This window comes from Watersipora subatra, chromosome 8, assembly GCF_963576615.1.
Source record: "Watersipora subatra chromosome 8, tzWatSuba1.1, whole genome shotgun sequence".
NCBI classification, from domain to species: domain Eukaryota; kingdom Metazoa; phylum Bryozoa; class Gymnolaemata; order Cheilostomatida; family Watersiporidae; genus Watersipora; species Watersipora subatra.
In genome coordinates, this window is record NC_088715.1 from 58,554,199 (window position 1) to 58,698,377 (window position 144,179).

The 144,179-nt window shown below is 35.9% G+C and overlaps 4 protein-coding genes across 4 annotated transcripts; 2 read left to right on the forward strand and 2 right to left on the reverse strand.

Moving 5' to 3' along the window:
- Positions 1–5,543: 5,543 nt before the first annotated feature.
- LOC137402109 (sodium- and chloride-dependent taurine transporter-like) lies at positions 5,544–43,197 on the reverse strand. The gene is made up of 17 exons (XM_068088574.1): positions 43,170–43,197; positions 40,855–41,010; positions 39,650–39,766; positions 33,742–33,873; positions 31,222–31,372; positions 29,563–29,691; positions 24,814–24,946; positions 24,088–24,222; positions 21,235–21,368; positions 20,629–20,723; positions 19,123–19,235; positions 17,190–17,327; positions 16,419–16,518; positions 14,437–14,578; positions 13,738–13,894; positions 12,673–12,829; positions 5,544–5,994 (listed from the first exon to the last, which is right to left on the reverse strand). The coding sequence occupies exons 2-17, from the start codon at positions 40,994–40,996 to the stop codon at positions 5,912–5,914; spliced, it is 2,058 nt and encodes a 685-aa protein (XP_067944675.1). The 5' UTR covers positions 40,997–41,010; positions 43,170–43,197; the 3' UTR covers positions 5,544–5,911.
- Positions 43,198–45,104: 1,907 nt separating this feature from the next.
- LOC137401663 (methylmalonic aciduria type A protein, mitochondrial-like) lies at positions 45,105–69,241 on the reverse strand. Its single transcript, XM_068088117.1, has 9 exons — positions 69,004–69,241; positions 58,580–58,808; positions 57,751–57,828; positions 57,089–57,211; positions 53,381–53,551; positions 50,047–50,133; positions 49,815–49,963; positions 47,733–47,849; positions 45,105–45,361 (listed from the first exon to the last, which is right to left on the reverse strand). The coding sequence occupies exons 2-9, from the start codon at positions 58,794–58,796 to the stop codon at positions 45,185–45,187; spliced, it is 1,119 nt and encodes a 372-aa protein (XP_067944218.1). The 5' UTR covers positions 58,797–58,808; positions 69,004–69,241; the 3' UTR covers positions 45,105–45,184.
- LOC137402791 (uncharacterized) lies at positions 65,873–67,333 on the forward strand. The gene is made up of 2 exons (XM_068089297.1): positions 65,873–66,473; positions 66,660–67,333. The coding sequence occupies exons 1-2, from the start codon at positions 65,873–65,875 to the stop codon at positions 67,331–67,333; spliced, it is 1,275 nt and encodes a 424-aa protein (XP_067945398.1).
- A 380-nt stretch (positions 69,242–69,621) lies between the features above and the next one.
- Positions 69,622–89,760, forward strand: LOC137401374 (alpha-1,2-mannosyltransferase ALG9-like). The gene is made up of 14 exons (XM_068087692.1): positions 69,622–69,762; positions 72,756–72,906; positions 73,458–73,592; positions 74,036–74,106; positions 75,019–75,181; positions 76,320–76,381; positions 77,341–77,534; positions 78,148–78,273; positions 79,043–79,185; positions 83,050–83,173; positions 84,660–84,810; positions 84,963–85,092; positions 87,321–87,451; positions 89,326–89,760. Exons 1-14 carry the CDS (start codon positions 69,689–69,691, stop codon positions 89,444–89,446), a joined length of 1,776 nt encoding a protein of 591 aa, XP_067943793.1. The 5' UTR covers positions 69,622–69,688; the 3' UTR covers positions 89,447–89,760.
- The last annotated feature ends 54,419 nt before the right edge of the window (positions 89,761–144,179 follow it).

The window sequence follows — 144,179 nt, forward strand, 5'->3', positions numbered from 1 at the left end:
AATTTGTTACGCAAATCTAAAACAAAGATCAAAATTAATATAAAAGTATAGAAAGTTATTCAAACGCATAAATGTTTATATTAATTACAGCAGCATTCATATCAACAAAGCAAATGAATTCAACAACTTTGATCAATTCACTTACACTTGATACATGTTACGTGTCCAACCACAATACTGTCAATTAGGTGTTTGACTAAATACATTGCTTGTATTGTACTAGACACTGCTAAAAAAGAATAACAGTGTACCTAATGTATTGACTCCTTCAATAGCCTCAAATCACTGGCGGTAAGTTTGCTAAACGGAAGAGATTACAAGAAGGTAATTTAACTTGAGCAAAGTTGTTAGCCCTTTGACAGCCAATGTGCTTCTCAACGAGAGTTTCATCTTTCATTTTTAGATTACCTTGTTTAGTTGAAATCTGTCAGCCCTTCTCTATCAAAAATTTTTTATCTGACAGGAATGCTGGCAGCAATCCTTTTCTGTCTACTAGGAAGTCAGAATTTAAATTCTCACTATCGAGAATAATTGCTCCCGAATGTCTTGCCAGCTAGGAATTATAAGCGTATTCTGAAGGCAAAGAGATGCTTAGATAAAAGGATGTGTCTTAAACAAATACTCATTTTGTATGCAAAAGCATGAAGCGTAAGGTGAGTGTGATAAGGTGTTACACTACGATGTGTTCCCTGGTGGCACAAATCCTGTAAATGACGTACCAACTAATTATTAGTTGAAAAGGTGTACTTGGTTTTATCTAATTACGTCAATGTAGTAATTACCCATGAGCACAATGAATGCAACAGGAAGCAGCGCAAAGTTGATCAAACCAAAAGTTACTAGAACATGTTAGTTTGCAACTTTTTAAAACTTACATAAAAGTTAAAAGTAAAATAACTTTGCTAAGTAAAAATATTATAGCAACGATATCGACCGTTAAAAATTTGAGAATTTAGCATATTATAATATAATATTACATAATAATATCTTAATATATCTAATATAAATAATATTAACAATTGAAACGATGCTTCATGTAAAAAATTTAAAAAAATGCTTCGGTAAACTCTAATGCCCAATTACAGACCTTAGGAAACATTAATCCATTGCTTTGTAAACTTTGGGAGAAATTATCGTATTCACGTTAACCTAATTAGCACTATTTATAACAAATATGACTGGAAGGCTTCTGTCTGATTGGCAGTCTTATTAAGTGGTTGAAAGATTTATTGACGCCTAAGATAGACCGGAAAGTGCATCTTTATCTTTCTAAACATGATGACAAACATTGTTTTCTGCTCTGTAACATCAACATACTACATCCACCATCATATATTTCAGTTTATGAACTTTCTGTTACTACCACCTTCAATTTGCTATCCTGACTCCACCGTAATACTATTAGATTACTAACTTTTAAACACTTTTGTTCAACTCACTTAATAACTCCTGATTTCTGTCTGTTCACATTTTTAGCATGTAAGAAAAAACCTAATTTTGTTGATGGTAACCAATGTCAATAAAATGTGATACATACAGATACATGTATATATATATTACATATATATATATATACATATACATGTACATGTATATATATATTACATATATATATATACATATACATGTATATATATATATTACATATATATATACATGTACATGTATATATATATATTACATATATATATATATATATACATGTACATGTATATATATATTACATATATATATATATATACATATATATATATATATATATATATATATATATATATATATATATATATATATATATATATATATATATATATATATATAGATCTTAACCGACTTCAATCCATGAATTACAGCTATTCATTTAAGTTGCACGAAAAACTCAATGTTCATAATTCTAAAACTAACGCTATATAAAATTTAACAGTCTGTTAGTGCAAATTAAAAAACAAATCAAATATTTTATTTTTCTAAATATAATAACATATTTATTCAATTTTATAATTTTACCAGCCAACCACACAAGCCATAAATAAATTTCTGTACTTCCAAATTAAAATTAATTGCATTTGAGAAATATAAACCTGTTAATTCAAACAGTTCTGATGTATGCCGCAGTCTGGTCAGCCGACACTCATGCAGCCAGGTCATAGAGAAGAGAAATTTTTCATATACTTTGAAGGTTACACAAGGCACTTACCAGTTTTTGAGTAGGTGATGAATATACGCAGAGAAAATATGCAATGGACAGAGAGTTTGATAGCGTATCAATAGGCTGAACACGATTATTGATTTTATATAAGCTCCACCTCTTTCGAGGAGCCATGATGAACGATTGTCCAATCATAAACACACACTGCGTCATGAATTATGTAAAAAGAACAGACAACTTAAGGGTTAATTGCTGTTTAAACGCTTGTAAATAATGTGCATTATTAAGCAACATTACAATTTACTGGCAATTGAAAGACAACAAAGACTAGTGTATGTTTTGGCAACGTGATTTTGTGTGGGTTGTACAACAGTGTGACCTTATTATTCAACCCCCTCTTCCCCGTTAAAATGTTTATAAAACAAATGTATAGTAGCTAAACTTAGTATTGCAAATCTGCTTTGTGTAAATTTTTGCTTTTATGTTTATAACATCAAGTAACAATATATTTTTTATAATTTATTTGTAAAATGTTTTCTATAAAAATGATAACGAACTGCCCAAGAAGAGCGTAAACTGTTGATAAAGTTCTGAGGTAATGACAACTATCTTAAATACTTTATATTGCGACTTTATTATTACATGTAAAAAGAGAATGAAGTAAACTGTAATAATTTATTGATTTAGGATAGTTTGGACGAGGGCAATGACGGTAGTCCTAAAAATCAATCAAAATAAAAAGTAAGCATATCATTTAAACAGACACAGAAATCGTTAAACGACCCCAAAATGATACATTTTAGAGTTCAATATCAATTGTTGTTACTATAAAAAACTAATAGATCACCTAGAACTGCAATAAAAAAATACACCACAAAAGATTTGTTGAAGAAATTAAAAAATATTGTAATAGTGTGTTTCAAATGTAATAATTACAAGCAAAACATATAAAAACTTTTAGAGAAACCATGCAATTCTAGCTCATGACTGTGTCAGCCACTCACCCATTGTGTATGCGCAGCGAAATATCTGTGCATCATAATCTATGTTAATAAATTATGATGACACTTTTGCCATTGTGTTATTTAGTCTGCGCAAATGCTACGTGATTCTCCACTTTTTTTGCTAGATTTTATTAAAACTTCACAAGCGTATGCTCGGTCCTCATGCCAGGTACCTGAAAATTATTTTGTTGCAAAACTTCGTCTGGTCCCTGAAAATCAGCCTCCTAAACATCCACTGCTGACTATCTGATTGAACATGAAAGGAATCCCAGGCATCATCAGGCTTGCTGATAGTATATTATAATGGTAATAGCTCAAAACTAACGCAGAGTTACTTACAACCGTGATACAAGAAGTGTTCAAGAAAAATAGCCAAAAATCCAAGCACAAATTCTTTAAAAATGCAGTTCAAAACAGAAAAGCTACTTGCTAAAGATTACCATAAATTTTTGCTATGCTTCTTCCTCCAACCTTAGCGATGGTTATTTACAATATCAGTGTCTTAGGAGGCAAAGGAAACAATGTCAATCAGATATATCTCATTCTCATTCCTTCCCCAAGGTTTGTGATATCAACCTTTGTATTATTGGCTGTACAAAAATGTCAGTAATACATTAAATACATGATTTTTCTCTTTGAGTTAACTTCCTAATGACCTAAAATATTTTTGGTTGATTACAGATGTTACAGTGTAGACCAGCTACGGTTACTGTCAGCCACCGTAGATAAAACATGCACATAGTATAGTATTGATATTCTACTTAGTGAGCCTAGTGCATGTGCAATAAAAACTTGATTAATTATTGAATAAAAAAAGTATATGCTGCTAAAAGTCTTAATCTATATACATGTATATAAATCTCAGAGTCTGTCATTCAGTCTATAGTTAATTAGTATCTAGCAATGAAGACTTTGTATCACAGAAGATTTGATCTCGTAACTTCCTGTTCACCAAGCGATAGATTAACCCATTGAGCTACGCGGGATGCAGTAAATTCATTGGGTGATATGAGTCATTATCAAAGTTAAAATACACATGGCACTCTCCATTACAGCGAAACATCACTAAAGTTTGCTTTCGCGGCTCTTATTACTATGTTTAGCAATATGAATACTAGTTTACTCAAATTAGCCCTTGGCAATGAGCTAGGCTAATGGCAAGTGGCAGGCAACTGCATTACCTGCAACTGTTTGTAAGCTGTTTTTAATACCTGTGCAATGCAGGACATTCATCTAGTCAATTAGTACAATTGTATACTAAACTAACTTCCTTTATTTGTGGGATATGATGTGAATAACTGAGGAAGTTAATAATTATTGCAGAGCCCAGTTTTTCTGAGATTAGCCAATAACACAGAAGCTTGCATTGAAAGCCAGGAGACTGGCTAACAGGACTCGCTTATAAACAACAGTGATCTAGCCTGGTGAAAGATGATAAAGCCTGATGAACCCTGGTGAAAGAGAACAAAGAATCTGTAAACTGTGCCACTTAGTCGACCTGCTCATCCTTTTACTTTGAAGAAACCCTCACTGTGCGGTGGTATGTAGTGTACAGAGACCATTGCGTAGCAGCAGAGACTGGTAATCAGTTATTGGTTTGCGCAGATGTGTTGGGAGCAAAATGCTGTGGGTGTGTAATGCCGTGGCAAAAGCTGGTGACGAAGAGGTTGTTGGTATGCCATCAATGCAGCTTGGTGCTGAGTAACAACTTTGCTGTTTTGCTCACACTTTCTACATAATACTAACAACTTATTGTGAAGATAGTTTTTAAAATGTAGAAATTATAAAACTTGGTATGGGTGTTGATCAAATATGCAGGAGGGATAAGATGATTTGAGATGTCAAAAAGATGGACTCTGAGGGATGTCAGCTAATCCTTCATATTTGTGTTTACGAACTTGAGATATAAAACCTTTTTTCCTCTCCTTCCCCCTACCCTGTCTCTTTCTCCAACCATGACTGTCTATGGCTGTGATAGCAGATCTCCATTCAGCTTGATTACAAACAGTTGTCTGCCATGAGTTTTTATGACCTGCCTCTATTTTGAATTCTTCTTAGCTATATCTTTATAGTGGAGTCTATGCCTGCCTTTATTTTTCTTACCATCATACAGTTGTGAGTATAATAGTTGATGTGAAAGTTAATGTTATTTCATTCTGTGTGCATGGCCCAACCATCTCAGACTATTTTCAATAGGCATGTCAGCCGTTGATGATAAGCTAGTTCGTTTTCAAACTTCTCTGTTTGTGATTTTGTCCTGTTACTTAATACAAACAGACTCTAATCACAAAGTGGAAAACTTTTAGATGCCACTGAATCAGATACAGAAACATTTGTACCGATACAAACAAAGCCCTTAGCTTGTAAACATGGCAGCCATTTATATACATTTATTTATAATAAAGGTAAATAATTAAATCAGTGATTGCCATACACTCACAACACTGGGAAATGTTGCCACTTTTTAAACTAAAAACTTGGTCAGAACTTACGACCTTCTTCACGAGCTGATATAGCATCCTGACAGTAGAAAGGCTGTTCACATTTTCAGCATTGTGCAACTGGTTGTCCATCACATTGTGCATCTAACTGTCTTCTGGCATAGACAGTTACATTAAAAAGACTTGCATCATATTACTGCTAAGACAGCAATAATGGTTTTTAGTTTACCTAGTAACACTGCAGATAAGTATAAAACAGGCAGCTTTAAAACTTTCAAGATGTTAAAGTGTCAAGTCTGAGAATCACTAAGATAGACTCATGCGTTGGTTAGCTGTATTTTCTCCATCTCGACAGCCTCCTGATAGTCCGGCAGCCTGGCATCATTGTTAACCGGAGCATCTGGAACAAGCAAAGATAACAATTATGTACCAAATAGGTAGCATATTGACTCAGTATAATAGTGACACACATTATCATAGGAAATAACCAAATCTCTGCAGCCGAGTTATATGCATATGCTGGTTTGCATATATTTGCTTAGCCATCGCCTGATGAACTCAATACTAAATCAGAAAAAACAATAACAGCAGTTCATCTAGACCAGGGGTGCCCAACCAGTCGATCGCGATCTACCAGTCGATCTTCAAGTGCTTGGCAGTCGATCGCGGGATGATTTTAGGATAACATATAATTACAACATAAAATAATAATTATTCACTAACTAGCAGCAACTACTATTGCTGCTGTAAGTTACTAAGTAAAATAACGCAGTACCAGACTGCCAGCCGTGACACTCCAAAACCTCCCCTTATGTCACCCTTACTCCACCTACACGTTTTACCAGAAAACACCGTAGTGCCAGACTACACCAGTAGGATTACTCACGAGTCACCAAGACTCAGAAAGACGCTTAACAATCCTTTCTCGCTACGACAGCACAGAGTCACAAGCTACGCGAACGGAGCTTGGATTCCCAATGACAACATGGCCGTTCTTACTCGTCCGGTGGCGCATGCCCACGAACCCTTCCGAGCTAACGGCGGGCACCACGTGACTACTAACTCACATTTCCCCCAGCTTTTAAGAAGCTACCAGCTATCCCTCATAGTCATCCAAATACTGGGGACGCCGTCGCTCTCGCTGCGACCGCCTGAGCATTAACGGTTGAAGCTCAGGTTCATCAGGATCTAAATCCCCGGACGGAACCCCAGCAGTCTGAGGCTCACCATCCATGTTTTGAACTTCATCCTCAGCAGTCTGAGGACCGTCCTCCACATCCCCCTCCGAGACCTCAGCCACCTCACAGGGATGCAGCTGAGGCGGTGGGGGAGCAGCAGAACCGCGTAATCTATCTAGATTAGGCCGGCCGTCTTCGACCAGTTCACAGATGCCGTTTTCCCTACTACGGTCAGTGCCAAACCGCCGTTTACGGACATCCCTCACATGCCTCGGCATGCCATCCACGCACACGTTGTGCTTTGAAACGACTCCGGTAATCACTCCCGGTGCCCACTGCCTAGTGCACGACGGAGTCGAGGGTTTCACCCACACCTCATCGCCGACAGCAAACTTGCCTTGACTGACCTCATCTAACCCGCGTAGATTGACGTCGAAAGGCACTCGCCAATAATATCGATACAGATTATTCGAGGGTACCGAACCCCCATCTGTACCCTTGCGAGGCGTGACATTATACCAGAACGTCGCCTCCTCGGGGCTAATTCTTCCCCTCTCGGCAATCCTCTTGATTGTCCGGTGATTCCTCTCAACGATTCCGTTGCCACTCGGGGCGTAAGCGGCACGAAATCTCAGAGAAACCCCCCACTCGTCAGCGAACTGTGCAACAGTTGCTGACCTAAACGCCATGGAATTGTCCATTAACAATTCGTCACACGGCCCTCGCTCAATTACGATCGTGCGTAACTGAGCCACGATGTGCGCTGCCGTCTCACTTGGCAAGCGGCGCCAGATAGCGAAACGTGACGGCCCGCAATCAACCATGGACAGGAACACCTGGCCGCCATAGTGAGTCACGTCTATGGCCACCCGGCACCAGTTCCCCTCGACAGCCAAGCTGCCTGTTTCCACGAGGTTCTCACCTCTCGGAGCCGGGTCAACGCGCTGACAGGCCTCACAGCCAGCCAGCTCGCGTTTGACCTGCTCCCGTGTCAAGTCACTGCGTACTTGCTGAGCAAGGTACAGCGTTCTCTCGACACCCAGATGGTGAGGCAAATGAGCCGCCCACACAGCATCCCCGAGGGTCTCGCCGGTGAAGATGGCAGCAGCCATGCTCTCGGCCTCGCCTCCACTCATCCCACGATGCCCGAGCCACTTCTTGGGCACCCTCGTCATCCTATCCGCCTTGTTTTCCACAGTAGGTACAAGACGCATAGTGACCGATAGGCCGTACTCGGTGATCGTATCACGGATCACCCCCAGCCGACGCTTCACCAGCATCTCTGCAGCACTTTTCGTGCGAACACGATTGCGCCCGTCAATTGTATTTGACATCCAATTGACAACTGTGAGAGAGTCAACCGCCAAGGTGAAGGTCTTGAACCCCCACGCAATAGCCAGGTTAACACCTCGTCCCACAGCTTCCAATTCGGCAACATTGATGTGTGAATGGTCTGACTCCTTCCTCAGCCACGACGCATCCTCAACAATGCTGCCATCAACCTCGATTGCCACACCGAGGCCCAGAGAGCTAGCATCTGTCCACACAACGACCGAACCGTCCGGTCTTACGTGCCACGGACCCCTAACAGGGTCCTCCTGGCATACCCTTGTGTAAAGCTCACTAGCTAGCGAGCTGACCTCCTTTTCAACAGGGGCATCCCAGGCTCCGTTGCATCCTAGCCGCTTCAAGAAGCTGCAATAGGGCCGCAACCACCCAGCCACTGGGTAATGACCGACAAGTCGGCCACAAAACGAGAAAAGCTCTCTCTTGGTCAGCCCAGCTGGCTCAAGATGAATTTCGGAGAGTGCAGTTCCCCTCGACATCTGCAAATGTCCACGAGCATTTCCTTTCAGAGAAATGCCCAACAACCGACCTCCATCAAGGCCCTCCGGCTCTTTCGTCACCAGTCCATACTTAGCAAGGTGCTTCCTCAGCTCCTCCACGCCAAGCACAGACTCCTGCACCACTATATTGTCGATATAGTGGTCAGTCCCTCGTCGAACCCGCTCGTCGAGCGAAAGAACCTTGCCTAGGATTTTGGTCATGATCCTAGGCGCACACGAAAGCCCGAAGCCTAAACGTGTCAGCGCATAAGGGACCCCCTTATACTTCACGACCTGGTATTTCCACAGGTCCTCCGAAACATGGATTTGTAGGTACGCGGACTTGAGGTCAACTACCCCAAGTCTGCCACGCAACTGTCTCCACTTTCGGACTTTCTCGCCGCACACAGCGACCGCGTCACCTCCTGTGTGACTCTCGACAAACGCGTTCAGCTCACGGTAGTCCATGACTGGTCGCACTTTATCCTTCGTTGGTTGGAACACAGCCAAAAGGGGGATAATACCCTCAATGGGCCGACTCCACCTTTTCAACCAACCTTTTGAGATCCAGCTCTCAATTTCAGCACAGTACCGCTCATGCAGGTTAGGTGCCCGAGTACACTTGTACTCCGCGACCCGGGTCTGCAATCCTTTCGGAGATTCCCCGGACCACCGCCAGCTAACGGTCCATCGGCCTTGGGCAAAAGTGGCAACAAAATCGGGGTCGTCGACTCGCAGTGACACCAGATCACCACCCAACCCCGACAACGGTGCCACCCCTGCCACCCCGCATGCGCAGCCAGCCCCAGTATCCTGCCCAGCAGGTACTCCACAGCATCCGTTCTGATAGGGTTTCCCCCACCTGACCGAATACTTCGCATCACTTCCTCTACGGACAGTGACGCCTCCCATGTGGTCAATGACGTCGCCACCCAGCAAGCAGTCAACCCCAAGATTGCACAGCTTGTCCATAACGAGTGCCGTAACGCCGAAACAGTGTCCCTGTACACCGACGACCACCCGACACTGACCCTTCACATGAGACGCCTTACCATCCGCTGTCAACAGCGGGTGGCCCGGCCTAAGTCGGGTTGAGCCTGTCAACACCTGTGGACTTACCAGAGTCCTCTCGCTTCCAGTGTCAACCAGACACTGAAAACCGCAACCATTCAGAATTGCTCGAACGACCGGCATACGACTGCTCGTCGTAGGCTCGCCAGTCGCCCCGGACAGCCAAGGACTGTCCCGCAGTACACTCTTACTGCTTGCATGTGACCTCCAGTGCACCACTAGAGGTACTGCGTTATTTTACTTAGTAACTTACAAGTATATAGGCCGAAATAGCTTGTAAGTTACTAAGTAAAATAACGCAGTACCAGACTGCCAGCCGTGACACTCCAAAACCTCCCCTTATGTCACCCTTACTCCACCTACACGTTTTACCAGAAAACACCGTAGTGCCAGACTACACCAGTAGGATTACTCACGAGTCACCAAGACTCAGAAAGACGCTTAACAATCCTTTCTCGCTACGACAGCACAGAGTCACAAGCTACGCGAACGGAGCTTGGATTCCCAATGACAACATGGCCATTCTTACTCGTCCGGTGGCGCATGCCCACGAACCCTTTCGAGCTAACGGCGGGCACCACGTGACTACTAACTCACAGCTGCACAGCACTTTACTAAACTACTGCACTAAAAAAGTAGTTTTAATAATAACATTATTTACCTATTATCGTTGTTTATGTATAGTCGTGTTTGATTGTGTATTTCAAGACCAACAAAAATACACGTGAACGCCATTCATAAGTTCCCAGCACAGGACCGCAGAAAAAGCCGATAGGTCCGCACTCGATACAAAACCGTGTATAGTTCTTCATGCACCCAAAATAACTTTTGTTAAAATGTTATGCAGCTTTCTGCTAGCAGTCGATCTCGTTTTTTCTTTTTGAATAAAAACATAAACCCATTCTCACTAAGGTAGAGAATGAATGTTTTTCCTTTAAAATTATGTTACTTACTGGATCACTGCATTATATAAGCATATATGTGGAACTTAATAAAGGTGATAGGCTCACCACTACAGGCTCAAGTTTGTTTTTAATTTTTTGTTTCGGGGCTTCGCTAGACTAGTCGATCTTTGAAGGCAGGCAAATATAAAAGTAGATCACATGTCTAAAAAGGTTGAGCACCGCTGATCTAGACTGTCGTGCACTGAGATATATAAAAAATATTTCTGCACTGATTATAAGTACTAGTAACCTGGTGGCCTGTCATGAGAGACTTTCAGGTGTAATAAGTAACTCTATAATTATTCCAATCACAGCAAAACAGTCGGTTGACACAGGTGCAAAAGTATTGGTCTACCAAGCCAAAGTAGAGAGTTTGAATTCTTTTGAAAGCAACCATTTTTTATAACCTCAAAGTGTGGTTTCGGACAGGCGGACAGACAGACGGACACACGGACAAGCAGACGAACATGGTTCTGGCTAGAATAATAGTTAAATCTCTTGGACCGTTGGAATTCATGAAGTTGACTATGGCATTGCATTTCTCTACCAAAGTTGTCTTTTAAGTTTTAGTAGAGATTACTTATTCAATTTAAGTTTACATTGACAATATAAACAGTAGTACATAGATAGAATTTATAAAAAAGTCAATCTAATTTATTGCTACTACAAAAGCATACCTCATGAGCACAATATATACTAATGGCTATGTAATATTATCATGTGATTTCCTCAATGCGTACCAGCCAGTTATTCAAGAGGGTAAAGAATGCTTGCAGTTCACTAGAGTTCATCATAAATGACAAACCAAATGATAGCTGTCAATATTGTAGATTTTTTTATAATTAAAACCAAACCAAAAAATTATTCCAGGAATATTTTTATTGTTTATTATTATTGGTGAGTATGAATGATAGCCATCGCCTTCTTTGTATTCATTTAATAAGACTCAGAAACTCTTCTGACTTTTGAATCCATGTTGAATCCATGTTGAATTGTCGGAAATGAGTGCTACATGGATATTAAAGCATTTTATTTTTGTGTTACAATAACAGTTTCCAACTGTCACACAATCACAAAATTCTATACATTCATTCAACGTGATGAGTGAAATGTTGCTCAATATGGAACTTCAACCAGTGACATTCAGTTTATTAGACTGATGACTTAACCAACTGAGCTAATCAGCCGTGTTATAATGTCTTCTGAAGCCTCAGAATAACTTGTTCTCCCCGCTTTATGACAATAAAAGTGAACAGATAAACAGACAACGGCCAATAATACAGTAGATTTTGACAAAACCTAACCAATCTGAATGAGCTAATTATCAGGATTTATCATAGAAACATTATAAATGTTCTAAATAGAATTATAAAATGAAATTCAATAGAATTGCAATGAAATAAACTATAAATGTTTTAAATAAATGGCTACACCGCACCGCAGGATGTTCTTTCACACAGCCAATTACCGTAGTACAGTAATGCATCACGATTTATTACACAGGCACCATTGAAATACAGTATTAGCTAACTTTAACAATTATAACATTCAAATACACATTTAGGATTGTCATGGTAACCTTCTCACAAGCAATCAACTTCTACTCCACTGTCTTTACTATAACAAGAGCCGTGTCTGTCTATCTATCTGAAGCCACGCTGAAAGAGTTAGGGAAAAATGCATTGCACAGAAATTGAACTCAGCCATCCGGCTTTGCAGCCAAGCACTGTACCAACTGCGCTAAAGGACCATTTTGTGACAATGTGGAACAATTACGCACATAATGATTATACATGATGACCTCTCACTAGTGTACTAGCAACAATCAGACTTGCCTAAAAATGTTGTGTGCAGAGCTGACTAGTACAAAAGGCTCAGATGGAAAAATAACCTTGGTTCAAAAGCTAATTTATAGGTTATCGAACTTCTCAAGATTCTCAGACTTGTAATTGATAAACAACCGAAATCCTAGTACAGCATAATAACCTGGACTATCTTCTATGCGCTTAACCACAAATATACATAATCCAGCTTTGCGGGGCGTAGTCATTGGTCTCACCTCTGCAGTAGTTCTCTAAGCTACCACTGTATTCAGATAAAATATCAGAAGGTAGAAATATGTTCTCCAGAGTTGCATCTGCGTTGAGGTCAAGGGGATTGTCTCCAGGTCTCATCTGGTGAGGCAGAAGTCTTGGCCTTATCAGTTTCCTCATGTCCTTCAGACATAAACAAAAACATCATCAGACACTTATACCAACAAACCAACTGTCAGCATCTTCAAGGCAGATCTTTGGAGCGGGCGATATGAAAAATCTCACAATGCCAAAAGCTTGCAAAATTTTGTTACATGTATTTGAGCGAAATTTGCTTACAAATTTTGTTGTTTGAGCAGAATTTGCTAACTCTGGTCAATGTAGTCATACTCTCCAGAAAACAGCTACAGATGCTTTTAAACTGATTTGTTTATCATATAAAGTTTGAGTAATATTATTGTATAAAATAGCAATCACTGAGATTTTGTTTGAACAAAGAGTCTAAGATATTTGTTATAATTTATTCTAAACTAACTCAGTAGCGATGTAGCGCTATAATAACAATACATAATACAATAAAAAACATGAGGTGCCACTTAGGATTGTCAGGTGATAGTTGTTGCCATGCATTCCAGCGGTGAAGGTCAAGAAAAGCAATTTATTTAGCATGGAATTTGTAGAATCGAAAAATAGTTCTTTTGTTTGCAGTACAAAGTGGGTGTTTTATTGAAAATTGAGGCAATTTCAATAAATATATAGTGTGCATAGCAATATTACTGCAACTTAATGTCAGCAACAACCATTTGCACATAATAGACAAAACAGTTTTTTTAGTTCCACTTCAACTTAGCCAAATGTCTAAAACCTTGAGTTGTGGAGCCATTGACATTTTTATAGAGGATATATATATATATAACAGCTAAGATCTTGAGGCGAGTGCTTAAACTCCCAGGTCTCTGGTAGGAGACCCGAGTTAGAGCAGAAATTACCACCCATACGGGTTAATCGGGGTGAGGCAACAATTTATATATATATATATATATATATATATAAAACTCCAGCCTACACTGACACAGATAAAAAAGACTCACAAGATAGCCCCCGTTAGTGAGCAGCATGTTGATTATTAAGTAGATCATATAAATAGGAACAAAGATGATGCTGGAGCAGGCCATGAGCCAACCAACTGAGATTGCCCACTGAGGGTAGGTGTAGGTGTAGTGTGCTGAGAACTTGTAGTCAAGGGTGCTGTAACAGAATCAATAACGCTAGTTGTTTGCAGAAAGCCAATTTGACTGAGAAGCAATGAGTAAAGGAAAATACATATTTGATATTCCAAAAATAATCATCAAAATATATTTAATATAATTATGGATACGGGTATAGTGCTGTGGCCTAGCGGTATTTGGTAGTGAGAGCCATTCATAGAGCAATCATATTCAATTCATAGAGCAATCTAGTGAAGAAGAATGTGATTATTTTGCAGATTATTCTTTAGACCTACATGCTCACTTTAAACATCAGGCATCAGAATTGATACTAACTTCATATCATGAAACGCAACTCCAAATTATGCAGCGTATAACTTAGTTATAATTACACCACAATGTGGGGAAAATTTATCAAGCTATATCTAAAATTAGGTCATGAAGGTTGACCTAAATCACAGAGCCAAAGTAAGGTGCCAAAATAAGTAGTTGATATTGTGACACAACCTTTTAAGGTGTCATTCTAGTTGTACAAAACAATTGTTTTCATTAGCCATTATCACTTGATCGACTATATCTTACCAGTAACTGATGCAGTTGAGAACGAATACGATAAGTATGATGAGAGGAGTGATAATGATGTAGAGCCATTTGATGATAGATCTCAGCGGAACATTCCGGATTCCAAACATCATGTCTACATTGTCTAAGAATCTGCTCATTCCTGCAGCAGAAGAGTGTAATGAAGTCTAACTAGAGCAATGGTGTAAAAAGAGCAGCTGATTCATAGAGTGATCCATAGAGATGCTAGAATAGATTAACTGTTGGGCTGTATGACACATACATAAATAGGGCAAAGCTATAAGAATTTCTTTAAATACTTTTGAATTCCCATGTTTTATCTATTCACTTTATCTTTTCCACTCGGCCTGAATTGCTTTTATCAGTATTGGCCGGTGAAATAAAATTAAGATTAATTTAAATAAAATGAATTTAAATAAATAAATAAATGTAAATAAAATGAATTGTTTGTATCCGTGCTGTACCTTGGATGCATATGTATTTACCAAGCTATAAGTTGCACGATAAACATAACCGGTGTAACCTGCCCAGCTATTAGTGCAGCTTTACAACAAGAGGGAACAACTCTTTACAACAAGAGTGAAGATGTAATCGAATGATCAACTGAGATGCAGAAGTAGCACTTCTTAAACAGAACTAATAATGCTGAGGGTAAATTGCTTTCAAATAATATATTACTTTTGCAAACTGTAAAATTTTTTTGCAACTTAACCTTTTTTAAATTCCAATAGGCCTACTTTAATACCGACTGCGAGCGAAGGCCCTTTGAACATGATCTCTCTTTTAAGCAGCATGAGCACAACACAGAATGAAAAAGGCATTCAGAGAAAACTAGTTGGCAAATCGCCAAGTCAATAAACGAATGAACTACTAGTTATAAGTAAATTCTGTTCTATCAAAGCTCCTACAGGAAGACTGACGATGATAAATAGATATGCAGGAGATCTTTGACTTACGATGTTGATCCGTTCATAAGACACGATGTAATTTGAATTTCTGTGTAAGTCAGAAAATCCTAAACAAATTACTCAGCAGTCTTATTATTACCTAGTTTTCCCTCTATGATGACGGCAGTTCTTTTTTCTGATGCATTACGATTAGAAAAGCCAAGAAGGCCAAAAAAAATAAAAAAAACTCCAACAGGCGACAGAGCGAAGAACCGGCAAGCACAACTAAAATGTCATATCACTGGAACTGAGTGTCGCACTAGTGCTGTCTTCCTCCCCACAGGCACAACAAAGTGTATTTATCTCCTCACCACTAGATGGTTGAAGAGTGGAATAACAGAAACAATTGTTTTTGTTGCGTAAGTCGTAAGTGAAATTAAGACAGAAAAACCTTGTTGCTATCGCTGTGTTTCGATGACACGGTTAATCCTTGTTGCTATCACTGTGTTTCCATGATGCGGTTAATCCTTGTCGCTATCACTGTGTTTCCATGATGCGGTTAATCCGCAAGCTTACGTCATCCGCAAAATGGAAACAGCGAAAACCTGACAATCAACCCGTTTCGTTACTCGCAAATTTTTATCAAATATTTCATGCTTGCGAAAGATAGAAAGCTTGTTCCACTTTAAACATTTTTCATGGCTAAATTTTTCTTATTTCATGTGTGCTGCTAAGTGAGACAGGATTGCGCCGCTATGACCTCTGAAGGTCATGGCGGCCTCTGTGGGTCATAGCGGCCTCTGGAGGTCATAGCGGCCTCTAGGGTCATAGCGACCTATGAAGGTCATAGCGACCTCTGGAAGTCATCTTTTTAACAAAACGACCGCCCTAGTCCGCAACATGCGAATGTCGACTGAAACATTGGTCACATGGTTGGTAACATATCCTCAGCACAATAGAAACATAGGGTATGCCCTGAGATGTGATGCAGAGCAATGCCTTCATATGAATGATATGTTTTTAACAACCATTTATGTTGTAATCCAACTTTGGCAGAGAGAAAAGCCTTGTTAAATGCATGCGATGTTTACGTACCATACACATGTGCGACAGCGATGCATTCCAATAGAGCTACCAATAGAATTATTCTGCTGCCAGAATAAAAGTCAAATATCTGGAAGACATACATTCCTCCCTACAAGCGTACGTAAATTTTGTGCTATAAACATACATATATTCTTCCTACAAGCAAACATACATTTGGTGCTACAAACATGCATATATTCTCCCTACAAGCAAACATACATTTTGTGCTTCAAACATGCATATATCCTCTCTGCAAGCATACATACATACATTTTGTGTTACAAACATATATAATTATATATATTCCTTCCTACAAAAATATGTATATTCCATGCTAAAATTACCCATACAATCCTTCCTACAAACATGCACATCTTTCACCCCTGCAAACATTCCTACATTCCTCTTACAAATAATCAACATTGTTCGCTGCATTTTGTAATGAAATCTAGTGAAAATGACCAAGAAACCCATGTGAAGAAGCTATGGGTACAATTTTACCAGCTTTTGTTTAAACATGCATAAGAAATCTAACCAAAATATAAATGAAATTTACAGAAGTTTATTTATTGGTAACATAAAAACATTAAAAAAGCTAAAGCATTCATAATATATTGCCATAAAAAACTTAGGTCAAGAATAATTTCAGATGATAAAGCGTGTATGCAACTCAACCCAACAAACATATAATAACGAGCTATGCGTGTTACTTACCTCAATAAGTTACATATTATAGGAGTTGCCTTACCTAACCTTTACTTTTAGTTTAGTGGTACTCACCTCTGTCACCATGCATAGCCCTACGAGGTAACAGACGATGCAAGCAACACCCGTAAATATAGTTCTTCGATGACCCTTTCTAAGGAACACTGGGAAAACATCGACAATTGTAGCCACAAGCCCTTCTTGCTGAACAAACTGTAACAAATAGTAATTAGGTAAAATACCCTTTGTGTAGCATATACAACATTTGTAGTACTAGGTGGTACTAGGTAGTACTACTAATACAACTCTTAGGAAATAGATAATTCTGGACATGAAATGAGGAATCATGCTCTCTTGACTGGCTTGTGTTTAGATGATGAGCTTATCTTGAGCGAAACTATAAACAAATGTTTAAAAAGATAAAATTTGTTTTCTGACACCAGATCCTGAAATCAGATAAATTTCACCCTTTTTATAGAGGCAGTCAACAGAAGCCAGATTTTCAACATGCATTGTATAGGTTAGTGACAAGGCAGCGTATTATGCCTTATACGCTCAGTTTGAAACTGAAACTAAACCACTGTAGGCTAAAACTGTTTTTCTAGCTTGAGTTCAACAGGTTCTTCATCAAATCATCATGTTTTGTAATCAGTTTCAACAATTCTTTTAAATTTAAACAATAAAATTAAAAATAAAAGCTTATATAATATAGCTAAAGGCGCATGTGTAATTGCAATTATGACAAACAAGCAGCAACTCCTTTGACCTAGGCAGCAATTCTTTTGACCTAGGGTACTAGGCAGCGATTAGTCTTGTCTGTTTTAACCAAGTTTGGTTGGTGCCAAATATGCTCAAAAAAATATATTTGATATGATCAAATTGCAATTAAAAATTTGTGATTTTTACAGATTTTTTCAGTATAGAGACACATTAGACATTTCTCAAAAACCATGTTTGCAACCAATGAATAACAAAAAATTTCTAGGGTGCCTACCTCCACCACCTACCTACGCATACAGGCGCGAATTACATACGAGACAATCAGATTCCAAGTGCGGACATCTTACAATTATAGGAGAAGTATAATAGTTTTGCTTTTATTGGGGTACATGAGGATGCGCAATAAACGAATTGGGTAGCATCTATCGACAGCGAATAGACACATCTGTGTCGATAAATCCTTATAAGTCGCAACACGAGATCGCTATACATTAAACCCACATTTTTTTCGGTTAATCGTGATCGATATACTTCCATGCGAAAAGTGCCAACTTTGTTAAATATATATTCTTAAACTTTTATCTGATAAAGAGACCTCTTCATTAGTCGTATGCATTTGCACTTTTTTCTTAGATACAATAGACAATGTTGAGGTTGGAGAGACACTCGAGAGACATGATGAAAGGTGTCACAAGCACTTTACACTTTTACACTTCAAGAAAAATGTTAATCCACTTTTTTGAAACCAGTGATGCTCATGGAGAGATCCCATGGGGCCAAAATAAGAAATTTAGGTATTTGATTCGCTTTTATTTATTATTATTTTTTAATATTTTCATTAATATTTTTAACTAGTGAAAGACTGAAACTGCGAAAGCTGAACGATGAAGTAGCGAGAAGTTACTAGACACAATTTAATATTTGTACCCTTGTCGTTGATGCATCTTAACAATTCTTTACCATAATTATTTGTTTGCAGGTAACAATTGACAGAGCAATAACCATATTGACTGTACATGTTGAAAACGTGTGCAAAACACAAGTTTATGGCTATACTTAAAACTAAGCTAATGTGCATTGCATAACCAGTTTCCTTTTCCAATATCTTATCTCAGGAACTGGGTAGAGAACTCGAAAGCACCTTTACGAACAGAAAGCAACAATAGTGTGTAGATGCTGACTGGAGCGTAGGAAGCAAGTATATGAATGGCCGAGCTAATAGATCTAATGATTCTATAGAAACAACCAGCTAATACGCATGTATGTGGATTTAGAGTATTATACATACCTCGCTGTCGAGACCCAGGAGGATTACCATTAGAAAAAAGATAACAGACCAGAAGGGAGCAAAAGGCATGCTAGAGAGAGCCTTTGGGTAAGCGATAAACGCTAGTCCTGGACCTGCTCAACAAAAACTAATAAATGTGTACCAGAGGCATTGTAAGATACAGTTGGGGGTGAAGAGGGTGCTTTAATAGACACTAAGGTGAAAATTCAGTAAATACACAGTTCTAGTCAGTGTAGCCGCAATATGGTGGCTAGCCTGCTGGACTAAATTAGCATGTTAGTGGTTCAATCCTTACAAAAACAAAAAAATTTGTTTTTTTTAAATTGCTTATGCCATTAGCCAACCCGTTCGCAAAAATCGTGCTAGTTAAATTTTTCTTGCGAGTTCTTTAATGCTTTGAGACTACATGAAAGGTATGTAGACTTCAGTGGAACTTATGAAAGGGTTTCGGTCTAGTAGCCATTTTGTAAGTAGAAACCGACTACACCGGATAAATGCCTTAATCCATTTCAAGTCTACAAAACTCATACCAAAAATTTGTACAAACTATAAATACATGCAATAGATGAACCCGTAACAAATACATGTTGGTTTTATATAAAAAGCTTACAAAACTTACGAAAAAGGCTTTCATAAATTGAAGCAAAATTTCTACCAAAAAATATTTCAAAACTTGAAAATTTTATATGTATAGTCTAATAATCATAGTATTCAACCTTTGGAAGTAAGCTGAATGAATATCTTTTACGCGTTTTCGCATGGTTGAAGTCACTGCTTAGCGTAGCCTTCAGTGAGACTGACCCTTGCAAATACCAGATACAATCAATAAATTGTATACAGCAGGTAGTAGTAGGTAGTAACACTATTAGTAATAGAGCTTTGCAGCCAATAACTTCGCTATAGCTACAAGAGAATTGTACTAAATCTATTGGGTTTTACTTGAGCATCACAAATCATACATCATAAATCCCACTCTGCCATTGTGTGTATGTGTGTTAGTCTGCGCAAACGCCATGTATTTTCACATTTTTAGCCGATTTCATTTTCAAAGTCTACGCTCTGTGCCTTCTGCCGAGTCTCCAAAAATATTTGGTTTTAAAATTGGCCTGGTTTCTAAAATCTAGCCTTTTAAACACGCACTTATCTAATTAATGTCTTGTCTTACTGCTAGTTTAATTAATAAAAACATAATATTATAACAGCATCACAAATATAAACAATAATGATAAAACTCTCATGCTACAACAAAAATGCTGCTTCAAGATAATTCACTGGTTCTACACAGTCAGCAAGCTTCTACATCACCAAACTGTTCAGAAGTAGTTCAAGTATCAGGTCTACGTTGACATCTAATGACAGGCTTCAGAGAGACTCTATACCTAGCAAGACGAATTTTTGATACCATCTAGTTAGTACCTTCTAGTTACCATTTAGTTAACAGCAGATACAAAACCTAACTTCCTGTTAGGCAGATCACAGTATCAGTATACTCCAAACTTTACTCACCAGACTCTGCCACATCAGCGATATCCACCCCTTGTTCTGTAGCCATATAGCCGAGAACAGCAAATATAACAAATCCTGCCAGAAAACTCGTACCACTGAAAGTGAGAACAATCACCAATTTGTGATTACATATCGAAGGAATACACAAAAATGCCTTCACACTAAAGCCCGGTTCTCATCCCACTGCAAGGAGTGGCGGTGGTGCAACTGGCGGTTGTTTAGAACCAGCAGACCGGCGGGAGCCTGCGGCAATTTTTCTGCCAGTGGTGGCCGCTAGCAAAAATTGGTGAATTGAACTTTTTTACTTTTCCCGGAGTAGGTTGCGGGATGGCGTTGGTAATGAGAATCGTGCATCGGTAGCCCGTGTACCCAGAATGCATTGTAATTACAATTTCCACAAAACTACAACCTTGACCTAGAAACATATGTAATATCTTAACTCCATGTGTAAAAGACACTGTTGTCTAGACATTAGACAATTCTTTCATTGCGTGATCATTGCCGGTGCTGTAGTGCGGCGAACATACAACCTCCCCGTGTACCGCCGATGACCGCAAGCTGTTCACGGTGGGATGAAAACCAGGCTTAACATACATGATTCCATACCTGTTTATGATCGAAAATATCACAGAATCCCTCAAACAGTTGTGATGAAACTTGTTAAAGCTGCCGAGTGCTGTCGATGCTCCCATTCCGATAGAGTAGGAGAAGAATATCTGCGTGCCTGCGTCTACCCAAGTCTGTAATGTAGGGAATGTGATGCACCCAGAGAATTTGCTACCTAAAACAGTATTACTGGTAAAGATGATAGAATAGGATTATAAACTGATGCGACCAATACACATCGGACATACCGTCATAATACATCGGATATCGATTTTTAGCACTGATGTTGAAGGGGATATTTAGGATGTGAAGAAAGAGACTTCATAAAAGTTATGAGAACTTTAAACGTCAGTTTATTATTTAGTTTTACAGAAAAGATACTTAAAGTTTTCTAGCTATTTTAATTATTGATTATGGATTGACAGTAATTTACAAATATAGTTTTTACAGTTTCTTCTGTTCTAAATTGCCACCTTTGTGTGCAACGTCTTTGATGTTTTTATCAATGTCAGTATCTCCAGCGGAAGAGCTGGCCTTTGTTATTTCATTATTATAGTAATTACTAATTTCTGATAGAGTGTAATCTGAATAAATGCAGAATCGTAAAAAAATTAAAGTACGTTGTGCGAATACTGAGATAAGTTTACACGAATACTTCATAAATTTCACGAAGAACTAAAAAAATTAAATTTTGTCCTTTTTTCTGCTCGTGAGTATAGACCGGGGCCGCACCTGCTTGATTTACTGCGATTGTTGCAACATTTTAATGATTGCATCCTTAGATATAGCAAAAAATTAAATACAGCCATTTATTAGTGTAGACTAGAAAAATATACGACAAAAACCTAAAAACAAAGAAAAATTTTTCCACCTGGCTTATGCTGACTTAATTAAACCATCTATTGGAACATCCACAACAGATTAATCAATTATGGAACAGGAAAAGCATATTGCTGAGTAGCCTCGTTCATAAATTCAGTTCTCAGTGATGTCATCACTCTACTTCTAAAGGTTGAATACTGTCATTGAGTTTAACAGCAAAGGTGAACCCAGAGAGGTGGCAACCGCGCCATCTTAACATTTATTCAGACTTGTGACCGGTTCATAGAGATAGCTATATTATTATGATAGGACACAAATTATCAATTTATCCAGTTACTTTTTACAATTTTAATCAAATAGTCTTATTTTTTATGACTAATAAACTTATTACTACATATGCTTATAGAGTGGTAGAATTTTTTTGAAATGAAATAAAATTTAAAAATTGGCTAAAAATACAAGACTATTACTTCTCTAGTACTCACAATTTTTTTATCAACTTTAGGGTTTATAAACCCATAAAAATTACTCTTTGATATACATAGTCCAACCTCAAAAGTTGAAACTTCATCCGGTTCAAATTAAAACTGAAGAGGAAAATTGCTAAGTTCGATTAAGTTTTCGCGGTACGATCGTTAAAAATAATATCCTGGTTTGGAGAAAAGTACAAAGATGATCGCTTTCTAAAATATCTAATAGATATTGTTTCAAATAAATTTTATGACAGTCACAAGCAAAAGCGGTGATATTGGCTAAATAAAAGTAAAATGAATCAGAATTTAAAATGGCATCAGTTCACACTGACCCAGCATACTCATATTAAACCTTTACTTTGTGTTTGAGTTCCTTGGAACATCACCAGGTACATACAATGATTATGACTTGATTACCTACGTGTAAGTACCTAGTTGAAGTCAACAGCTTCAAAAACATGTATGTTTAAAGTTCATGGTAAGTAATGCAGCAATTCTGAAACTCTTCTCATCTCCAACCATACTAACTTGGTACAAGCGTCAAAGTTTAATATTCTTATGCTGAGTTCTGACCTAAAATGCTCGAAGATAGGGTATGTAAATCACTGCTACAAAGTATAGTAGACGCTCCTATAACATATACCTCCTAAAACCTAAATTCCAGATAACGTAAAGAATTTATGTGAAGTTTTTGCTTCGTACTAGGTAAAAAAACCATATAACGTAGTGATAAGTCAGGTGAGTTTTCAAATTTGATTTGAGTGTTAATCTAACTCGCCACACTTGCGAGAGAAAAACAATGTGTGTATAGCGATATATCTATTATATATACAACTTCTATGAGATTTTAATTCATCGTGATAAATTTTCAAATGTGTCGAGAATAAGTAGCTGCACAATTGTTCATAAATACTTAAAGGGCGATTGATTGGTGCAGGTGTTACAGCGTCAGTCCACCAACTTGAATGTCATGAGTTGGGAGTATCATCGAAAGTTCTCTTTTATCCTAACCTTGACCCCTGGGTACAGATAAATGATGAACTACTGGCACTGTTTTTTATAGTAAAAATATTTGTTTTGCTTTATTGCAGATGTATAAAATATTTGTTATGAGTTTGAACTTGCAGAACAGATTTTGCTTTTTAGAAAAAATAAGCAAATCATTGTGAAAGAACGTCGACGATGTGCGCTCCCAATTTACTTATTGTAAATTACCAGCAATCATGGTCTATAAAACCAGTGAGAATGTTCGGGAAAAGGAGAAAAGTTGTCGAGGTAAAACAATAATACTGCAGTTATGGTACAGCCCACAAATTAAAAACGTTATGTCAAGTTTCTCCTTTTTGTATGGGCTAAGGGGTGAGTTTGGAGTAATCTTGAAAATGGATTAGGCAATTTATATGTATTTTGCTGTTCTTATAACGTTAATATTTTGCTGTTCTTATAACGTTAATGCTATGTAACATATACGTTCCTGGAACGAATTAGTTACATAGTAGGAGCACCTACTGTAACTATAAAATAAAAATGACATCAACTTGTGCAGCAAACATCTGACCTGCATATCCCCGAGTTTATCCATAGTCGGCGTGAGATAGTAGAGTATACCAGAGCCTGCTCCAGGCAGGGTGCATCCTCTCACCAACAGAATCAGCATGAACACATAGGGAGTAGTAGCAGTGAAATACATCACCTATATAATATGTGTAAGCATAGATGAAAGGTTCTGTGAACACCTTATAACTGAGGAGGCTCAAAAGTGAACAAGTCTGTATATTTTGAGCAAGTTAATCTCTTAATAAGGCGACACAGAATGATGTTAAGTTAACATTATCTAACTATTGTTACTAACTTGACACAAACTTGTATCACAAAATATTAGTGTCAACTTTGAATCATGGGAAAATAATGTATGCCAATAAATAACAGAAAACTTAGAAATGCAAGTCGGAGGGCAGACTTGTAACTTTCCAAACAGCAAATAATTAGTTCTTTGGGAAGTTGTCTCACTCCAACAAAATAGTCCTAAATGAAAAGTCATAACTAACAGTTTTTGTGAGACAAAAAGATAAAAAAGGTTTATACTGTTTTTCGTAAATGCATCAGTGAATAAAGACTTACCGATAAAATTATAGACAAGTATCTGATGAGAATTACATAAAAACTAGGATATAACATGGTTGTTTTCATTTGAAGCTGTGGTGAGAATTCCATAAAAAAGGAGTTATATTATGAATTAACAACTTTTGACGAATAGTAAAAGTTGATTAAAGACTATACGAACCTTCCCTGAGCTCTTCACTCCTTTCGAGATGCAAGCAAATACAACTATCCAGGCCACTAGAAGGCAGAGAGCAAGGTCCCATTTTATAATTCCTGGTTCATCAATCCCTGAGCTGATAGCCAAAACCTTCCGCCTGCGAGTTAACGAGTGGAAATTTATAATTGAGCCCAGATACTTGAAAACTTGGAGAAAAACAGAAAAGTTGGACCAGATGATTGCTAATGTTACAAAATGAACTGAAAGCGTTAGTCTCTGAACGATACTGAATAATGATATCTCAATGGCTCGGTAGAAGTTACCCATATTCAATCTACAGCCGGCATCTAATACATTGTATATGAAAGACTCAATGAGAAGTGTATTTAAAATAACAAAAAAAATTAAAATTACTTTTTGAAATATAATCAATATGAATGCTGTCATTGAATTCAAACGTTCTTCAATTTTCTTGACGGACAATAAATCAGAATTAAAAAGTTTTTATCAAATTTAAGCGATCTTTAATACGGTATACACATCGACATAGCTGATAGTTGAAGTCTAGAGATTATACTACTAGTAATAAAAGCGAGGTATCACCTCATTCATAACATACAGTCTATGCATAGCCATGTAGACATATCAACAATGTTAGGTTTGCTAGGAGACAAAGCGACACATGTTATATCTAAGAATATTAAAGAGCTACTGAGCGTGGACAGGACAGATGGAATAAGTGGCAGCAATTGGTCAGGGATATACACCAAGGATGTGTGAGTAAACATAGATTGTGACTAGAAATGAATGAACTCATGCCTGCTGCACAACTAGCCCCATGATCAACTAATCTACCCATTCTAAAACGAAAAAAGGCTGCTTGTAACGAGTAGATAATTGAGCTGATTCTATCCAAATCCTGATTAATCAGAAAATATTTTTCAACTGACTTGAAGGAACTAGTGCTATAAGACTTTTTATATTGAGCCTTTGATTGACTTTTTATTTCATGTGATAACATCACGTGTCAAAACAATAACCACACCGAGTTGAGTACGTCATCGAAATAAAAGGATTCCAGCATACGGCGCTTTCGTAATGGCAGCAATTAAATGTTAGTTTTTGAGGTTTTAAGAGCTTGTAATCACATTTCCACATATTTTGCACTTACAACACAACAAAATAAGCCATGGTGAATCTTTTGATACCAAATAACTGTAATGTGAATTTTGTTGCAAGTCAACCTTTAGAGTGCCAAAAGAGTGACTTGAATTAGTTAAAACTAGAGTTCAATTTGGAGACAAATTATCAGCCATGACAACCAATCATAATAGATCAAGCACACAGTTTCACTTTCTCATGCAAAAAGAACTTAGTTTCACTTTACACATTTTAATATAAATTGTGAAGTTATTTTAGTAATACATTTATTAACTAGCAGAAGAAGCCATTGTATTTGCACCCATGTCGGTCGGCCGTGAAGACCATGACAGAAATAGGCAATAAGAAAATCCGTCGAATGCTAATAGTATTATATCGGCTCGTGCACGAGTGGTGCAGTAGTAATTATGCGGAAGCACTGACAATCTGCTTTGAATAAATTATTTACAGTCCAAAAAATTCCCATTCATCTACCCACTCATAGGTTGAGTAGCCAGACAGCTAGTAATCAATATTACTACATCAAGATGAAAAATGTTGAAATTTCTTAGTAATGAAATCAGTGACCATGTTAACAGGCAGCAAGATTGAACGGAGTCGTGTCTCTTCGCTGCTGTTGCTACTTGTCTGTTTCAAGTGCTGCCACCGGGCGAGTAATCAACTCAGCAAATTGTGGTTATTTTTAGTTGAGGTAGTGAATAGTACTGTAACTACACTGAGGTCAAACGCCATCCCTTCCAATTGGTAAAATATTGTTTTGCTAATGCTATAGCTGTTGGTTCTAGTATTACCATAGCTGCTAATGATTTAGTCCGTTTCCATAAAGGGATTGCATAGAGACACACTCCCATATGGTGCTGCAATTCCCTCGTGTCACTTCTATTCTGTTGTGATTCAGGGTCGCTGTTTTGTTTGGAAGCGAAACACCCGTGTGACGCGCCATCTTTGTGCCATGGAAACTGCCTTACTTGTGCGGAAACTTGGGCATGCGTGACTTCTTTACGATACAACATTGACACAAAGCGTCGCATAACCATTGCTCTACTACATCACCATATGGAAACAGGACCTGCCTGTCGGCCCAGCGTTGCGCTTCGGCAATGGTACACCCAGGTGTCACTACACTATCTCTGTATGGAAACTTTGTAATTATGTCATGGGTAGACTCAAAATGTCCAGTTTGTGTTCACAATTAGAAATCAATGTGGAGGCATGTAAATAACTAACCAGTACATATTACAATACAGCGCATATAAGAATAATGCAAAGATCTTAGGGGAGCTTAACTTGAGGCGAGAGTATACGAAAATTTATGAATATTTTATTTAGAAATTTATTTTATTTATGAATTTCCTTAAGTTGAACAATACAGTGCATATAAGAATAGTGCAGGGGATCTTAGGAGAGCTGATAACCTTAGAGCTGATTCTCTGGCACGCTTTTTGCGTTATAGTACTCCCACACTGCAGACAGCACATGTTTACGAATGCCTACACACCGGCTCAAATTAGCTCATACGATGGAAATTGCATCAAAATGTGGTAGTTTTTAGATTTCTACTTCAACTGCGATCTCAAAATTCAATTATTTTAATAATATTTAGGCAAAATTGACTTGAAAATTACTAAAATTTCGTAACAACAAACTAGATTAACCTTGCAAGTACTGCCAACAACCATATGAAATGGCCTATAATGCTGGTGTGTTTACTCTTGAAAGGTTGGTCCTTGCTACCAGCCTTAGATGTTCAGGAATAAACAAAACTACAGAGACTTCACTCCTCAAACAAAAGCTTTCCTTAGGACAAGGTAAATCATTAAGTATTTCAAATGCAACCAGTGATATCGAGTTTGTAGTAAAATCCCATATAACTTTCAGTTATATCCACTAGCTACAATACACAAATGAATTTAATTTTAACTAAATACAAGTTTTTAGTAATAGGAACAAAAAACTATGTAAGATGTTCTCTACAGCAACTCTGTGGTCTATAACTTTATCCACCTACTTTGGTTCCAGCTTAAACATCAACCAGATTTTATGAAATTTTGCTACATATGAACTCTGACTGTATATAAACTCATCTGCAACTAACTCTTTAAAGGAATAATAACTCCAAAAAAGAACGCCTTTAAAGCACGGAAACTCAAAGAATAGACTTGAAGCAGATAACAGACTTAGTATGTTTCCGCAACCTTAGCATGTTAGTATGTTTTAGTATGTTAGCAATGTTTCCATTAATCATTGAGTGTGAAAGCAGGGCACCCACACCTATACCAGAAATAAAATTTGGTTTCTTGCTAAATTGATCAAGCTTCTAAAAATCCCAGGTGAGACAAACGGGAGTAATAATGAATTTCCTAACACAGAATGTTGATAGTTTTGTAAGTTCACATTTACCTACATAGCAACAATACCTATCGACAACTACAGCAGGTGTTTAGTTAAAGGTTGACTTGCAACAAAATTCACATTACAGTTATTTGGTATCAAAAGATTCACCATGTCTTACTCTGTTGTATTGTAAGTGCCAAATGTGTGGAAATGTGATTACAAGCTCTTGAAAGCTCAAAAACGAAAAGCTGCCGTAGATTGGAATCTCTTCATTTCTCTGACGTAGACATGAAATTTATTTATTGTCTTGTCACGTGATGTTCTCAAGTGAATTGAAAGGCCAATACAAAGCTCAATATAAAACTTATCGTAGCACTAGTTTATGACCAACATTTCGGGTTTTACCGAAGACCCCAAATATCAAATATAGATGCTCGCTACATTACAGTTTTGTTTCGGTTTGGTCTAATCAGCAAGTCGTAATCTGATCATGTGACCCAATACTTCACAAATAATTTCTGCAGCACTTTTCGATTATCACAAGTGACCAACAGGCTCGTGATGATTATCAGACAATGATATGTATTCCTTCAAGCTAAGGCTAAAATATTAAACGAATTTCTATGGTAAGTTATAAGATATCACTGATAAAAGTGACAGCATTACAATGACAATAAAGCAGATGCGTAAGAACAATAGACATGGTTTTATGTGAAGTATATTTGTGAAAATATTTCGACGAATAAGGTTGCATGAAAGTGTAGACAGAAACCATCTACCACAGCTACGTCACATTTGAACCGTTTTGGAAAGAGAATCCAAACTACGGCGGTCTCGTGTGGATGCGATTAGCTGTTCGTTTTTGAGCTTTAAAAGCTTGTAATCACATTTCCACACATTTTGCACCTACAACACAACAGAGTAAAACATGGTAAATCTTTTCATATCAAATAACAGTAACGTGAATTTTGTTGCAAGTCAACCTTTAAAGGTTGACTTGCAACAAAATTCACATTACAGTTATTTGGTTTCATAAGATTCACCGTATCATAAGGTTCGGTGCTCGTGTGACCACGCCTTGAGAGCTCTTTCACAAGAAAACTAGCTCAGACTAACCAAAGCCATCTGTCTCGTAATCTCAACCATATAATACACAGACTTAACTAGTATTGAGCAGTCTTACAAAGCGTCTTCGCACCCTACTATTGTGTGAGCCGGCAATAAAGCAAATCTCCAAACCATAATAGCTATTTAGACTCACAACACAACTTCACTTACTGCCAGAACTCCGTGGCTGGATCAACAAAGTATGTCTGCTGTTTGTCTCCACTTGTTAAGTTTTGCACAGTCGATGCTGAGGTTACATTCACAGTAGTTCCGTTGACCAACTTGTCGTCCCATTCAGACCTGAAAATAAGTAGGCAGCTGATAAATATATAATATATATAATAATAAATGTATAATATATATAATAATAAACATATCATATATGAAATAATACATATATAATATATATAATAATAAATATATAATATATATAATAATGAACATATCATAATTATAATAATAAATATATAATAGATATAATAATAAACATATCATAATATAATAATAAATATATAATATATATAATAAATATATAATATATATAATAATAAACATATCATAAGTATAATAATAAATATATAATAATAAATATATAATAAATATATAATATATAGAATAATAAACATATCATAAATATAATAATAAATATATAATAATAAATATATAATGATAAATATATAATATACATAATAATAAATACATAATAATAAATATATAATAGATAATCAAACAAATAATATATACTGATGTGGACAACACTAACATACCTGAAAGTTTGATGACATCTGTTATAGGTTTTTATGTAGACCTGGTTTAGGGATGAACTTATTAATTAAATAGATATAAAACAAGAATAAAACATTCTGAAAGCGACAAATTGAAAACACATAAATTTGAGTAGGCAAATTTGGCAATAAAAATTCCTTACAATTTGTATGTACTTCCTGTTACTGACATGTAAGTCTTGTATGACTATGCTTACCTTTACTTATTTAAAGCCTTTATAAGAAATGTAACTATGTAAAATCTTTTCTTACTGTTTCTTTGAATTTGCTTAAAAAAACTAAATAGATAGAAAAGGTCTACTTTACACGTAACTGTGACAACATTCCTAAAAAATACATCTTTGACCCAGTTATCAAAGGAACTGCGGTATGCAAGTAGTGAGAAACAGGGTGTGAGAGAGTACAGGAGCTGTTTGTTCATGATAGCAGACCGGATCCAGTAGAAGTTACCGGAACTCTGCAGAAGAAAAGCTTCTTCCCACTTAATAATGAGTTAAAGAAGGCTCAAAGAAAAAATGATACATGCAACAGAACTACAAAAACACTGCTGTAAATCATCCCATAATAACTACAAACTTGTAAGTTGTTTCCACTTTCATTGCAAATAATAGCAGGAGTAAAGAAAGCAACTCTTTGCGCAGTGGGTTGTCTGATGTTGCTGTTTCTTTTCTAACCTTTGTTGAATTTTTCAATTTATATTTATTTTTCTAAAAATTTCATTATCAGCACTTGTTCCCTCTCTGTTGCGTGTATGACACTTTGTTCTGAATCAGATTTATCCTTGGAACTGAATATAGAGTGGCAATCCGCATCCGAATTTTGGCGCAAGTGCGATTGTAGCTGGATGCCCTTCTAACGCCACCAATGGTTCTTCTGTGATTCGAACCACTAACCTACTGTTTATATGCCAGCGCACTAACCACTGAACAATAGCAGCTTCATTTTCTTCTCTATGAACGTTAGTCAAAATCCAAACTCTAAAATTGTTCATTTTGCTGGTTTATTGGGCAGGTGATGAATTTCTTAACTAATAAAATAAAAATACCTGCAATACGGGGTATTCCAATCATGGTTGCAGTGACTCCAAGGAACGACCTTGTTGAAGGAAGCAAAGAGATAGTAAAATGCCCAGCTGAGGATCACATTGTAGTAACAGTTCAACAAGAATAGGATTATCGTTGTAGCATAGCCAATGCCTGCAATATGACACCTGCTATAACCTGCCAGCATTAACTGGTAATAGAGCCATTCTTACAGCTTGCCTAGTATAGGCAGCCAAGCCCGCAATTGGACACTTGCTACAGCTTGCCAACATTCGCTTTGATACTTGAAAGCTTCATAGGGTCAGCACTGGCTTGGAACAGGGCTATGCCTAGTCTTCCTAATGTATTAAATGCTTGCAATAGGTCACCTGCTATGGGCTGTCAGTATTACTTGGAAACAGTAATGGCTACAATCTAACTAATGTATCAAATGCCTGTAATAGGAAACCTGCTATGAGCTGTCAACATTGCTTAAAACAGAGCAATGCCTACAGCTTTCCTAATGTGTCAAATGCCTGCAATAAGACACCTGCTATGAGTGGTCAGTATTACTTGGAAGCAGAGTAATAGCTATGGGCTATGTCTACCTAATGTATCAATTGCTTGCAATAGAACACCTGCTAGACTTCTCAGTAATGCTTGGTAACAGATCAATGCCTACAGTCGGCTTAATGCAGCTAGTGCCTTCAATAGGACATCTGCTGAGAGTGTGTGTAGAGCCCAATAACAGAGTACTGCACCAAAGCACTAGATAGATTATATTATTATTAAGCAGTGTTACTGGACCAGCAAAAATTGGCCCAACACAGTGCCCTTATGATGCTGGTTACGTTACTCCTTCTGTACTAAGCTCTGACAGACTATGTGTGTGTAGGGAACACGCCATTAAATTCACCACAAAAAATGGTCCTGTTTGTAATTAACTAGCAAACTAGTCATTAAAAATTAATTTTTTAGCGTAATTAAATGGATGTTATGTCATCATTACAACTCAATGCAAAGTAACTTGTGAAGTGAGTAATAAGAGGCCATATCGGTGGATTAGCGCCCCCTTGGTGAGGTTACACTCTCTATACACCACTTTGCGAAGCTCAAAGCAGGAATAGCAATGCAGATGCTTAGAAAAATGCTAAATGACTGTGGAGCAGCGTGAAGGGCAGTGTGTTATGTGAGGTAATAATGAAGAGATATGGGAAAGGAAGCAGAATCTATTCTACATGTGTTATTTTCAAACATCGGTTCAAATGCCTGGATGCAAGTCAAAGTTTTAATAGATAAGTACAAATGCCATTGGACTCAAATAAATTCTGCTATAACAAACAAATTTGTCTTGAATACTTTGTCAAATGTTTGAAGAGAGAGCAGATGGCTTTGTCCATTTTAAAGTTTTTCCTGAAATTGTCTCTAGTAGATAGATATTACTTTTGTTTACAACGGTCAATGTCGTTGAAAGCAAATTATATCATGAAAAAAGAACAAACAATAGTACAGTAAATTAGTAAACAATAGTACAGTAAGTTCTTTTTGAAAGAAAAAGTTCTTTTTGAAAGAAAAAGTTCTTTTTGCATAACACTGTTCTGTAATGTAAACTGACAGGGAGTTGGTGTCTGATATAAGGTGTTGCGATTTTTTGTGGATGCAGGAATGTAATGGATGGTCAGGCAGATTGAAGATATGCTTTGAGTATTTTAAACAGCAAATATATAAAAACACATTTAGCTCCACAACAACGAATATGAGAATTGCGACGTCACAATTTTCGAGACTATGCCAGTAAACTTTTTTGCGGTAGAGCTCTGGAAAAATCCTATAAACGCCAACCAATGTCTGTTTCACCATAGCAAACAATAGCTCATTCGAAAGCCAAGACTCTGATGTATTGAAATATACAATAAAAAAATTATGTAATTTATGTGCTTTAAGGGTATTTAGACGCTGGTCGTAACTGTCCATATCAGGTAGCATAATCCTAAAGCATAGTTAGCACACACTGCGCTACTAATTCATATTCAATGCTAGTTGCTCGCTACAATAGCTCATAAATTCCAGGAGTACATTCCTTTACAAGTTCCCTGATCAAACTGTAAGTAATGACGCAACAAGCGCTTCCAATAAACAAGCCTCTTGAAAGGTGTTTTAAGTGTTTCTACCCCAGTGGGGATTGATAAAAGTCATTAGACCTGCGCTAGTTAACTTTGGAGTATTCTGAGACTATGTAAGGTACGATTGCAACCAGCCCTAGTAAATTATAAGTTTACAGTCTATATATCTCCAAACACTATTAGCCAGTGATTTAGCTCCATGGAAACAACCGATTAATAGCGAGTCAAATTCTGCTATTGAAGATAAATTGAAGGCTTCAAAAAACAAGCATCTAGTTGGTCAGATTCTACCATACATACATATATCTAAAAGCATATTTATAAAAGAGCTTTTCGTGATTTTAAATAATTGCTAAAAAGTTTTGAAACACACAAAAAGCTTTAGAATACAAATTATAACTGCTTCCTCCATAGGATTACCTGAGAAGAGAGGGCTGATGTTCCAGACCTTGATTCCACCAGCTGACATGAACTGCCCAATGGAGACCTCCAGAAAAAACATTGGTATTCCAGCCAAAACCACCATGATGAAATATGGGAGCAGGAAAGCACCTGCAGCATTTGCAAGTAAAAAAGCTCAAAAACCTCAACTTTTTCACTCAATTGCATATCATAAAAATTATTTTTGTTAGCAGCAAAAGTATGATTACAATCAAATGCTGAGACATTAGAAACCTCACTCAGTAAACTGTTCGTATTTATAGAAGTTTCTAGAACAAGGGAGTTTCTAATATACGTAATAACATTTAGGACAGTCAGGAATCATGCAAGCCCCGGTTTCAACCTGTTTAAGATGATAACATCAAAATTGAAAAAAATTAAATTTCAGCCTTTCAATCACACGCGAGTTTCATATGTTAATTATTAAAAACATAAATAATATTAACGACATGATTTTATCAACTTGTATTTAGTAATCCTATTGGGTGCTTATGATGTATTGGTTCATGGGTTCTTTACATGCAAGGTGTAAGCATATAGGGTATACATATAGATTAAGTGTATGGCATTCATATGATAATCTCGCATCTCTTGAATTGTACAACAATTATTGTAGTTTTTCTAGTGCAAATTGGGACATTATAGTATGGGATAAAAGAACTGTAAAGACTTCACTGACAGTGGACATGGGTACACCTTTATGACGAATCATGAAGCAACAGCGACTAAAATATTTATTAATATTTACGAGTGAAGATATCAAGCCGCTTTCCATATAAAAAACGGGGTCTGTGAATTCTAAAAATTTTGTTAATGGAATCATTCACACATCTCCATTTAATCAATAGAAGAACCACTATGTTAATTGCATATGATTTGAGTGACGCAAAAAAGATAACTCCAACACCTCGAATATCGCTTATCATGTATCTTCATTCAATGAGAAATATCTTTTTATATGTAATCCGAAGGAAGCCTACAAGCTGTGATGATATCAACTGAATTTACAAATCGCAATGTGAGGTGAGACTGAATAAAGGAAGACTGAGTTCCTTTAAAGATGAACTTATACAAATTTTAATAGAAGAATTTATTAGAAAGTATCAGTATTTTTCTATCATTTGCAATTGTTTTTGATTTATGAAATGATTCATAGCCAGAATTTGATTATCATGGTTGGCGGTTACGAAAAAGATCGCATCATCCAGGATTTGAACCCATAACAATACGTTTCACCACCCGGCACACTACCACCTGGACTAATCATTTGCCGTCTATGTCGGAGAGATTTATTGTACACATACTTAGTCTCTGTGCTTTCTCGGCGCAGCTGATGATCTTTCACAGCATACGGACTACCTGGGTATGAGTGTTTATAAACATCTCAGGCTATGGCTTTTGAAGATTCATCGCCATGCAAGTATTTAGCGACTGTCAATGGACCCTACGTAACGTATGTCATTAGAATTCGATCACCCTATGTGTCCTCATGTGTACATGTAGCAAATCAAAAAGCACCTTTACTGTTCCTCAAGGATAACTCATTCCTCAGTGAATTTTATGTCTGTATGAATGTTTAGCAAATTTGAATAGATTATTCAAGTAGACAAAGGCTGTATTTGTACTAGGAATAGTAGTGCTGGGCAAATGAAAGCTGACTGTTACATCGAATTATCAAATCAAAAGAATTTTAACAGCATGCATCCAAAACGTGACTGCATATTTTTCTAAAGAATATGCGCAACAGCATTTGGTCTATTGTAGATAGAGCGTCTGTAGACATAATGAATCCATAGATAGACGAAAACAGAGAGTCGTATACAATTACAAGCTCCACGTCTCCGCTGACCACCTGGCTTGAAGAATAGAAATGGCTGACTCTGCAAACCCTAATTATTGGGGAACATTGATTGCCATTAGTAATGCAGAGCCGTTATAGTGTTACGGTAAACTCTACACTCGTAAACATCTAGTTTATGTATGTTTGGAAATTTCATCTAGAACATTCCATATCTCAAATTTAGCTTTAAAGGAAGTTGTAGTGAGTGTACGAAGTAAATATGATACACTGTGTTTCCATGATGCGCAATTTTGAGCCAATCCGCAAGTTAACCGTATCATGGAAACAGCATAAATCTGCAAGCTAAGCAAGTTTTGTGATTTGCAAAACTTTATCGAGTCCATCATGCTTGCGAATATTGGAAACAGCACTTGCTAATGATGAGCATTAAAATACTGCGACAACTATTCAATTTTAAATATTTTAATACTTCCGCCGTCCTTTCTGGATTGAGTTTTACGTGTTTGCGTCGCTAACCCGTGCGCCGTTAAGTAATAACATATAGCGTACAATTCCTTACTTTTTTTTAACAAGGTCCCGGAATCAATCCGCATCATGTGAATGTCCATATAAACACCTAATTCGCACGGTAACGCTATGTGTGCACAACTCCAAATCCATATGATGCGGGTCATGGAAACATCGTGATATATTACTAGCACCCAGGCAGTCCCGTCCACCAGAGAGATCATCATGTGAAATCATTGTGTAAAACATTATTCCATCAAGCTGCAAGATTGTCTGGTGGCGCAATTAATAGTGGGCTTGGCCGTAAAACTCGGTTACCCGAGTTCAATGCGGCCATTTTTTTTCTAACACTCTGAGTGTGGCTTTGAACAGTTTGGATAGACACAGCTCTTGTTATAGTAGAGACTAGCTGAACGCCCTGTGTTGCACAGGTAATAAAAATAGCTTATAAACATTACATTACCTATATTCTCTTACCTACTACATCACCTTTACACTACATAACCTGCAACCGTTTGTAAGCGTTTTTACTACCCGTCCAATGCTGGGCATTCACCAAGTGAGACCAGCTGGTAATCGTTTTGTGTAATGCAACGTCGTTATGCGTATTCTAACCGATGTAATGATTATTTTCACGATTATCGAGTTGAATATGTGGTCTAATGGGTAAGCTCGACATTTCCGGAACTGGCGGTGTCATGTTAAAATCCAGTAATAAGCAGATTTTTCATTCCTAAAAATTTATCGCTTCAACTGGACACACAGACAAACACTGAGATTTATACATGGACTAGATAAATGCCCGGGTAATAAAAACATTTGCACAAAAAATTTATTTTTATTTAACATATAACAACGGTTACCATTCTAATTTTCAAACTTCATATCATGAGAAAAGGGTTTCGAGCAGTTAAAATAAATTAAGAGAACAAATAAAACAACTGTAAAAGGTTTTCAAACTTTGTCAAACAACTGCAAAGGTGAAAACACACTAGGCAATATTTTGCGCGATATTGCGCTGGGTGGCGCTAATCTGCGCTAGAACTTGCTCAGCGGACAGCGAGCTCATGCAGAGCGATAACGCTAGACATTCTCTATCACAACTTCATCGCTAGTGAGATGCATTTCGCTTGGTTGATTTTTCCCAGAATGCAATTTACAGCTGGTAATAATTTTTTATCAATGTTCACCAACATACAGCAGCAACATTTTGCTATTTTGTTACGATTGAAACATCATCAGAACAAACAATGAATTGTTCATAAATTTAATAAAAGCACTCCCAGTCCTGTACGACATAACACACAAATTACAAAAAACTTAGTTGAAAACCGACATTTGGAGTCAATCGTTGCTAAGGTTGACCATCTTGAGAATGGTAAATATTTAGTATATTAAATATAAAAAGCTACTATAAAATAAACTATATATAAAAATCGTAAAACATTACTGTTAAAAATACAAGAATTGTTTTTCTTATGTCTTCTTGTAGTCTACAATCCGTGAAAGTGAGATAGGCCTAATAACAAAAGCGGAAGCTGTTTGCGTCGTTTCCTAGACAGCGCCATATTAATTTACCTAATATTATTAATTATTGTTATTAATCATTCCTTATTAATCAGCGCCATATTGACTTACCTAAATTTACTAACGACTCCGAAAAAACTAATGATACGGAATTTTATTGGCAGTTTGTGAGCGTGCCCACGTTATCGTTTGCTAGTGAATCGCTCAATTGCGTTTAGGCACAGGCCAGCGATATCTCCACCCTTCTCATGACGCACGCGATAAAATAGCTTGGTGTGTTTGGACTTTAACTTTCAAAATTCGTATCACGAGGAAAATGTTTTCTGGAGGTCAAATAAATTAAGAAATAAAATAGAACAGCTATGAAAGTTTTTAAATGTAATTGTGAAATAATTAGCAAGTAATAGCTAAATTAAGTCTGTTTTGCTAAGATTACAATAAAAGTTGATTTGCTAATGATACAATTAATACGAACTGATAAAACAAAATAAAAATCTTGAATATGTTGAATTAATAACAACAACTTGTGCATATAAGTGTGTGTGTATAAAAAAGGTTAATGTTCCAGCAGAAACTTCAAATACGACAATATCGCTACCTCTCGATACTGGTACAAGTGTAAAAATGAGATATTGGACTGTCTTTGTCTGACCAAACGGAGAGAATGTAGAGGCTAGTTTTACTCAAAATAATACAATTGTCCGCGTGTAAATTATTGGCCTTTAACGATTTAGCAAATGAACCTTACGAAAAACCGGAAATAGGAGTTCACGAAAACACGAAACGTATAATGTTTCATAGAGTTAATAGAGTTTCAATTAATACGTCATTTAGCGTGTGAAATCGGAAAAAGGGTGTATATAGTAAAAGCAATAGAACCGTAAGAGCCTTCGTAGACTTGTGGTTAGGCAATTAGACCACAAATCTGCAGTTGGAGCAATCTCCCTGAGTTCAAATCCAGCCTGATGAGAACTTTTAATTCCAAGATTTTAAAATAGCTATAACTGGACATACCAAACTACACCCAAACCCCCCCAACCCATCTACCAATAAATAGATATTATATTAGCATGCACTTCAGTTGCAAGTGATCTGTATACATATGAATCTCAAAGTTTGTTGCTCGTCTGTCCGGTTATAGCGATTAACATCTAGCAATGAAAATCCGTATCGCAAAAAAGATTTGATCTCAGAACCTCCCGTTTACAAGGCGAGAAGCTAAGTAGGCTACACAAGATGCAATGAAAAAGATTCCATCGGACAGTATTCAAACTCGTAACATTCATGTCATTAGCTCTACACTCTAGTCTAAGCCCTGCACCAACAAACCACCTACTAGTATAGCAGCCTGCTGAACTGGCATATTTGTGCACATAGTGATTCTGTGTGCTTTATCGAATACACGCATGTATACTTATTTCACAAGATCTCTCACAGCACACCAAACTGTGAGGTCACTAGAAACACGAAAAAGTACATCAAGCGCTAGTACATTATTGTACTAACACCAGCAACACGGTGTAGAATTCTATTGGCTAATTCAAGGGGAAAATAAATCAGCCATTACTAACTTGCTCGCCGACCTAACTGCCTTATAACCTAAAAAGCTGCCCCAGATGATCTCATATGCAAAAACAACCAATAATGAATTTTTTCCGAGGTGAATCAAAGAGCAGCTCACGCCTCAAGATTTCTAAACAATGTTTTCTTCTAATATGGCTCTCGACCAGAGCTCGTCGTGTGAGAACAGTAATGGTTGCACAATATTAGGCCTACTACAGTCAAAACATAACAAATTTAGATGCAAAAAATATAAAACCCCATGTGATACGAGCATATCATTTTACCAGCGACCAGATTAATCACCTATTAGGTAGGAGCTTGCTAATGAAACAAACATGTTATAGCAGCTATCTCCAACATTAGTTTGACTAAAAAGGTAATACAAAGCAACCAGAGACAAAACTTTGACAGAAAACTAAACTATCCTAGAGCAATTATCCAAAACTCCTGATTTGAGTGCTATTCAGTTCAAAGTGAAGGCCCACCTACCTCCACCATTCTTGTAGCACAGATAGGGGAATCTCCAGAAGTTGCCAAGACCAACAGAATACCCGATGCAGGCCATCAAGAAATCTATCTTATTGGTGAACGTCTCCCTTGTGTTTGCTGCACAAGACCAGATACGCTTATTCAATTGGAAGGCAGTGCCATTGAACCTACCAGTATACTTTACTGTTATCATTGACATAGATATCAACTTTAGTTATACCAGTCAATGCGGCTTACAACAAATTATGAGACTATGAGACAAAAATAGTAAAGCAAATCATGTGCATTGACAGAAAAAGTGTTTTTTCATAACTCTGCTCTGTAATGTAAATAGGTAAGGCGTTGGTTTTTTGGCACAAGGCCTCGCAGTTTTTTTGGGGAAGTAGGAATGTAATGGATGGTCAGGATGATTGGAGATATGATTTGAGTATTTTAAGCAGGAAATTTGTAAAGAAACTTTTAGCTCCTCAGTATTAAGGGTATTTAGACGCTGGTTGTAACTGTTCATATCAGGTAGCATAACATTTAAAGTATAATTTTTAAAAGCGGTTTAATTTTTCTTTATCAATTTCCGAAACAAAGAGATACCAGCTTGGAGAGCGTAAGACAAAATATGACTTTGGTAAAAGAGTGATAGGACTTCTTGTTTTACACCTTCTATGTCATGCCTTACAACACGTGTGGACAATAGAACTTTAGGATTATGCTTCCCTACTCACTCTTTCAAAGACATATTTGCGGATCCATGACAAACCGAGTGAACTATGTAGTTATGTACTTTTACGACATTCAGCTGTTTCTCGAGTAGAGGACAACTCGATATATTTACAAACGAGTACGATGTTGAGTCTGAATGTAAATGTTACCATGGCATACATTTAGTTTCTGAAAAGTTCGAGCCTAAAAATACCCCCGTAGGTAAATTAATTTAGTTTGTACGAATTGAAAAAATTGGTATAAAAAAATTGAATAAAATCAAGATAAAATTTACTTACAAGCATCAAGATTTCTTGCAAAATAATAATTTGATAGAAGGAACAGTTGCCATTAAAAAGACAGCTAGTTCTCAACCCTAGGACTAGCTGAAGGCTGTAACCATATAGGCTGCAACCATAGAGGCTGCAACCATAGAGGCTGCAACCATAGAGGCTGCAACCATAGAGTTTAAGTATGTTGACCAGGGAAAGTGCATCTCAACTGTATACCTGCAGGTTTGCCGAGAGAGGACTGGGTAGGAGAGGCACCATCACTATCATCAGAGTTGGAACACTGCTCAGGGGCGACTGCTAATGCGCAGTTGTCCTCTCGCTCCTCAGCCACCAAGGCGTCCTTAGTTTCCAATGACATGTCGACAGCAACTACTGCTTTACAGAAAAACTAAGTCAACGATACAAGGTCAGACTATTATGAAGGAGGCACCCGAGGGAGCAATGATTATTATGAAAATAATTGATTAGATTATCGGTGTGGGAATGATGATGGAACGGTGCTTCTGAGTTTATCAGGATCCTTATTATAACATTATGACTTCTTATCCACTTTACTGGCAGCCTAACTTTCATATAACAAATGTCACCTATATGCTACCAAATGTTACCATGATTGATTTCATGTGACATTGTTGTACCAATCAATCCATTGCACGCCTAAGCTCATTGTCTCAAAAGCCAATAACTTTACTTGTTGTACTGGTTCCATTTATTTACTAGTACACATTTTGTCTCCTTGTCATGGATACTTGTTGACAGTCAGAAAATATCTAATTCAAAACCTTAGCTGACATTTAATATGGGCAGTTTAGAAAGAATTCCATACCATTGTGATATGTTGGTAGCCATGTTTTACTACTTGTGTGCAGAGTAGTAAAACATGCTCACTCCTAGACAGAAAGTGTGACAAGTGTAAACAATAGAACTGTGTTCCTTGATTGACTAAATTCAAGCATCCGATTTCAGAACCTTCAATAGGCGAAACCATAGTGACCAAAGTCTAGAAGTGACTGAAATATGATATAACACACATAAAAACTGCCTAACATTGTATGATCTATACTCCCAGTTTGCTATACGTAAGATATCAGTACTCGGAGACTTGATGGAGACAATACAAGCGTCTCCATGACTTGGTTACAAATTCAGTATTTGCAAAACTGTAGATAACTTTATGTATCGTGTAAGGATGTTCTCATTTGATAGAACTATGTTCTGCTTGTACTGCAGTAGTCAGGTAGGACCTATCGTGGGCATAAATAGGTCATAGATGCCTGATACTTCTAATACGTGTTTTTTTTAGTTGAGGTTGTGGGCAGTTTCATGAATCTAACAATATGTACTTCTTTTCAGAATAATAACAGTTATGGATGATAGCATATTTCAACATTGTAAAAACTCTATGGTCGTGTTGGAGCACATTCTTTAAACAAGGTCACATTTCATCGAACCATATGATAAATAGGTCACACTATATCGAACCATATGATAAATAGGTCACACTATATCGAACCATATGATAAATAGGTCACATTTCATCGAACCATATGATAAATAGGTCACACTATATCGAACCATATGATAAATAGGTCACATTTCATCGAACCATATGATAAATAGGTCACACTATATCGAACCATATGATAAATAGGTCACATTTCATCGAACCATATGATAAATAGGGCACACTATATTGGAACACATACCTAATAAGTAACACTATATTGGGCCATTAATTAGAGATGTGAAGATCTTGGTATTAAAATCAGTATTGACACCGATACCTGGACCGGTACCTGGACCGGTACTGGCCGATCTTTTGGTAAACACTTATGAAACTTTAAAAACTACAGCTGCACTGTACTAAAAATGATTTAAGTATCTCGGCCTACCCAACCAACAAATATAAAACAAGGTTTTTATTATTAAAATATGAGCTTAGACCTTTGCAAACTATTTTTACTTACAACTGACAAACTTGGCGAACAGTTATCTTGTTTCAGCTAGAAATAAATAATGTGTGTAGTGATTCCCATTTACGATGATTTAATTTAAATTATTACAACTGATCACTGGGTGGGAATGCCATAAAATTCCTCATTACTAGGTTTACAAAATAAAGTTTAAATACCCTGTTTCTGGCACAAAAAATAAACAAATGTATATTTTAGTAATGAAAATGATAAATTACGTAAAACAAGAAAATAGATCAGATTCCTTGTGAGAAAAGATCAATCGATTTTATATTTTGAATCAGTGCATCTCTAGTCTGGATGCAGTTATTACCATTGATGAATACTTAGATGAGTTGACAGCATACTTTAAAAATGGCTCGCTTACTCCACCCTGGATTAGAGAAACAGACAGCAGACAGAGAGTCTGCCATCTGTTTCTCTAAACAGAGAGCAGAGAGAGCTAATATCTTTTTGCAACATAAAATTTTATCCAATGAACAATTGGTGCGACACAATTACAGATAACACAATAAAAAAGCAGGCTAAGATATAATATAATAATATAATATGACTTACAAGAGGTTGGAGTGCTTGCAGAGTTGTAGATAACGTGGAAGTAAAGAGCGAATTGATGAATGCCAAAAAAGGACGCTAACTATTGATTCATATTCGCATGGTCTCTTAATTCAAAACAATCGATACAAGCTAGCTGAAACAAAACCAATCACCGCACAAATGGTCGAGTTGAATGGCGATACTTGAGTAATACGATAGACCGACAAAAACAATCCAATACCGCCTTGCTCACATAGTATTCAATAATGATAAACACAATTAATCACAAGGGTATTTTGACAAGCTTAGCTTTGGTTAATGGACTGAGATTTCAAAAGCACAAGTCAGATATGACCAACTCTTAGATTAATACACACCAAAGCTAAACCTTGTAGTCGTTTTCAGTGCAAATACTTCACATAAACTCACTTCACTACCAACTTCTACATTATGGAAGAATATTGTCTATAACAAGAGCCATGTCAGTACCTACATAGATATGATTAGAGAATGAAAAAAAAACTGCATAGTCCGAGATACGATCTCGTGACTTTTAGCATGGTGGACTGCCATCCGAACAATTGCACCAATCAACCTCCCATCAAACAATCTTGACTATAAAAATGGTTCTGTCTGTCCATCTTAGGGGTAAGAAACAATACGTTGCATAGGAATTGAACTTGGATATTTGACTCAGCAGCCAGGCACACTAACAACTGCACCCCTCTACCACCTTGTGGCATTGAGGAATAAATGTGCACATAGTTAATACACCTGTCGATCTCCCACAGCCAATTGGACTGACAGGATACTAGTAACTAATTTAAATTGCATCATATTAATACAGTTACATTTTTAGCCTCCATAAAAAAAGACCTAGAACACCTTTCTAAGACACTCTGGTACCATTTGAAACATTTGCAAAAAATCGTCAATTGAAAGAGACGTGAATTGAATGCATCTCTTTCAACCAATCAGTGTGCTTTAATTTGTCTTACAGGCGCCATTCTGGCCCATGATTAACCTGATGCAGAGTGAAAAAACCGCCAGCATTGGACAAGGTGATCTGTTTTATACACACTTTCAAAACGGCCAACAAATCTATGGCAGGTACAGCATTGCTCCCAAATTCTATCTGCGGCAGTTACAGCTTACTGTCCATACTATGGCTGCCAGTAAAATATCTTGCAGACTACTGTCTGTAGATAGCAAGTTGAGCAGTCCTAACTCTTAGCAATACTTGCTCATTGGAGAACTCATATGGTGCTCTATTACATGGGAGGAAGGAAATGTCAGCTTGCTATATTTTTGTTTAATCAGAGAAATATTCTGGCACTATCTGAACCACCCAAAAGCAAGCAAACAAAGTCACCTAATGAGTTCCACACAAATATGAAAAATAAAAATATGGTCATAAAAAATAAAAATAGGGCCAACAGGAGCCAGAAGCAAATCTTAAATGGGCTTAATGAGAACTTGGCAATTCTGAGACTGCAAATAACAAAGAGAAACAGAGTCCACCTGAGATTATGAAGCCATGTCAAGAATAGCCAGAGCCAGCAAAAGCTCAATTAGCAAAACTAAGGAAAAAGTACATTCATACAAAAACACAATTGACCTTTTCTAGACAAATTTATTACAGTAGATTGTTAAAATAAATAACATTAAAAGTTTTAAAAATAAAATTAAATCAAATTTACTTTGGACAGTAGAAGATATTTTGAGCAACATACACAATCAGGTCATCCAAATTCACGCGCTTAAAAATAGCAAATGCTTTATTCCATGAAACCCGTCACCTTATTACGCAGAAGTGAAAGAAGGGTTTGGTAATAGAATTTAGTGCACATAAACAGTAACAAAAATTGCCTATCTTGTATCAAGAAAAACTTAGATAATCTCGACATACTTTAAGCCACAGTACAGATCTCTTCAAAAAGAAAGAGTAAAAAGAAAGAGTTACTCTATACACTCAGTAATAAACTAGGTACAAGTCTCAGGGCACCTTAAATGTTAGTAATAGTTCATACTTGCAACTACTTCTTCTGGCTGCCAAAGAAATCATTGAGTAGCAAGTCCGCAGCAAAGCCTGGGGAGAGATGACCGTTGAGCACTTGTCGCTCAAGGTCAGATCGTTGCCTCGTCACTGATGGATGTGATTGGAAGAGGTCAAGTAGCTGGTCATGGGCATGGTTCCACATCCAGACTACTTTCTACAATAGGCATTCCTCTATCAATTGAATCTATGCGATAATTCATATGAGAGAATAACTGGAGTTGTCTTCTTTATGCAGTATACAAATAGCTACAAGGTAGATGCAATAGCCTAGCTGCAAAACAGTTTTATCAGATAGGAGTGTATTATAAAATCGTCCACAACTCAAACTGTTGATTGCTCATGATTTTCTCACAAAAGAACAGTTCAAAGTAGTGTTTGCACGGCGTATGGCTCAGACCTCGAGACATTGCTGGTAGAAAAAAGAAAGAATGACAACATAAACTTCATTACAGATCACGGGAAGATGCTGAAAAGCTTTGAGTATTTAGCTAATTTTGAAAATCAGGTAAAAAATGTGACACATAAAAAGACCTTGGCATTATTAACCTATTCAGGCCTGTTCCCGATTATTATGGGAAGAGCTGTGTTCTCCTAGGGCTTGATCCCGGATGATCCGGGTTAAATTTTGATTCACTCTATTGCTTAGCTGTTTAGGTACATCGGTTTTATTTATTCACCAAACGAAGTTTAAGAGCTTGGGCATCATTTTGATACCAAATATGTGATTAGACAATAGATTTTTAACTAACTAATTACGTGATAGATATGAACTGTTCTGAGAATTTGTTGATGGCCGTTTTGGAAAAAGTGTATTGGGACGATGGCAAACTTTTTAAGTGAATCAGATGTGGTAATTAGCTCAGAGGAAGAAAATAGCAACAGAATTAATGTTCAACAAAAAAATTGAGAAATTACTCATAGAAGAAGGTAAGTTTTATGTGGCTATATATAGAATTTTACCGAAAACAAACGATAAAAAGCCGAAATTTTTGTTGTGAATTTCAAACAAACAAAATTCTAACAGTGTAAGTTATGGATTCTTTTATGATACACATGATTATAACGTTTTCAATCAAATAAAATTTAGATTTTTATCGGCTTTTAGAACTCATCACGTGATTATCCTATAACAAATAATAATTTTATGATTTTCTTGTAGAACTACAAGAACTACCAAAGCCAAGAAAATACTGCATCAATTAATTTATAATGAGAGCAAATGTGCATGGGTAGTTGGCATTAAATAACTCTCAATGTCTTGTCATTATATTTTATGAATACATTTTTATATATATATATATATTTTTATACATATACACGTATAAAATGTTCCTTTTTCATTCATCTTCATTTGTACTGCACTTTTTACAGTATATTTTACTGTATTTTTACATATATTTTCCTTGCTGGTGATTGTCTGTTAGCTGGCAACTTATTATCTTGTTTCATGCATAATATATCCATAATAACCTCTGCAATGCATTTCAATATAAATTAGCAAGCTGTTGGATTATGTAATTGATAAAACTGTCAGCGACGTAGTGTTAGTTAGAAGCTTGTAACACCTGTTCTATTACTTGCAATTGAGAAATCTTTTTTTTGATCTGCTGCTGATAAAGCTCCTTATCAATCTAACATAATCCAACAATGTCACCACCAAAAAACTGCTTGATAGCTGCTTTGAAACATAAAAATTCACTTTGACCAAAAATATTTTTCGGGGAAGTATTAGAAATTGTGGTTAGTAGGATTTGTAAAGCTACAGAGATATTTATATCACATTGTAGCCTGGAATGTTTCCGTTAAGCTGCAAAAAACAAATCAAGATTATTTTGCAAAGTACGGTAGTTATACTCCATTTCGTGTAGCTCCATTTTAATTATAAGGCTACTGAAAAATTAATTAGGCTTGGGGGCAGTCAACCGATAACTAATTAGTACTGAATGGGTTAAAAGAGAAAATAATCTAGTAAACTTGGTAGCTAAAATTCTAAAAAGTAAGTAAGACAAACTTCAACATTTGAGTTATTTTAAAAACTAGCATATTTTTGAAAACCAATTCAGTATTGTTTCATCATAAGTGTATTTTTGACAAATAGTTTCTATAAACAAATTAGATATTGCATTAACACTTGAATTCTTCTGATTTTTGGTTGTCAAATAAAGGCTAATTTCCATGTATAAATTCAATACCCCTCATCGTATTACGGGACAACTAAAATTTATTTTCATTTCAAAAACTTCCCCCTTTAAGCAACATATTTTATTCGAAATGACAAAAAGAATAGATTCAGCATTCAAATACACAAACTATATATAAAAGATAATCATAGAGCTTCAATGCAGGCTTGCCATCTCACATACAAGACATGAGAAGACAACTTACATATACTTATCATGGTACGATGAACAAAGAGAAAAAGACTGTCTTTTTTCATCTTTTTGTTCCTCAACAATATTAAAGGAACGCAATATTATGGAAGCAATAAAACAATGAATAAAGGTAATGTTATATGAGATAATGACCTGCCGTTCTCTTTTAGCAGAGAGTTCTCCGTTGTCTATCATAACCTGATGATAGCTAGACATGAGTGACCATAGCTTGTCCATGCCTTCTGTCGTCATGGACGAGACCCGCAATACCTGTGGTAACAATCACTTCCGTCATCCACAGACGAATAAGCAAGAAATTGAATGAAATTAAAGATATGATTTTAACAGATAGCTAGTAATTTCCATGAATGTGAGTTTTTCACTACCTCTAATTCTGATAAGTGATCTAAGTGATATAATGTAAGAAATTATAAGAAAATAAAGATAATACTGTTACAAACTTCAAGGCTAAAGTTTGAGCCATCGAACCTTTTTCAAGATATCTAAAAAGACGATGCCCTACGCCTCACACGATTGTTGAGATCATGAACATGAATATATACGAGTATGTAAAAGGTAAACAGACAAGCAACTAGCGCAAGGTCAAACTACATGGTTACATTTGGAATTCTTTTCAAACTAATGAGTATCACAATCACAATTCATTCCTTAAAACTGTGGTATCAGGATGAAAGCTATTTATACGCTGATATCTCAGTCACAGCAACAGATTTTGAGAAGAGCAGCGGCATAACTTTGAAACAAACAAAGAAGAATTCCATTATTTTAGATATTTCAAATTTTATTGCTGTGTGACTATAACTTCTACATTCTGAACTACAATCAAATCAACAATTTTAGAAAACATAATGTCCAAATTGTATTTGTTCAATCAAATCAAACACGAGTTTCAGTTGTGCCCGAGTAGAACCAAATTGGTCATAACTCTGCCACGACTCGGTTACAATCTTCAGTGCTTCGGTTCCTTTAGTTGGTTTTGATAACTGAAGCCTTTGAAAACTCTACTTTAGTAAACTAACAAACAGTTGCATTTTTTACACTTTCCACACTTCCTGTTTAAAAGTAAACGTTACTACTCAGCGTACAAGTAGTAAACAAGCTACCAGAGTGACACAATGTCATCGAGTTCTTTCTAAACTCCACCTTGTAAAAGGTCACTCACGCCACATTTCAAAAGATTTTATCAGAAAGTCTAAATATTCTCCTATTATTTTTAATTTTGTTCGTTGTTTCAGGTGATCTGCCTGTCAGGATGTTTCGGGATTAAAATCGACAAAATCTGATCGTAACAAAAATGCTCAAATAAAAATGACGTCTAGACATCCACAAAAATGATATCAATAGCCATGCATTATATTGTTCACAAGTGATAAATATACAGTCTCGTCAGCATCGGGTATTCACATGTTTAGAGGACAGGATTTAGACTTACTTTTTAAGAAAACCAAGAGACAAATTCTAACAAATCTTTAAAACTTCAAACTAATTCATTAAATAATTTGAAAAGTCTATAACAATGTATCTGAGGCTATGTTGAAGCTTTATTCCAACAATCAAGAGCAAATAATACAAACTAAAATATATGTCAATAGAGACACGAAACACCGCTACTTGTTTTAACCGTGATCAAGTTTTGTAGGCTTTGATCTAAAAACATCCTGAAAGTCAGTTTACTTAAAACAACAAACAAAGTCTCAAACGATAGAAATATATCTATACTTTCTGATAAAATCTTTTAAAGCTGACATGAGTGACCTTCAAGTGACAGAAAAGGTTACTATTTAGGTATTTTCAAGCTATGTCAACAATCAACCATGATAAACATAGACAAAATGTGTAGTAAATAATAAATGGAACCAGTGAAACAATTAAATTTATTGTCTCTCTCTCGACAATAAATTTAAAGGCCTTTAAAAACAATAAACAGCTTAGAAGTTTAATGAATGAAATAGGTTATATATTAATGTTATATCAGATGACGGTGACACTGCTAGGGGAGCTTAGGAGATATATTAGAACCAAGTTCTAGAATCCATTGCAATTTTGTGTTTAGTCAAAAGTGTTCATTGCTTGATTAAGTAAAAAACGGTTACCAAACCATTATTCCTCTTTAGTAAAATATAAACTATGGCGCTTCCTGTTGAACCCTCCTAGCCAATAAGCCAAATGACTACAGGAATTGCTTAAGGTGCTTAGAATATAAGCAGAGGCTACCTGGGGTGTCCAGAGCTCCGATTTTTTCCTCATCAGCTTCAATGCACTTGTATACTCTGCCTGAGCTCTCCTTGCAGCTGGTAACAAGTCTCCATCAGCCTTATTCACTATGACTGCGTCAGCAACTTCCATGATGCCTTTTTTCAACCCTACAATTCATAATATGGCACAAAACTACTGACTGTAGCTAGAATCTTACGCAGAAAAAAAAAATTCCAAATGTATCACTGACCTTGAAGTTCATCACCTGCAGCGGGTGGCACAACCATGCAGAACATATCTACCATGTCAGACACAGCTATCTCGGACTGTCCCACACCTAATCATATAAAATACGTGGCAATGAATATCATCTGGAGAAAATATGAAGAACAGAAATGTACAGGAAAAAAACAGAACTACTGTAAAACCTCTAATCGAAAGCCATGGCAATCTATTTTTTAACCCTTCCTCTATAGTGGTCAATTGGAGGTGGCGTTCAAAAAGAGGTGGCGCTCAAAAAGAGGTGGCGTTCAATTTGAGGTTTTATGGTATTTTAAAATAGCTTAACTCATTCGCATCCATACGCGAGTTAACTCGAGTATTTATAACGTTGGTAGGCACCCAATGTGATTTAACTCGCGTCTGAAATTTACCAACTTCCTGCATTGTTATTTTTAAATTATAAAAAAATATTTTTGATTAATTAAAAAGAAAAATTTCGAGCCAATCAGACAAACTTTAAAATATGTCTCAATTACGTCTCTGGCAAAAGTTATAACCAAATTAGTACACCCATCTCAACATCTACCAAACCGGAAATCATCATACCGACATAAAATTTTATCACTCAGTTTTTTAAAAACATTATTTTTAATGTTTCAAAGTTTTTATTAATTTTTAATTTTGCCAATTTGAACCGTAATGCTCGACTAAAAATGCACTTTTCAGGATGTCAGCCGTATTCCGACTAACGTTATCATTCAGCTTCGATAAAACCATATTGATTTTTAGAGCTGCCTATTAAGTCTGAAAAGTCAAGAAAAGAGTTGTTGAACATATTTTTATTATTTGAAACATTTTCATGACATTTTATTTGAGTTATATTGGCATATACTGTAGATTTGCTATGCTTCTGTTTGAAGGATGATGCTCGCGAGGAAAAGTTCGAAATAGGAGTTTCATGATTTTCATGTTCATTACTAACTGCATATGTATAAATTATACTCATAACTATGTATTGTATGTAATAAACAAGTAATTTTAGTCAAAACTTGTATATTTTCCAATTTGTACACTGCAAAACTAACTTTGTTTCAGCAAATAACAATTTTTTCAAAGTGGAAATTTTCTGAAACTACCTTCTTTGAGACACAGATCTACAAGAAAGGGATATGAGTTGTTTATATGAATATGATATCATTATTTGAAAGATGAGACTTTGCTAGTTCTTGTGAAACTTTGGATAAGTAAATTATCTCAAGTTTGTCTCCTGTAGTAGTAATTTGAATTACAGCAAATTTCTGAAGAATGAGCGGTATTTGGGGCTAATCGCCTGGAAGTTAGTCGGGTGCGAATGAGTTAAAGATCAAGCAATGCCTATGTTTTGATCATCCTGTACTAATGTTTAAAATGAAAATTTCAATTTGAAACTGAAAAGTTCATAAACTTTTTAGGTAATCAAATGATGCCTCCATCACCATGTAAGGTTTCATAGTTATTGAATAACAATGTGCTGCGCTAATGTAGCACCACCTGCCAACAAATGCATAACACAAAATTAGTCTAAACAATTTTAACTATCAATATAATATACAATAAACATAATATCGATACAATTCAGCTTGTTTATAATTAGAATTAAAACAAAAGAGTTATCCTAAGTATTCTTTTATTACCTCTGGCTATTGTAAGTGATAGCCAATGGTAAGCCAATCATGGGAAGTGATAGCCGAAGATAAGCCAATCATGGAAAGTGATAGCCAATGGTAAGCCAATCACGGTAAGTGGTACCTACTGCTCTCTCCATTTATTGGCCTTCAAAATTGACGAATGACAAATATTTTTGGTAAATTTAATTCATTAAAATTGGCGGACCTCATTGGACAGATTACAATTTCTCAAATCTCTCATCTCAAATCAGCTTCATTTGAGATTCGTTTAAGAAGACTCACACACACTTCGCTAATGAAAGGAGACTTTTCATTCAATGTTAGATTGTCAGAAATAATAAAGTGCGAATGGATGTCAACGCCTTTCATTTTTGTGTCAGAATAGTATTGTTTCATATGCGCATACTTTCACGCAATCACAAAACTCTGTACATGCACTAACTGGAATGATAAATATTTTTGCCATTACAGGGCTCTTACTCTGACACTCAGCTTATTATGCTGATGCTCTAAGCAACTGAGCTAATTGGTCACTTTCTGAAGCATAAAAAAATTATGCTTATCAGAGAATAAAGATGGCTTTGTGACAGAAAAATGTGTACAGATGGAATACATATGGACATAGAAATGGATAGACTATGGCCAATAATAACACATTTACAATCATTTCTTTTTCTGAAAACAAGAACCTGCTATGGTATGTGAAAAACTTAGCATAAACGCAATGTACACAATGGCACAAGCAGTAAATGTCATGGTAACATAACAAAGAGTCAGATGCTAGTGGAGAAGCTTACTAATGCAAAGTACGAAGCAAATAAAAGAAGCCTTTTAAAACTATAATATAACCTTGAACATCATAAACATAATACACTAACCCCGCGTGACATATATGTGACAACAGTTTTATGGAGTTGCCCTGCCATAAAATATGTATTAAAGGGGAAAGGAAAACTTCTAATTAGGCCAGAAAGAATAATCTTTTAGCTACACAATGATATCAAATTTAATTGGTTTACAATAAGTTATGTGACCTGAAGCCATTTTTATTTAGCTTCCTCTGAATCGGAAGTAACCATTAGACACATCAGAACTATCAACCTTGAAACATCTTAATAATAATAAGTGTAATAATAGTGTAATAATTAAGCAGTAAAAACTAGTGGAATAATATAAAATACAATTTTTGTTTTTATATTATAAAATATAAGTGCAAACTAATGTAAATTGAAGTGAAACATTGAATAGCTTTTGTAATTTTCAGTCTGAGTAGGCCTACTGCAACGTTCATGATCCAGCTGTTTGAGACGGCCAATAAGTTGAGTGTTTATTATTATTATTATCATTATAGCGCTGGTAGGAATCTCAGTTACTCTCTCAGTGAGCTTTGGACCTTTCTTTTTAATAAAGCATTTCAAGTATTTATTTTTTGTTCTCGCCACTGATTCACTCTAGCGCATAATACCTGATGTTGTGTAAAAAATATTTGATAGTGAATTTCGGAAGGGTGCACAATAAGATGGAAAGATGTTTGAGGATAGCGGTTTCCACAGGAGTATCTGAACCCATTCTTTATATACCGGAATGTAAGCAAACTATGATATCTTAATACTAGCTGTAATTATTGCCATCGAGATTCGTAAGAAATAAATCAAATACTATCACTCAAACAATTTAACAATAGAGTTAACTTGCCTACAGTCTCGACCAGTATGACATCATATCCTGCACCCTCACATAAACTGATTGATTCATTTGTGTTCCGAGTGACTCCACCGAGGTTGCACTTGCTTGGCGATTGTCTAATGAAGGCTTTGGAATTCTGGGATAGCTTGAACATTCTTGTCTTATCTCCTAATATAGAGCCTACAGCAGCAGAGTGGCTTCATGCACTACATTATAGTCCAAAGTTAGTTCACTTAGTTGTAGGAGTAAGTCTTCCTATAATAATACATTGTATTTTGTACTCATACCCATTTCGCCAATCACAACTTAAAAGTTGACATGCAACAAAACTCACATTACAGTTATTTGATGTCAAAAGATTCATCATGTCTTAATCTGCTGTGTTGTAGGTGCAAAATATGTGGAAATGTGATTACAAGCTCTTAAAAGCTCAAAAACGAAAAGCTGCTGTAGATTGCAATCTCTTCATTTCGATGACGTATTCATTACAGTTCGGGTATCGTCTTGTCACGCTATGTTCTCACGTGAATTGAAAGGCCAATACAAAGCTCAATAATTATAAAACTTATCGTAGTACTAGTTTATGACAAACACTTCGGGTTTTACCGAAGATCCCGTATCAAATATAGATGCTTGCCACTTTACAGTTTTGTTTTGGCCTGGTCTAATCGGCAAGTCGTAATCTGATCATGTGACCCAATACTTCGCAAATAATTTCTGCAGCACTTTTCAATGATCGCAAGTGACCAACAGGCTCGTCATGATTATCAGACAATGATATGTACTCCTTCGAGCTAAGGCTAAAAAATTAAACGAATTTTTACGGTAAGTTATAAGATATCACTGCTAAAAATGACAGCATTACGATGACGATAAAATAGACGCATAAGAACAATAGACATAGTTTTATTGAATGCGTGAAGTATACTTGTGAAAATATTTCGACGAATAAGGTTGCAAGAAAGTGTAAACAGAAACCATCTCTCACAACTACATCATACTTGAGCCATTTTGGAAAGGGAATCCAAACTACGGCGGTCTTGTGTGTCTGCGATTTTCTGTTCGTTTATGAGCTTTTAAGAGCTTGTAATCACCTTTCCACATATTTTGCACCTAAAACACAACAGATTAAGACATTGTGAATCTTTTCATATCAAATAACTGTAATGTAAATTTTGTTGCAAGTCAACCTTTAATAATACATATTGCAATCACTCATAATGTCGCATTAAAATAAATGTATAACATAAAGATATGTGAAATACTAAATGTACAAAACTAAATTATGCGTAAGAAACTAAACAAATAATCATTAACAGTATATTTTTCTGGTCTGCCCGCTTTTTACACGAAAACAAGCAGATTGAGATGTAACATTGCCGATACAGGAAATGGAGGGGGTATATGTGGAGGTGTTGATAGATATAAGGAACTAGTCAAACTGACTTATATCCCATCTATCTGTTTTTTTATAATGAATATTAATAAAATTTTATCGTTAACTATCATGGATGCCTTTTCACTTTCACAGATTCTAAGCATTCTTTTTCTCACATCATTTTCACTTTGTATCAAATAAGAACTACTAGACAAATTTCTCCATTTTCACAAATAATTCATCACAAGTTTTCTCACATTTTTCGAAATTAGTTGTTTTAATTCTGAGAACAGCATACTCTCTTTTTCCCATTCGTTTCCTTAAAATTCATGACTTCAAAAGGTGCTGAATATAGTTTAATATTATGTGAGCTAGGTAGGCCTACTGGCTAACTATTTAAAATAGAACTGTATCTCCAAGCAGATCTACTGATTTTACTGATATTTGACAAAACTTCAGAAATCGACACCGAAAATTAACTCAGAATTTTGTGTAGAATATTTTTTTAAATCTATGTCATATGTCGATACATTCATATGTGTAGGCGCTAATAAGTTGCAGTTGGCAAGTGATGATAATGGGCTGCAATGACAAGCAAGCCTTACACATATAGGAATGACTAGCTTGGCACGAAAAAAATAAATTGGCAGGTCCATGGAGACATACTCGAACTAAGTGACGGTAGAACACAGCAAGTATGGTACTCACAAATACTGAAGAACTATGGTTACCTTTGAAAAGACATTATGATATTAGTTGCCCAACATATAAAAACTAAGCAAAACAATATATCATTTAAAATAATTGTTAATAAAAGCCAACTATTAAAGCACCACAAATATTTTTTTAAAGATAGCTAAGCTACTGTGCTATGGAAATGTACTTTACTCTGTGATGCAAATATTTTCGATCGTCAGTAAATGATGACATGTGGCAGAGCACTTCATAAAAAAGTGTAACGAATGAGGGGTAACCATGTTACTAACCAAGAAACATATTTTTAAAACGGTGCAAACCGATAGAACAGGGAAACGAGCCTTATGCTACTTGATGAGTAAAAGGAGTAAGTTACTACAGAGTACATTCACAAAATACAAACTTGTTTGGGAACAACAGCCCGCCCTAACCAAAATGATTACGAATAATTATAATAGAAATAGTGGAATGCCCGAAGTTGCATGGGTATTAAAATAAGTTTACAAACAATGAGGTAATGTAGTTGCCTGTCAGTTGCCATTAGCCTTGCACATTGCTAATGGCTAATTTGAGTAAGCTTACTAATAAGAGCTAACTATTTGCTCTCACAGTTGAGCACGCATAAATTTACGCCACTGCTCTCTGTGACGCTGCACCATCATGGAGAGCGATAGTGTATTCGCACCAACATAGCAACATATATCGCCTAATGAATCCACTTCATGCTCGTGTGGCTTAATTGGTAAGGGATTAGACTGGTGAATGGAAGGGTCCGAGATCAAATCGTCTTCGAAACAGATTCTTCAGTCCAATATCTTAATAGATATAGCCGGACAAACCAAACTACAGACAAACTTTGAGATTTATTCATATAGATTATCATATTAACTCCTTCACTGCGGAAAATTTTGCTTGTTTTGACGAAATTTTATTTTTGCCATGGGGTTTTCTGTGGTAAAAGCTACAGTTTGTATCTTGGAGCTTCAATCTACAGTTTTCTTTTAAACTAGCAGAAACTTGTGCACAAAAATCAATGCATTTGGAGTTCAGAGGCCATGTGAAAGGTTCTTGTCTTGTTTAGTAAAAAATCGTTTCCGCATTTTGGCCAAAAGGCAGATCCCGATCCTTTGCTATAAAAATATAGTGATTTGAAGAGCAATGTTGAAAAATTTCACTAGCAGAAATACATTGAGGTCGCTGTTTACTATTTTTTCATCCATTGTAAACTAGAAATTCAAAAATGTGATGACCGCAGTTCTATGCTGTGAATTCACAGTAAAAAAACCAACTAACTGCTTCGTTTTGTTTTAGCAAACAGATAACACAACATCTTGAATTTATTGTGGAAAAGTTTTAAGTGAATTTGTTAATTCTATGAGCAGTGATGAACACTTTTATTGAAGTTTAATAGAGGTACTAAAGTGAGCCATTTCGACGTCTTTCATAGCGAAAGAGTCAAACAAAATCACTGCAAAACATGGCCTAAAAACTGCTAAAAGTACCAGCATTTTAGTCCACTAGAACAAAAATTTATGAAAAAAATAAAGAATCTGCATCACATAAATCTTAGACCCACATACATGAAAAGCCATAGACGACACAAAGAAATTACAAAGGTTATATGAATAATATAAAAAACGAACCCCCAGTAGACACGGAAGACGGATCCACGGTTAATACAGCTACACTGTGTCCCTCTTCAGTTAGCTTCATTCCAAGTGATTCTATCATAGTGGATTTGCCTGCTCCTGGAGCTCCTGATAATCCTGCACACAGATAAGTTAATACGAAAGGATGTACTCAAAGAGTAAAAGGAGCAAGGACATGTTATGGTAGATATGATAGTAGGACATATATATATATATATATCTATATATATATATATCTATATATATATATATCTATATATATATATATATAAGACATATGGACATGATATAGTAGAGTGAATGACCTACATTGCTGAGTACATGACATATATTGTTCAGTGTAAAACCTATATTAATAAGTGCATGACCTATATTTCCGAGTACATGACCTATATTACTAAGTGCATGACCTATATTGCTGAACACCTGACCTACATGTTTATTGCTGAGCATATGACCAAAATTGCTGAGTGCATGACCTATTATGCTTGATGCAGATGCAAAACACACAGTAAGGATACGGTTGAGCTTTAGACACATTCCCGCTGTTTGTTATATGTAATGAACTCATTGTGCTCATGCACATGTCTGTATTATGCGGGATTATCGAGTGAAGATGACCAGTTTCTATAAGATTCTATCTGCAGACGACATACCAATTCTAAAAGTGTATTTCTTGCCTGCAGCTTCCAAGTCTCGTTGATGTCGAATAAGCTTAGCTAGTAATGCTTCACCTAAAACACAAGTAAGCTAAATTTAGATGCTTCCTTACAGAATTTAATAGGTAGGCTACGGGTTTACTTAAAATCTCTTAAAAAATCAATAACGCCGATATACACCAGCAATGGCTTTCCATTCTATGAAATTGCTATTTTTCACAAAAATTACTAAAAATAGCAGAATATTTAAGGATTCATTATTGCTTTCTTTACAGTGGGAATAGTTTTAGTGATTTGATGAAAAGCCTCCAATAACATAATCCGTGTGAGTTCATTAAGGAGTGGCCAAGGTGAATTTCACAAAGGGGTGAGAAACCTTTGGCGATTTAAAAGACATATTTTTGCTGCCGAAAATTGGATTCACTTTGACACATATACTTGAAGGCAGTAAAAATAATTTATGAAGCCATGAGCCGGGCAAAGTCTCGAGTGAAATTTAATGGATTCGGTACTAATCACCAAAGAGTAGGCTGCCACTCATATGATTTACCTGATAAGCATATGTCTTCCACTGGACTTCAGACAAGGCAATTTCAGTGCAGCCTGATAACTACATACGAAAACGAAGCCAAGTGCTCAAAATTACAACAAAATTGAAAATAAATTTGTGATGAGTTTAAACCAAGTGTTACTAGAGTACATGTATATAAAAACAAACAAATGGCTAGGAAAATACCAATGGCAATGCGGCAAACCATTCTGTTATCAAAGTTTGACTATGTAAGGCTGTACGGAAAATGCATATATATTATAACCAATATTTTACCCATAGCTTTTTTTCTTGAGTTTAGAGATTCAACCAGAGTTATGCCTTTAGCTAAAGCTGCTCGCTCTCCAGAAATAATTCCATGGAATATTTTTGAGACATGCGGGTCATTATGCAATAATCCACTACTGACATAGCTCCAGTCTGAAGATGGCTTGCTTGCACAATTCCTAAGCATCCGATTGGCTGAATTGAGGAGGCGGTCAATCTTATTCATCTTGTTTCATTACTGCAAGGAATGAGAAATCGATTATGTTTCTGTGAATAGCTGCTGAAATGAGATACAAACGAATTCTTATTGTGTCTAGAGAATTTTATGAAGCATTTTATCATGATATGGAATTTAGGTTACTCAACTCTAGAAATAAACAAATAGCATGACTGCACTTAATTTGGTTTTATCTATTCTTCAACTAATTAAATTTGCAGTAGCTAATAAATCTTTAATTATTATACATAGTCAGCGTCAGCAAAGGATGACAAAACAGGTGTACAGAATCCATTTGGGACTGCGTAAAAAAACACTATCAAATTTACACCATACAAAGTACATACACACAGAAAGCAAGCTATAAAAGGTGATGATGCTATGCCGCAATAAATACATGTAGATACTGTACTTTTCGGGCTATAAACCACACTTCTATAAAAGCCGCATCTGCTTTTTTTCAGAAAATGATAATACAACAATACATAGGCCGCACCTTTGTATAGGCCGCAGAACTCAGGATGGTGCTTTTTAACGCGGCAGCAACTTTGCTGTTTAAAACTGAACAGTGCCTAACGGCACTGTTTCGTATTTACCGATGCTTTTTAACCCAGTGCCTAACGGAACAGTACCATTAGGCATTGTTTCGTATTTTCTTTCATCGATAGAGGCGCACTAACCAGAGATTCTGATTAATGCGCCCTAGCGGTGAAAGAAAAAGCCACAGAAAAATGGCACTCTTACATAAGCCGCATGGCTCATATCGTCAGAAAAAAGTGGCGGCTAATAGTCCGAAAAGTACGGTATTCACTATTTTTAGGATTTCATAAATGAAACTAATAAAAAAAGCTGTAAAAATAGGGTGGAGAAGTTAGTAGAGATCATGACTGCCTATCAGCTAGGTATGTGTTTGACTGATTCCACCAATCTGAGGGTTATAAGCTTCTATACCTACATGAAGTTGTGGAGTTTTTTTGCAAAAAGCCTTTATAAAGCATCTAATCATCATTATTTAATGGCTGCAAGCCCAGCATTTAAAATTGTATCTGTGTAGGCATCAGTAAAACTGGTTTTTATTACAAAAATTAGAAGCATTTGCTGATGAGAAAGCAAATACACTTAGCAACAAGAAAGGCGCCAAATAACACGACAACTGGCTTCGAGTTAAAACATTTACCAAAGTTTTATTGGCTAATTTATAGTAGTTTATTCCTAGAAACCATTTTTGAATATTACCATTGAATCAGACACTTGGGCATAGTCAATACCAATACGTAGAACTAAGAGGCTAATAGAAGCCAGTCTTTATTTGGTGAGAAAAAATGACAATTTTTTTGGTTTTTTGGAGTGATTTTTCATGATAATAGCATGCGAATTTCAAGTTATAATATTTTTAGCTTGTATCACTAGCTGATTTATGATAATCCAGAAGCGGCATGAGTCAATGTCTGATGCAAGCCAACAGAGTTCAGTACTTCATTACTTGGATTAGGCACCGTTGAACTCATATCGTTTATGGTAAACATGCATGACATGTTTGCACAACTAGAATAACATACTTAAACCTCGAGCCATACTTTAAGCATCAACATGAGAGTACGAGAGTTGACCAATGATATCAATTATGGTAATACACTGATAATCAATAATCATTAAATGAATCAAGTTACCTGAAATAAACTGAGAGGTGCCATCGTAAATCTCCGACAATAAAAGTTAATTCACAACTGATTAAAATAAAATCTTACATGTTAGTCCAATTTGCTTTTAACATAGTGACAGAAATTAAAGGTGATCACTCTAAATCCTTTTCATTTTGTTAACTAGTTGCTCAGTTCATAGTTTCCTAGGTAAGTGTTTGTTTACATATTTTTCTCCTTCTGATAGGTGCTGTACTGTTTACAGATAGTGGTTACATTGTGATTTAGGGTACCAGGATTCTTGTAGTAATGCAATATCAGCATTTTCTTTCATTGGTTGGCTGTTGATGGCACTGATCAAAGACAATTAATTTGTTAGATGAAGAGAACCACGCATTCATGCCTTTTAAATGGCAAAAGGTTTGAACCGACAATCAATTTTAGCGTGCCTTCATTCAAGCAAGTTTGCCATCATACACGCTGTTGCTTCTAAATAAAAGTTTGATTCAAGGTGGCATTACTTCAGGATGACAATTCGATATAGCTGCCAGGGGCTATGTGAAGGTTGTTCAAATTGACTCAGTCGTAAAAATGGTCAATCAAAAAAGATGGTTTCATACGATACAATGGATGAATTCTTCATAAATGAAGGCTCAGCTTTAAGATTCAAAACATGATCAAGCACATTGCTGGTGACTAGCGTCAAACAAGGATAAACACCTGAAGCAATGGAACATATGTGTTTAGGAATGCTAAAAAGTCTGAAGAAAGGAAAAACTTGTGGCTTATGCAGTGACAAGAAAATATTTTTCACCGCTAGATGAAATTGGAAGAGCATGAGAAGGTCCAAGCAGTTATTCAGTATTTGACATATTATGGTGGGTAGGCGCTTTAGTCAGGTCGGGGTACTTGTACCTGCTATCAGATAATCATGAAGACCGATACAACCTGCATTACGGGTAGGATTGCCAGCGACTGAAATAGAAACACTAGTTCTAAGCTGGCAGGGGGAATCTGGGCATCATTTTACAACAAAGAAAAATACCAAAGAGTGGCTATACTTCTCATAAAACCTGCTGTAGCCACATTAAAAAGGCGGAGATAGATGAATTTATCCTCCAGCTAGCCGCTACAGCAGACCAAATATACCAGTATGTCTGTACCTGTTTATGCCCGCTGGATTGCATCTCTGAAATTCAGAAGACCTCTCGTAATGCAAAAGCTAATGTTCTTTAAACTTTTTGCATGCAGTTTTATAGAAATGGCACAAACCAATGATAATCATGTCGGTTCGAATGTCACTCAAGCTAAAAAGATTGTAAAATCATTTAGGAAGCGAATAGAAGAGTGAAAAGTTCATGTGAAAAATTGCAAAATGAAATTTAAGGACATATATATATAGATAGAGGTCGCTGAAATCAACTAAAACGACAGACTGCACTGGTGGCAAAAGAGCTTCAAAAATACCAGATTGATATTGTGACACTCTGTGGCACTTATCTAGCGCTCTCAGAAAGTTTGGTGGGCAGCGGCTACACATTTTACTGGAATGACAGAAAAGATCATGAGTGACAGGATCATGACTTTGTGCCCTCACTAAAAAAGTCTACTTGTCTATTATAAACGTCTATGCTTCCACTATGAAAAACTGACAAAATCAGGGAGGACTTTAACCATCAGTTGAGATGTGCGATAAAAATGATCTTTTGCACAGATAAGCTGCTCACTGCAAGTGACTTTAATGCAAAGGCTGGAGGTGATCACCAGAGTTGGCAAAGCATTGTCGGATATCAAGGTCTATGAAAATGTAACTCTAATGGTGAACTTCTACTTGCTTTTTGCTCAGAGCATCATCTAATCACCAACGCCATCTTCAAACACAAAGATCTACATGGATGCATCCAAGGTTCAAGCAGTGAGACGTATCCCACTATGTGATAACAAAACAAGTAGACCGAAGAAATGTTTTGAACATCCATGTTGACAAAGATGCAGACTGCTGTATAACCCACAACAGAGTCTGTTCTATGATATCAGTCATAATACAAAACAAATATGAGAAGACCCATCCAAAACTACCAAAAAACTAAATGTTGGAAATCTAAAAGATAACAAGATTTGAGAAGGCATAAAAGAAAAAATAAATGAAAAGTCAGATGAGGACGACGTAATAGGGGAGATCACTGAACGATGGGAGACATTAAATAGTTCGGCTTTCAATGCAGCATATAAGTTACTGAGCAGACTATCCAAGAAACACCAATATTGGTTCAGAGAGCATGATGTGAAGGTAAACAGCTGCTTGAAGAGAAAAAATTGCACTAAATTAGTATCTGTTATGTTGCACCAGAGTGAACAAGGCAAAACTTTAACAATAAGGAACAAACTCCAGCAATACACCGTAGAACTAAAGTCCCATTGGTGAGAAGAGTTAACAAAAAAACTATAGTCTGCTGCCGATTGCAATGATATGAATAAATTCTACCATGGTCTCAGACAAGTGTATGAGCGAGAGAAAAGAGCAACAGTCCTAACAAAAACACTTGATAGAGAAACAGTCCTACAATATAAGAATCAGATTCTCCATCACTTCCTAAAAGATTTCAACCTGATCCTAAATGTTTCAAAAATAAAAGAGTAGTGCACTTTAGATTGCCTCATTCAAAGAACAATTATGAGCTGTTTAGATGAACCATGGGACGACAAGGAAATCATAGCTGCAGTCACCATAGCAAAAGACAATAGAGCACCTGGGAGATGTAGGATTCCTGCACAGGTATGGAAATATGGTGGTCAGTAGCTACAAAAACACTATTCAAACTGAGCAGAGTTTGAATGGAAGGAGGAAATGCCACAGGATTGGAAAGGCACTAATATCTTTCTAACGTATTCAAAAAAGAGATCGTAAGGACTGAGGGAACTATCGAAGCATTTCTCTCCTGTCAATTGCTTTAAAGATTATGGCCCATTTACAACTCAACACGATCAATAAAGTGTTATCACCAAATGCACTGCTGAGACTCAGTGTGGAATTCGCAAAAGGCGTAGTACAATGAATATGATGTTTAGCCTTCGTCAAGCACAGGACAAATGACAAAAACAAAACACGCCTTGATATGCTGTTTGCATTGACTTCATCTAGGCCTTTGATATGGCCTCAAGACAAGGTTTTTGGATAGTTATGAAAAGAGTTAGTATGCACTGACAAAATGATAAACCTGATAAGATCTTTGCCTAATGGAGTAGTGCCACAAGTTGTCCAAGTGTATTATGATTCAGAAGTTTTCTGTAGATAAACGGTCAAGCAGGGCTGTGTCTCGACACTAACCATTTTTTCATCATTCTATCTCGAATTTCAATGTTTGAACTTAATTTTAAAGACAACAGAGAAGGAGTCTACATCCAAACAAGACATAATGTCAATCTTTTGAGTCTTCCAGTTCAAATTAAAATCCTACACAACCGAGCTCCTGGTCAAACAGATTTTGTTCCTGACTGACAGTGCTGTGGTTAATCATTCGGCTGAAGACATGCAACTGCTTATAGATCAATTTATAACAGCATCAAAATTTATCACAAAGATAAGCATAAACAAACCAGAATGTCTGTAGCAACCAGTACAGCTTTTGCATCCACTACCTGATCTTACAGATATCCTGATAGGCAAGCCGCTCACTCTCTGTACAGATTTGAGATTTCTGGGTGGTATTGTATCTAGTAATGCCAAAATTATTAAAGATCATAGACACAGAATTGGAACTGCCAGTGCTTTCTTTGAAAAAACTTTAGAATCATTAGCAAAAAAACAAGCATGTAATCATCTGAGTTCAGTGTAACTAAAAAAGAGCAAACCAGTAATCCTAACAGCCATATTATATGGAGCGAGAACCTGGACAGTACACCAACTGCAAGTAAAGAGACTACACAGTCATGATGAGACAGCTAGGCAGCATAGTGATCCTTACCTGAAAAGATAAAGTCAAGGACAATGAAATCCCAAGACACGTTGGCGTCCTATCCATTGATAGAAAAAGGCCAAATATGACTGGGACATGCTTACAGAAAGGGTCATGAGCAGTTGGCAAGAAAACTATTATATCTACAACTCTACAAAGAAAAGAGGAATCAGGGCAGACCCAGGCTGAGACACAAAGATGTAGCTAAGCGTAATATGAACTTGAGGGAACTAGACACAAACAGATGGCAATAGAAAGCAGAAACAGAGCTGCATAGAAATCAATGAAAAAGCCTAAACCATAAGACAGTCTTTGTCAAAAAAAGTGAGTAAAAGAAAAAGTTTGTGAATAGGATTGCAAAAAATACGCATTTTTATTTAAAACTTGCAAGGTATACCATCCCGCAGGAGAGCCAATCTGGAAACATGCAATGGAAGAACAGCTCAACATACACAGGAGGACATTGAGGAAGAAGATAATATCACGCTTGTTATTGTTAGAACTGCCACTAATCAGACACCTGAGGCTACTCCTTCTACTTCTCTAGGAGCTGAATTACTCTCAACTATGCCTAAAATAAAATAGCGAAAAACTCTGGACGACTATGCCACTAAGACAACTGCTGTGAAAGCTAGTGAAATAGGCACTCTCATCGCCAAAATGGTCTACGCTACCAACTCATCATTTAGAATGGTTGAGCACCTAGCATTTTTGAAGATGATTGCTGCCTTGAGACCAGGTAAGTTTAGCAAACACTAGAATATTTCATATATACATCTATTTACAAAGAAATTTTATTAGGCCTACATTTCAGGCCTATTTACTTATCCTCATTTGTTTGCAGCACTTCATTATAGGTATAGAAAATTACCTTTTTCGTGGAGTTACATATACGTTATATAGGCTATTACTATCTTATCACATATCCTATCACTGATATTATTTTTATAACAACGTCAATAATAAAAGCATGTCAGCACCAACAATCAAAAGCGGTTGTTGTATACGCAGATGTCTCCTGTGCGTCTGACTATGTTACAGGAACTTGGGCTAAGAAAGCCAGCACAGGCTTGCAGGATTATGAAGCTTTTTTAGCTTATTGATAAAGCTAAGAAATAGCTAAATAGAGAGTGAGAAGAGTGTACAAGGGGCATTCTTCCTCCTGCTACACAAGGGTGAACTTGTGGTGAGTGAATACACATGGCGTCATTGGCAAACTTGGTTTGCAGCGGACAGTGATAGTGTTGCCAGTGTTTAGTGCTCAAATTGTCGCGTGGACATTTGAGAGTGGTGAAGGAGAAGGGTACAGTGTTAAGTGTTCAGTGCTCGAATCGTCACGTGGACATTCGACAGTGGTGTAAGGAGAAGTGATAGTGTTCAGTGATTTTGCTACAGGATTAATTACCTATTCGCTTCAGGAAGAGCGAGGGTAAGTGTTTTGATTACTTTTGTGCAGTAATCGAGATAGCTGCCTTCATTATTATCAACGATGGCCGCATTCAGGTTTAATGTCAATGACTTTCCCAGGTTAGTTATTAACTCTAGTGATGCAGCTAATTCTTACAAGTCTTGGCTGTCTGAAATTAATTTATGTGTAGAAGTTACCACTCTACAAATGGGTAAGGCTAAAGGAGGTCAGGTTAACTTTAGCGGTCCCATTAAACTGCTTGTGCTATTGAGTGCTATAGGTAAAGATGGCTGTGAGGCTTTACAGTCTGTAGGATTTAGTTTAGAGTCTCATGATTCTACTTATGAGCAGGCCATGGATCATCTAAATAGAATTTATGGTGGAAGGGAAACGATATATGTTAAGGTTATGAAATTCGTTACTTGTTCTCAAACATGTGAAGAAAATGAAAGGGATTATATGTTAAGGGTTGAGAAACTCAGCAGGAATTTAAACTTTGATATTGATGATAACGGGAAAGATTTTGCTCTTGCGATAGCTGTTAATGAACTCAGGGAGTCAACTATACATAGGCAATTGATGCAGGAAAAAGATTTCGATAGGGGAAGGTTATGGGACATTCTCAGAGCTAGGCAACTTGCTCATTATTCAGAAGCAGTACTAAAAGATGCTAAGGCTAAAGGTAGAGGTACAGAAATTTCAGAAGTAGCAGCCATTGTTTCTAGGCAATCTAAAAATAGAACTAGAAGCACTAGTCGTTACTATAGTGAAGGTGCAGAAGTTCATAGAACTTCTTGAAAATAGTGTGAGGACTATTATGATAATAGGTCTAAGAACAGGTACCCTAAGGCTGGGTGTGGGACTTCAGGTCATGAGTCTGTTAGACATGAATGTAGAAGCCGACATAGAAACTCTATTCGATTTTCTAGGTATTCTAGTGCGGATAAACATAATTGGCACGCTAGGTCTAAGAGTGAACTTTCACCTAAAAGTAATAGATGTTACAACTGTGGTAGTCGGCAGCACCGGCTTCGCAGTTGTCCTGATGCTAAGTGCTTTGCTTGCAATGGGAAAGGCCATACTAGTATTGACTGTGCTAGGAATGGTTCTGAAAACTCTCAGGAACAGGATCTTAACAGGTATCGTTATGAAAGGAGTAGCAGTAGCGAGAGTGACAGGAATACGGACAGAGGTTCAGGTAGAGATAGGGACTACACACGTTCTCGTCATCTTAATAGGAGTGTGAGGTTTTCTTCCTCTAGTCCTAAACGGTTAGATGATAAGATAACCAGAACTTTAAAGGTAAATGATATAGAGGTTGATTTTGTGCTAGATACAGGGGCTGAGGCTTCAACAGTAACCGAAAAAGCAGCCAACAGGTTAGGCTTAAAGTTAAAAGTGCCATCAACTGTTTTGACTGCAGTAGATGGTTCTGAGTTAAAGGTAGTAGGCAGAGCGGAGGTTCAGTTGAAAAGTAGACACACATCTATGGTCACTCAGGTTCATGTTATAAAAGGATTGAACAAAAACTTTTTGGCATAAATGAGTTGAGGCAGCCGAAATTATTAGCTGTTTTAAATGCATTATGTACGAAAGGTTTTAAGCCAGGTACATTGTTGCCTTCTAGATCTGTTACTGCTGGTGTATGTTGGCATCTTTCAGATGATGGCAAGTTTCAAAACTTGACAAATATGTCTGATAGAAAAGATAAAGGTTCCAGAGATGGGAAGGACAGAAAGCGAGGTCAACCAGGAAAATTATCAATGAGGGATGGTACCAGCTCAGAAAAAGCTGTTTCACAAACAAAGGTGCATGGTCGTAGCACAGGCTACGCAGAGACAGCTCAGGGTAAGCTGCAACTTTTCCTGAATCAAGTGAGCAGCTTCCTTTATGAGGTTCAGTCTGGTTGCATGTCACGTGAGGTTATCCTACAGCCTAAACATGTCCTAACTGAACGCAGGTCCAGGATAGAGGAGTACAGAATGGCTATTGCGGCCATAGAGGTTGACGAGCTCCAGCTGGAAATTGAAAATGAGCAGGAATTCAAGGCTGCCTTGACGAACCTAGCTACCCTAAAGGACGAAGTTCTGAAGGATGCTAGGCGATCTGCTACCCAGGACGAGGTTAAGTTACCTACAGGCAACCAGCTGCCTGTCGGTGAGGTGGCCCACTTGGTTCCCCACACTTCAAATCAGGTAGGTGCAGAGGGGACCGCTTCGGCAGGAACCTGTTTTAGCAAAGAGGCTAGTAAGGCTCAGTCACCTACAGACAACCAACTGTCTGCCGGCGGGGAAACCCACTTGGCTCCCCACACCTAAAACCAGGGAGGTGTACAGGATGCTGTCTCGACAGCAGCCTGTACTAGCCAAGAGGTTAGCCACGCCGAGACAGGTGGCGTGGTAGCCCAGGAACACAGTTCTTGAGCTAAAGTGGTTGATGAAGAGGAGATGCCGATGGAGAGCACATCAGGCACTGAGGAAGAGTTCAGGACATACCCTTTATGTCATCTGGAGGATCAGGCGACGCCGGCTGAGGGCGACCCGGACGCGTATCCAAGGCACAGGGACGGGTAAAGCAGGAACAGGTACGTGTTCCTTTGCAGGTTTACAGGTAAAACCAAAGGCAACAGGTTAGGCTGGCGAGAGCTACCATGACCCGAAGAGTAAGTATGGGAGAGGAACACTCAACCCATACAGGTAAGGTCACTTTTGGTTTTAGTTTTGGTTAACATCGGGTTCACAGGCTACCCTCATGATGATGCAGGCTCCATTAGAGTACCAGAGGATAGTATACATGCGCGTCAAACACAAAGCTTGTTGCCTTCCAACATGATTTGTGGTTAAACTTATGTTTGAACCCCAAAAGTTACATGTGCTATGTTCAGGCTTCAAAGAAAAAAGGGCATGTTGTATATGCAGATGTCTCTTTGCGTCTGACTAAGTTACAGGAACTTGGGCTAAGAAAGCCAGATAGGCTTTGGGAGGCAAAGCCTCTCACACAGGCTTGCAGGATTATGAAGCTTTCTCAGCTTATTGATAAAGATAAGGAATAGCTAAATAGAGAGTGAGAAGAGTGTACAAGGGGCATTCTTCCTCCTACTACACGAGGGTGAACTTGTGGTGAATGAGTACACAACAGCGATGCCAATTTAGCTATGTTTTTCCAACAACTACTTGAAAATTGAAGGTGTTTTTATAACCTGCATAGCTTACCTTTGTGTTTAATTTACCATTGATACGCAATTGGAAATATTCTATTAAACAGATGCGCAGCACGGGAAACCCTGCTCTTTATAGTATGTCCAGATTACTTTGCACGGAAAAAATCAGTTTTGTTTCGTTTTTTTACTATAATACTTATACGCAGATTTAAACAACAATGACGTTGAAATCAAACCAGTCAAACTAAAGTGTCAAACAGACAATCGATCGCTCTAGTCAATCATCCAAACTGAAGAGGGCTGGTAGAATACTCCATTTATTGACCTTAGCGCGATACCAATAGCCAAAATCTTTAGAAGCCTATTAAAGACTTCTAAAGATTTGATGTAGTTTTCACGCGTCTCGACTATCGGACGCATCGAGATTGCGACAAGAACCACGTTAGAGAATAATGGATACAGCTGTAGATGTACGATAATTTGATTTACGGCAGGTACCGATATTCGAACCAAGTTCGAAATCTGTGCAGGCCCATTAACCTTGCACATTGCACGGTGAAGTACTCTGCACCGGCATACTCGGTGTGTTTTCATTAGCCTAAAACGTACTCCTAGTTAGATTGCGCGCTTGAATTGCAAAACATACCGAATGTGCTATGTCAAGGACGAACAAAAAAGTAACGTTGGATAAGGTGTATTTATTAATTTTATAAGTTTGTCACCCCAAAAGCACCCAGATGCCAGACACAAGACGGCGAAGCAGAACTGCAGAGCCGCGAATCAGAGAAATTCCTATCAACTCTAGTGTTAGGTATAATTAATAATTAACTAAACTCAATCCTTGTTTTGTTGCAAACAACGACGAGCACTTGAATCAAAGATCTTCCACTCACCAGGCATATAATCAATATGCTAACACACTGTCACTAACCCTGGTCGTAATCTTTAGCATGACATGACTACCAAATGCTAGCTAATTACATAAACTCAAGAAGCACACTCCTTGCATTTGCCTTAGTGTGTTCGAAAGAAGAGGTAAAATATAGCATGTGATCGTGCACTCGATAAATTTTAAGATGTCAACAAAACAAATTAAAACAGATACATTTGTAATAAGTTAGCGACAAAAATTAGTACCCTGAGGGACAAAATTTTATTTTATACATTTGGTGTCGAAGTTTTCCCTGTACTTTTTTCACGGCTCAAAAAGATTATGCATCTCTACAAAAGGATTATTACTCGGCAGAGATTTAATAAAATGGACGACTACAAAACTTTCAAGAATTTTTCTTCAACAAAAATGTTTTTCATTTCCTTTTGGTGAGGCAGGGTTTTAAACTTAACATCTTGTTAAGTTAAACTTAACAAATGTTACACTGAACCTTTGGGCAGCATGTTGCATAATTTGTCTCAACTAATACATGCAGTTAATTATTGTTCAAGCAGATTGAATTTTACTCGCTGGTAATAATTTGAGTTGTTTTGTGTGTCATGTTAACCAAAAGACCTTGACCTCATGTGACCAGTTTTATTTGTTATACTAACATGAAAAAGAAAATGTAGGATTGATAGCTTATAAGCCCACTACCTTCGGAGAAAAACCAATGCTTATGATGACAAATATTTTTGCAATTATGATCATTTTTCTTTTACATAGTATAACCCATTTAGCCAGGCGCTTTCCTAATTATGTGTCATTTCTTTAGTAAAATGTTGCTTTTATCTGCAAAAATGGCCAAGAAATTCCTTGTTAGCAAACATTACATATTTGTAAAGGGCAAATTTGAAATTCACTAATTTTACAATGATGTGCATTGCGAATATAGGTTTTGGCTATTTAAAAAGACATTGCAATGTTAAGTTTATAAGTGCATGCAGTTTATAAGATGGTTCTGATTTATAATGGCACTGCCCTGCAATATGTTACGAGAAAGCACTCGTGAAATAGCTTTTTATTCTGCTAGATATATTTTCTTTGAATTTTCACATTCCTGTTAATAATACATATCGCCATTCCGGGAATTCTCAGATTAACTCTTCAAGACTCACACTTCCTCTGGATTATCATAAATCCGCTACTGATATAAGTTAAAAAAAATTATAGGCCTAACCTGAAATTCGCATAGTGTTATCATAAAATAACTCTAAAAGCCCAAGCACGTAATCATTTCGTCTCGCCAAATAAAGACTCGTTTTCATTAACGTTCTAGTTCCACGTATTGGTACTGACTATGCCCAAATGTATGATGCAGTGGTAATATTCAAAAAGGGTTTCTAGGCACAAACTACTATGAATTAGTCAATAAAATTTTGATAAATGTGTAGTACTTTTCAAAGATATGACGGATGAGGCTGAAAGTATTTTAGTGGATGCTTTATATATGGCAGTCACAGGCGATAGGAAAAAAGTGGAACATGCCTCCACATCATTTTCCGTTATGCTACTAAATGCCAAGCTCACTGTTGTATTTCAATAGTTGTATCTTGTAATTGTGGTTATATGCTAGTAACAATTGTCTTATAAGATTGCTAGTTTCTTTTTTATTTCGGCTACTCCGTTTAGCCACTGAAATTAACCAATGGAGTACTTTTTATTGGGTTGTTGAGCGTTAGATCTAATAGCTTTCAATTGTCCATATCCCTCAATTTTGGATATGGTCTTCGCTTCTTTCGTGTCAGCACTTGGCTGCAAATAAAAAAGGCTTCACTGCATAATGGAGTCACATTCAATTAATCTGACGCTAAAAACCTTCACGTTATGAGAGAGGCTCCTAACTGCTGTTTAGTGCTTTAAAATGTTTTCTTAGAGGCATCGGAATTCGATCCTCTAACTTTTAAAAGAAGACTTGATACGTGATTAAGTTATCGGTGTCAAATGGAATACATTGAATGTACCGCTTGGTCATGTTCAAGTCAAACAATCTGTTAACGCAGTTAAGAAACCAGTTAACAGATTGTTAATTGTTAATATGTTGCGAGCAGAGCCTTTTTTTGTAGAAAACAAAAGAGAAATGAAACATTTGTGGACAAGCATATTTAGCCATGACTTGAAAAAGAATTGCAGTCTTAACCAGTCATTTGCGGATTATATAAATAATTGCGTGTTTATGGAGTATTGCTCTGAGTTTCTAAATGCTGCAACCAATCAAGACCTATTTCCGAAGTATAGATGTTTTGCGCATCAAGTGCAGAACGTTGCACATTCCCAAGCACACCAGCAATATTTTGTAAAACTAAAATGAGATTTTACTTTGAACGACAAACTTTGCCATAAAATTCATAGCATATTTTAATTTTTTCAGAGTGGTATTATTTGAAATGATCAAATGAGATACTCGTTAAGGAAGTCATTCATCTTTCTCTCCGATGATGTAGCTCCATTTAATAATATAACTGAGAAATTCTGTTATGAGTTTTTACGTGATTGTGCTAATTGCAATTTTCAAACGTTGTCACTACATTGGTCAACTGCTCTAAACAACAACAACATACAATTTTTGACATACCTCATCAAATGACTGGTCGAGATTGTAATTGCTTTTTAAGCAGGGGCTCAATGTGGGTGCACATATTAGTCCTTTTCCAAAAAATGATAAGTCAAGTAGCCTGACATTTGATGATTCTACATAGGCCTACATGTCTATAACTCAGCTTAACAACGTGTTGCTAACAAATTGTTTCACCCGAATGTGATTCAACAGGACCTTTCACAGCTTTTCATATTCTTTATATTACATTATCTGCTATTCTGTAACAGTTTTCATAATCAGTGACCCTTTAAACTAGATGCTAGCTTAATTACAGTACAGTGCCATGGCAGGGGCCAATCTGCAGAGGCTCAGTATGGACACCTAAGGTTGACACGGCCTTCAAGTTATTGCTCTCATTTCGACTAGTATCTGCCATCTGGAGTAACATATCAGACTGCGACGAGACTTACAACTATTGGGAGCCCGTGAGTCCTTTACACGATTTTTCTTAGCCAAGTTATTGGAATGCTGAAGATACCATTGGAGACTTTTGGTGACTGGCTGCTCTATTTCGAGTCAGCAATGAGGTTTATGAATGTTTTTACTCTTTTTTTTTTATACCGAAATCAATTTAGTTTTTTGTAGATTATCTTTTATTTTAGTGTTTACTGAAGAAATATTGTTGCTATTGTGACCTGAGTTATGATGATAATTATACTAGTGAAGAAAGAGACTTGAGGAGGTATAGACTAGATTGAAAAGTTTAGCGAACTGATCTTTTGTCGAAGGGCTTAGCGGATCAAGATATCTTTATTTCAGTGCAATTGTTTAATGTTGTGGTCCAGGAAATCTGGTCAGCACCTGCACCAATATCTCATACAGCAGAGACAAAAATGAATTGCTCTAAGAGGAAAAGCTGGTTGATATTTACGTTAAGCAAGTCGATACTAGACAAGATCCTTTTAGTCTCCCTGTGTTGGCAATCCATGACAGACATCAGCTCTGAGCTAGCATATGTCAGATGTTGTTGTTTCAGGCACATTTCATGCTGTATGGCAATGGATTCCAAACCTGGGAATACTCCCCGCAGTATGCCATCAGATCCTACGCTTATATTGCTCTCCACGTCATTCCGATCAAGGTCATAAGACTTTTTACTGCCCCTGAGAGGGTGAGTACGGCAGCCATTATCGGTTTGGACTTATACTTTTCTGTTCATTTGTAAAATACTGCAATGTTTAATTAAAGCGCAATTAGAAAAAAAATCATGCGTAATCATGCTATTGGTCAGGATTGTCCACTCCTGTTAATATTAAGAACAGTTCTATAAAACTCTGTCATTTTATCTGGTGCACAGACAGCGTCAGCGTTGCCTACAAATAAAGCGATGAAGTTTTATTGATTTCAACCTTGAAACATCCTGACAGTCAGATCACCTCAAACATAAAAAACAATTGCAAATAATAGAAAAATACTGATGCTTTCTAATATAATCTACAATTTTTGTAAGTTCATGTGTGATAGAGACACAGAGTCATCATGAAGGGTTTTTTTTGTAGAATAACCTGTAACTGTCTGCTAACAATTGCAGTATCTGATCAGTTAATTTTTTAGATTTTGACTTTTTACTTCATCAGATGCGTGCTGGCCATGGTCTGTGCTTCGTGTGAAACTTACTTCTATAGGTAAGTCTTTATTTTACATCAAAACATTGTTAAACATGATGTGATTGCATTACGTTACTCTATAATAGCAAGCCAGTTATACACATGAGTGCAGACAGTGCTAAACTGACTGACAGAAGCACAAATGGATTTGTAACAAATCTTGTTAAAAACTAACCATATCATTTAGGGAATATGATACGGCAGACCCTCCCCCTCCATGCAACATTAATTCGTTTCAGTGTTGGCAGTATAAGGCGAAAATGTCATTTAGAAGGGTTTAGAAACCTTCAGTAATTATCTAATGCAAACACCCCCTAGTAGAAAACATCAAAATTTTATATACATACCGTACATATTAAAATTTAATAACAAAATAGTATGTTAACCTTAGTAACTATGGTTACCTACAGTAACTTTCGTGTATTTAGTGGGAATAATTTGCTCATAATTACGGTTATGATTCTTACTTCTTACTTTAACGCCGTTATCAATTTTAGGATCCATGGCTAACGTATTAAAGTTATATATGCAGTTACACACGTGTAATGAATTAATTTACTGTACTGAATAATTATGCCAAAGCATAATTATTGATTAAATTATTAAATTAAAATTATTAAACTGTTGGTTAACTTGGGATTGCCTGTTTATTTGAAGCAAAATGGTTTTCTGGTTATCTAATGCCCCTGTGAGAAAGCCACCCTTGAGGCTTTTTTGAGTTGGGCCAACAGTCTTTAAATTGTTGGAGCTCAGGCGCAATCGTGGTTGGATGTCCTTCCTAACACCACAAATAGTCCTTGTTTGATTTCAACCACTGACCTGCTGACCACATATCAGGGCTCTAACCACTGAACCACTACTGCTCCATTATGATTCCAATTTCTTGTAATCCATGTACTGCTTCCTGTACTAGACACTTTATGTTAACAGAGGAGTGATCAAGCACTATGATGCGTCTGTGGCTCGTCTCACCCTTTCATTCATGCTCCTCAGCACCGGCATGTACATATCAGCAGCTGCGTTCCTCCCTAGCAGCTTCTCTATGTATATGACTTTGTTGTCTATGGGTGCCTGGTACAGCGGACACCTGCCGGTAAGTGCTTGTGAGCAGTGGCATATTCCATCTTATGAATAGTTTACAATTATAACTAGACGCCTGTCATCATAGCAGGTGCTTATGTCAAGGATTTGGTTCTGTTAGACATATGGTAGTCAGTGTGTCTTCACACTGAAGTTTCATGATATAACATCTGAATATGCTTTAGAGTTCATGTTGTCATGGCTACCGTTATCCGTTGACTTGCAAATTTTCAAAATTGCGCAAAAACATTAGCAAATATTATTTGGACATGCGGAGTAATTTCTTACATGCATTATTCAAAATTTCTTAAAACGTTAGTTTTGTAAGTACAAGTAAAAATCTTGTTGCAATTAAAAATAATCCAGCAAGTTGACAAGAAATATAGATTGAGTTAATCGAAATTATATCTAGTGTAAATTAAACTAAATTATGCCCCATATTTTTATTACTCACTCGACCACAGAATTGACGTATTGTTGAGTGTACACCTCTGTCTCTAATGTACAGCGCCAACAAAAACCTTCTATTGATTGTTAATTTTGTTGTTATTTACATTTTAGTTCTCCATTGTTTTATTCGATGCAGTTATTAATGTGGTGTTTAATAAATCGTTGCATTTGCTACTGATTTTGATGCCTGAAAGAATTAGACCAGGTGCAATATTGGATTGACTTAACTTCTTATTTTGAGTTCAGCCTGCACTTGGTCTTGCCAAGTGCAGCTTACCTGAGCAGCCTGTCTTGCTGTATGGAGGCAAGATGAAAGAGAGGAAGGTGGTATATTTGTAATATTGCATGTGATAGTGTGGTTTGCTCTATGGAGGCGAGATGAAAGAGAGGAAGGTGGTATATTTGTAATATTGCATGTGATAGTATGGTTTGCTCTATGGAGGTAAGATAAAAGAGTGGAATGCAATATATTTGTAATATTACATGCATGTAATATAGTGGTTTGCTCTATGGAGGTAGATGAAAGGGAATGCAATATATTTGTAATATTGCAAGCATGCATTAGTGTGGTTTGCTCTATGGAGATAAGATGAAAGAGAGGAAGGTGATATATTTGTATCATCATCGATAGGTTTACAGGCTATTGATGCATTTGATTAGTTGGTTTTACTGCTTCTGATTGTGACTTTTTCTTTTGTTAGGTGGCCATTATATCAACGGCTATTAGCGCTATCATTGGATGGCCATTTGCTGCCGTGCTTGGGTAAGTAGAACAGCAGCCAAACCGAATACATTTTGTCAAAATGAAAAGTGGGGTTCTTTTTCAAATGTTAGTCGGCAATCTTTGTAATCGTTCTGCATTTTACTTGCTGCTAAGCGATGTGGGACAACTCCTTTGAAAGTGTCATGCTTACTAGTCGGTAAGTAGTTGTTACACCCTTTGCTGACAAGTTTTTTTTAGTTTGAAAGTTCTTTTTTATTTAAAAACTCTTGATTCCATCAGTCTGTACAGTTTATAATGCTCCAGCTGGTTTTCTTGCATCTGCCTGACATTCTCTGTGATGTGAGTAACAGTCACCCTATGACTCATTTATGACTCACTTAGCTGCCTTTCAGAATACTGTCATGAATTGTGATGCAGAGGCCTCTAGCACAGGTTTATACTTCTCCAGTTCCATTCCTATTTAATCTCTTGCGATGTCTTGTCTCACCACTTGTACTTCGCTTTTCTGGATAATATATTGTTTTGCGCCTAAATATATCATTTTATGTGGAGGGTACATGCAATACCAAGAAAAGCCTTTAGCCTTGTCTCACCATTTTTCTACCACAAATATCTTTGCTGGCTATTGGGCATGATCAAACGATTAGACTTGAAAAACAAGTTGTCCGGGTTGAAAGGCTAAGGTGTGGCTTTCACATTTTAAAAAGAAACCCAAATTTTTAAATGACATTGTTTGGCATATACAAATGTTGCTGGTTTGTGTGAAGGCTTATTTTTGATTTTTGCTGCGGAGCCGTTGTCTCATATATGCTCCGGTGTTTATGGTCATCTTCTCTTTGAGAGCCCAACCAAAAATTTTATGATAGGAAGGGAAGTATGTTGTAGACTCGGTAGTGCCACTGAATATCTAAACAGTCTCAGGATCAGTAAAATCTCAGGCTAAGGACCTATTGAACTCATAATTCTCCTTATAATGCTGTATTTATTATGTTGTTCAGGGCACCACTGGCCATAGACATTGTATACCGCAAGAAGAAGCCACAGTTGTTTGTGGTATGGGTTATCATATCCCTATGTCTAGTGCTGGCTCCAACAGTTTACTATGACTCCCTCATGTACGGCAAGCGTGTAATTGCCTCCCTTAACATCATCATGTACAACGTTATGACTTCTCATGGACCAGACTTATACGGTTGGTGCTATTCTCTCAAAAGACTCTTTTGCATTTTTGATAAATGATGGTCGGCATATTACTATTTATCTAATGGATTATTTACTCTCTTCTGACACCCAAATGCATATGCAAGCTAAAATGTTTTGTTAAGACACCTGTCAAAACTGGACATACAGTTCCATCCCTTTTGTGTCACATTCTTCAAATTTTAAGTTAACTTGTGATTAATTGATGCATGTTTTTATTTTAATATTTATTTTTGTAATAAATTATTTAACCAATCATTACTTTTTTTTAATTTAAAAGACAATTATACTCTAAAAAAATTCATTCGAGCAGCATCATGAGCTGCGTAATCTTTTATAACCCATTTGGAGTTGTCAACTCCTTTTTACTCACATCCGCAATCTTGTAAATATAGACTATTTTATTTATTATGTGAAAAAGAATGCCATATTTTTCATTTTATGAAATAAGTTTTACAAATAAACAAAGTAAAATTTGGTTTCTGTCTTAACCCAGCATCTCATTACTACCCTATTTGAAATAAGTTTTAAAAAGACCTCTGATTTGACAGAATCATTTTAAGAACTGGTCAGGAGTGTTCTTGAGTGTTCAAGGTTGTCTGTAGGTACGGAGCCGTGGACATTCTACTTCATCAATGGTTTCCTGAACTTTAACTTTGTCTTCCTTCTTGCCTTACCAGCGATAGTCCTGCTGTATGCTACACAAAAGTATACAGGACTAAAGTTCCCAGGTGAGCAGCGGGTTGGTTTCATGACAGAATCTAATAATTACAATAAATCTTTCACAACAAAGAGAGCTTGTAACTTGTTTTCTTGCACCTTGTGGAAACCTAGGCTCCGGACCATGCTAGTATGAAGATGTAGTAAATGTGTATCTTAGAATTGTTCCAAGGGTTTACTAAATATCAAACTGTTTTGCGTGGGTCTTGCTGTAACTATTGGCAATTAGCAGAAATTTAGTCGAAATCTCAGCTACCTGCTATATATTTGTAAGGAGTTTATAGAAGCTGAAATTATAAAGTACATATAGATACAGAGTAGCTGTCATTCAAGATTTTATAGCTGTTCTAGCTATTCCTGTCACAGAATGGTTTAAATGTACTTGTACTTGCAAATATACCATAGTGCAATTATACCATAGTGCAATTTGAGGAGTTGTCTCGCCTTTTGCAAAGCGGTGATGACTTTGGGTAGACAACCCTTGATGTTTTTAATATTTTTAAATTTTTTGATCTCTACTTTTAGTAAGCTATTAACACATGCAGTAAAGTAATCTTTTTATTATTTTTACTTCAAATATTTCCTGAATATTTTTAGGATTTCAATAAGTAGAACTTAGACTATTTTTGTGCAAGCTTTATTTAGAGAATCTAACAGTTACCTGTTACAGAATATATTATTAACAACATATGTGTTCTCTCAATCTCTGCCATTTATTTGTATGGTTCACTTAGCTGGTATGGGTCTAAATACCACTCACATACAGCGTCACTGTTTCAGGTATCCCTCACTATATAGCCCTAGCTCCTATGTACTTGTGGATAGTCATATTCTTCAGTCAGGCTCATAAAGAGGAAAGGTTCCTCTTCCCCATATATCCACTCATTTGCTTGAGTGCCGCTCTTTCCTTGGACTCTCTCCAGGTAACTTGCTATGAAATGTGATGTTGCTGCTTCATCGTCTGATTTGAGTGGTCGATTGTTGAGTTATCACTAGTGCCCTCCACCTGGCATCTGCCAATTAATATTATTATTATTTTAATAGATTTTAATGTTGAAAGTTAAATTATCCAAATGTTTATATAAAATTTGAACTATCAGCCCACCCAAAGCAAAAATATTTATTTACTGTATTATATTGGTGTCGCCTTTGAGAACTGTGAGACGCTGTGATTTTATTGAGATATTTTAGATGCTCCCACAACACAATAATCCATTCTGGTAATGTTAATGTTATACGGATTTTAAGTTATACGAACAGCAAAATGCATGTAAATTTCCTAATCCGTTCTAAGATCCAACCAAACTCTTCCCCTCCGAAGGAGAATAACTAGCCTAGCTTTTTAATTTAATGACTGTGCAGTAACTTTGTTATTATATGTTTGTATCTACACCTTTTCTCTTTTTTCTTATCACTTTTACTCGGTTTAGAGTCTGTCATTACGGTAATTTTACAAGAGTTTTAAGGGAAAATGGTCACCTTCAATGTAAATTTAGATCAGTTATTTTGTAACTTTTTTTCTAGACAGCAAAGTATATGCAACAAAGAAAAACGAAATATTGTAAATGTCTAAAATAAAGACTCCAATTTGTGAAATTCAGATTGGTAGACCGACACTCTAACACCTGCACCAATCGACTGCCTTGAAATATTTCAGAATACTTGTGCAACTACTTATTCTCTTTGCTTTGTCAGCAGAACACCTGATGATCTCTCAGGACACACTAGACTACCAGGGTATTAGTATGTATAATAGAGATGCCCCTATACAACGTTTTATTGTTTTCTCTTGGAGCAGCAAGTGAGAAATGATATTTTAAGGTTAGCTATGGGACTCACGATATTCATATCAAACTTGAGAACTTGCACTGACTTGACCCTTTATGTTCTATGGAATTGCTCAGGTGAAACAAAGCAAAAACTTAACATGAATTCTTTACGTTATGTGAAATTTACGTTATAAAGTATATATGTTATAGGAGCTTCTACTGTAATTGTAACTTCAAGTAAAGCCTGACATTGATGTTTATTGCCCAGGCTCTTTACGATTACCTTTTTATTATGAAATTTAAAGCAATATCAATTGTATACGATGATTATCTGGAAACATTCCTTGGAATGATTTCAATATATACGTCAATGATGGAAATATATTTATATACACATAGATATATAAATATATATTTATATATCCAGTTGTTATATTCCACTGAAATATTGTTGTTATATTCCACTGTTAGTTGTTATATTCCACTGAAATGCTAGAAATTCCACTGACATACAGCCCACGGCTAAAGTGATATTGGAAAAAAGAAAGGGTACTGATGGTTGAGAAATACAATATTAGCAGTCAAATGGCACTGCAGTGCAATAGAATAACTGCAATGGTAGCTGTAATGTACTGGGTGTGGGTGTTATTATATACAACAAACAGCAATAATGAAAGGAAAAGATTATATGTTTATATCTCTCCCCCTGCAATAGGAGAAATGCAATATTGGTCAATATTAGAAGTAAAATGCACTGATATTATTAGAATAACCAATATTATTAATATAGTAATAATATAAAACCAATGCACAATTTTGTTTACATTTCAAAACGTCATAGCTAACAATATCAAGAAGTTGTGACATTTATATAGATTTTTAGAAAATCTATTTAAAAAAGTGTTTGGTCATGACAAACAGCAATAATGAAATGAAAAGATTATATGTTCATATCTCTCCCCCGCAATAGGAGAAATGCAATATTAGAAGTAAAATGCACTGATATTATTAGAATAACCAATAATTTTAATACAGTAATAATAGAAAACCAATGCACAGTTTTGTTTACATTTCAAAACGTCATAGCTAACAATATCAAGAAGTATCAAGAAGAATATCCAAACTTATAATTAAATATTGTAATAATCTCATTAGAATCGTTAGAAAAAAATATCATCGTCATTTCCTTTACTTTCACTGCTTTGAACATCAGTTAGAATACCAAAGTACTCAAAAGTTTCCAAAATGTCAATTACGTTTAAATCAGCTGAAAAGAAACGGTTTCTGTACTTCTACATTAATTACAGAAACCGTCTCCAATTCGACAATGCTATAGACTGGTGAAATGTGGACGTTATTTTTCGTGAAATGCACACGACTTAATTGTTCTCTGTTCTGTCGCTCGGCGTTTCGTTTGCCTGTCTTAATGTTGTTAAAAGTAAGGCTTGGCCAGTTGTAATAACGACTTTCCGCCAAATTGATCTGTCTATTTATGTATAATCCGATCAGATGGGTTAGTTTTAAGATTTTGCGGTAACCTTTCAAAGACTTGGTAACACGTTTAAATAGGTTTGTATGTGTTTTGTATCGTTATTATACTTTAACGAATCTACAAAAAAATGGTTAAATTTGTTGATGAGATTTCGACGCAAGGGTTTCGACGTTGTTGATGTATAATTTTCATAAGTTGTGTGCACATGCATTTATCATAAAAACTCTCAAACATTCGCTCCGCTCGTTTGTTCGTGGGAATATATTTATATACACAGTATATATAATAAATATATATTTATATATCCAGTTGTTATATTTTTATATGTATATATAAAAATATAACAACTGTAAAAGGGTTTAGAATGTAAATGTGAAATAATTAGCAAGTAATGGCTAGATAAAATCTATTGTGTTATGATTACAATGAAAAAATTATTTGGTGTACAATTATATGATTGTAATTTGTTTCAGTGTTGGCATCGTAAGGGGAAAATGTTGTAAAGAGTGGTATAGAAACCCATAGTAATTATTTAACGCAAACACTCTGGTCTGGTAAAAATCATCAAAATTTTATATAAGTACTGTACATATTAAAAATTACTAACCAAACAATATATTAACTCTAGGAACTCTAGTTACCTACAGTAATTTTAGTGTATTTAGTGGTTGCGATCTGCAATAAAATGTACCATTACAATGTAGGCTACTACGTGCCGTACTTACCGTACTGAGTTCTTACCTTCGACACAGACGTATAACATAGACATTAAGTTTAACTTTTAAAATTAATTTAGCTTACTAAACACATACATAAAGCTAAATTTTAGTATGTACCTTACTACACTAAAGTTCAAATTTGTCATAGGCTAGAATTTTAAATATATATATTGTCAGATATTTGTGTTTCGTCAAAGGCTACACCTCAGTTTGACCGTGTTTAACATAAAAATTTGAAAAGGCAAGCTTGCTTTTATTGATGATTACTCGGTATTGTTTTTTAATATAATTTAATTTTTTGCATAATTTTGTATAATTGCTTTACTTCAGTACTATATTTAGAGTTGCACCTAATGTCTGCAAACAGCTAAAAGAGCGGACATTTATAGATAATAGAAACATTTTCAGTTTGACCATTAAACATGACAGACTTGCCAAGATGGCTGACAGGAAACAAAACAAAAAACTGGAGAAAACCACAAACATATAGGGAACATAGCCCTCAGTCTTAGGAGTAATACTCTACTCTAATAGATATATCTAAATAATAGAGCTATCTAAAGTATTTATCTTCAAGTTTTTTTGCCAAGGAACAAGTTGAAATAAATACAGTGGATCCAACCATAAGGAGAGTCTAAGGGCTATAACAATTATCGTCCCACTTGAAATGATAAAGTAGAGGCTCCCAAGAATGTTTCCAAAATTGGCTAAAAACCCCCCAAAACTATAACTGCAGCACAAACATCATTGTGCATTAAATTGTGCCTTCCTTAGCTGAGTTAGTTATGGAGCAATCTGTTTTTGCAGAGGTTATTTTCCAGTCTGGTTGGATATGCGAAGCACTACACAGACTTTCTATGGTATATCCCAGTTGGTATTGTGTGCGTATCTGGCCTCCTCTCCATATCTCGTAATCTAGCCCTATATCACGGTAAGCTTCATTTTCTTGGATTTTCTAGAGAGAGTTACTCATGTGTAATGAGTTGGTGTTTTTGGTAAGCATTTTTTTCGTCAATCTAAATCTATTAATCAGTAAGGTCTGTGATTCGGTACACCGAGACATTTAGATTCCAGTTATGTAGGCCTCACATTTATAGGGGAATTATGGTAGGTTTGAGTTTGATTAGGATACCCTATGGTACACCATCAAGTCGGGTCTGTTGACAGTGTATCAGCACATGCGTGGTGATTAGACAGCAAAAGTCATAGCCTGAGATCCTTATAAATATGCTAATGTTATTAAACCTCGATAACCGAACAATTGCTTTAGAACGATCGCATTTGGTATATGCTAAAAACTTTTTATTAGATTCCTTCGTTGGGTTTTTCGATAAAGTAAGTACTCTGTTAGCCACATATATTTTGAAAACAGCATAGGATAACTCCATGTTTATAGTTATTCATCTGGCTAACTGAATGCTTATTCCGTATCAATGCCATGACATATATGTTTTCCTGCACATCTCACAAGAGTACATGTAGATAATCTGACAGCGCTCTTAATGATGCCGCCTTGGCTAGCTCTGAAGCTGCGCAAAACTGTATAGCCATTTGCTAACAAATAGATGTTATTTAGCTTGGCCACTATGGGTTCATTCCATTAGCTGTGTGGAGTTGAGCTCAGACTATTGTCATATACACTGGACCCTTGCCATACGATTTTAATTCATTCCAATGTTGGCATTGTAAGGTGAAAATGTTGTATAGAGTTTTATCGAAACCCATAGTAATTATCTAATGCAAACCCCCTTGGTAAAAAACCTCAAAAGTTTATATACGTACTGTACGTATTAAAAATTAGTAACAAAATAACATGTTAGCATTAGTAACTATAGTTACCTACAGTAACTTTAGTGTATTCAGTATAGTTAGTGGTTATTATCCGCAATAAAATGTAACATAACGAACTACTATGTGCAGTATGTATCGTAGCGTTCTTACTTTTAAGACATACATATAACATGTCGAATTTAGCTTAAATGAGTTTAGCTTACTAAACACATACTTAATAAACTAATACACATACTAAGCACTAGTTTTTAGTACGTATTTTACTAAACTAAACATAAACTTTGTCATCGTCTAAAATTTTATCACTTGTTTCCCGTTTCATTTTTACTATAATTTATAACGAATGAAGCTGACCTGGAAGAGAGCGAGCATCGTATCTTTGTTAGGCATTATGGGAAGGATTTCGGCGAGTAGCGTGTCGGCATCTCCATTACTTTGATGTATTCAGCACTAGGACTGCTGAATTTTTATTTCGAGGGGAAATTTTTGTTGAAATCGTATGGCGAAAAAAATGTCGTGTTCCACATTGCAAGGCGAAAAAAATCGTATAAGGGGGACATCATAACCCAAGAGCGCACTTTACTGTTTGAATTCTATAGGATGTTAATCCTTGGCTATATCTGCAGGTTACCACGCTCCCATAGACATCTACACAGCACTGAACAATATCTCATCATACCGGAGCATACATAGACTCAGATCTGACGCATCTGTATCTGTATGTATGGGGAAGGAGTGGTACCGCTACCCCAGTAGTTTCTTCCTAGCCAGTGAGCGGTAAGTTCTTTGTTAATCATTAAATGTTTGTAATTGGTAGACAAGTATGACCTTGACCTACTCAGTGTCAAGAAGTACAAATATGTTTAAAGCATTCGTTTGTATGTAATTTTAGTTTGTGTCTGTTTAATATTTTACTTTGTTTTTGGAAGTTGGAAACTGCTGTTCCTCAAATCAGAGTTCAGAGGTCAGCTGCCAGGTCGCTATGAGAAAGGGGAGGATGCAATGAGAGTCATACCTCGCAATATGAATGATATGAATAAGGAGGAACCTTCAAGATATGTAAGTGCTGACCACAGTTCCCCCTCTTCTTGCTGCTTTATCTTAAAGGTCCCTGGTAGGGTTAGATTATGTTTACTACTTATCTTAAAGGTAACTGGTAGGGTTAGATTATGTTTACTACTTATTTTAAAGGTACCTGGTAGGGTTAGATTATGTTTACTACTTATCTTAAAGGTACCTGGTAGAGTTAGATTATGTTTACAACTTATCTTAAAGGTACCTGGTAGAGTTAGATTATGTTTACTACTTATCTTACTGGTAACTGGTAGGGTTAGATTATGTTTACTACTGATCTTAAAGGTACCTGGTAGAGTTAGATTATGTTTACTACTTATCTTAAAGGTACCTGGTAGAGTTAGATTATGTTTACTACTTATCTTAAAGGTACCTGGTAGGGTTAGATTATGTTTACTACTTATCTTAAAGGTACCTGGTAGAGTTAGATTATGTTTACTACTTATCTTAATGGTAACTGGTAGGGTTAGATTATGTTTACTACTTATCTTAAAGGTACCTGGTAGAGTTAAATTATGTTCTCTACTTATCTTAAAGGTACCTGGTAGGGTTAGATTATGCTTACTACTTATCTTAAAGTTACCTGCTAGAGTTAGATTATGTTTACTACTTATCTTAATGGTAACTGGTAGGGTTAGATTATGTTTACTACTTACCTTAAAGGTACCTGGTAGGGTTAGATTATGTTTACTACTTATCTTAAAGGTACCTGGTAGAGTTAGATTATGTTCTCTACTTATCTTAAAGGTACCTGGTAGGGTTAGATTATGTTTACTACTTATCTTAAGGTCCCTGGTAGAGTTAGATTATGTTTACTACTTATCTTAAAGGTACCTGGTAGAGTTAGATTATGTTTACTACTTATCTTAAAGGTACCTGGTAGAGTTAGATTATGTTCTCTACTTATCTTAAAGGTACCTGGTAGGGTTAGATTATGCTTACTACTTATCTTAAAGTTACCTGCTAGAGTTAGATTATGTTTACTACTTATCTTAATGGTAACTGGTAGGGTTAGATTATGTTTACTACTTACCTTAAAGGTACCTGGTAGGGTTAGATTATGTTTACTACTTATCTTAAAGGTACCTGGTAGAGTTAGATTATGTTCTCTACTTATCTTAAAGGTACCTGGTAGGGTTAGATTATGTTTACTACTTATCTTAAAGGTCCCTGGTAGAGTTAGATTATGTTCACTACTTATCTTAAAGGTGCCTGGTAGAGTTAGATTATGTTTACTACTTATCTTAAAGGTACCTGGTAGGGTTAGATTACGTTTACTACTTATCTTAAAGGGACCTGGTAGGGTTAGATTATGTTTACTACTTACCTTAAAGATACCTGGTAGGGTAAGATTATGTTTACTACTTATCTTAAAGGTTCCTACTAGAGTTAGATTATGTTCACTACTTATCTTAAAGGTACCTGCTAGAGTTAGATTATGTTTACTACTTATCTTAAATATACTTGGTAGGGTAAGATTATGTTCACTACTTATCTTAAAGGTACCTGGTAGAGTTAGATTCTGTTCACTATTTTTCTTAAAGGTACCTGGTAGGGTTAGATTATGTTTACTACTTACCTTAAAGGTACCTGCTAGAGTTAGATTATGTTTACTACTTATCTTAAAGGTAGCTGGTAGGGTTAGATTACGTTTACTACTTACCTTAAAGGTACCTGGTAGGGTTAGATTATGTTTACTACTTATCTTAGTATCTTAGAACTTAATATAGTGGATGACCCTGCCGATCAAGTACTCCAATATAGTGAAGGTGAGATGTTCTTCTCATTTCACCTCATAGTAAGCTTAAATTTTATACAATTTGATGCATTTCAAAAAAGTTAATGTTCCTCAGCTTATTAAACAGTATAATCTTTGCTGGTATCACATAGTGGCTGTGTTTGTATTCCGACCTTTGAATTTTTCGAAAGGGACAACTCCTAACCTAAATTTTTTTAGCCATGATGGTCGAGTGCCAGCATACAAGGGTGTTGCATTGGGAGCTTTTGTTTTTCGGCAGAAGAAACACCGAACATTTGTTACTCTGCCAAGATATGCACTTTTCAATCCATAATATTGATACCTGCGGTCGGCACTTTTTGGTACACTACGCGAATGTTCGCTGTATACATAATTTATCATGTCTTCAGACCATTTTTAATTGACAACCACCTGCTATTTGTTATTAGTTTATAAAGCAGTATCCTGTTTATAGATGGATGACATTCACTGCCACTACCTAATCGACTTGGACACTGGAAAATCTACAGAGAGGGAACCAGATTATTCTAAGAATCCTGACAAGTATCAGCCTATACTTTCTTTGCCATTTCTTGACAATGAGAGGTGACTATTCCCTGGATGCTGCATTTTGTAGAGTGTTTGTAGATCAGGGCGTAGATTGCTAGAGTTTATATTAGAAATTCATAGCATATTTTTAGATGTATTGTTAATACTCATTTCAAATTCAAACTTTTGCTCAACCGATTTGCCTATGTTTAAAATAAAGATTGCTTTCGAGCTTCCTACAACTATCTCAAGGCGTTATGCCTGACAAACTTGCAAGAAAATGTTTAGTTGTAAAATAAGGATACCATTACTATACATAACAAAATCAGTGTCCGTCCATTTATAGCCATGGTCCGATTGTGGGAAAATGATTGTTATGTAAGGGATTTGAACTCACAACCATCGGCATAGTATTACACATGATAACCATGATGCCAATTGTGTTTTGCAGTTCTTCCCAATTTACTTATTCTATGCAATTCATGAGCACACTTAATCTCTCACAGCTGTCCGCATTGCCAATGTACTAGTATAAACACATATACTTGTACTAGTGTATACACATATACTTGTACTAGTATATATACATATACTTGTACTAGTATATATACATATACTAGTACTAGTATATACACATATACTTGTACTAGTATATATACATATACTTGTACTAGTGTATATACATATACTTGTACTAGTATATATACATATACTAGTACTAGTATATATACATATACTTGTACTAGTATATATACATATACTTGTACTAGTATATACACATATACTTGTACTAGTATATATACATATACTAGTACAAGTATATGTATATATACTTGTACTAGTATATACACATATACTTGTACTAGTATATATACATATACTTGTACTAGTATATATACATATAATTGTACTAGTATATACACATATACTTGTACTAGTATATATACATATACTAGTACAAGTATATGTATATATACTTGTACTAGTATAAACACATATACTTGAATGTGACTTTTACACTAACATTTGTAAGTTGGAGATTATAAGTATAACAAGGTACCTCATGATGACGATTGGGCTTTAAAAAGAGTTAAAAAAAATCTTACTTAAAGCATCTTCATGTCTAATAAATTTATTTGATAATTATTGATTATTGATATAATTATTCAAAGTTAAATTATGAAAATATCAATTGGTCTGTGAAGAATATGACGGTTTTACAAGTCTAGTTTACCTTGTTGTTTCATGAAGTACATATAAGCTTCCTACGTTATGTTTAGTTAATTTATAGATATTATAAAAAGCTAGGATGGTTGAATTATTGGCGCACTGCGAGCCATTCAGTAATCATACTCCTAGACTTTCTATTTTCACTTGCAATCGGTAGAGAGCAGCTGTAAACCTCACTGATTGAATACGATACCAACAAGGCCATTATATTTCATTCTCATACACTTAGTTTGATGTGCAGGAAGTTGCCTGTCAAATAGGTTTACTATAAGGACTATACCTAACAATGGTGAAGCTCTCAGTCTCCCAGTATACAGCCAACACTCAGCTCCGCAATCCGGGAGTTGTCCTTTCGTGTAATTCTGGAAGATTGGCAATTGTAGTTATGCTGTTAGTTATGTTACATACTAACATAAGCTAACATACTAACATATGTTACTAACATAAGCTAACATACTAACATATGTTACTAACATAAGCTAACTTATATAACACTTTCGCATTCATTTCACTCAATAATTCCTGATTTCTGTATTCCCATTTTTGTTTTTAACATGTAATGAAAAACATCATTTTTTTCATCATATACTGATGCCAATACAAAGCTATACGTACATGTACATACATGTTGTATAACACTGCAGCAAACTGCTGTTGTGTTGTAATATAAATTGTTTATCACTCATAATATATGTTTCTAGGTCTCACAAGCTGTTCCGGGCATTCTATGTACCCTTCCTGAGTGACGGAAGATGTACCTATAGGAACTACACTCTATATCAAGTTCGTAGACCGCCAAAGGTTAAACCAGACAAAGTCTAGCCAAAATACATTTTATTGTCTTCTTGTTGGACTTGACATCGCATGCTTATACTTTCAAAAACCATAGTATGTACTGAAGCTTAGATTCGAACAATAAAGTGCTCGTGCTAAGAAATTGTGACCTGTCAGTGTCAGATCAACCTGATAACAGTTAACTCGGCTTCTTATTACAGACATCATTTCACAGCTGACCTTCTCATCAGTAAAATATTCTCTTATAATTCCATCAATTTAAACCTGCTGCTGTGTGGTTAAGTCTTCTCTTCACCTTCAATCTGTTTGAGCTTATAAGTTGTGTTAGATTTGATGAGCGAAAAACCTTAGGGAGTTGTGCCCTAATACATGCTTGTTCCTTGCTCTAGTTTTGTGTTAGAAGATGGCGGTTTACCTGCCCATACTTTTTACTGTTTTAGAGATCTTGAGGTCTATCTTTAAAGAATGCCAAGCTTTTTTAACCCTTCCAGCCTTAGATTTGCAGTAGCGGTCTTTAATAACTGCCTACTCTGCAGGTCCAATGCGCAGCATTTGCATTTAATTTTTTCTATGTTTTGACGGCTTTGTAATAGCCATAAAAGCATATTGGTAGCAAAGTATAATAAAGCACAAATATATGTCCAGAAAAAACCTATTCAACAGGGTAAAGAGATTCTTCTTTAAGTATTGGATAAAATTGACCAATTTTTAAAAATATTTTGTTACTTTTATTGGTGATTTTCCGACATGTAGAGCAGTGGTTGCTTGGTTTCACTGAGTTCAATTCAACTATTTCATATATGTTTTATATAGCAGGTTCTTGTCAAGCCCTTGTGAATGGTATAGTGCGTCGGGCAAATGGCCTAAATACATAATTGAATATTCATAAAAAATTAAATTCATTCAAATAGCTGTAGAGTAAGATTGAAGAGCTGTGGAATAAAGATGAACTTCAATAATGTCAGAGCATACAGACTCGAGCGAATCAACAGCCCCTTTGAAACCTAATCAACTTATTTGCACCTTCTAAATCCTATAAGATAGAGGGAGCTGCGGTGCTTCAGTGGTTAGGGCGCTGGTATACAATCAGGAAGTTAGAGGTTCAAGTCACATTAGGACCATTGGTTGTGTTAAGAAGGGGCGTCGAGCCTTAGTAGTTACTGTGCCAAATCTCATGCACAAATAGTCACAATTTATCCTGTATATATACTGTTTGCAGTAGTGAATGGTATATCCTCCTAAACATAAAAAGTCTGCTCCAAAGCAATATACACACTCTCATAACTAGATTAAAGTTTGTCAACTTTCATGCTGTTCAAGGTAAGATTTTAGTGTTGCTCATCTCTATAATGGGTTACCACAAATTCTTAAATTTGATGTTAATGGACTTGTTCATATTTTCAACCCAATATTTTTGGCTAAAGGCCATCTCTATACCTTAATGGAAGGGCATAAAAAGATGGGAACATTTGAAGATGAAAATATATTTCTCTAAATTTGATTTATTGATATACACTCAAACCAAACAACAATTTAATAAGTTCTGTATAAACAAAGGAAAATTGCTGTTTTACAGAGCTATTTCATATTTATCTGACCGTTAAATGTTTCTCCAGCAGAAAAATTCCTTAGAAGTTGAGCAGGCGGCATCATTGAAAAAATAGGATGGAGATAAAATGCTCATACAGTCCCCATACCCGTCAGGATCAGGCACTGTCCAAAGATCAGTTGTAAACGTGGTGGTCTCTACTCCAAACCAACTCCATGTCCCATTCTCCTGTTTGCCGCCAACCCAATATTCACCACCAAACACTTCTGAAAATATATAACAAAATTAGTGATGGCAGATGGAAAAACTTATTGGGCTGATTATAGTCTGATACCACATTGAAAACGCCCCCGGAGTCTATTGTGAGTGGATCTGCGGACTGCCATAGTACAGGAGCAATTGCTGGATGCCTTTTCAACACCACCAGTGATTTGTGTTTGACTCAAACCGCTGACCCACTGGTTATTAGTCAGCACACTAACCACTGATCTATGGCTGCTCATTGGACAGTTTGTAGATATTTTCTCTAAACTCATGTAATGAACTCAACTAATTCTCATTCAACTTATGCACTAGTGAGTTGATGAAGGATTGTAGCAGATTGTAGCACACATGGCAAGCAAGTTTGACTATTGATTCTTACAATCCCGTTTACTTTTTAATGCTATGTTGATGGTGCCCCACAATTATCAAGGAGTACCTGTTGCTGGTGTCTGTTTAGCAAACTTGAAAGAAAGATGGATTCGGTAATGAAAAAATCAGTAAGTACTAAACTAACATAACCAACATATATACATGTAATTTCTCAAAGTCTGTGTGTATGTATGTATGCGTGCGTGTAGTTTCAGCGATGGTTATTAAAGTCTTGGAATTAAAATTCAGCATTCTGATGGATTTGAACTCACGATGAATGCATCCATAAGTTAATATTTTAGCACTCTACCACTGAGCTGCACAAAGCATCTTGATCAGTGATGTTGTCATATAGTGACGTTGCCTACTGTATACCGTATGCACATACTAATTATACATTAATACACATAAATTATTTTAGCAATGCGCCTGCGCATTACGATGCCCCTGTTGAGAAATATTTTTCATAAGGTTATATTACTATATATGGGGTCAAGGCCATTTATTCTCATGCGGACAATTATATTATCTCCATAGGAAGAGCCTCGACATTCTCTCTCCGTTTGGTCAGACAAAGATAGTACGATATCTCATTTTTACAGTGTCAAGAGGTACCAGTATCGTCATATTCAAAATTTTTATGGAGAGCTTTTTGTGGAACAGTAACCTTTTGTACGCTCACACACTTCTATGCAAGAATTGCTATTATTAATTCTACATATTCAGGATTTCTATTCAGTTTTTTCAGTTCGTATTAATTGTATCATTACTGAATCATCTTTTATTGTAACCATAGCAAAACCGACTTAATCTAGCTATTACTCGCTAATTATTTTACATTTACCTCTAAACCCTTTTATAGTTGTTATAAATTTTTTTGATTTATTTGACCTGCACAAAAGTTTCCTCATTATATGAAGTTTAAAAGTTACAGTTGTTTGATAGAGTTTGAAAACTTTTACACTTGTTTTTATTTTCTTTTAAATTATTTCAACTACACAAAAAACTTTTCTCATGATAAGTAGTTTAAAAGTTAGAATGGCAAATGTTGTTATATGTTAAATCCAAATAAATTTTCTGTCTAAAGACTTTTATTACCCAGGCAACGCCGAGTAGTCCAGCTAGTACATACTATAAAACCTCTAATTGAATGCCATGGCGCTCTATTTTTCATCCCTTGTTCCATAGCGGTGGTCAATTGGAGGCGGCGTTCAAATAGAGGTAGCATTCAATTTTTACGGTTTCTATGGTATATACATAGTTTGGGCTAATGACTGCATTTAATTTCTCATCTCTGTTTAGGTAGCCAGTTTGAACTAACCAGCACATACCATATCATAGCACACATCAAACTAAGACGTAACTCCAAACGAGTCCAAACTAAGTACAACCAAGTTTAAAGTCACAGGAAACTGGTAAATGGGTACCTGCATCATCAGAAAGGTAGATATTGAGCCAGAGAAAAAAGTCACCACTCGCAAAAGTCAACATATACTCTCCATAATGTTGACAGTGTTTTCTGGCATCTTCCCAGGTCATGGCTACAGAAACCTTTCGAAAGCACATCTTAGAGGATGGATAGAAAGCATATTGTCGTGGGCACTCCTCATTAACTGTAACATAACTTACCTATAGATTATTGGTGCTTTCAGGTTTCTTGCAGAAATAAGCAAGACAAAAATAAAAACAATAAACATTAACAAACGATAAGTTTAAAATAATAAAGAATCAGCTAAAAAACAAAATGTAGTAAAGATAATAAATCTACAATAATATATAATAAAAAATAACTTAGACACAAATAAAAAAATCTGCTGTAGAATCGGGTAACCAACAACCATTTTAGTTTTGTGGTATCTGTAAACATGGAGTTATCTTCTTTCACCAATGCGTTTCCTATGAGCAAGTCTAATAAAGGACATTTACTGCTTGTTAAAAAGTTAAAGTTGTTTTTCATAGCCGTAAATCACTAAATTGTTTGAGATGAGGGCCACTGGCTTTAGAATGCTGTCGGACTCGAAACATACTCCATAGAATCGCACAGGAGGCGGTCCGCTTAAATTTTTTGCGTGCCGACAGCTTTCAACATCAGCTTAATTGGGCCATAATTCATTTTGTTTTTGGTCTTTGAGAATAGAATAAAATTATACTGAGCTAGCATGGTAGATTTTGTTAGTATTAAATTATGTAACTATATAAAATCAAATTCAAAATGATATATTTATATTATTTGTATATAGTTTTAATGTTTTATTGCGACGAAAAAGTTGATAAACATTTGCTAGCTATCAAAGAGTTATGAACAGCTAATTTTGATTGATTATTGTATTTGCTAATACTTGCGTATTACTGTGTCTGTAAAAACAGAAATATAATTAAAAGAACGAGTATTTTTAAAAGTTGAATGATTTCAGCTATTAGAACGAATGTAAACTCAAACTCCTTACCTTCATAGAAAATTTTCGATGAAAAATGTCCGTCTGCTAGAGCGACTAAAGGCTCATCATAAACTTTGCAGACACCAGCCCTTTCTTCAAACTCATAGACTTTGCATTCATCTATTTCCAGGCATTGCATTGAGCAGTGCTGAGTGGAAAGAGCTTTATTTGATATGATGGCCTCCGAATTTGGTTCATGCGCTTCTTTCCTTACATAGACTGCATTTGGTTCCATGTTATAGTTCTAAATCATAAATTTCTAATACAGTCATACCTTGACATACGAGCTAAATACATTATGGGACGGAACTTGCATGTCAGTTCGCTCGCGTCTCAAGGCACTATTTTTCATATAAAATAGCTAAATACATAATAATTCGTTACCATACTATGAAGAAAAAACACATACATGTAAAACAGGATAGTACAACGGAAAAATGTTTTTAACTGTCGTAATTTAGTAATTACGCTAACAAAGTGTAAAAATACTTATTTAATTGTTAAAATCTGCAAAGAAATGTAACATTACTGTGTACACCACTTTAAGCTTTTACCTTCAAGATAGATGTAGTGGCTAACGGCGGTGTGAGAGACTAGGCAGCAAGGCGTTTGGTATACTCAACTTTTGTGATGCTCCGTAATAGAAACTTTGAACTTAAATAAATTTAGCTTTCTAAACGCATACTTGAAGCCAAATTTTAATCCTTTACTAAACTTACTTTAATTTTTTATTATCTGTTTCCAGTTTGATGCTTTTTGCTTCAAGTTCACTATAAATTTTAACCGATCTTTAAAAAGGTTTTTCAAACTGATTTGAGGAGAAAGATTGAGCTATGTTATTCTTAAAAGTGGCCTTTCGCATTCTTGGCCATATAGTCGCCATTGAGAACCGGTTCGTATTCTGGTATTTCAAAGATTACTCATATCTCAAGAAAGAAAATTGCTGGCAATGCTGCACGTATCTCGATTTTCTGGCATGGCTGGGCACTCGTATGTCGAGATATGATTCTAGTTTAAATGCTGTGAACCCTGTTACTAAATGTGTGAACAAGCTCTCAAAGTTTGAATATGATGCCTGCTTAGCATAAGCGCGACTGATAGCGGCAGCCATGTTAGAACTGTCAGAAAGGCATCGGCCATAAGTATTCCTGCAGCTAAAAAATAACAATAATTTTAAGTCAAATAAGAAAAAGAGAGAGACTAAAAGTTACCAATTGTTGAGCTACAGATCTCACATGATATCCTGACAGCTTACAGTGTGCTGACAGCTTACAGCATTCCCTCAAATATTAAGTATGTCTGTGCATGTTTTTAAGAACATTCTCGTGCAAACAATGACTTTTTGATCTTGGCTAGATATGTCTGAGTCCGGTGGCAAAGGAACCTCAACGACTGCAGACATGCCCAGCTGCAAAGAACAATTTAAGAGAGAATGTAATTCCTGTCAGCACCAGTGGCCTATTTTATAGATTGAACGCGGGGTTCAATCTATAAAATAGGTGGTTCTAGACCAATAGGCAATGACTACTCTCAACTAAGTATCCTATAATATGGGTTACAGCATTTAGAGAAGTGGTATTTTTTGTTTAAAACCCAATAGCTGGCTGGTCTGCCAGGCTTCAAATGTTTCCTGGTGCGTTTATAGCAGGATTAATCATCAGAGTGTACCAAACTAACAAAGTCTGTTTGGTGTAAAACAAAAAAAAGGCGCAAAAAATCTCTATCCCAGTTTCCTACTCAAAATTAGTGAAATGCTGTGTTCTGTGTTTGCCTGTTTTATACAGTAGAGCAAAAAATACAAGCAGAACGAAGGTTTATTCTGTACTCCTAAACGATCAGGTCTAAATTGGATGCCCACTATTGTTGTATTTCATTATTACTATTACTATTATTACTATTACTAGTACCTGAAGATAAGGTAGAGGGACAACCAGCTTAGCGGCAACTTGTGTTGTCTTGTGCTCTTCACAGTATTTATATACATTTGCATAAATATACAATATATGAATATATGAATATTAATAGACTGCCACAATTAATAGCAACACTTAAGTAGTTCCATTTTCAAAAGGTTTTATCGAAAAAACTCAAGTTTGAAATATTCTAAAACTTGCATGCATTCCCAGGTTTATTTTATGTTACCAAGTACAGCGTTGCATTATAGAAAATTATGAAACACAAAACAAATCTTCAAAACTTTTAAAAAACAAATATTGTTTAATCTGTAGGAAATTTTTACTAAAGCCTTGCCTCACTACTCTTGAGTATTTGACAACGGAGCTGATCTGATTTTGAAGATAGAATTGGTTTAGCTTAAAAATAATACACCCATTGACAGATTTCCTGGAAATGTGCTACACGGTTTATAATTCTTATTCATCACACTTTATTTAATTTATTTAATATATAAAGTACTTTATTGAGTATAATTTCATTTCAAAAATAGAAATGTTTTTCAAATTAGGCCAAACAACAGTAGTATAACCAAAAACAAAAAAGGGTTTATGATACCCTTAGTTGATTGATTAACTCATTAATTGAGCCTCCAAAGTTAAATCCCTTCCTGAGAGGTTATGTATTTGTTGTAAGTGTGTTTGTGTTTGTTCATTTTCATCATAAAAACAGATGCACACAGAGACATAAACTAAATAAATATACATATATGAATAAGCAATCATAATACAATAGGGAGTGATGAAGGCCCACGTGCACAGTAGCAGGGCTTATCATGAAGATGCAGGGCCCGAGTTGTTACTGGCACCCTGTCAGTTCAGTGTACTGTGAGAGATTATCAGATGTGCAGATAAAGTACAAGGAATAAGTATGTGTATAGTTATTCAGACGCCCTGGCATGAGGATGACTAGAGTAAGTGGTAGTTTCGGGCCGTTAATCCAAAGTCACAGGTTCCAATCTCATGTTAAACAATGTTATATCTAAACCTCAAAATGTGGCATTGAATAACTAGTAGTCGAGTGTGCCGGTAGAAGTCGTGTGGTGTATACATATCTACTCAATTAATACTGAGTAAGGGTAGGAAGTTGATTGATGCAGGTGTTAGAGTGTTGGTTTATTAAGGTTAATGTGAAGAGTTCAAAACCTGTTCGAAGTAATTTTTTTCACAAAATTTACCTATGGCTTTGTACAAATGAATATATGGATGGTAACAGCTTTTAGAAAAGATTAGTGAGCAGCAACAGCATGTATATTGTCTTTTGATATTGTTTATTTAACAAGTGTGCAGCATGATGACAGCCTCATAGCAGCACCAGGAAAACAACATGAAAGTATAAAGACAGCTCTAAAGTATAAAGACAAAGACCGTGGTTATAATAACTACATTCATAGCTTGCGTGCCATGCATCAAGACTGATAATCTTTATGTTACTGACATTATAAAAACTCAACAGGCAAAAGGTGCTGAGAGAAGATAATTGCCATTAGCATGTAACACATATTTCAAATTTAATATTTTTGTATTGTAGTTTCAAGCTGTTGGCAAACCAATTGATGTATATTTTCACTTTTCTATATGAGGTGCAGTCATCAAAAGGAACTTTTTGCTGTCCCGTATTTTACTTTTGTATTGACTCCATTTCTAATCAAAACTATATTGAAGCCATTTTTTAAATTGTCTCCTAATTGTGGCACAGTACGTAAAAATTTTTAAACTTATTTTTTTAATTCAATTGGTTCTAATTCTGCTTTTTTATATTTCTGATACTAGCTAGTTTAAACCAATGTAAACACCCCACAAGCTTGACAAGCAAATTTGAGGGTAGTAAATATAGTGTACTTTTATCCCCTTTCTGTCTCATAAAGTTAACTTCGTGAGCTTTATGCTGACTTTTTGTACTTTTAAAAGTTACAAGACACTGATGCAGAAAAGAAAGAGTGGTTATTTTAGCTTGTATACAAATAAAAAATTGATATTTAATAACAACTTTGTGGAAATAATTAGACTGTCGAAAAGAACCTCAGACAAACAGTTTTTTAAGTTTTAGAAAAACATTTACAATGCTTTTTGACTTGTTGATCTTTCTGAAACGTTTTCAAAACATTCGATGTGATATTTATGAAGAAAAGATTCTACGCACTGATTTAGTTGAGCTATAACTTGTTACAGAAGTTAAATGCTTGTAACAATTTTATTTTACAAAATAGTATCAATTTACTTGAAACTACACTTTAGTATCAAGTTTGGCAATTTTAGTAATTTAAGTTATGGTCCTCAAAAGAATCGAACGCCAGAGTGGGTGTACTCACGTGATATGACAATATGGCTGGTATGCTGAACAGGAAAACAAGCAAGAAACCCAAACAGGAGTTCATCTCTACTCGTGTTAGCAATTGACAGCAGTCTAGAACTTGAGAGTGAACCAAATGAGTATGATGCAATGCTTTAGAAGAGTCGGCCCAGAGTCGACATCGAGCTAACTGGTGTAAATTATCACCACTGAATGATTAAAACTGTGTCCTAATTATTGTGAGTGGGTATCATAACAGCACTTCATACTGACATAATCATCTGCATATTAAATCAATAAATTGATTAAATGGTGCTATCAAACGTCAACTAGTTTTAACAGTTTTGAACCGACTGTTGTTGAAAGTGCCAGATTGTCAAAAGAGCTCACAGACAAACTTAAAACCTTGTTAACCAGTTACTCAAGTTAACAATAGAGCGATAGTGTCCACCGGATTCGACAGACATTTTCAATTCATAACTTAAATGGTACTTGACAAGCTAAACACAGTGCTATTCTGCACTACTCTCTTTTGCATGGAATGTAATATCTTACTTATTTCCTGCTGCACGCCGCTTGTAGAAGATACAGTATTAGCCCTTGAATAAAATGTGGTTGAGAAAGGAACAAAACAAGTCAGCATGTTTTGTAACTTTTAAACAATGAATCGCTAATCCTTTACCAACTATTTTACCTTACTGTGGCAGGAACAGATCGATACAATTAAAAGATCAATAACCCAATGAAATATAATACCATGTGATGGTATATGATGCTGCAGCGCTTTCATGTATCCCTTTTTCATGGTGTACTACTTTTTGAGGTGTCATGTAGTGTTCCTGCAGGGATAGCCACTAACCTAACACACTCGAAACCTACTGGATTAGTTAGTCACCAGATACTATGAATTTATTACACTGGGCTACAGCCGAAATTTTTCTCGGTAAAACTGAATTGATCTTTGGTAAATCTGAGTTGATTTTTACCAAGTCAAGACCAGTGAACAAGAATATAGTGTTTAAAATAGTTTATTGGCTTTTATTTTTAAAATATGCCTTTTTAATCAATGTGCACTAAGCCAACTCATGTTCTTTCAGACCAGAGTATATCATAAAGCTTATAGTATGTGTATAAAATATAACCTCATAGTAGCTGATGAAACAACTTAGCTTTGTTAATTGTGTTCTCCAAAACACTGTGTATGCTATTCAGCCTACGCCCTTGCTGTACAACTTTATCAAATAATTGCATCTCCACCCATCAACAGGGTTCTGTGGGTGGCACTGTCCAAAGAACTAGGCCTAGTTTATATCATTGGTATGATGATAAGCACAAAGACTCACTAAGTTACCAATTGTATACACTGAAAGTACTTCCTATGGGCCATTTTATAGAAAGGGTTATGTATTAACGGTGACAGTCATTTTTGTTGTTTCCTTGATTGTGTATAGCCCTGTGGTAAAATCTTGCAATATGTCTCGTGGTTGTGCGAACAGCACAGATAAATTTTGTTATATTTGTGGTGAGGTTATCATTTCTATACAGAAAAAAATAACAGAGTTAGATGAAAAAGCCTGCCATTTATATTTTAGCTGAAGGAAACTTTTTATAAAAGTATGAATCAGTTTGAGTCAGCCTTTCAATATCTTGGGAAGAAGTTTTTAAGACAGTTTTCAAAGGAAAGTGTACTTACTGGCCTACATATTCGAGAGCTTATGTGTGCTGAAGACTTTCACAGCTTATTTCAGCCGTAAGAAAAGACAGTGTAAGAGTCTTCCCAAGCTGCAGTTGCAACTTTTTTGGGAACAGCTGGGCAGAAAACAATGAAGAAGTTGTGGAGAAGTTGCTGCTCACCTGTGCTTTCACCTGTCTACCTGTCCACTATCAAATACATATTCTCCACTCCCACCTTGACTTTACTTCAGACAACTATGGGACAGTAAGTGGTGAACGTTTTCACCAGGACATTTCAGCCATAAAAAAGGTATCACAAAAAAACGAAGCCCAAACATGCTTGCAGAATTTTTTTAACTTTTTCTACACGAGGGAGATGCACACCCGAATGAGTATTAAAGACAAGTAAAAAAATGAAGAAATTGTAGTTAAGACTAAAGAAATTGTATGTTTGTACAAGTTTGCATCTGATGTATAGCAGTTGGTTGCTTAATAATGTTGAAACTTGTATTTGAAGCTTGTTATGTGGTTATGGTTGTCATAGAACCGAAATTTTAAAATTTATTTATCTCAACAATAAGGGCGATTCAGCATTTTGTATGGCGATATTTGGGTTCAGCACATGAAACTTAGTAGGAAACTAACTTGATTCAGAAAACAAAGATTATTTTAAAATTGGGCGACTAGTGGTGTATTTTTTATTATTGCTGGATTACTAGCATTTTGGTTTTTAAAGCAGGTAGCTACCAAGTACTATGAGCAGACCACTTGTTCAATTGCCATAACTCCACCAGGTGCTAGCAAAGGAAATATTATATAGAAATTTTTTCCTTTAGCAAATAATTACAAATGTTTTAGGTGAACTATTAACTCCATGACATCGATCAGTGCCAGATATTATAACCAGGCTATATAACAGCCATAATGCAGAGGTATCATATATCCATATATATCTATCCATATATCGATATACTGTATATGTACATATATCCATATATTAATATATATCCATCTATATATATGTACTTCTCAAAGTATGTGGATATGTTGGTACACATTCCGGCTATAAATCTTAAAATCTTGATATTAAAATCATGCGTCGCGACAGATTCGAGCTCACGACGATTTCATGATAATATTCTAATCCGGACACTCTACCACTGAGCTAGAAGGCCATAGTAGTTGAAGATGCTTTAATATAACGAATACACAATGCGGGTGCTAATTATTTTAGCGTCCACGAGTTACGATGCTCCTGTTCAGAAATATTTTGGGACTTAAGTATATGCAACACGATGCTTATTCGTCTTTTTTCATTAGAGCTAATTTATTCGGCCCCACGATAATTAATCTCGAACTTAAATTTGGCGAATTATGAATATATGAATTATATATATGAATATATGTAGAATATTCATATTCTAACTGTATATGAATTACATATAGTCGGAATAATTAGAGTATGTCGCATTATACTGGATTAGAGCTCGCAGTATTCAGCTTATCAGGCTGACGCTGCAACAGCTCTACCTGGTTGATTGCCTTCTTCCAATAGTTGCATGTATAGTCATTACAACTGCCAACCTCTCACACCACTATAGATTGCCATAGAGCTTTTTCGTACAAGCCAAGTTGAATCAGGCTCTTGAACTGAGTAAAACTATTAACTAACAATAAATTTTTTCCCATGCACAGATGGACTGTGTAATTGCATAAACAACTCTATCCATTCAGCTGGCACATGAAAATCCATAGTTGGTGTGTATTTATATCTTGCGATAAAAAGTTTTCTAGTTACATGTTTTCTATGCGCTTCTACTTTGCCAGTATTTAATGATTTTATATAATAGAGACATATAGCTTTAGCCGCTACTTACCACAATCCTAATTGGCAATAATTTTAAACTCCAGAATAAGGTTGTAGTCTATAGCATTAAGCTACCTTGAAATACTGCTTTGATCATATCGTAGGGTGTATCCTCTAAGTACTCTTACTATTGCAAATGCTCATTGTGACGTAAAACTCAGAAGTGAAAAACTGACTGACATGCAACCATAAAGTGGCACACCAATTTTAAAAACCAACGAAGATTTCATTAAGACAGCTTTTGCAAAAAAAATTTACGCAAGTCAAGATCGACGCAACAAATCTTTTCAACTTGTTAACTATTGTACTGTAAACTCATGTACACGAACTGTAATATGAATATACAATACTAAAAGTAATTATTCCGGTTGACAAGTCATGAGCTACTCTGAAACAGGTAAAACCAGACGAACCTAGAGTTGTTACAATTTTCACATTTTGGATCAGCTGAAATAAAAGTAGCTTATGTTGGATCAGCGCTTTTATTGAATAACAATAACTTTTATGTGAAGTACGAGCATTTGTTGTAGGCAGATGATACCAGGGCCCAACATAAACAGGCATGGTTTTCAAGCATACTATTTGAGCAGTCCAGATTTTATTTGTGTTATTACTGATTTTATTTGTGTTGATACTGTTACTCTAAAACTACATATTTATATTTAAACAGTCAGTGATCAAATTTTGAAATCTCACTTTGGAGATACATACATAATGGAGTTAGTGCTGGAACGCATTTGACATTTAATATAACTTAATTATTCACAAAAGATAAGTTAGAAAATTTTAGTTGAAAAATATTAGGTGTAATAATATGATGTGGCATTAGTTTTGGCCATATTAAAAGCATGAACAGAATGATAAGACCAGAACAAAACGAGAAAAATAATCAAACAATTTAAAAAATTCTGTCGTCTTCAAAACTGTCTGAAATTTAGTCAATAAACTTTGTGAAGCTCAAAATAACATAATTCTGATCAAAATTGATGTCCTGAGTAATTTTAGGTATTGTTTCTGTTATTGCAGATGTTTTGTAGTGTGTGTGAAGGCGAAGAAAATACAATTATTCTTCAGTAATTCCCGATTCTAGTTTTGCTCCAGTACGTTGTGACATAAAAACCGTGCATTACAAAATTGAAAAAAAATTAAAATAGAAACTAAAATACACAAATTTATGAATTTCTATCGTATTTTGGACAAGAAAAATCTCCTTGCTAGCGTCAATGTGATACCAGTCTCCGCGTATCGCTGTTTCGCTGTTATTAGGTTCTGGTGAGTGTATAAGTAGCAAGTGCTTGTAAAAGGCTTCATCATTCCTCATAGGCCTAGATCCCATATCGATTGCAAAAGCTTGGCAGTAACCTTGTACAGCAAAGCATTTTTGTCGCTAGGCGGTTTCCGTTCACATAAAGCTGCATTGCTAATAATCGCATAAAAAATGTTCACACGCCATGCTGTTTCGACAATGCTGACCTTCACCTGTACATTGCATTTTAAGAAGGTTTTGCCTGCAGCTCTTCACAAAATATGAACAGCGATAAACTCTTGCGTTGACCATCGGCAACTACCGGCGATACTCGGTGCGTAGGTTCACATTTCACCGCCGATTGCCTGCGGTGCTGTCGCCGGTGCTTGCGGCGTATACGAAAACCAGGCTTTAAGATTGTTTAAACGCGAATTCAAATTTATCCTCAGATACATCGCTATAGATGTTTCAAGTTATTTAAAGATGAGTTGATTAAAATTTGATCTTGATCCCATTGATCTTTTCTAAATACTGTGTGGAAATGTCAGTACCCATTGCTAAGGAGACTGTATGTTTATTTTTATAATTAATATGCAAGATTATCGATGTAATTTTTGGTGAGGTCTGGGCACATTTTTTATTTTTATGAGAATTGTAACTGCAACCGAGTTTTGTTGATTTTAATCTTAAAACGTCCTGTCTGTCAGATCACCTAAGACAACCCAGCAAATTCAAAACGATAAAAATCATGTATAATTTTTGCAAAACATTTTTTAAATTTGACAGAAAATAGTACCTTTAAGATATTGAAGCAAATAAAGTATGTATAAAAAAAATTGAGACTAAATTGGCCCCAGCATTTAAATTACTGTTTAAAGCGCATAATTGCTGACATTGTGAATAGCACAGAAAAGCGTTATATTAAAGTGCAACAGACAGCAAGGAAAACCATGTGCTTATAAAAAGTTTGCTAAAAATCATGGCAGCTTTGACTATCCAACATCAGTGGCTTCTAAGCACAATTTGTCTTATCCTGCAAATATGTAATTGCTGTAAACAAGGTGCCTGAATGCTTGTATATGCAGTTCATTAGTTCAACCTTTTCATTAGTGAAGAATGGCCAGAAAACAATAGAATACGATAAAAAACAAACCCAGAGCAGTTCTACTTATAAATGTATAAGAGTGTAAACTGACTAATTGTAGTGTTTTTTTTTAAACATTTAATACATATACATTGTATTCGTTTGTGTCTCCTTGCTGGTTCTCTAACCATAGTACAAGATTGCTGAGAATGTTATAGGTCAGTGTAGAGCTAATGTTTTAGCTGCCATTATTCTTGCGCTTTTCCTCTAGTTGTTTCTGGCAGTCAGGTTTCATGAGCAGGCTAAATTCTAAAAACCATATCTCAGCAAATGTATCGAAGCGAAATTTTTTTTGGCCAACGAAACATTTCTTTTGCAACTTTGCAGTCTTAACCTATTACAAAAGATTTTGTTAAAACTTGCATGCATGCGAAACCAACTAAAAACAATTATTAGCTAGTAATAATTTTTGAGCGACACAGATAATTTCTTAGGAATAACAAACCATTTCATCTTTTAACTTTGGTGAAGAATATTGTTACGGAAGTGGTGTGCCAGCTATTTTTACAACTAATTGTCGGTCATGGTAATGTTATGGAGATATGAGTGTGTCATGAGAAAATTATTAAAAAGTTGTATGTTTCTGAAATGTATTTTTAAACCAGATTAGCCTACACTAGCAGGTGCATTGATAAAGTATAGAGAGTGAGTGCATGCACAAAATTTTTCGCCAACGGAAGGTGAATGGTCAGCGCAGGTAGCGGCATCCAAAGAAATCAGGTTGCATGTTGTGGGGTTGATTCTCCTGTAATGCAATCTTTTTTCAAACCTCTAACCAAAGCTTGGGACAGAATGAAGACCAGGGCTTTTATTAGAAAAAAACTAGTACTCTATCAGTCTGGCACGCTGAATTTGCAACTTTATTACACATGGCAGCAAAGGTGGTTGAGTTGAGCAGTTGTTAGTGTGCCCAGCTGCTGAGCCAAATATTTGAGTTAATTTCAGTGCAATTTTTTTCCTAATCTCGATATTTGGCTTCAGACAGAATCAATTTCAATATTTTATTTTATCAATGTTATTAGTGTTATTCTAAAAACTGTTTTCACAAACAAATGGCTGGTAGTAAGTGAACAGAGGCCATAGCTTAAAGCCAGAGAGTTATCACTGATTTTGGCTAACAAAGCTGTTTTTACATTGCTTCCACCTTCAACTACTTGTCTGTGTGAGCAGAGTTTCTCACGCCTTTATGCAAAAACCTATAAGAAGACAGTGAGATCTGTTGAGCTAGAGTTCTCTGTTTGTCTTTCTAGCACCCCTTTTAAGAAAATCCAGGTTTTGCAATAAGTGAGTGTATCCATACATTTAATTACTTATTAACTGTACATGTATGTATTACTATGTTAGAGTGTCATTTTGTGCTGACTGCATGAGGGTTATGTGAATATAAAAATATGCTGTTGTTAAAGATGTGATTGCATCAAATTTTAGTTGATTTAAACAGAAAGTATTGATGTTTGTCTATAAGTGTATATGTTGTTTGTTAATTTAGGTGATCCCATTGTTAAGATATTTGAAGATTAAAATCAACAAAAATAGATCGCGGTAGAAACGCTCTAGAAGAAAAGATGTGCCCAGACTTGCCCAAAATGATGTAGTGTAACTAGCGATACAACCTGTCTCTATCACTCGCATTCACATCGGCTATTGTAATAAAAGTCTAGTCCTACGCGGCTCTATTGGCATATATTTTATGTTGTATTTGCTCGTGATTGCTAGGATAAAATTTTTTAATCTTGTTACAGATACATTATATTATAAATCATTATCATAAATCATTTTACTCTCACTCTCGTAACTAGTACTCTCACCAGACTGATAGAGTACTAGTTTTTTTCTAATAAAAGCCCTGGTCTTCATTCTGTCCCAAGCTTTGGTTAGAGGTTTGAAAAAAGATTGCATGTATATATATATATATATATATATATATATATATATATATATATATATATATATATATATAAATATATATATATATATATATATATAAATATATATATATATATATATATATATATATATATATATATATATATATATGGAACTCCACTAAAATATGTTGTATTTTGTTGTCTCGCATCAATGTTATCGGCCAAAATCAACAGTAACCATCAATAAATCTATGCAAACGTAGTGTGATCACGTAGCACTTTAACCACCTAATGCCCAGAAAACTCGGACTCCCCTTCGCAGTAACTTCACAGCAATTTTTACACTTCTGTTGTTCGCCAATAAAACGTGTCGATCGAGTAATTCATTAAAGTAACGATGTTAATTAATTTAGTAAATATCGATGTCCATGCGATTTAATAATAGAGCAAAATCCCTAAATTTGAGATCACAGACAACGCGTTTTACGAGTGTTAACATTTATTATGACCTATATAAAAAATAGGCATAAATCATATTATTGCTTCACATCAAATACTTGATCATTTGAGAAATATATATATATATATACATAAACATATATATAAATATATATATAAATATATACATAAATATATATATATATAAATATATATATAAACATATATATAAATATATATATAAATATATATATAAATATACGCATATATAAATATAAAAACACGTGTATATATATTTATATATACATGTATATATTTTTTTTTAGACATTTTATCTGAAGAGTGTGATATTCATTGTACCACATGGAGCTATTAGTAATAAAATGTTTAACTTATAGAGTGAAGTTCCACTTATACATATACATATATATATATATATCTACTATATAAACGGCAATCGTTGTCTGTCTGTGTGCGTGTTTTATTGAGTGTCCGCCTTATAGAGTACTGTAATCTAGGACGCGTTAACGGGAATCTCTGTTAATACACATCTCTATGCATAACCTATTCATCGTTTTTACACAAAAATCACATCATCTCTGGTTAGCGCGCGCCTCTTTACGGTGCCCAACGACACTGGTGCGTTTGAAACAGCAAAGTTGCTGCCGTGTTAAAAAGCACCGTCCTGAGTCCTGTGGCCTATGCAAAGGTGCCTATACAGCTATACAAATGTACTAACTATTAAATAAAATAAATTAATGAATAGTAATTTACATGCGATTAATATTTACTGCCAACGTGTACCGAGAAGGTCACGCGAACGTTGGTTTCTTGCAACTGGAAAAAACGCAGTTCTCGCCTACTAAATTTCTACATAAAAAAAGGTAAGTACTTTTTATTCAATGTTGTATTGTCTTTGAATTGCCACATTCCCGCTACATAACCCTTTCACTTGCGTTCGTGTACAAATTTAGCTATCGGCCTTCTGCCAGCCATTTTGCCGATATTGCTTCATATGTATACAATATTTTTTCAATTTCAAACTCCATCTATAACGTTTGTTTTGGTTATATATTTCATTTTGCCAACATGTTAACAAGCACTGCTATACAAAAAAATTGTTTTATCTATACTTTGTGCATTGATAAAGCGATGTGAAGCTACAAAGCAAAACGATCCTCTACAATGTTCCTTATTCTTGCAAAACCATTACTTTCATTGCCATCAGAGTCAGTGTTGATATTGCTTTTTAATTATCTGTGTAATCATAAAAATCTGAATCGGCTATAATGTCATCAACATAAGTAGTTATTTGTTTTCTAATTCGGACGCCTTTGATGAACTTACACAAAAGTGTTCGTTTTTAAGTTGGAAATCCCCAAACAAAGATTGAAATATTAAACATTAGGCTAATTTTATAGAGAAATCTTAGAACAACACTGTCACTACCATAAAACTCCTAAAGATCATTGCTCATGTTATCAACGAATAATAAAGTTCAGTTACTAGCATTTGCTGGGAAAGTCACAAAAATGTGTCTACGGCGGTCGACCATAGAGAATGCATAGATGAGTCTACTACGGTGAAAGGGTTGAAAACGTTGGCTTTGCCATTGTTTGTGATAGTAAACATGTTCATTTCCTTCTGAGTTACTTTTGCTTTTTTTCCAGCTACGAGTACTACAGAACTAAAGCTACTACAGAACTTGCACGGGTACTGATACTGCGTTTTACCTACTAAATTTCTACATCGAAAAGGTTAGTACGATTTATTCAATGTTGTATTGCCTATGAATTGCCACACCTCAACTACTTAATAACATTGAATTTGCCACTGTTTGTGATAGTTGGACGAGTTCATTTCCTTCAGCAGCTGAGTTACTAATCTTTTTCTCGCTACGACTAGGCCTACTGTAACTTACTACTACAGAACTTGCACGAGTACTCCGAGGGTTGCGATAGGCGATGGTGAAAAGAAAGAAAGCAGTTGGTATCGACTTACTGTCACTCTGCTTTAGCCATGACCAGCTGTACGTCACCTGCTCAAAAGTAGGCACAAACCGAAAACTGTTTGTTCATACACCCGACAGAAAAAGACAAGATGTTGTCTATCCGCAAGTGTTGCGTTGAACTAAAATTGTGCTATTGTTATGTCATGCTATGTTCTTCATGTTCTGCTATACCACATGCAGCATTTTCCAACATCCTTTTCAGTATATATATTTTTTCATGCATTCGTTATCCTTATTGTATCTCATAAAAAGGCTATCATGTTGGTGTTATGTTTTATTATTGTGAGGTGCTAATGCTGTATCTGCTTCGACGTCATACTGTCTGTGCTTTTATACATATAAACTTTATTGACACAACCTCATTACTGTTTGTATATACCATGTCAAACACAGGCTAGACAAAAAGCTGATGAGCTATGATTAGTGTTTTAAGCATGTAGTCTCGATTCAATAAATGCTGGCGATAGCAAAATATTTTGTATAATTTTGTAGAAGATGCAAAACTTTTCAATACTGCCAGATTGAAGAACTTCAGTTTGCCTAGCAATGTCAATTTAATTATCAGTTCTCTGTACACAAATAGGGCAATGCCGATTTGAGGGGTATGAGACTGATGCATTGTAGACTAGCTGTAAAACGTATTGCAGATTTCCATTATTCGCCTCAGCATTATAGACATGTAATATATGTATGCACCTTCAGGGCAACAATTTCTGTAGACAATTTACATAATAATACATCAGGGGAACAATTTCAGTAGACTGCATATTTGGAGTTGTTATACAGTATGAAAGACAACTCTCAATAAACCTTAAGCTGCGCATGAATCTGTTCCAGTAGGCGGGTAATGCAGCTAGTATATATATATATGATGATTATTGCATGGCAATATGAAACTATTAGTAATAAAGTTGTTTTAAACTTAACTTTAACTTTCATTTTTACTCAATTTTATATATATATATATATATATATATATATATATATATATGCTAGCTGCTTGCATCTACATCATCAGTGGATGCAAGCAGCTAGCAGGAAACGCATACACTGAGAGGCATAATCATGTCGCATGGGTGGTGTATAGAAGTCTATGTGACGAGTATGGCCTTAATAAACCACAACACTGGTGGGAAGCTCCTGGTAAGGTTAATGAAAATGACCGCGCTAAGATCCCCTGGGACTTCTACATCCGGACTGACAAGCATGTCCTGGCAAACCAACCAGATATAGTGATGGTGGACAAGGAGAACAAGAGAGCTACTATAATAGATATAGCAGTACCCAATGACTAAAATATAGCCAGCAAAGAAAAAGAAAAGGTAGAGAAATATCTCCCTCTTGGAGAAGAGGTCGAAAAATGTTGGGATGTAAGAACAACTGTAATCCCAGTAGCCATTGGGGCACTGGGTGCAATAACACTGGCACATAAAATGTGGCTTGCCCAGATACTAACAGCAATCAACTCAGGTGAGTTGCAGAAAAGTGCGCTATTGGGAACAGCTAAGATCTTGAGGCGAGTGTTCAAACTCCCAGGTCTCTGGTAGGAGACCCGAGTTAGAGCAGTAAGTACCACCCATATGGGATAACCGGGGTGAAGAAACAATTTTATATATATATATACTAGCTGCATTACCCGCGTTCGGGAACAGATTTACGTAAAACAATAGTTTTATTGAGAGTTGTCTTTCATACCGTAAAACAACTCAAAATATGCAATCTACAGAAATTTTTGTGCTGATCTGATTGCATACACATATGCAGTTGTACATGTCAATAATGTTAGAGAGACCAATGGAAATATGTAATGTGTTTTACAGCTAGTCTACAATGCATCAGTCTCGAACCACTCAAATCGGAATTGTCCTAATGTTGTACACAGAACTGATAATGAAATTGACATTGCTAGGCAAACTGACGTTCTTCAAACTGGCAGTATTAAAAAGTTTTACATATTGTAAGAAAGTCTAGAAAATATTTTGCTATAGCACTGCTTAGCTATTGCCAGCATTTATTGAATTGAGACTTCTGCATGCTTGAAACACTAATCATGACTCACCAGTTTTTCGTCTATAGCCTGTGTTTTGACATGGTATATACAAACTGTGCAACAGTAATGCGGTTGTTGATGAAATTTATTATCAATAAAATCTACTATATAAACTACATATACGGCCTCTCGCCTTTCCAACGTAAGGCATTACATCTGGAGCATTTTTGGACATTCGTCCCATAGGAAAATTTGGCCCTATACTGTGTTGCAAGACTGTAGTCAAGTGCGAAGTTTTCTGTCCATACACGACGCCTGGCAGCAGCTGCTGTAGTTAGTGCATCTCGCTGTTGTCGCCGTTTCATCTGCTGTGAAAATTCAGCTCGCCGAGCAGCTGTTGTAGTTAGTGCATCATGTTCTTGTCGTCGCTGCATCTGCTCGGAGGTTTCTGCACGTCTGGCCGATGTAGCGGCTGCTCTGAGCCGTTTGAGTCGCTGCTGGGTCGGCTCAGCAGTCTGCACTTCTAGCAGCTGCAGCATCTATTCTGGCCTGCTCTCGATGTACCTGTGTTTGTTCAGCGGTTTCTACTCTTCCAGCAGCTGCTATTCTGTTTTTTTTTGTAGACGTAGCTGTGTTTGCTCTGCAGTTTCTGCACTTCTAGCAGATGCAGTAGCTATTCTGTTTCGTTGTAGGCACAGCTGTGTTTGCTCTGCAGTTTCTGCACTTCTAGCAGCTACAGTAGCAGTTCTGCTTCGTTGCGGGCGTAGCTGTGTTTGCTCTGCAGTTTCTGCTCGTCTAGCTGCTGTTTTGCGAATTCGGTCTTTTTATTCACGGGAATCAATTTGTTCTTGCATTTGGGCAGAAGGCTTTTTGGGAGGCATTGTACTGCTTCAAGCGTTTCTAAAAATGAATGAGATGGTGCGCTTGTTTGTAATATACACTGCTCACTTTCTTCTCACCGTCGCCTATCGCAACGCTCGGAGTGCCCGTGCAAGTTCTGTAGTAGCTGTAGTTCTGTAGTAATCGTAGCTGGAAAAAAGCAAAAGTAAGTGAGCTGCGGAAGGAAATGAACATGTTTACTATCACAAACAGTGGCAAATTCAACGTTTTCAACCCTTTCACTGAAGTAGACTCACTCATGCACCTTCTATAGTCGACCGCCATAGACACATTTTTGCGACTTTCCCAGCAATTGCTAGTAACTGAATTTTATTATTCGTTGATAACATAACCAACGATCTTTGAGACTTTTATGGTAGTGACAGTGTTGTCCAAAGATTTCTCTATAAAATTAGCTTAAAATTTAATTTTAAATCTTTGTTTGAGAATTTCCAACTTAACCAATTCGGGGGGCATGCCCGCTATAGCGGCTTCGAGTATATTCCTTTCAAGTTCATCAGCCGGTTTTTAGGCTTTGTGTAGTCGCGTTACTCACCCATCTATATTTAGAGCCTGCTTACAGTTACACTCTATCTACAAAGCTAAGCATGACCTTCAGACATGTTTGCAGACATTGGACTGGTCAAACAGCTATGGTAAAAGGAAAGATTTTCAAATAATTTGCGTTCAAAGTTCAACATCGCGATTAGTTAGTAACAACGCGTAGTAACTAGTAGGGGATGCGTATTATAGGCTTCAAATCAGCGATAGAAATGGCAGACTTCCAGCGGAGTGGTGACCAAGATAAGTTAACAGCTATGGAAGAAACTGTAGATTGCATATTATACCCAGTACAATGTTTTAATTGCTGGCTATCATATATACTTTTATACATTTATATGCCACCCTTATCAGTCAAATATGTTCGTAGAACACGAATTTTAATAAACCCGCTATTTCATGCTACTTTCAATATTTATTATTTTTAATTTTTGCAATAAAGATAATATGATCAGATACAGAATTTTCTCTGCTTTCCCAAAAGTATAGGTATTTTATGTGAAAATGTGAGTGCTTCTATGGTTAAAACGACATTTTGTTGACCCATGTCATAATCTGTAGACTGTAGAGCATCATGATTTAATTGTACCTGAACGCGAAATTGGATTATGCAATTGTACCCGAAGTGGTTAAATAGCAGCACTGACTGTGATGGCGATGAAAGTAATGGTTTTGTAACAATAAGGAACATTGTAGAGGATCGTTTTGCTTTGTAGCTTCACATCGTTTTATCAATGCACAAAGTATAGACACAATGAATTTTTTGAATAGCAGTGCTTGTTAACGTGTTGGCAAAATGAAATATATAACCAAAACAAATGTTCTAGATGGAGTTTGAAATTGAAAGAATATCATGAAGCAATATCGGCAAAATGGCTGGCAGTAGGCCGATAGCTAAATTTGTACATGAACGCAAGCAAAAGGATTATGTATTGAAAGTGTGGCAGTTCATAGACAATACAACATTGGATAAAAAACACTTACCTTTTCAATGTGGAAATTTAGTAGGTGAGAATTACGTTTTTCCAGTGGCCGCAAAAAACAAACGTTTACGCGGCCTTCTCGGTACACGTTGGCAGTAAATATGGTATTAATTGCGTGTAAATTACTACGCGCTAGTCGGATAGGACGTTTTGTGTAGAAACGATGATGATTAAGTTATGTATAATAGAGGCGTGTACTAACCGGAGATTCCCGTTAATGCGCTCAAGATACCTAGTAGCGGGTAATAGTCCGAAAAGTACGCTACTCTATAACACGGACACTCAATCACACACATACACACACACACAGACGATTGCCGTTTATATTGTAGATATATATATATATATATATATATATATATTAGGATGAAGCATTATGATTTTAGTTCCAGTATGATACATTTCAATATATATATATATATATATATATACATATATCTTGTATATACAATATATATTATTATAATTTTACATGTATATATACAATGAATAGTAACAGAACAGAAGGCATGGTCATCAGCACAGCATCATATAAAATTCATTTCCTAAAAAGGAAATTAGTTAGTGTTACTGCAAATTATTTTTAGTAATTAGGTGGCTTTTTATTTCCTTTTGGTGACGCGCGAAGATCGCTAACCTGTAGGTGTTACGTACATACATGTAGATAAATCATTGATTAATAAGAATGACACTGTTGCATAAAATTACAGCAGTTGCTGAAATTAATCTTTTATATTCAACACTGTTTCAAGAGATTGTACGTTGTAGAAGAAAACAGCGCTTTGTGTCTAAACTTCACGGGACCGAGCAAAAGTGTTCGAGTTATCAGAGCATTCAAGTTATCAGAGCATTGTCACAAGTGCATGTATTTATCAGTAGATACATGTACATATACAAACTATATATATATATATATCAAGGGCATAGATTACTTGTTGCAAGTTAAAGGGCCTAGCATGTGAAGTTTTAAGTTTTTTTTGTAAGAAAGTGAATATTTTTCTATCACTTGAGATTTGTTTGTTGTTTTAGGTGATTTAACTACCAGGAAGTTCTCAAGTTAAAACTCGCAAAAGTTGATTGTGGTTAAAATGCTCAGATAAAAAACATCTTTTCTTCCGAGCGTTTTAACCAATAATTTTTACCGATTTAATTTTAAGTTTATTCGCAAGTAACCTTGCTTTGCCTTGTTTTCAAAAGGCCATTGCAGAGCGGATGTTGGATAAAGTTTTTTTTTTTTTTGCAAACCTGTAGAAAAATCGTTAACAAAAATACTTTGCCGATGATGGTAATAACGATGTCAAAAAAGTACTAAAAGTAGATGATTATCTCTATGGCTTGGAAGAAAGTGATATTTTAAAGTGATAACAACCGTCTCGGTAGCCGTTGGGCAAAAACTGTTTGAGTTAATGATGTTAAGATAGAGTTATCTTAAGCAGATTGTCATTGCGTGGGAATGAACCAAACAAATCCGTTCGATTTAACCATATGTTTGAGCTATCTAGGGGTAGGTTATCCAAGTTTGACTGTATATATATACGTACAAGATATATACATAGGCATAATATATATATATATATACGCATGTATAATATATATATGTATATATATTATATGTACGTATAATATAGATATATGTATGTATAATATATATATACACGCACATATAATATATATACATACGTATAATATATATGTAAGTATGGTATAAAAAATTGTTGCCTCTCCCCGGTTAACCTGTATGGGTGGTAGTTTCTGCTCTAACTCGGGTCTCCTACCAGAGACCTGGGAGTTTGAGCACTCGCCTCAAGATCTTAGCTGTTCCCAGTAGCGCACTTTTCTGCAACTTACCTGAGCTGATTGCTGTTGGTATTTGGGCAAGCCACATTTTATGCGCCGGTGTTATTGCGCCCAGTGCCCCAATGACTACTGGGATTACCGTTGTTCTTACATTCCAACATTTTTCAATCTCTTCTCCAAAAGGGAGATAATTCTCTACATTTTCTTTTCTCTGCTGGCTATATTGTTGTCATTGGGTACTGCTTTATCTATTATAGTAGCTCTCTTGTTCTCCTTGTCCACCACCACTATATCTGGTTGGTTTGCTAGGACATGCTTGTCAGTCCAGATGTAGAAGTCCCAGAGGATCTTAGTGGGGTCATTTTCATTGACCTTAACAGGAGTTTCCCACCAGTGTTGTGGTTTTTTAAGGCCATACTCATCACATAGACTTTTATACACAACACCTGCGACATGATTATGCCGCTCAGTGTATGCGTTTCCTGCTAGCTGCTTGCATCCGCTGATGATGTGTTGAATAGTCTCAGGTGCATCTTTGCACAGTCTACATCTAGGATCGTTTCTAGTGTGATAGATTTTTGTTTGGTGTTGGCTTGTTGGGAGCACTTGCTCCTGGGCTGCCATGATTAGCGACTTTGTATTGGCCATTAGGTTTCCTTTGTTCAGCCACATATATGTCTGGTGAAAATCGCCAACCTTAGATATTTGTTGGTGGTAAGCACCATGAAGAGGTTTCATATGCCAGTCATCTTTGTCATCATCAGGGCGTAGTTCCGTTGTAAGAGCAGTCATTTGAAATTCAGCTAGCAACTTATTTGAAGTGGCCATGGAGGCTGGATATGCTTTGATGCTCTCCTCCTCTTTCAATGTCTGTTTTACACTTTTGAGTCCCCTACCGCCATCTTTCCTATCAAGATACAATCTAGTAGTATCAGATTTTGGGTGGAGTGCTCCATGCATGGTCAGCAGTTTACGAGTTGCTATATCTGTTCCCTTGATGGCTTCTTCAGTCCACTTTATTATGCCTGCTGGATATCTTATTACTGGCAGTGCGTAGGTATTTATTGTCATGACTTGGTTCTTGGCATTGAGCTGGCTCCATAGGACCTGCCGAAGGCGTTTCTTGTTTTCGGTAATGGCTTTGTAACATACCTCGGCTTCGTGGTTGATGTTGCTTTGCATAATTTCCAAGTACTTGTACCCTTCTTCTATATCTTCGATGGTACCATTTGGCATTCTTAGGCCATCTGTGAGCATAGAATGGTCTTTCTTAAGAATTAGCCTTCCACATTTCTCAATACCGAAGGTCATTCCGATGTCCTTGCTGTATATCTGAGTGAGGTGTATTAGCGAATCAATGTCCCTTTCTTTGTTAGCGTACAGCTTGATGTCATCCATGTAGAAGAGGTGGTTTATCTTGGTGCCACTCTTAAACCTCTTAAACTCTTCAGCCAAATTGCAGTGGTGTTATGAGTAGTCTCTTTCTCCCAGATGTCCTTCCAGAACTTTAAGAACTGCTATATATATATATATACTGTATATATATATATATAAATTGTTTCCTCACCCCGGATACCCCGTATGGGTGGTAAATTCTGCTCTAACTCGGGTCTCCTACCAGAGACCTGGGAGTTTGAGCACTCGCCTTAAGATCTTAGCTGTTCCCAATAGCGCACTTTTCTGCAACTCACCTGAGTTGATTGCTGTTGGTATTTGGGCAAGCCACATTTTATGCGTCGGTGTTATTGCGCCCAGTGCCCCAATGACTACTGGGATTACAGTTGTTCTTACATTCCAGCATTTTTCAATTTCTTCTCCAAGAGGGAGGTATTTCTCTACCTTTTTTTTTTCTTTGCTGGCTATATTGTAGTCATTGAGTAATGCTATATCTATTATAGTAGCCCTGTTGTTCTCCTTGTCCACCACCACTATATCTGGTTGGTTTGCTAGGACATGCTTGTCAGTTTGGATGTAGAAGTCCCAGAGGATCTTAGCGCGGTCATTTTCATTAACCTTACCAGGAGCTTCTCACCAGTGTTGTGGTTTATTAAGGCCATACTCATCACATAGACTTCTATACACAACACCTGCAACATGATTATGCCGCTCAGCGTATGCATTCCCTGCTAGCTGCTTGCTTCCACTGATGATGTGTTGGATGATCTCAGGTGCATCTTTGCACAGTCTGCATCTAGGATCGTCTCTAGTGTGGTAGATTTTTGTTTGGAGTTGCCTTGTTGGAAGCACTTGCTCCTGGGCTGCCATGATTAGCGACTCTGTATTGGCCGTTAGCTTTCCTTTGTTCAGCCACATATATGTCTGGTGAAGATCGCCAACTTAATATATATATATATATTTATATATATATTTATATATAAAGTTAACTTCCTGACATTAAACAACTAAGTTGCCTTACAGACTTTAAAAGTGTCAATGTACTGACACCAGAGTGCTCAAATCACAAAAGTGATGAACTATGCACAAAGGCAAATAGGGCCGCCCATCTCGCAGAGTGCTCAACCAAACTGAAGCAAGGGAGCATATACTCATGCTACATGCAGTACTTTTTGGGCTATTGAAGCCTTATCAGGTCAGCTCAGAGCGGGCAAGGGAGACAAATCCCATTGCAAATGAGAGTTGACTTCCTGAATTGACTTCCTACAGTCCTTTGATAAAGTCCTTTGTCTGTTACAAGCCATGGTAGGAGGTTTAGAAAAACTATTGCATAACAGGGCGATCAAACCTGAACATGCAACCTGACTCCCTAGAATGATGTCACCTGCACTGACCATTCACTTTTAATTGGCTTGAAACTGTGTGCATACACTTACTCTCTATGCTTTATTGACACACCTGCTAGTGTAGTGCTAGTTTATACACGTATATGTATATATAATATATTTAAATATATATTTATGTCTATTTAAATACACTATATATACATATACGTGTATATACTAGCACTACACTAGCAGGTGTGTCAAATTGGTGTATAAATTGGGAATGAAACATCAAAATTCAATAAAAGAAGAAATCACAAACTTAACTAAAAGCGTTCAATATGCATGTACTTAATTTCACTTCAAAATATACAGCCTCATCTTGTATACTTTTAAGAAAGCTTTCAAATGAAACAAAACCAGTGACAATAAAAACATCATTAGTAAAAATATGTATTTATTAATCAATGGTAAAAGTATACAATGACTAAAATTTTCAGAAAGCTTCCTCATTTGTATGTGTTTGAATAATGATAGGTTTACTTTTTATAGACAAATTAAAACAAAAATTATTTGCTTTTTCACAGTGTTTTTCCTAACTCTGTACCATGATTTGGTTGATTTAAAAACATTAAACTTAAAAAAATCAAGTTTTTAGGATAGTTCACATGATCGTACTATATTCGCTTGAATTTATTGATGTCTTTTATTTCTTTTGAAACTATTATGAGGGAATAAAATACAGTATAATTAAGTTGCTTTCAATGCATTTAAGACTTTTTGCATTAAATTTTTAGTTTTACCAGTTGTTCTAATACTTATCATCTATTCACTTTTTGCCATGACAACAACCAATCAGCACACACCCATATTTCATATGTCATATTTCTTGTGCAATACGCAATGTACTATGATTTTGCATGTTGAGGAAAAGTAGCTGTCTTACACATAAGTTCAACAAATAAACCAAATTCATTAAAAGCAACCCATCAGTTTTGTGGGTTTGTATTTGAAAAAACTTCTTTTTATTACAATTTGTAATTTTTTATTGTTCCTTCACATCATACCACACATTTATTTGATGCCTCAAAGAAACTTGCCTAAGAGAGTGAGGCTAACAGCTAGAAATTGTGCATGTTGTGGCAAATGAGCCATTTAAAACCGGCTCATATTTTAGAACAAGGTATTTTAGGATAGGGTATTCCCGTCCTGGTATTTTTATACCAAGATGAGGCTTAGCCCAAACTTGGTTGGTGACACAACTTTTGGTAACACTTCCAGTCGAACGAGGGTCAGCTAATGAGTCGGCCCTACAACCTAGGAGCGAAGCAAAGCAATACCTAGAAGCAAAATAAGACACCGCAGAAGCACCAGTATATGGTCTACATCTGGTTGCCTCTGCAACCATATGTCAAAAGCGACCATATATTTGCTGCAAAATATACACTCAATTGCCTTGTACTCAAGCGGTTGATTTGGGGAAGCAAGTTGAGAAACTTTGTCAGTTTCTTTATCTTTGCACACATTTCCTAACCTTCATTTACGTTCTCTATAGAATCCTAAACAGCACAGCAATTAGTGATGAAATTAGGCACTTTGTGTATGTCATGTCATTTCTTCGAGAATTGTAAATTAGTTGTTTGCTTCAAAGTTTTTGTGTTGTATCATTCTATTTTAAACTATAAGAATTATTGAACAGTTTTTATCGTATAAGCATTTCAAAAGTTGAGTCATATGAGTTATACTCCTACTGATGATTTATGGCAGAATAAAAGTTCAACAGATTCCAGTCTCATTCTATTAATAAAACATCTACACTTATTATAGCGCGGAACTGTTACTCCTTCACAAGTAATCATTTTTAGTAAACATATTATTGTGAATTTTGCATTTTCATTCTACTGATGCTTTAGTGAAATTAAAACCATAATAATAATAATAATAATGTACGCTTAACATGTGTTAGCTAAAGTACAGCTGTAGCTTGTACACAACAGCACTGGTCATTCTGTTAGACGCAACCAATTTGTTAACAAACGATGGACTGCAGCCCAGTTTATATAAAACCTCAGCGGGGATGAGTCATGTTTTGCCTTTTGACTAGTGATCTGATTTGAGGAAACTGATAGGTATGCTTTATTGTATTCATCTTTACATTTTTGTTTTTGTATTTTACCCATATAAATTGCTTCCTGAGAAATTTTTCAATTATGTTATTTTAGTCTTGGCGATGATAAAAGAAAATAAAAAAAATCAGTGCAGACCTTCTCCGATCCAGTTTGCTAAAGAGGCTACATCATAATAATAAATGAGAATCACTTTTATGGCTTGGAAAACATTTAAAACCATCATCATAGCATAAAGAAGTTAATTATTACTGTTTTCAACGCTAACTGGACTATTAGCAAAAATTTCATGCCTCAGCACAACACTTTTGGTACACCTTTTAATACGCATATTAACAGTTTCAAATCTGATTTAAGCTTCAGATGCAGTGCCTTCATTTACAGGCCAAATTCAAAGAGTTGTTATTACAGTTTAGGACAAACTTAGCAGCGCGGTATGGGTGTCATGTATGCTCATGATGAATAGTAACAGAATAGGAGACATGGTCATCAACACAGCATCGTATAAAAATCATTTCCTAAAAAAGGAAATTAGTCAGTGTTACTGCAAATGATTTTTAGTAATAAGGTGGCTTTGTATTTCCTTTTGGTGACGCGCAAAGATCGCTAAACTGTAGGTGTTACATACATACATGTAGATAAATCATTGATTAATAAGGATGACACTGTTGCATAAAATTACAGCAGCTGCTGAAATTAATCTTTTATATTCAACACTGCTTCAAGAGATTGTACGTTGAAGAAGAAAACAGCGCTTTGTGTCTAGGAGTTTCTGTGGGCATTACAGTATGCAATTCTAATTAAAGAGCCAGTCAGTTTTTATAGAGATAGACCTTGAACTCTGCTTTTATGATGAGACAAAATTTTAGTAATATAGACCAAATTTTTACAGATTGTAACAATTGTTGGTAGATAGCAATAGAAAGTATAAGTTATATGCGTAGAAAGAGTCACCCATTATACATTTATAATTAAATGTGTCTCCCGCTCTATCACAACGAAAGGAAAGAGTAACTACACAAAGCACTAGCAGTATGTAGCATACTTCGGGTTGATACGCCTCTTTTACACCTGTAGGTCTACAATCTTCTCTCTGTGTGGTCTTTATATTTTTGGAGACTTGGACAGCTTAGCATTCCTATTTCTAATTATTATTTACTTACAAGTTTGGTAATCCTCATTTAGGGATCAACACACTGGAAAGATGTGGGCACGCAGACTTCATTTATTTGGGCTCCTCAGAACTCTTCTAACAAATGTACATACTCATGCATCTTCCAAACCAAAACTATCACCATTAGTAGTAACTGAAATTGGCCAATGGAAGTCTACTCTTGAAAGCCTATGTCTTACTCACAAATTTTTCACATTCACTTTCTTGTATTTTTCTAGAGGCCTATTAATTCTTCTCACATTTTTAGAGCCGCCCATTCCTAGTTGTTGCCTTTGTATACTTTACTAGCTGCATTACCCGTGTTCGGGAACAGATTTACGTAAAGCAATAGTTTTATTGAGAGTTGTCTTTCATACTGTAAAACAACTCCAAATATGAAATCTACTGAAATTTTTGTTCTGATCTGACTGCATACACATATGCAGTTGTACATGTCAATAATGTTAGAGAGACCAATGGAAATATGCAATGTGTTTTACAGCTAGTCTACAATGCATCAGTCTCGAACCACTCAAATCGGAATTGTCCTAATTTTGTACACAGAACTGATAATGAATTTGACATTGCTAGGCAAACTGACGTTCTTCAAACTGGCAGTATTGAAAAGTTTTACATATTTTAAGAAATTCTAGAAAATATTTTGCTATTGCACTGCTTAGCTATCGCCAGCATTTATTGAATTGAGACTTCTGCATGCTTGAAACACTAATCATGACTCACCAGTTCTTCGTCTATAGCCTGTGTTTTGACATGGTATATACAAACTGTGCAGCAGTAATGCAGTTGTTGAAAAAATTTATTATCAATAAAATCTACTATATAAACTACATATATGGCCTCTCGCCTTTCCAACGTAAGGCATTACATCTGGAGCATTTTTGGACATTCGTCCCATAGGAAAATTCGGCCCTATGCTGTGTTGCAGGACTGTAGTCAAGTGCGAAGTTTTCTGTCCATACACGGCGCCTGGCAGCAGCTGCTGTAGTTAGTGGATCTTGCTGTTGTCGCCATTTCATCTGCTCTAAAAATTCAGCTCGCCGAGCAGCTGTTGTAGCTAGTGCATCATGTTCTTGTCGTCGCTGCATCTGTTCGGAGGTTTCTGCGCGTCTGGCTGATGTAGCGGCTGCTCTGAGCCATTTGAGTTGTTGATGGAGTCGGTTCAGTAGTCTCTGCACTTCTAGCGGCTGCAGCATCTATTCTGGCCTGCTCTCGATGTACCTGTGTTTGTTCGGCGGTTTCTGCTCCTCTAGCAGCTGCAGTAGCAGTTCCGTTTCGTTGTGGGCGTAGCTGTGTTTGCTCTGCAGTTTCTGCTCATCTTGCTGCTGCTTTGCGAATTCAATCTCTTTCTCTACGGAAATCAATCTGTTCTTGCGTTTGGGCAGTAGGCTTTTTGAAAGGCATTGTACTGCTTCAAGCATTTTAAAAATTGAATGAGATGGTGTGCTTTTTTGTAATATACGCTGCTCGCTTTTTTCTCACCATCGCCAATCGCCAGACTCGGAGTGCCCGTGCAAGTTCTGTAGTAGCTGTAGTACTGGTAGCTGGAAAATAAGTAAAAGTAACTCAGCAGCGGAAAGAAATGAACATGTTTACTATCACAAACAGTGGCAAATCCAACGTTTTTAACCCTTTCACCGAAGTAGACTCATTTATGCGTTTTTTATGGCCGACCGCCGTAGACACAATATTTGCGAATTTCCCAGCAATTGCTAGCGACTGAATTTTATTATTCGTTGATAACATAACCAACGATCTTTAAGACTTTTATAGTAGTGACAGTGTTGTCCAAAGAATTCTCTATAAAATTAGCCTATAATTTAACTTTAAATTTTCGTTTGAGAATTTCCAACTTGAAAACGAAGATTTTTTGTGCGAGTTCATTAAAAGCCTCCGAGTTAAAAAACAAATAACTACTTATGTTGATGAAATTATAGCCATATTAAATTTTTGTGATTACACAGATAATTAAAATGCACCAAGTATAGACACAACGAATTTTTTGTATAGCAGTGCTTGTTAACATGTTGGCAAAATGAAATATATAACCAAAACAAACGTTCTAGATGGAGTTTGAAATTGAAAAAAATAATGTATACATACAGTCAAACATGGATAACTCGAACTTCACGGGACCGAGCAAAAGTGTTCGAATTATCAGAGCGTTCAAGTTATCAGAGCACTGTCACAAGTCCACGTATTTACTTATTTATTAGTAGATACATGTAAATATACAAACTATAATATAAATCAAAAGCACAAATGGCTTGTTTCGAATTAAATGCTTCTAATGTAAAGTTTAAAACGTTTTTATCAAAAAGTATAGAGATTTTTCTATCACTTGAGATTGGTTCAGTGTTTGAGGTGATGTTATTGCCAGGACGATTTTTTTAGATTGACATTGGCAAAACTTGATCGTTGTTGAAATGCTCAAAAGAAAAGACATTTTTTTCTTTTGGGGGTTTACCCACGATCAATTTTGCCATTTTTTCTTGAAGTTTATGCAAAGATTACCTTACTTTACCTGGGATTCGTTAAGAGCAACACTCCGAGGCAGTTCAATTAGAAGTTTTACGAGGTTTTACGGTACATTCTATATCACTCACGCTTTTTAAATAGATACTTATTGAATGTACACACGTATTCTGTGTTTAGGTCAAACGATGAATAGTGTTTTGTAGCTAAGACAACGTATACGTTTAATTACAACAATTTTTAAGACGTTTTAAACATTCAAAATTCCAACGTTGATTCAACATGGAATCAACGTCGGAAAACTATTCATCACGGGCTAGCTGGGTTACGCCACGCACTCAAGGATTTTCGCCACGCACATACAAAACAAAAACAACATGCGATTTTTGTTTTGTATGTGCGTGGCGAAAATCCTTGCACGCGTGACCCGGCTAGCCCGTGCTATTCATCGTATAACTGTATAAATCAAATTTCACCAAACCTTTAGAAGTCGTTGACAAAAATATTTTGCCGATGGTGGTAATAACGACGATTATGAATTACGAAAAGATGAGGTTTAGCTCTATGGCTTTGAATAAAGTGATTTTCTAAAGCGATAACCGTTTCGGTAGCCGTTGGGCAAAAAAACAGTTCGAATTAGCAGTGTTGAGTTCGAGTTATATATAGCAATTTATCATTACGTGAGAACGGACCAAAAAACCGTTCGAATTAACCATGTGTTCGAGCTATCCGTGGGCGAGTTATCCATGTTTGACTGTATTAAGCAATATCGGCAAAATGGCTGGCAGTAGGCCGATAGCTAAATTTGTACACGGACGCAAGTGAAAGGGTTATGTAGTGGAAATGTGGCAATTCATATACAATACAACATTGATTAAGAAATACTTACTTTTTTTTATGTAGAAATTTAGTAGGAGAGAACTGCGTTTTCCAGTGACCGCAAGAAACCAACGTTCGTGTGACCTTCTCAGTACACGCTGGCAGTAATAATGAATCGCATGTAAATTACTATTCATTAATTTATTTTATTTAATGGTTAGTATGTTTGTATAGCTGTATAGGCAGCCGAACTCAGGACGGTGCTTTATAACACGGCAGCAAATTTGCTGTTTCAAATGCACCAGTGTCGTTGGGCGCCGTAAAGAGGCACGCGCTAACCGGAGGTGACGTGTTTTTGTGTAAAACTGATGAATAGGTTATGTATAGAGGCGTGTATTAACTGTCAAATCCCGTTAACGCGCCCTAGATACCTAGTAGCGGGTAATAGTCTGAAAAGTACGGTACTCTATGAGGTGGACACTCAATCCCACACATACACAGACAACGATTGCCGTTTATATAGCAGATTATTTGTATACACTGAGTACATATAGTTTTGTATTTCTATGCTGCAGCTTTGTTTATAGAAGTAAGTGCTGCTAATGTAATGTGTCATTGATCAGTTGCTGGAAATTAAAACAATTAGAAACTGCTCACGAAACTACCAAAAATGCCAGAAAAATTACAAAATCAATGCAAATTGACTCTATGCTCTTTCATTAATGAGCAAAGCGTCTTTTTCAACAAACACTTGCTTATGCACATATATTTCTACAAGTTAACTTTCTGCTTACAGCAGCATCTCTGCTTGGTATTCTTAGCATAATTAATGCTACATTTAAATTGATAAACTATTGATTATGTGAGATGTAGATGATTGAATGTATATATAAAGGGTGAGAGTGTAACAGCTGCTCAGTAAATGTGTAGAGTTTGAAGAAAAAGTTCGTTTAAACAGAATATTCACACCGCAATACAATGAATGGATCTTTGGATAATCAGAGCTATAACACTAGCACTGATGAAAATTGGGAGCAGAGTACTACATTTGAGATCTGTTTAATGTGTATCAACATATTTTCAGTTATCATAAACCTTCTACACATAAGAGTTTTGTGTGGAGTGCCTGAGGTCAGAAAGCTAAACTACTTCTGGATCCTAACATATTTGGCACTGGCTGATATTCTATACGGCTTTTCAGATATTGCCGACACTGTTTGCTCGTTAGCGACAAGTGGCACAACAGCTTCACTGCCAAATGTAAATATTTGTTTTACGGTCGACAGTCTAAAGGCAGGTGCAGTTATATTCCGATACTGGCAAATTCTGCTAGCTTGTGTTGACCGATTCTACGCCGTCTGCAAGCCATTTGATTATCAGACATCTAAAGTAGTAACAAACATTGGTAAATTGACAGTAGTTAATCTGCTTATCAGCATGGTTGTTGGAGTAGGACACACACAGCTAGGATCATGTGTATCAACCGGTAAAGATGCTGTGGGCTTTTGTTCTTCTCAAACTCCTTTAACAATATTCATGATGCTGATCGTAATCTCTACAGTAAGTAGTGAAACAGTTTTCCTCGTCAGAATCACAAGAGAATTAAGAAGAATGAAAGCGAGAAGTAATTTAAAGGAAGAAGACCATCTGTTGATAAACGAGTCTCGATATATAAGAGGAACCACCATCTTGTTTTATTCCACATTTTCAACCGCATTGATATCTGTACCTATTATTCTTCTGTTTAAAAACAGAGAAACTCTTGCTAGTCATTTCAATGCGCAGAGCTATGTCAGGGACATTCTTCAATCAATTTATGGCATCGGAAATATTATTCTGTATGCATATGTAAACCGAGGATACACACAGAAGGTGAAGAATAAGTTGCAGGCTCTCTGTGCTAACCAAGTTCAGCCCAGCGAATAAGAACTCATCGAAATTGGGCTGCTGTCAGACTGATGCGAAACTTCTATATGTTTTGCCATTGTAATCACTGTTGTATTTTATATTCTGATTATATTAACTCAGTAACTTGTTGTCTCACCTGTTACAATCTATAACATTTAGGTTTGTGTCTCTCAGGACAAAGTTGTTTAGGAATTTGGTTTCATCAAGGATAATAATATGTTGGTACTGTTAAATGTCTTTATTTATTCATTTTCAGTTAACATTTCCTCAATTGTTCTTCACAATAGATTATTCATTTAAATCGATATAGGTATAGAAACTTATATATATATGGATATGTATGCATTATATTTTTTTCAATTGAAAGATTATATATATATTATATATATATTATATATTATATATGTTGTTTTAAATAAATTAAGTTAACTAAGAGAACTTTTTTACAAAAAATCTTTTTTTGTCAGTTACAATAATCTTTTGTGCTTCTTTTTCTTCTCTCTGGTGATCATGGTTGTTTTGCTGGCAAAACTGAGTGCTTTTGTAAGAATGTTTAAGTTATAGTTGGGTAAAATAAGCATAAACAAATGGTTAAACCGACGGTCGACAAAAAACAAAAATTTGGCAAAGTTAAGCAACCATACTAAAACGCAGTAAGACAATGCTTCTCTAACTGTGACTTCCGATGCACAACAGAAGCAACAATAACAAACAAAAAACACAGTAAACAATGCAAAGCAATTTGATACACTCCCAGTTATGTGCAACAGAATTCAAATCCAGATACAACAATTACAAAGCTTTGTTCAATCAGAAAAGTAAATGAAATCATACAGAAATTAGCAAACACATAGAATTTAAAAGGCAATGACAAAAACTTTGAGGTAAATTGGAAAATAAAAGCACCCACCCAACCCTACAACAGCAGAAAAAAATGCTGCAAATTAGGCCTATTAAAAAAATATTAAATAACATTCCAACCAGAAATCGCAGCACTAAACAAACAGAATAATGAACACCAACATGCAGACAAGCACGGAGTTATCTTCTATATGTAAAGTACGTATAATAAAGTTTAAGTGCTTACTCACCTTTGTTTCCAGCTACTGGCAGTTTAATCTATTTGCATATCTCAGGTCATACTACCATACTAGCTTTCTACAAACTAGTGTCCTTTCCTTCTAAAATCAAGTCATCTGATTGGTGGGTTTGGTCTGCTATTTAATTTTCCAAAATGAAAGAGAAGATAACTATTAGAATAGAAACAGGTTGATGTTAATTTGGATATTTTGTTGAGAGAAGATAACTCAGACTTTGCAATTACGAATGGTTCTTTCGCTTAGGCATAAGCTACATATTTCAGTCAAGTTGGTGTATGGTTTGCCTTGTTTCAAGGTATACAGTTCAGTGTGTAACTGATAATACTGTTTTTTCAGTTGCCATATTTATTTGCTCAGTTCAGTTGCATTTCTTTTGTTAATGTTGTTGAGAGAAGTTTTGTGGTTTCTGTTTCGTGTTTTGTGTTCAGCTTCACATAGACTTATATAGGATACTTCATTGTTGTTGTCATGTCTGGTTAATTTTGTTTGGTAGACTACAATTTTTGCTGACAGTTGTTGTTGAGGGGACATTCAGTTTTATTCCTGCAGTTGCATTTTGGTCTAGGTTGGTGTTGTGTAGGTCTAAGCATGTGCTTGTTTTGCATACAATCTCTGCTTGGATAGCCTAAGGCTCTTGTGCCGTCATAAATGGGTTAGGGTTACCTATGACATTGCTATTATAGAGAATTATAATCTTTGAATAAAAAGTTACTTGAAAGCGACTTTGTTAGAAACATTCTCAGTGACTAAACAAGATTTATCAAAATAAACACAACTTCTTTCAGTGAGAATATTTTGTGCGTGGCACTGCAAATATCTTAAATAGGCATGGTTAACTTGTAGCAAATTTTGTAATGACGATGTAAATTGTAAATTATTCTAATTTTATTTAGATTGTTTCTCTTAGGAAAAAGATGGTGTTTTTATATAAAATTGATGTTCACATCATTAATGGATAACTTGATCCAGTAATTGAATTAACTGGTAAAATAGAGCAATTAAAACAGGAAAGTTTAATAATAATTATTAGTGAAATGTTGGTTACTATTATTGACTGTTAATAATTATTAGTGACTGTTTCAAGTAAAAAATTCAGTTGCACAAAACAGCTATTTCTAAACCAAACTTTTCTTTTAGGTAACCTGGTTCGAAATGAACACTTAATGATTAGCTTGGAAGTTTTATTTCCCCTATAAAATTAAACTCCTTCCACTAGTTACAGCAACAATCGAGTGCTTTGGAAATTTCAAAACAGCGTTTGCTTCATTTGTTTACACTGATTAAAAATATCTGCTGTGACAAAACTAAAATGTACAGTTTTATTGCTATCATTCTTTCTCATGCAGTGTAGAGAAACATTTATTGATAATTTCAATGTTTATAACAAAGCACGTTTTTCTTTACCGACTACATGTACAAAGAAGAGACTTCTGAGTGCTTCGTTATCTATTAAAATAATGGTTCTTGATGTAAAAAAGAGGAACCTTGTGTGCAAATTGGTATAGTGTATGCTAACGTGAATACGTGTCTAATCCCATTTCATATGTTTAGCCTGTAATACCTTGACGCCTAAATTCCTGAATCCTGAGCATGAGGTCCTTTACTTTCTGGTCCAGTTTGACATTTATACTACATCTCTCCACCAAGTCTTTTCTGCCAGGTCCAACCACACCACTCTCTGATTCCTGAGATGTCAGCACACCTTCTTTCTGAGTTCAGACACACCTTATTCACGGTATAAATACACCTGGAATAAATCATCTGATCCTATGGCAGTAACTGAGTTTACATAAATTACTTACAGAGGTAATATAACATATTTACATAAAGACAATAAGTCATAAACCATCATGACCTTCGCGGAATGCAATTAACATAACATAAATATATATTTATATACCGTAAAACCTCTAATTGAACGTCATGGCGCTCTATTTTTCAACTTCACTTTTATAGTTGCGGTCAATTGGAGGCTGCATTCAAATAGAGGCTAATGGTTTATTTTTCAAATAGCTCGTCAGAATTTTCCGAAGACAAATTTAGCCCTATTACAGACGAAGCGAATGTTGCCTATATTTTGCTCTCTTGTTTTGGTGGAGCAATTTAAAACCTTTTAGGTGCAATAAATCTGCTAACGTACCTCTAACTTGTCAAAGATCACTTAATAAATGTTCATCGAGAAACCGAGAAATATTTCTACCAGTCGATATCTATTGCTTGAAATCGACCTCTGATGATATTATAGCCTGCGTCTTTCTTTGCAATTTGTCAGCATTTTCAACTTTCATTTCAATCTAAATTTGAGAAAATATTTTTATTTTGTATTTATATTTAACATTGTTGAATAAACACTCATTGCACTCACTGATATTTTTGCTACAGTTTGCAGCCAAAACTAGCTTTTTATGTGCAATAGAAATGGAGCTATGAGCATCGATCCATTGTAAGCAGCGTTAAGTTAGCCGCAAGGATGTTATTGATTAACATGTTATAAATCTGCATATTTATAAGTTACACAATAATAATCGATCAAATGATACAAATATATATTCATGAACAAGTGAAATAAACGAATCATAGTTATATTACATGCAGAAACAAAAGTCAAAAGCTTTAAAACAAAAATATTTCCATAATTCTGATCTGATTGATTCCATTCATTTGATTGTTGCTTTCAATGAAACGAACATATTCTTACTAGTTATCCAATAGCTTCCACAATATCTTCTGACCTCAACTCTACTGTTGCACTGCTGAACTAGTTGATATTAGCGTCCAAACCATTTTTTAGCAGAGCAAAACTTTCACGCGCTACATTAAGCACTAATGCAACGCGTAAAAGTTTGCTTAGTAAACGTAACCTTTGGTCCAAAACTTGCGAACCGACTTTTATACACATGTCCTTCGAAGTATTAGGACTGCGTTAAATAAGAAACAATTATTAGCCTGAGACAGTAGTTATTTTTATGGTGTTGCTTTTAAAGTTTCATCTACCATCGTAAATTTAAACCGCTTTCTATATATGTACATGTACTTAGACATACCAATACCTCGTTAAACAATGAACTACTATTAGCCTGAGACAGTAATTATTTCTATAGCGTTGCTTCGAAGGTTGATCTACCATAAAAAATTTCAGCTGTTTTTATTTTACATGTAGGCTACTTCGAAGTAGAAAAACCGCGGTTAAACAGAAAACTACTACTAGCCTGAAACCACTATTGATTATTTCTGTGGCGTTGCTTTCAAAGTTTTAATGGAAAGAACAAAAAATTTTGTGTTGGGATATTATGTAAATATTCGAGGCTACCTAGTGACTAGCCCGTAACACGGGGTTGGCTTTCATGGAGAGCCATGGCTTTGAAAAGCTAGCTTTTCACAGGAAAACTGAGGGACTAACAGGTCTCACTATATAAACATGCGTTAAACAGATGCCTGGCAGAAGGCTCAGTGAAGAGCAAGTGAGCTGATCATCTGTATTGCCATGCTTCTACTGCAATCTGCCTTGTGGAGATCAAACTTGAGAGTCTATTGGGTAGCAGTGAGGCTGCTGATTTGGTTTGCTTGCTGGTTGGCAGTAGGGACTGCCATGAGGTTGGTGACATCATTCTGCTGTGAGCGTGTATCGCCGTGGTGATGCAGGCTGGTGGCAAAGAGGAGGTTGGTGTGTCATCATAGCAGCTTGGTGCTGCGCAGCTATATCCTTGTTATGTTGCTAACAATTTGGAACTGGACCACAACAGAATTAATTGTTTGTTGATATAAACAATTCATTATTAAAACACATCAATTACTGTTTCAAAAACACATAAGTACTGTTTCAGCTTATTCAGGTTCTTCAATATTTTGGCTTTCAAATGAGCCATTGTTTGACATGGTGAGACAGACATTGGTTGGTGTTTATAGGATTCCCTCAGAGCTCTACCCCAAAAATGTTCAATGGTATAGGCTTAAATTGTGACATCACAATTTTCATATTCGGTGTTATGTGCTCTTACCGCTTATTTTATCGCTTACCGCATCAACTTTCTTTCTTAGCGTACAGGCTAATGACATCCATGTAGAAAAGGTGGTTTATCTTGGTGCCACTCTTAAACTGGTACCCATATTTAGTATTCTCTAGCCTAATGCTTAGAGAATTTCAGCATTTGCAGAAAAGCAATGATGATAAGAAGTCATTTTGATCGATGCCTCGCTTGATTTTGATGCTAATATATATAAATTGACATATCGATTTACATATCTTCTATATATATTTCTCAAATGTGTGTATGTGTGTCCTCCAGCTATATCTATTATTGGAATAGCGTAGCTAGACAATGCTAATGCAACGTAGTGGCATACCATCATTAGAAGCCTATTACCTTGCATACTGTAATTTTCCATTCGCAAGGTGCCAATGGAACTCTCATTACTCCTAAACTCTCATTACTTCTCATTGTTTATAAAGTTGATTTTTAATACAATTTTCCATTGGCAATGTGCCAGGCTAATAGCAAGTGGTAGGCAACTCTCATCACTTTTCATTGTTTATAAGCTAATTTTTAATACCTGGGCAACGCCGGGGGGGGGGGAGGGGCAGCTAGCATCTATATACATGTATATACAATAGCTCCATTGTCAAACCAGCTGATTGAAATCTATCTAGTACCTTATCGGTGGTGGCCATGGAGGCTGCATAGGCTTTAATGCTTTGTTTTTCCTCTTTCACTGTTTGCTGCACACACTTTGGTTCCTTACTCCATTTACTGATGATGTGTTGGATGGTCTCAGATGCATCTCTGCACAGTCTGCATCCAGAATCGGTTTTAGTGTGATAGATCTTTGTTCAAAACTGCCTTTTGGAAGCGCTTGCTACTGAGCTGCCATGAGTAGCAAATCTGTATTGGCTGTTAGGTTCCTTTTGTTCAGCCACATATATATAGGGTGAAGATCACCAACCTTAGATATTAGTCGGTGGTAAGCATAAAGAGGTTTAATGTGCCAGTCAAGTTCTTCATCATCACTGAGAAGCTCCATTGTCACAGCAGCACATTAAAAATCAGCTAGCAACATCTCTGTGGCCTCTGAGGCTGCATAGGCTTTAATGCTTTGTTCTTCCTGTTTCACTGTCTGCTGTACACTTTTGAGTCTGCTAGCCTCATCTTTTCTATCGAGATACATTCTAGTAGTATCAGATTCTGGGTGAAGCGCTCCATGCATAGCAAGCTATTTGCAAGTTGTTATATCTGTTTCCATGATAGCTTCCTCAGGACATTTTATTATGCTTGCTGGGTAACTAATTACTGGCAGTGCGTAGGTATCTATTGCCATGAATTAGTTCCTGGCATTGAACTGGCTTCGTCGGACCTCCCGAACGCATTTATTGTATTTGGTATGTATGTAGGTAAGTATGTATGTATTTGGTGTTGCTTTGCATAATCCCCAAATACTTATAACCATCTTCTATATTTTTGATGGTACCAATTAGCATTTATAGGCTATCTGTGTGCACAAAATGGTCTGTTTTGAAAATTAGCCTGCAAAATTTCTCAATACCAAAGTTCATTCTGATGTCTTTGCTGTATACCTGAGTAAGGTGTATTAGCGAATCATTGTCCCTGTCCTTGTTAGCGTACAGGTTGATGTCGTTCATGTAGAAAAAGTGGTTTATCTTGGTGCCATTCTTAAACTGATACCTATATTGAGTCTTCTCTAGCCTATTGCTTAGCGCGTTGAGGCATATGCAGTAGAGCAGAAAGGATAAAGAGCCATCTTGATAGATGCCTCGCTTGATTTTGACACTCGCCAGCTTTTTGCATTTAGCCTCTAGTTCTGTTTTACATTTGGTCATTGAAATCTTGATGAACGCCACAAAGGCAGGATGAACATTGTATAACCTTAGGCACCCAAGTATCTAACTATAAGGACATCCAACTATGTATGCCAACCAATCCATGGCAAGATTAGTATGCATTTTCCTGCTATCTTGACAGACCGTCTGATCAACCAGCAACTGATGTATGACTTCTTGGGTGTTGCGTCCATTTCCTTTCTGAGCACAGATCATATAGTCACTCAGGTGTTCATTCAGTTTGTCAGCAACTATTTCTGAGAGCGATTGCCAAGTGGTGGACAAGCATGTTATTGACCAATAGTTCTTGGGAACCGGCCCCTGTTTTGGGTCTTTCCTCAGACGTACAGTACGTCCTTTGGTCAACCATTCTGGATGGTCATCTTCTTCTATTAGGCATTCCATCTGCTTTGCCATTCTAGTGCGAAGTGATGCCAATTTCTTCAACCAAAAGGCTTGAATCATGGTAGGCCCAGGTGCTGCTTAGTTCTTCACGCGCTGCACTCTGCACTTGATGTCCACTTTGCTGGTAGTGAGTCCTTGCTGAGCCAAAGTGTGTTGGTGGCTCTTTTTGAGCCTCTTCAGCCAATTTGCAGTGGTGTTATGAGTAGCTTCTTTCTCCCAGATGTCTTTCTAGAACTTTGAAGTGCTGGATTAGGGAGGATCTGGCATTGGCCTCCATAGTTCACCTTTAAACTAGGAGTGCACTCTCAATGGATTATCAATGAACAGTTTCACCATTCTCTTCTTATTCTGTTCTTTTGGTGCACTGCTTCAGTCATGCTGAGAGTGCTAGTAGCTGCTGTTTGGCAGATTCTAGAGCTTTCATTGTGGCTTTCCCTTTTAGATGCTCCAAACTGTAGTTAGATCTCTCACTGAGCCTACTAACTTTTTTGCACAAGTCCATGATTTTATTTTGCGTTGTCAGTGGCTTAATACCCATCTCCGCGGACGGCGGTTATTGTAATGTAGATTAAGGCATTAGTTTCACTGATTGATCCCATTGAGATTGCTTCTAGTGCCAAATTAATGTTTTCTAACAGCTTTGTAGGTATGGCCTTGCTAACTCTTTGTAGTGGTACCCTGCTTTTATAACCACTAGCTGAGCTACTCGGCATTGCCTGAGTATTAAAAATCGGCTTATATACAATGAGATATAATGAGAGGTAAATGAGAGCTGCCTGTCATTTGCTATTAGCCTGGCACATATTTATCCACAGGTGCAGTTCACTCATAAAATAGCACTGCATAAAGTTCATGCTATCTGGTTGTGACCATTTCATTCGTCTTGAACCAGTAGTCCATATTTACTGCCTTATCTTGGTATAGCTACAGGCTATGGACCTTGTTTGACTGGGCAACACCTGAGCCGACATGGCTTTGGTTATTGCACTCTAAATGCATTCATGATAGAAGTTATAGACATTATATGAGCAAGGGTTTTGTCTGAGGACTGCCAGAAGGGTGCAGTTAGTGAGATTTGAACCTAGGACCTAATGGTCACCATCCAGATACCTTACCAACTGTGCGATCTGTCCTATGGCGCAGTAGGTAAACTATTTGGATATATACCATGTATATATATTTTTTTATATATTTGTATTTATATATTTGTAGTTATATATTTGTATTTATATATTTGTAGATATATATAAAAAAATTGTTTCCTCACCCCGGATACCCCGTATGGGTGGTAAATTCTGCTCTAACTCGGGTCTCCTACCAGAGACCTGGGAGTTTGAGCACTCGCTTCAAGATCTTAGCTGTTTCCAATAGCACACTTTTCTGCAACTCACCTGAGTTGATTGTTGTTGGTATTTGGGCAAGCCACATTTTATGCGCTGGTGTTATTGTGCCCAGTGCCCCAATGACTACTGGGATTACAGTTGTTCTTACATTCCAGCATTTTTCAATCTCTTCTCCAAGAGGGAGATATTTCTCTACCTTTTCTTTTTCTTTGCTGGCTATATTGTAGTCATTGGGTACTGCTATATCTATTATAGTAGTCCTCTTTTTTTCCTTGTCTACCACCACTATATCTGGTTGGTTTGCTAGGACATGCTTGTCAGTTTGGATGTAGAAGTCCCAGAGGATCTTAGCGCGATCATTTTCATTGACCTTACCAGGAGCTTCCCACCAGTGTTGTGGTTTATTAAGGCCATACTCATCACATAGACTTCTATACACAACACCTGCGACATGATTATGCCGCTCAGTGTATGCGTTTCCTGCTAGCTGCTTGCATCCACTGATGATGTGTTGGATGGTCTCAGGTGCATCTTTGCACAGTCTGCATCTAGGATCGTCTCTAGTGTGATAGATTTTCATATGGAGTTGCCTTGTTGGGAGCACTTGCTCCTGGGCTGCCATGATTAGCGACTCTGTATTGGCCGTTATTTTTTCCTTTGTTCAGCCACATATATGTCTGGTGAAGATCGCCAACCTTAGATATTTGTTGGTGGTAAGCACCATGAAGAGGTTTCGTGTGCCAGTCAACTTCCTCATCATCAGGGCGTAGGTCCGTTGTAAGAGCAGCCGATTGAAATTCAGCTAGCAACTTATCTGAAAATATATATATAGTGCTCCCAACAAGGCAACTCCAAACAAAAATCTATCACACTAGAGACGATTCTAGATGCCGACTGTGCAAAGATGCACCTGAGACCATCCAACACATCATCAGTGGATGCAAGCAGCTAGCAGGAAATGCATACACTGAGCGGCATAATCATGTTGCAGGTGTTGTGTATAGAAGTCTATGTGATGAGTATGGCCTTAATAAACCACAACACTGGTGGGAAGCTCCTGGTAAGGTCAATGAAAATGACCGCTCTAAGATCCTCTGGGACTTCTACATCTGAACTGACAAGCATGTCCTAGCAAACTAACCAGATATAGTGGTGGTAGACAAGGAAAACAAGAGGGCTTCTATAATAGATATAGCAGTACCCAATGACTACAACATAGCCAGCAAAGAAAAAGAAAAGGTAGAGAAGTATCTCCCTCTTGGAGAAGAAATTGAAAAATGCTGGAATGTAAGAACAACTGTAATCCCAGTAGTCATTGGGGCACTGGGCGCAATAACACCGGCACATAAAATGTGGCTTGCCCAAATACCAACAGCAATCAACTCAGGTGAGTTGCAGAAAAGTGCGCTATTGGGAACAGCTAAGATCTTGAGGCGAGTGCTCAAACTCCCAGGTCTCTGGTAAGAGATCCGAGTTAGAGCAGAATTTACCACCCATACGGTGTATTCGGGGTGAGGAAACAATTTTTTTATATATATATATAAAATTTTATTCTATTTGTGTTATAATTTTTAAAGCAACTTGGTTTTTATATTAAATTATTTTATTCAATTATTCAATTCAGACCGCATTTTGAAGTGTAATCGCTGTCAGTCGGTGAGTCAACATGACAAAACTTCAGGTATTCACCCGGGCAACACCAGGTATTCAGCTGGTATATATATACATGTATATATATATATTTATATATATATATATATACATGTATATATATACCAGCTGAATACCTGGTGTTGCCCGGGTGAATACTTGAAGTTTTGTCATGTTGACTCACCGACTGACAGCGATTACACTTCAAAATGCGGTCTGAATTGAATAATTGAATAAAATAATTTAATATAAAAACCAAGTTGCTTTAAAAATTATAACACAAAAAAGAATAAAATTTTTGGGATTGTATTTATTAAACTCCCATTTTTAAAAATACTTTACATCAAATGCTGCAGTAGACATTAACGCCTTTTTGACATGTATAGACAAAATTATTTGCCCAAGGCACCCTTCAAAATCTTGTAATTAACCTACAGTATGTTCCAGCCTTTTGTCATGGCTTGTTATGCGCAAGTACGTTAAGTTTTTAGAAAATGGTTGTGCTCATTACTGCGTCAATTTCCTAGCCTGCAAATAAACTGGAAAATGCATGTATAACCCATGCTATACTAGATATTTACACTGTAATGCTGACCAGACTAGAACATGAGAAATAGATTTGCTGATTTAGCAAGTCTATTTCAAATACAGCTGTTTGAGAGAGAGATAGGATAGCTATTACCAGCAAATAACCCTCAATGCAATGTTATGGTAAATTGTGTCAACTTCTAGCTAGTCTTCTTCAAGTAGCCTATACTTCAAGAGGTGTGGTGAATTAAATACTTGTCCACGTTTCTATGAATTCAAGTATGACCCACCCAAAGGACGACGACTTTACCAAAGACAAGAGAGACAAGTGAAAAGCGCGAGAGCCCAATTAAAGTTGTAGAAGTTATAATCAGAGCTAAACAGCCACGACAAAGTAAACAGATATTCTTCCTCGATGCAAAAATAAAACTAGGGCTATGTGAACAAAGTATACATGCATGATAGGTCTAACGTTATCAGACACTTTATGTTAAAGCGCTGTCGACCGTTTTATGAGCTAGTGTATAGAATTTTAGGTAAGTCTTAACTCTGACAACACAGTTTTGAGACTAGAATTTTTTTTTTCTCTGCTTAATCTACTAGCTTGACTAGCTCAAAATTATTGCCTAATACGTGAAATACATTCAAGGGGTGGTTGCTTATTTGTACCCTTTATGTGTGTGTATTCGTGCATGTATATGTATTCGTGCATGTATATGTATGTGCATATGTAAATGTATATGAATATGCACATGTGTATGTATATTTACTGTATATATATTTGTATTTGCATATATATACAGTAGGTATACTAGCTAAATGCTTGGCATTGCCCGAGTAAATCAGAAGTCTATGCACAAAAAATTTATTTTTATTTAGCAAATACAATACTTACCATTCTAAAGTTTTAACTTCAGATCATGAAAAATGTTTTTGTGCAGTTCAGTGAATTGAGCATAAAAATATAATAATTGTAAAGGTTTTTAAACTTTTTCAAGCAACTATAATTCTTAAACATGTTCTGAAAGTAAAGCTCTGTTGAAATAATTCAGAAGGAAAAGTGAACCTGTAAAGGCGTTTAAAGGTAAATGTGAAGGCGTCACCCTGTAATCGCTAAATATATTTTGTTTTGTTACGATTACAATAAAAGCTTATTCGGTATACAATTATATGACTCTAATTCATTTCAGTGTTGGCATCATCAGGCAAAAATATTGTATAGAATGGTGTAGAAACTCATAGTAATTATCTCATGCAAACACCTCTAGGTAAAAATCATCAAAATCATCATCATAAAAATCAGTAACAAAACAACATGTTAATCTTAGTAACTATAGTTACCTACATACAATAACTTTGGTGTATTTAGTGGTTATGATCTGCAAGGAAATGTAGCATTACAATGTACAATGCACAGTACGTACTATGAGGAGCTCCTACCTCTGAAACAGACGCCTAACATAGACCCTGAATCTAACTTAATGAATTTAGTTTACTAAAAATTAGTAACAAAATAGTGTGTTAGCCTCAAAAACTATAGTTACCTACAAAAACTTTATTGAATATAGTGGTAATGATTTGCAAGAAAATGTAACATTACAAGCAATCACGTGCAGTACAATCGTTGGGGGTTCTTACCTTCGAGACAACTCTATAACATGAATGAGTTTATTTTAAGATTTGAATTTAATTTAAACACTTTTAGCTTACTAAACACATATTTAAAGCTAAGTATTAGTATGTACTTTATTAAACTTCAACTTTGTCCTCAGCTAAATTTTCAGAACTCATCTGTTTTTGGCTTCATTTTAACAACAACTTACAACAAATAACTGCTGAACTGTTATAGAGAGCGAGCACCGTAGCATCTTTCTCAACCGTTATAAGGAGTATTTTAGTGATGAGCATATTATTTTATTTTGATGTAATCAGCAAGCTCAAAACCAAATTTTAATTTTGATAGAATGTTTTGTTGATATCTTACGCCGGGAAAAAGTGGAAACTTTTTTTGTTTCTGCATGGCGAGGGGAAAAAGAAAATTGTGTTACACTTCTTAAGACTAAAGAAAAATGTGCAGCTTGAGCATGATAATTTGAGGGTGTACTGTATTAACTAATAATAAAAAGTGCACATATAGCGTGTTCAATTGTGAAAAGAATATACAGTCTACATGTATAACAAGAGCAATAGATGTGATAAGAATGGCTTAGTCTTGTGGTTACGTGAACTTGTTAGTAGACTTGCAATTTGAATGTCGAATGATTTGTATCTAATTTAATTCATATATAAATAATATATATTATATATCATATCTTTTCACAAAATGTTAATGTAAATTCTTAAAACTATTAAAAGTAAATCTCTCATCATGCACTTTTGTAGTTTGCTAGTTGGTTGCCACTGCAGAGTGAAATATGTGGTAGGAAGCTACTTTGGAACTAGGAACTTAGGAACTACTTTAAAACTTTGATGGTTGTTCTAGAGTTGATCTCTTTAGTTTTTGTATTCATAATAAGATTTCATCTTCCTGCTCAACATGACCAGCCACTATAGCTCTGAAATAATTGTAGGATTGCATTTTTTCAATTAATGGGCATTCTAATAGGCATATTGAAAGCAATGCAAAATTCTAAATTTATGTAATCCTGGTAAATGATGCTATAGCTTATAGATCACTATAGCTATAGATTGGTATCACTTATTAATAGTCTAACTACAGAACTTTAGTAACCAACAAAATAAGTAGAGACCAAAATAAAAAAGTAGAGACCAACATGAAGGAGCAGAGACTGCGTTCATTATTTACACAGCTCTTAACTGTATTAGACAATCAAATAGTTTTTTTAAACAAACGGAAAAAGTTACTGTTCTCCTTTTTAGCTAGCCTATAGAGGATTATATGGAAAATCTAAACTTAAATTCATTTAAGTGTAACCATAGCAACCACTGATCAAGAAGGCTGGTGTGAGAAGTGATCATTAGTTTGGTGAGGTGTGATAATGTTATCATGTTTATCAAAAGACTATTTCGTGGCACCATTTAAGTCTTCTCGAGCTACAAAAGCTACAAAATGTCTGTTGTCATAAATATTGATTGGAACCACCAGAACAGTAAGAACATTTCTCCTTAAATTGTTTTCCAGTAATTAAACTGCCTCCCAAATAAATTATATGCTAAACTATTATTTACAAACAAGTAAGAAATAATACCTTTTGGCGTCATTCAGTAAACATTAGTATTTGGTATTGACTGGCAAAATTTACAGTCGTAGTAAGTGTGATCATAGCAACCCTTTATAGAGTTTCTTGTGGGAATGCAGATCGTTAAAAATATGTGTTACTATGTTATTTCGTTTTCGAAAGTATTTGTATTAAATGACCGTCAAGCATTGTTTAGTGTGTCCTACGCTCAGCTTAAAATTAAAGATAGTGGAAAACTTAAATATTTATTTATGAATGTAATTTAAAGAGAACCATAGAACCTGGTTGTAGTCAAACAACATAAAACTGTTTTTCACCATTTCAGTTCTTTTATGTAAATTATTTATAGCAAGTTTAAATATTTACCAATTTAATGAATGGTTTTTTAAGTTCTGGATTAAAAACAACCATAGTCAAGTTAAAGGTTACCACGGCAACTACTCATAAAATATTTTAGTCAGATGTTTGTCACCAAGCAACTGAAGTGTTACTTGACTATGCTAAACAAGGAAATAATGATGCTATGGTCTGTGAAACAATCATACAAACACAGATATAGCATGCAGAAAAGTATACATTCAATTCAGCTCCGTTTTAAAATAATCTATTTATCTCCTTCAATGAAAGTTTGAGTTCAGATTTTTGTAGGTATAACAAGGATGTAACACTTTGTCATTTAAGTGCCTTGTTTATGAGAAATTCCTCTTCATCTGGCACATATCTGGACTTTAACCTTTTAAATGGTTTTTTAAAGCACTTAAAAATGCAGCCAAGTCTTTCTGTTAGATATACTTGGCAAAGCCTCACTGTAATGCCATTGATGTACTAAAGTGTCAATAGTCACTTTTCTGTGGACAATAATGATGCTCTACTGCAATATAGTGGCCAAATTTGCATCTTGTTTGTAATGAGAATGTTAATGTATTTTTTTGTATTCTATTTTCGCATAGTTTATGATACACGCTCATAAAGTACAAAGCACAAAAGTAGCCACCTTTTTATTTTATCAAAGTGTAAGAAAACATATGAAGAGTCAGTCTGTGGCAACTTTGGCATGGGTTTATTTAATGTTCATTTAAGTGTTAGTTATACTAACAAAGAGCTAAGCTAAAGTGAGATGGTTTAACAACTCACGCTGTCAAATCACTGGTAGAACCACATTTTTAGTTCTTTTATAGCTAGAAAAAGTTTTAATAAAATACCAAACTTAGTTAATTTAATTTATTAAGAAAATATACTTCGCGCATTTACTTAATAATAATTTTAAATCAATAATTATAATTTATTGATTACTAATATATCTCCTAACTGAAAAAGTTTTGATAAAATACAAAGCTTAGGTGCCTTAAATTTATTAAGACAATATACTTTACATATTTACATAATAACAATTTTAAACCAATTATTATAATTTATTGATTAGTAATATATCTCTTAACTGTCATACACTGTTAACACTGGCTCGAGTTATATGCATAAGAGAGAGGCAATGTAAAGTCAATGCAACTTAAAAAGTGTCACATTTTTGCAACTGTACCATTCATCACAACAATCAACACACTCGTGTTAACATCTATGTTGAACTAACCATCATAAGTACCACTTTTATTGTCAGTTGAAAGTTGGTGTACGCCAGAGCTGCCTCCTAATGTAGCCACTTAAGGTTGAGTTGGTGAGTAGTAACTGAGTTTAGTTTGTATCAGCTAGTAGCTGAGCACTAGTTGAAGGTATTCAATGTGTCTGTACACAAAATTGTTGTGTGAAAGAATACATGACAGTCGAAGCACCGAAATTTACATTGAAAAGCTCCCGGTTTGTAGTTGTACAGAAATTAGGAACATTGAAAACATTATTTTATTCTATTACGATCATCTTCATTACATGGCTGTTCTGATTAATGTTATTTAAAAGAGCGGTAGATATATGTACACGCCTTACTGCAGAAATTTGATCTACTGACTGATAAAATGCTTTTGCAATGACCTAATTTTTATGTACATGTGTACTTGAAAAATCTTATTGCTGATCAGTGAAAAAGTTGGCCAGTCAAGAACATCAAAGACATTAAAGACGAGGAGATATTAGTGCGGTTTATTCCAGCCAATTTTATATTAATACTTTATCTTATATGTACTAAATATAGTAATATAACTAAATGTAGTAGGAGTAGCTCCTAAAACACTAGCATGCAAACAATGAATAACAGAATAACTTTTTTAATAGAATAATAAAAGGCAACTAGTTATCTTATCTCTAACCTGTCATATTTTTTTTATTATGTATAGTAACTATTGTTTACTCTCAGAAAAGAAAGACTCTGTTTGACAGCGTAAAGTAGCACTAGTGTTTTTATCAGATAGTAAAATGCTGCAGTATCTACTAAAATGTGAAAAGCTAATAAATTTTACAAGTTAAAACAGTTTAGTAATCAGTGAGCTAGTTTAATATTATTAATTTCATGTTCAAGTAAATACACTATTCATCAAAATAATAAAACCTCTACAACTGTTACAGTTTATACTAAATGTAATCTACTCTCAAAAAACTGTGTTTATCAAAAACTATTTTGCGCCACCATTTAAGTCTTTTCAAGCTACAAAAGCTACCAAAAAGTCTGTTGTCTTAAATTTTGATTGGAACCACCAGAACAGTAAGACCTTTTCTTCTTAAATCGTTTTCCAGTAATTAAATTGTCTCCCAACTAAATTAGATGCTAAACTATTCTTTACAAACAAGCAAGAGATAATATCCTTTGGCGTCATTCAGTAAACATTAGTATTTGGTATTGACTGGCAAAATTTACAGTCGTAGTGTGACCATAGCAGCCTTATTAAGTATTCTTAAAAACTATTCTTATTAAACGTCATTCAAGTCTTGTTTAGTGTGTCCTACACTCAGCTTGTAATTAAAGATTATGGAGAACTTAAATATCCATGTATGAATGTAGTTAAAAAAGAACCATAAAACTTGGCTGTAATCACTACAACATCAAATCCTTTTCTCATCATTTCAGTTCTTCCTTGTAAATAATTTATAGCAAGTTTAAATACTTATGTATTAACGGTTTTGTAAGTGCAGGTTTAGAAACAATCATAGCCAAGTACAATGTTACCATGACAACTACTCATAACATCACTTAGCCAGAGATTGGTCATTAAACAACTGAAGCGTTACTTGGCAATGTCCAACAAAGAAATATTGATGCTATGGTCTGTTGAACAACCCCGCAGGTATAACATGCAGAAAGAGTATATATGTAAATCAGTTCAGTTTTAAAATATTCTATTTACGTACTCCTTCAATGAGAGTTTGAATTCAGATTTCTGTAGGTATAACACAATGATGTAGCATCATGAACTTCGTCATTTTAGTTCCTTGTTTATGAGAAATTCCCTTTCATCTGGCACATATCTTGATTGAACACTTGAGATGGTCTTTTGAAGTGCTTAAAAATTCAAGCAAATCTCGTTGTTAGATATATTTAGCAAAGCCTCACTTTATTGCCACTGATATACTAGTGTGTTAGTAGTCACTTTTCTGTCGAATCAACTGCAATAGTGACCAAATTTGCATCTAAATAAGAAATACGAACAAATATGTTTCTTTTTGTATTTTACTGTTGCAGAGTTTATAATACCCACTCATAGAAGACAGAAGACAAAAGTAGCCACCTTTTAATTTTATCAGAATGTAAAAAACATATGAAGAGTCAGTCTGTAGCAACTTTGGCATGGGTTCTTAAAAGCTCATCTAATTGTTAGTTATTCTAACAGAGATCTAGGCTACAGTCAGATGGTTTAACAACTCCCACTGTCTAGTCGCTGTTAGAACCAAATTTTTAGTTTTTTCACAGCTAGAAAAGTTTTGATAAAATACCAATTTTAGTCACCTTAAACCTATTAAAAATACACTTCACGCATTTACTTAATAACAATTTTAAATCAATAATTATAATTTATTGATTACTAATATATCTCTTAACTGTCATGCGCTGTTAACACTGGCTCTAGTTACATGCATAAGATAGTGACAACGTAAAGTCAATGTAACTTCAAAAGTGTCACATTTTTGCAACTGTACCATTCATTACAACAATCAACACCCTCGTGTTAACAACCATGTTGAATTAACAAACAGAAGTACCGCTTTTAGTGTCAGT

Coding starts and splice junctions, on each gene's coding strand:
- LOC137402109 (XM_068088574.1), bottom strand. CDS start 40,996: ATGTCATTGGAAACTAAGGACGCCTTGGTGGCTGAGGAGCGAGAGGAC. Junction 31,373..33,741: donor CATCAGCCCTCTCTTCTCAG/GTAATCCTATGG, acceptor GTCATATTGCAG/GCATTGGCTATGCTACAACG. Junction 20,724..21,234: donor ATATTTTCGATCATAAACAG/GTATGGAATCAT, acceptor TCTCACTTTCAG/TGGTACGAGTTTTCTGGCAG.
- LOC137401663 (XM_068088117.1), bottom strand. CDS start 58,796: ATGAATAAGATTGACCGCCTCCTCAATTCAGCCAATCGGATGCTTAGG. Junction 49,964..50,046: donor TGCAGGTGATGAACTTCAAG/GTCAGTGATACA, acceptor TATGAATTGTAG/GGTTGAAAAAAGGCATCATG. Junction 45,362..47,732: donor CTGCTAAAAGAGAACGGCAG/GTCATTATCTCA, acceptor TGCCTATTGTAG/AAAGTAGTCTGGATGTGGAA.
- LOC137402791 (XM_068089297.1), top strand. CDS start 65,873: ATGGCCGCATTCAGGTTTAATGTCAATGACTTTCCCAGGTTAGTTATT. Junction 66,474..66,659: donor AAAAGATGCTAAGGCTAAAG/GTAGAGGTACAG, acceptor GTGGGACTTCAG/GTCATGAGTCTGTTAGACAT.
- LOC137401374 (XM_068087692.1), top strand. CDS start 69,689: ATGCCAGACACAAGACGGCGAAGCAGAACTGCAGAGCCGCGAATCAGA. Junction 78,274..79,042: donor TACAGGACTAAAGTTCCCAG/GTGAGCAGCGGG, acceptor TCACTGTTTCAG/GTATCCCTCACTATATAGCC. Junction 87,452..89,325: donor CCATTTCTTGACAATGAGAG/GTGACTATTCCC, acceptor ATATGTTTCTAG/GTCTCACAAGCTGTTCCGGG.